This window comes from Peromyscus californicus, unplaced genomic scaffold, assembly GCF_007827085.1.
Source record: "Peromyscus californicus insignis strain IS unplaced genomic scaffold, ASM782708v3 Scaffold_13__1_contigs__length_99412109, whole genome shotgun sequence".
In the NCBI taxonomy this organism is placed as follows: Eukaryota; Metazoa; Chordata; class Mammalia; order Rodentia; family Cricetidae; genus Peromyscus; species Peromyscus californicus.
This window is the reverse complement of record NW_026294424.1, coordinates 90,665,528-90,787,513: the sequence shown is the minus strand read 5'-3', so window position 1 is coordinate 90,787,513 and position 121,986 is coordinate 90,665,528. Positions and strand designations below refer to the sequence as shown.

The 121,986-nt window shown below is 44.9% G+C and overlaps 2 protein-coding genes across 22 annotated transcripts; one reads left to right on the top strand and one right to left on the bottom strand.

The window, feature by feature from the left end:
* Positions 1–4,587: 4,587 nt before the first annotated feature.
* LOC128108811 (uncharacterized) lies at positions 4,588–19,114 on the bottom strand. Its single transcript, XM_052735844.1, has 3 exons — positions 19,028–19,114; positions 17,008–17,556; positions 4,588–4,812 (listed from the first exon to the last, which is right to left on the bottom strand). The coding sequence occupies exons 1-3, from the start codon at positions 19,112–19,114 to the stop codon at positions 4,648–4,650; spliced, it is 801 nt and encodes a 266-aa protein (XP_052591804.1). The 3' UTR covers positions 4,588–4,647.
* Positions 17,177–77,149, top strand: Sec31a (SEC31 homolog A, COPII coat complex component). 21 transcript variants are annotated; one of them, XM_052735477.1, is made up of 29 exons: positions 17,182–17,290; positions 20,211–20,257; positions 25,398–25,480; positions 26,109–26,232; positions 30,001–30,199; positions 31,586–31,681; positions 33,446–33,586; positions 35,117–35,259; positions 38,397–38,496; positions 40,419–40,580; positions 40,777–40,929; positions 42,020–42,259; positions 44,370–44,444; positions 46,254–46,292; positions 46,737–46,814; positions 49,667–49,742; positions 50,272–50,450; positions 52,179–52,305; positions 53,074–53,219; positions 54,695–54,868; positions 55,622–55,795; positions 58,336–58,428; positions 59,132–59,255; positions 60,838–61,176; positions 68,439–68,494; positions 70,859–71,125; positions 73,072–73,191; positions 75,326–75,397; positions 76,572–77,149. In XM_052735477.1, the coding sequence occupies exons 3-29, from the start codon at positions 25,402–25,404 to the stop codon at positions 76,749–76,751; spliced, it is 3,756 nt and encodes a 1,251-aa protein (XP_052591437.1). In that variant the 5' UTR covers positions 17,182–17,290; positions 20,211–20,257; positions 25,398–25,401; the 3' UTR covers positions 76,752–77,149. The 21 variants fall into 21 exon arrangements, with proteins under 21 accessions (XP_052591440.1, XP_052591438.1, XP_052591437.1 ...); XM_052735473.1 differs by lacking the exon at positions 17,182–17,290 and adding an exon at positions 17,380–17,490; XM_052735472.1 differs by lacking the exon at positions 17,182–17,290 and adding an exon at positions 17,410–17,522.
* Positions 77,150–121,986: the final 44,837 nt, after the last annotated feature.

The following is a 121,986-nucleotide window of genomic DNA, read 5'->3' as shown; positions in this document are numbered from 1 at the left end:
CCATTTTATTTTAGATCTTGGTAAGTTGAAACTAGAGTGGATTTTACACAGAAGCCAGGAAACAGCCAGTTTATTGCATATAAAGGAAATAAATTATGTGCAGTTTGTCAAGAAAGTCCAGGCCAGTTCGAAATGCAGAGATCAGCTGGGTATAATGGAACAAGCATGTCATTCCAGGGCTCTGGAGGCTGAAGCATGTGGGTCAAGGGTTCTAGATCATCCTCAAGCTACACTGGGAGGTTAAGGCCAGCTTGACATACACGAGACCTTGTCTCAACAATAACAGCAACAAACAAGGGGGAGGAGCCCCACCTGTGTCAGAGATTCCACAAGGCTGACGGAATTTCCAAGACTGTAGAGAGATGGAATGTTACAGGTCCAGAGCCAAAATTATCTTGTGCTATCTTTAGTAAGAGCCAAGAAAGCTACTCCCCAAAGCAGCACACAGATCTGGTCAAACACATACGTCCCAGCTAGCATGGAGAAGCTTGAGGTTTGTGGTTTTTTTTTTTTTTTTTTTTTGGTGGCGGGGAGGGTAGGAGATGGAAACAGATTCAAGAAGGAAATGTTAAGAAAAAAGCTAACATTTGGTACTTGGTCAGTCGTGTTGTCAGGTTGACAAAATTTAGAATCTAGAGGACAGGCCTCTGAGTATGTCTGAGGGATTACAGTGACTGGAAGACGCACCTGCTGCGGGAAGGGAATCCTGGACAGTATACACGTGGAGGCAATGAGATCAGCACATTAAAAACATGTGGTGTAATCCCAGTGCTGGGAGGCAGAGACTGGAGGAACTTGAGGGCTCTCTGGCCTACCAGCTTAGTCTAATTGGTCGGTCATCAGTGAGAGACTCTTAAAAAAAAAAAAAAAAAAAAAAAAGATGGCTGGCTCCTGGGGAGTGACAGCTGAGGTTGACCTGACCTGTGTTCGCCCACCTACACGTGCACGCACGCACTGAAATCAAAGCAGCTGTGATGGCCAGTGACAAGCTATCAATTATCTACCTGGTAAATCAAACCCAATGAAACTGCATCACATGTGAATTTATTGTTATTCATTCAACAGACTACAAATTCTGACATTGTAGGACATGGTGTAGGGCCGCGGTCTGCGAAGGCGGATGCAGGAAGGTTTGAGGCCATGTTGGGCTCCATGTATATTCTCGGGTCAGACTGATCTGCACAGGAGACACCACCCCACAAAACCAAAAGGCTCTACTTAGAAGTTCGTGTTTGTAAGGATTTATTTTACCTACTTTTCTCCTTCTCGGTATGCCTTCAACATGGTATGAAAGACTTTCAGAAACCGGGATGGCAGAGTCACCATAATGGTCTCCAACTCGGAAATTTCCTACCACGCCTCAGAAAGGCTGAGATTACTGGCGTTCACCACCACGCCAGACGCCTACGGACGGCCTCACTTTAAATTAAAAAACGGCAAGAGGAAGTCTTTCGAGTAACCTCACTCAGACCGGAAAGCCAGCACGGGGCACTAGTCCCTAACGGCCGTCGCTCCCCGCCCCGCTTCCGGTTGCGCACGTCCGGCGGCGCTCCGCGATGTGCCACCGCCCCACCCCGGCGGTCCCGCAGCATTGCGGCGGGTCGGCGGCTGCGCTCGTTCACACGGCCGGAGGACCGGTGGCGATGCTCCCCGAGGACTCCTCGGGGCTGTGGTCCTCTTCAGAGCAACTTCCGGCTGTCCTACCCGTGGCGCTCCCGCGAGACCCTGCGTCGCGGTAACCTCGGTTCCGCCCGAGTACTGGGCGACCGGACCGGAAGGGCGGGCTTTGGATGCTACCCTGCCTTCCGTAGGCGCCGCCCTCGACGGCCTAGCCAATCGCAGGCCACGCCGTGTCGCAGCAGCCAATCGGAGAGGCCCGGAGCCTTCGAGACCCTCCGCGGGCCGCGCCTTCGCCTCGCACCGCTGGGATTCTTTTGTTACAGCGCCCAGGTGTTCTCGCGGCTGGCCTACTCGCGTGCGATCCGGCGCCATCGCGCCTTGGCCAGCCTAGCAATGGGTAGTAGAGAGGCGGGAAGCGAGCTGACGCCGGTGGCGTTGGCGATGGTGGCGCTTGCTGTGGAGGACCGGTGGGAGAATGGCGCCAGGAGACGGGTAGGGACAGGACGCGATGTCCGATGAATGTTGCAGACCAGGCAGGGACAAAAGAGTGATTTCAGCCCATGCCTCGTGCCTTCTTTTGTAGCTCACGGATGCAGGGATGACGCAGGAGGTTTTGGTGTGACCTGGCGCTATGTATGTGAATACCACACAGGAGCTTGACCGAGGATGCCCCGGAATCCTAATTTAGCGAACCTTTTTTCTGAAGACGTTTTGCCCTGATGAGGAAGAGGAGGTAAGGTCTCTCGGGCCCTCGCAGTCCTCCAGTGCAGTGGGAGCCGCTCAAGAGCGGAAACATAGAGAAAGGGCAGGCCGATCATTGTTCGGACTTGGGAATGGGGCATTGTGGATTTTAGGATTGAGAAGATTTTAGAACAAAGTAAATTCCTTTTATTTACACTTCCCAGAACGAAAAAAACGGCCAATTGAAGGCGTATTGTCTTTCTCAAGGAGAGTCTTAGCGTATTCATTAGCTCCTTTCAATGTAGGCCAGCTAGAGAAGCATGTAAAGTTTTCATTTCTTTGTATCCTTAAAATGATATTAATTTTCAAGTCCAACAAGATTTTCCGCCTTCTGTTTTACTCTGGATTGAAGTCAGCAAGTCATCAAGGTATTGTAATTACGCCTTTCCAATTTATGCTTATACCTTATTTGGATGAAATGGACAGCTTTTGCTGTTTTTTCATTTATTATTATTTTTTCCCCCGATACAGAGTTTATGTGGCCTTGGCTCTCCTGGAATTCGCAAAATGTAGACCAGGCTGGCCTCGAACTCACGGAGATACGCCTACTTCTGCCTTCCAATTGCTGGGATTAGGCCACCACTGCCCGGCTCTTTTACTACTTTTTAAAAGAAAGCCCATGAACTGGGGGACACCGGGTGCTGGGGGAAGGCATGGTGTAAATGTTTGCTTGATGGTTAAAATACAGGGCTTTGCATCAGTTTTCTTGAGTTATTTCACCTCACAATTAACTGTACATACAGTTCAGTGAGGTTTAGTATGGTCTCACATACTAAAGCAGCTTTCAGCACATCTGTGTTTTATATTGCAGTGCTGGGATCCAAGCCCAGGTCTCGTGTGTGCTTTCGGCCACTGCACCACCAACCTGCTCTTGTTTTCAGAACATTCGCAGTTTTCTTAGTCTTTCTGAGACAGGTTTGTTTCCCAGAGCCTGTTCTCAAGCTGGAGGTGATCTTCCTGAATGGGTCTCCTAAAAGGCCAGGAATAAAGGTTCAGGCCACTTTCAGAAGTTTTACATCACCCTATGAAGACACCGTTAGACTTGCTGTGTAGCTCAGGGTGACTGTATACCTCCCCTGTGCTGTGCTAAGCTCAGTTAATGTGCTTCTGGATTTTGAGCCCAGGGCTTCATGCACACTAGGCAAGCACTCTGCCTACTTGGCTTTATCTCTAGCCCAAAGAAACTCCATCCTTAGTAACTGTCCCTTTGTGCCTGTGTAGAGGACCTGTTCTGTAAGTTTCAGATAGATGGGATAATAAATTAGTACATAGGATTTTTGTGGCTGGCTTTTCCTGTAGAAAAGTGTTACCAGTTTGCTCTTTTTGTTGCCAAAGTGTAACCCTGTATATGTAAGACATCAGTTGCCAGTGCATTTACATTGTTAATGTTTGTTTTTTGAGTGTTACTAATAGTGATGCCTTGAGTATGGACAAGTATGGATAAATTTCTGTTTCTCTAGATGATGTAAGTGGAATTGCTTCTCAAGTTCCTGTCCCCATTTGCTACCAAGGGTGAAAGTTCCATGTTTGTCACATGTTTATAGGTGTGAAGTGGTTGACTGTAGTGCACAGAAGCTTGTAAGAAAGAAAATCTTCATAGAGTCAGTGGGAAAGCATTTGGCTGTCTGGCATTGCACAAAGCTTTGGTTCGGGTTGTAGCAGAGTGAAAACAAAGCCATGCTCGAAACAACAGGGACAAGCCAGATAGCTCCTGGGAACGCACAGCCACAGGCCTGACAGCATGAATCAGTCTCAGAACCCATGTAAAGGAGGAAGGGGAGGATGTAGCTGGACCACTACCCACAAGTAATGACAGAGAGACTTCTTATTCTGAAAGCTCGGCCAATAGCTTAGGCTTGTTTTTGGCTAGTGCTGATAAATTAATCCATTTCTATTAACTTACTTTGTGTCTCGAGGCTTTATTACCTTTACTCTGTACTGCCCATGTTGTTTCCTGAGTCCTGCTGTCTCCTTGCGACTCACCCTTCTTACCAGCGTTCTCTGCCTTGAAAATCCTGTCTAGCTATTGGCTGTTCAGCTTTTTATTAAACCAATCCAAGTGATACATATTCACAGTGTCAAAAAGATTATTCCACAACAGAGAACCTACTCCACATAAAAATTCTGGACATTTCAGGAAAATTAAGCATTTGTACAAGGGTTTATAGAGGAGTGGTGAGGTTGGAGTAGACTTCAGAACATGCAGAGTTCCAGGCTAGACTGGGCTACATAATTAAATTTTATCTCAAAAATAAAACATACTGATTATGTCTCTGGAGAGATGGCTCAGTGGTTAAGAGCACTTGCTGGTCTTGTAAAGGGCCCAGGATTGTTTGTAGCATCCACATGGCAGCTCACAATCACCTGTAACTTCAGTTCCAGGGGATCCAACACCTGACCTCTGGGCATCAGGCATGCAGGTGGTACACAGACGTACACAGATAAGCTAAGCTATACATGAAAATACAGAAATGTTAAAGTATACAGGTTACAATTGAAGGACATTTTGTGTAATGATTAGTACTTGGATACCTTTGTTAAAAGTATTGAGAGAACATGAGGCACTGGGCACTGGGACACTACCATAGAAGTGGGAGTCCAGGCTCTCTTTGTCAGAGACACCATGACCACTGCAACTCTTATTTTTTTTTGGCTTTTTGAGACAGGGTTTCTCTGTGTAGCTTTGCGCCTTTTCCTGGATCTTGCTCTGTAGACCAGGCTGGCCTCGAACTCACAAAGATCCACCTGCTTCTGCCTCCCGAGTGCTGGGATTAAAGGCTGCGCCACCACCGCCCGGCTCTCTGCAACTCTTAAAAAAGAAACCATTTAATTGGGGCTGGCTTACAGTTTTGAGGGTTGGTCCATTATGTCAGGAAGCCAGGCAGGAAGGCATGGTACTGGAGCAGTTGCTGAGAGCTTTATATTCTCATGTGCCAGCGGAGAGTGGGGCTTTTGAAAAGCCAAAGCTTGCTCCCAGAGACACCTCTTCCAGCAAGGCTACACCTCTTATTCCTTCCCTGACAGCTCAGCTGAAGACAAAGCATGCAAATGGATGAACCTGTGGGGGCCCATCTCATTCAGACCACCACAGGCTAAATGATTTCAGAAGTATAACCTAGGATATTCATGAAGGAGAAGGAGGAGATTCAGCTGAGCAGAAAGCCAGGTTAGCATCTACAGTGCTTAATTGCACACTTGCTGTGGAGGGTCTCCACGTAAAGGAGTCCTGATCGTCTGACACTGCTCAGTGTTCCTGGTCTCATGGATTTTTGACTACATTGCTGTCGTGAATTACAAATGGGGAACTGCAAAACACATTTACTTACATGCCACAGACCTGGAGGTATCTGCTCCAGATAATAGAGGACTTTCAGATTTACAGCAAGTAGTTTTGGTCTCTTTACTGTTTCCTCTAGTAGCTTCATATCCGATGATTAAACCTTTTCACTGCTGTTCACATAATGATCTGCTGTGATTATTGAGGAATTAATGAGGATATGTAAGCTTTGCTAAAGGTGCTGTTGTAACAGACATTGTCCCTTCATAATGATTTAAAAGAAAATCTCTTTTTCAGGGATTGTTCTTGGTGATGTCTGGAAGAGATGTGGCTTTGGAAGATGATATGAAATACACAGGAAAGGTATAGTCATCTGTTTTGTGTATATTAAATATTCTGGGAGATAGAGCTGACCTGAAATAGATTATTGCAAGTAAAACTGGCATTCTAAAGACTTTGGTGAAATCTTAATGACCTATATTTGAACGGTGAAAATTTTTTTTATTATATTTATTTATTGTGTACGTGCGGGTGTGTGGAGGTTAGGGAACAACTTGGAGTTTGTTTTCTTATGTGACCATGGTCTCAGGTATCCAACTCCGGTCATCTGTCTTGGTGACAGGTGCCTTTATTTTTTTGTGTGTATGTCTTCACCATGTGCATGCATGGTACCTGTGGAGGCTGTAAGAGGGCATCAGATCGCCTGAACTGGAGTTGCTAATAGTTGTGGAGCTGCTGTGTGGGTGCTGTGGGTGGAACTCCAGTCCTCTTAACTGTTGAGACACCTCTCCAGCAGATCCCTCTAAAACGTAGAGACTAGCTCTGTGTGCTTGCGTGTCTGCTAGGCATTTTGCTGCAGCTTGTGCTTTTATATTCTGCACTATTGGTGACAATGGCCCTATGGGGAGACCGTCAACTCTGTTGGAGGGTCAGTGCTGTGCCTGTTGAGCATCTGCTCTGGTTGGGTTCCTGACTAGTTAGTTCACTAGCACCCTCCATGCTGTGTCCTGCTATAACTCAGATACTCACAAGGCTTCCGGCTTCTGTTCTTTGCTCTAGAAAGTGTTGGAGTTCTGGGATTTCTGGTTAGCAAATTTAGATAGTCCTAAATCTTACAAGGTTTTACATTTTCCTTTTTGGATATGAATATGAGTTGAGCCTCTTTTTTTTTTTTTTTTTTTTTTTTTTTTTGGTTTTTCGAGACAGGGTTTCTCTGTGTAGCTTTGTGCCTTTCCTGGAACTCACTTGGTAGTCCAGGCTGGCCTCGAACTCACAGAGATCCGCCTGGCTCTGCCTCCCGAGTGCTGGGATTAAAGGCGTGCGCCACCACCGCCCGGCCGAGTTGAGCCTCTTGATTAAAGTCAAGTGGTTCAAAGTGACAAATACTACTTCCTATGTGCATCTGGGACCCGGGGATAGGTCTAGGTCTTATGGGCTTGTTGATGACTGTCTGAAGTGCTGACTTGTCCAGTTCCTGTTCACATGACCTCTTCATAGGCTGTAGCAGCTGGCTTCCCTTGAGGGAGAAGGCCAAGAGAGAAGAGGATCTTTGAAAATGTGTTTAGGAAGTCTGCCTTATCTAAGGATTCGAGAGAGGCTGCAGGAATATAGGAGGTGGAGAGGTCAGCTCAGGATCTTGGAAGCTGATCAAATGCTAGTTTCTTTAAAATTAAAGTTTCTGTTTATTTCGTATTTAGCATTTGGATCTAATAATGAGTATAAAAGCATGCATATCCGAGTAATTGGTCCCTTTTTTTAAAAAAAAAAATCTATTTTCTGCGTATGGGTGTTAATGCCTATATGTATGTCTGCACCTGAGGCCAAAAGGGGCCATGGAACTGGAACTGGAGTGAGAGGGTTGTGAGGCATGTGGCTGCTGGGGTCAGCTAGTTCTCATAACTGCTGAGCCAGATCTTTAGCCTAGTGGTCCCCACCCCATCCCCTTTTCTCTTTTGCCCTGGCTATCCTGGAACTCGCTATGTAGACCAGGCTGGCCTCCAATTCAGAGATCTTAAAGTTCATGGTTTTTGTTTTGTTTTCCTTGCCTACATTTACATATAATTTATGTACCTTGGTATGGAAAGTTCCTGGGTCACTTAAAGTCTTTTCAGTCAGAGTGTTTTTTCTCCCTTGGATTTCCTCCTAATTGTGGAGGTAGCTGGAAAAGCTGGTTGGAACTAGACCATAATTAAAAATTAGATAGCCTCATGCTTTGTGGTTTTTTTGGGGGGTGGGATTGTGGTCCAGTTATACAAATATTTAACATTGCCCTCCAAGCTTGATGTATGTGCAGTCTGGTGAGCATATGAACTACTTGTCCCTTGCTGCTTGTCTGTCCCTCTGTAGGCACTGGCTTCTCTTCATGAGCAAGATGAACTATCGTGGAATCAGAATATCCCTAATGTGTAGACTACCATAGTCAGGGTTCTTTAAAGGACTAGATGGATACATACACATCAAAGGGGGGCTTACTAGAGGGCCTCACAGACTATGGTCTAGCTAGCCCAACAATGGATGTCTCAAAGGAGAGGCCAGGTGGTTGTTCTTGTTCAGTTCATGAGACTGGGTGTCTCAGCAGTTCCACGGTGGTGGAGAAACTGTGGAAGGAGTATCTTCTGACACCAGTAAAGGTGGGGCAAGCTGGTGGGAAGGAAAAGCTTCTGTGTGGCCTTCCTTCCCACCGAGAAAATCTCTCAGCTGTGCCCAGCTGCTTGGGTTTTAGTTGTTCTGACATAGTCAGGCTGACAACCCAAGACTAGCTGACACAAATATATCACTCTTCCCTGTACACAGAGATGGTTTATTTACTCAGGGGTAAGACTTGACTTTGAAGTTGAGGCACAACATTGTCACCTTCAAAGTTGATGCTCAGAAGAACCACACACACGATTCCTATGTGTTAAGTAGGTTGGACTGCATTCATAGCTATTCTCAGCGGCCTGGGGTCACATGTGGGTGGTAGAGTGACCACACCTGCTAGGAAGATCTTAGTTCTTGACAGTTGGAAACCTTCAAAAATATTGCATGCATTTAAAGGGGCTGAAGAGATGGGTCGGTGGTTAAGAGACCTGGTTTCAGTTCCTGGCACTAACGTGGCAGCTTAAAACTATCTGTAACTCCAATCCCAGGGGATCTAAAGCCCTTCCCTGGGCACCAGGCATGCACATGATTCGCATGCATGCAGGCAGGCAGGCAAACCACTCTTACATATAATAAGTCTTAAGAAAATATATTACACTTAAAGCCCAGAATAAGCAGTTGTTTTTTTTTTTTTTTTTTTTTTTTTTTTTTTTTTGGTTTTTCAAGACAGGGTTTCTCTGTGTAGCTTTGCGCCTTTCCTGGATCTCGCTCTGTAGACCAGGCTGGCCTCGAACTCACAGAGATCCGCCTGGCTCTGCCTCCCGAGTGCTGGGATTAAAGGCGTGCGCCACCACCGCCCGGCCAAGAATAAGCAGTTTTATTACATGGTAAGGTAGGTTTTTTTCCATATCTGGCTTACTTGGTGATTAGAGACATGAGTAAGGTGACAGGAGATAGTCTGGACAATGTAAATACAATAATACACCTGATAGTCTATGAATTCTTTTTTGACATGTAATTATGTATTTACATTTTAAAGGGCCAGGCAACAAGAACAAAACATTTCTATGTAGAGCTTAAAAATAAAGCCAACACAGGTGGCAGTGATTGGCTTCCTGCACTGCTGTTCACATCATAACTTGTGTGGTTAATGTATGTGAGGGCATTTGCAAAGTCCTGATTTTAAATATTCAGTGTCATTTCTGCATTGATTTGTCTATTTTAATTTTTTTGTAGGAGAGAAAAGGATTTTTGCTTGAGTACCATTTGCAAACTTACTGAATAATTTGAAGATTTATATAAGGTAAGGGATTTTAAGTTGTATTATTTCTTTAGTCAGGAACTTCTAAGTTACTAGGCTGCCTTCAGTTCTAATTCTGCCTCAGCCTTCTAGGTACCTCAGATTTCAATAATTGCTGGCCTGTTTTTTCCCTAGACTCTCTCTGATATGTAGAAATAACTTTGAGGGGGCACAATCAGTAGGTAGGACACGTGACTGGTGATCACTGTAACCAAACCTTTGGCTGTGTAAGGGCTAGTAACTGCCCAGCCCTGATGCCATCCGTATCTGGGCACCTTCTTTATATGTGGAAGAAAACTTAGGCCTACTAGCCAAGTGGACATGTATTTGTACCCTGGCCTAACTCCCCAGATGAATATTCTTCCAATCAGACCACACCTCTGGTAATTGGATTAGGAACCACTGCTGGAATGGGTGTGGGTGTAGAGGAACTAGCCTCTTCGACCTCTTAGCGTTAGTTTGCCAGTGGCCTGTAGGACCAAATGGACTAGTGGTGGTTTTTTCTTTATAAAATGAGGGGTGAGGGGGGCAGCCAGACCTGTTGACTGCTGGGGGGGGCGGCGGACACACGGCACGACACTCTGTCTCTTCCTAAGTGAAGAATGTCACTTCTGCGTAGACAAGTCAGGAATAATGAGAGATAGGGCCTGGCAGTTACAGGGACAAATTGCAAAGGGAGGAAAGACCAAACTTTGGAGTGTGATGCCTTGGCCTCTTCCACTAACAGCCCTTACATACGCCACTCCTGTGTGGCTGCATCCTTTTTATGCCAGCCTGATTTGTCTCTCCTCACCGAGAAAGCATAGAACTCCAGGTACCTCTCAGATTATCAGTGAATGTACGTAAGAACGAGGCCTCCTAGAAGAGTTAAGAGAACACAAAGGGGTTGGGTGAGAAAACTAGAATCCACTGGGAAGCAAAACCATGAAATCCATGAAACAGCTGGTTTGAAAAGTAAAGACCTTTGCCAAACAGCCTATAAATGGTACAAAACAAAGCCTGTCGACCAGAGCCCAGGCCCTGTCTGCAAATAAACACTTCTTCACTCGTTCTGCAGGGCCCGAGAAAGTGGCGTGTCCCTGCCTTTTCTAAGGAAAGTGCTCATCACGCGGCCTGATGACCACAAACTGCGAGAGAACGGACTCCTGACGTTGTCTTCTGACCACACAGACACAATAAGAAAATAAATGTAATTTTTAAAAATCAAAATAGTAAGAAAACGTTAGAATGCTGCTGTTTTATTGAAATGTAAGCATGGTACATGTAATTATGGAACAGATTGGGTGCCTTGTGATAGTCTGGTACAAAACTTTACCTCTTCTGACTGAGAAAGGGATCAAAATTGTCAAAAGAATTGAACTCTGTGTAAATCTCTTTCTTTTGTAAGACTTATTTGTAATGGTATGCTACGTGTTTGCGGTACCCTCAGAGTGCCGCTGGAGTTACAGACAGTTGTGAGCTGCCTGGGGTGGGTGCTGTAAGCTGAGCTTGGGCCTCTGGAAGAGCAAAATGGTCTCTTAAGTTCTGAGTCATCTTCCAGCGCAACTTTTTGTGAATGAATTTGAATTTGTTTGTATTGTGGATAAAAAGAAAGAATGAGGGGTGCTATGTTAGAATGTTGTGACTGCTGCCAATCAAAATTAACTGTAACTTCCTGTCAGAGTTGCTTCCTGATAGAGGGCTAGCCCAGAGTCAAACATAAACTAGTCAGAAGTATCCTCATTTACAGTTCAGAAACCATGCCAAATGAGGGTGGCTGCCCAATAATGAAAACAGCCCCAATTCTACCACCGTCTTATTGCGGTTCATTTGTAGTACACTTAATAAACATCATTTTCTACTAGTCTGACTTGGGTGAGTTCTTTCACTGCCTGCTACTCCAAACTATAGCACTTGGTGGCCCAAGAACGGGAGCAGGGAACCCAAAACTCAGGACCCTCAAGTCAAGGAAACAGTTCATGGTCTGTCTGTGGTCAGGGCGATGTTGATGGCCTTGAAAGGTCCCCGACTGCTCAATCAATATCACTCTTAGGAGTTGGGGACCAGTGCCCCAGTCTTTGTAGGAAAGTTTATTATTCCTGATGCCCAAGTCTCTGGTATGTCCTAGGGTTCAACTGCCTTGCCTTGTTTGATAGAAAGGAGACCTACTCTCTTAATTGTGGCAGCTTATCCAGGGCAAATCTGCACATTGGCCCTGCATTCTGAGACTGATTTTCTGAGGATTTCTTCATGACATCTGATCCAATAACTGGAAACTAGGTTTCTTGCCTTTTAGCTGTTGGCCCTTGACAATTTTCAGTAAGCTAAAGCCTTCCTTTTAGAGAGTTGTACCAAGGATATTGTTTGGACCATTATTCTCTTGGAGATGCCCTATTAGTAATCAGGGTCACGCCTCTTCTTTGCTGTTGACTTGTCATTGGGATGTTAGTTTCTGGAGCTTCCTTAAGGAATGGCACGTACTGCCATTGTGTCTTTCCCCACAGCACAAACCTCAGTCCTGGGTCTCTAGTATTTACAGTAGGCTGCTTGCTTACATTCCTTAACTCACTGAAGGTGCTATGAAAATTGTTTTCTTGAGAGACTCTCAGCCCAGGCTGGCCTCAAACTCACCATGTAGCTGAGGATCTCAGCCTGGTCTTTGTTCCTCTATCTCCCACGTACTGGCATATAGGCATGTGCCACCATGCCCAGCTCTTAAAATTTTTAAGACTCCTGTTTTCTCTCTCTGCCTTCATTGTACCCCAGAATTACTCTCGTCCTTATTTTCCAAAAATCGGTGAGACCCTTGGGTTCAACAAAACAACCAGTTGTAGAATTTGTGCTAATGTGACTTCGGGAGGCTTCCTAACGTGTCATCTCCTTTTTGGTCACACTTTGCCCCTTGAAGTCAAGGTGCACAATGAACCTTACACTAGTCTTACCTGTGAGATAAAAATGTGCCGGGCGGTGGTGGCGCACGCCTTTAATCCCAGCACTCGGGAGGCAGAGGCAGGCGGATCTCTGTGAGTTCGAGGCCAGCCTGGACTACAGAGTGAGTTCCAGGAAAGGCGCAAAACTACACAGAGAAACCCTGTCTCGAAAAACCAAAAAAAAAAAAAAAAAAAAAAAAACCTGTCTTAAAGGACCTCTCAACAGTCTGAGGGTATTTTCTTTGAGGAACAACTGGACAATCCAATCAAACCTCTGGAAAGAGAGAGTATCTCACTAGTTATAACTGGAGTCAAATCCTCTAACTTCATATCTTACACTTGGACCTAGATGCTGAGATTCCAGTTATAGACCTGAGTCCTGGCCCCAGTGAAAATCTCCCAAACCTGAAAACTGGCAGTCTTCACTGGCACCCCAGCTTGTCCAAACCCCACTAATTAGACTTCCCAAATGGGCTCTGTCCTAAAAGCATGCAAAGTGCATGTTCAGTGGGGAACTAGGTTAGGACCCCACTCAACCTCAACTGGGCTTAAACCTTGTATATTCTCCCGATAGCCCCTATGAACAGCCATGTGCTCCCCTTTCCAGACATTACTGGAAGCATTTCTCAATACAGTCTTTACTGTGTAAATCCTGAGGACCCTGTGTGCTTCCTTTGACAAACTTGGCACCTATCTTTACTCCTAACTCAAAGGACACGTGGCCTTCCCAGAATCTGAGTCAGGAAAATGTACCCTTGTTGTGTACCCCTGTCTGAGTAAAAGCTGAACCTATTTTATTGTTGGGCCCTCAACCTTATTAGCATAGGCACAGAAGTGGTCTCCTGAACTCCACTTTTACTACCCCCAAATGTCCCTGGGACTTAGAAATAGTTACTCTAAGAACTTCCAGCAATATAAGCAAAGTCACTTGAAATCAAGTTACATTTCACAACTGCCTGGACCCTATCCTGTTATAGGAAGAATATTGCTCATGTATATATCTTGACAAATACAACAAACTCCAGAACATAAAATGCACTGTTCAGAGAAAATGGACGTGCTCAGGGACAGAGCAAATGGGTTTCAAAGTGTCGGGACATAGCCATCCTAGTTACCTTTCTGTCTAGGACCACTTATGGCTGTTCACGTTTTATATTTGGTCCTTATTTATTTTTATCTTTAATTTAGCATACAAAGTCATAGGTTTCATGTTGATGTTTTCAGGTTCTTATATTTTTAATCTATTTGTCATGTTCATGTCTAGGATTCAGCAATTTTAGGTCCAGGTGATTTTCAATATGGATTCCAGTCAGTACCCTCAAAGGATTAATTACCAGTAGGCCTTTTAGACTAGGCCACCAGGATTTTCTTGACAGCCATTCTTAACTGTCCCTTCATGACTTCTCCCTGTCACCCCTTGACAGATCATCAACAGGAAGTAAGGACAGCATTAAGATTTCATGCAGGGGCTGGAGGCATGGCCCAAGGGTTTAGAGCTAATAATGTTCTTTCAGAGGAACTAAGTTCAGTTCCCAGCAACCACAAGGATGAACTGATACCGCTCATCTCTACAGGTATCCACCCCCATCCCCATATATACATAATTAAAAATAAATCTTTGAAAAGAAAAAATAAGATTTCATGCTGCCCAAAGCTTCAGAAGAGACCTCCTAAACTGCAAACTGGCCTAGAAGAACAGGTGTGTAGGGTGTGTGACAGCAGTGCCACAGAGCCCAGCCTGGTCCAGAGAACATGAACCAGTCTGACTTGCTCTTGTTTACATTACAAGATCCAAAAGGAACTGTGTGCAACAGGCATCTCTGCCACCGCTCCCTGGGTGAGTTTACTACCTGTGACTCCACATACCACATGTATGTAGTTACCTCCTTTTCTGGCTTCAAAGAGTAAATCAAGAGTCTGGAAATGAACTTTCATTTGATCCAGAACAAGGCTTGATTAGAAGTTCACTAAAATGAGCTAAAAGTATACTTTTGTGAATGATACAAGTTTTCCTCTTTAGGTGCAGGCGTCCTTTGTGAGCTCTGATTCTGCATGAGTCACTTCAATACCAGTCCACAGTCCACCTAAGGACATAGGACTGTAATCCCAGCTACTCAGGAACCTAAGACAGGTTATCAAGTTCACGGCCAGCTTGGACAACTCAGTGAAAATCTGTCTCAATAAAAATGAGGGTTGCGGATACATACTTGTGGCAATGCACTGACCTAGTATGTGCTTTGTTTCTCCTTTTTATCCCACATGCCTCATGCTGTGTGAACACCCACAAGTCCCACACAGGGCGTGGGGGTGGCGGGGGAGACCTGCCCCTTTAATGAACCCTGGAAGTCCTTTAGGTTTGTTGTGCTGGGGATCAGTGCCTATCAGCCTCTCACTGTGCTGGAGTTACAGCTGCTGGCTGCTGCCCTAAGCTGTTACAGGGGTCCTATCTTTATGCTGGGGTTGGGGGGTGGGGGTGGGCTACCATTTTCAGCTCGGTAAGCTTGCTTTTTTAAAGTGAAATCCATATGCAGGAGACTGAAAGGGTGAATTAAAAACATTTCCACTTTCCAGTACGTAGGACTACTGGCTTGTGGCTAAGGATTGAAAAGAACCTTGTGGATGCTATGCAAAAATCTTACTATAAGTATATCCTCATTCTGTAGAGACAAGATCTCACCATATAGTTCAGGCTGGCCTCACACAATCTTCCTGCTTCTGCCTCAAAGTCCAGCTTGCTTATAGTTTGTGTTCAATAAAGAAGCATCACTTTGCTAGGCAGTAGTGGCGCTCATCTTTAATCCCAGCACTTGGGAGGCAGCGGCAGGCAGGTCTCTGTGAGTTCGAGGACAGCCTGGTCTAGAGAGAGTTTCAGGATGGCCAAAGGTACACAGAGAAACCCTGTCTTGAAAAACCAAAAAAAAAAAGAAAAGAAAAGGAAAAAAAAGCATTACTTTAAGGAGGCTAAGAAAAGTGTTACAGAAGAGTTGATGTGGTCAATAGGTGTAATAATAAAGTTAGGGGACCTCAGTCCATTCCAGGTGCTAATACTTTATAGCAAGTGATTCTCCTGTGGCTGGGTTTCACTGATAAAATAATTCCTAAGTAAAAAGTACAAGGCAACACATCTATTAAGATTGGAAGCTCTAAGGAAGATAGAGTGTTTGGGACTCTGTGAACCCAACTTCGTTTGGTTAAAAATTTCAGAATATACTAGAGCTCGCTTAAGTTGGGAGATAGGGTTCATTAATTATTATAGTTATTATACTCATAATAGGGAATTCCAGCGCCCACTTTCTGTTTATGTTTTACATGTCGTGTTCCTGTATGTATGTATGTGCCCCACGTGCACGCAGATATTGCGGGAGGTCAGAAGAGGGTGTGGGATCCTCTGGAACTGGAGTTACAAATGGTTGTGCATTGCCGTGTGGGTGCTGGGAAATAAACCCACGTCCTCTGCAAAAGCAGCAAGTGCTCTTAACTGCTAAGCCATCTCTCCAGCCTTTGCTATCATTATTATATTTTGCTTTGCTTTTTGAGACAGGCTCTCTTGCAGCGCAGGGTGACCTGCCTGACCTTACTATGTCGCTTAGACTAGCCTTGAATTCCTCCTTTACCTCCTGAGTGTGGCATTACATGCATGGCTATGATGCCCACCCAGCTCGGCCCCCATTTCATTCTTCTCTTTTGCTCTACAGACCGGCTTCTTCTACACTTTTCAGTTACTAGTTTATATCCCTAATCGAAGATCCCAAATGCTTCACACACATACGGAGTGCAGCTTCCGATTTTCAAATTAGGATGCTCACTTTGTTCCAGTGGCCGGGCGAGTGCTAAATAATAGGTCAGAATGCCATCGATAGATATTGAAATATCAAGGATACCAACTGCATTCGATATAACTCACTTACAGGATCTAAGACTCTGAAGTACAAATAACAGCCTTTGGGTGTGTGCGACAAATTCACGTAAATTCTCAAAAGGCAAACGCAGGCTGCAAGCCTTTCATCCCAGCACTGGGGAGGCAGAGGCAGGAGGACCTGTGAGTTCGAGGCCACCTTGGTCTACAGACCGAGTCCCTGGACAGCCAGGCTACACAGAGAAACCCTGTCTCGAAAAACAAAACATAACGAAAACCACAACAACAAAAAGGCAAACGCAGTACCAATAAATGAGCCGAGAGACAAACTGCTCCGGCCCTTGCCCAGCTTTCGCGCTGTTCGTCCGTCCGGTGTGGGGAGTGTCGCCAGCTGCTGCTGACGCCTCACGGGAGAGCTACGTGGCGTCCTCGGGGTCACCGCGGCTCTTCGCTGACGGAAACGCCCAGCAGGACTTCCCCTCGATCCACCGCCAAGCGGCCGCTTCCCTGCATTGCGCGCCTCCTCCAAAAACACCGCTGAAGCCGGGCGGTGGTGGCGCACGCCTTTAATCCCAGCACTCGGGAGGCAGAGCCAGGCGGATCTCTGTGAGTTCGAGGCCAGCCTGGGCTACCAAGTGAGTCCCAGGAAAGGCGCAAAGCTACACAGAGAAACCCTGTCTCGAAAAACCAAAAAAAAAAAAAAACACCGCTGAATAATCCCTACCTCCAGCTCCACTAGCCTTCTGGGGCCACGGCTCCCGGAAGTGCCGTCCCGCCGGCTGGGAGGGGCGAACCGTTGCTCCCGGAAGTGCCGGCCGGTAGGGTGGGCGTGGTGAGTCTCCGCACCCGGAAGTGCCGGCCCGCAGGCGGGGCTGCGGCTGCCACGTTGGAGCGGAGCGTGGAGGTGGCCCTGGGCCGCGGAGGAGGGGCGGCGGCGGCGGCGGATCCTGGGAGAGTCCGACGTTCGCCGGCTAACGCAGGACAGACAGGTCGCCGAGGTCCGCCAGGTGTGTCTGCCGTTTGTTTCCTGCCCCTCGCCAGGTTCGGTGTCCGCTGCCGAGGCCCGAGGCCCGCTCTCCGCTGACGCCGCGCCCCTGTCTCGTTTCGGCCCCGCCGGGACAACGCCTGGAGTCGCAGCAGCCGGGTGATCGCGCCCGTCATCCTCCGCCAAGGTTTCCAGGCTGCCCTGCTCCGGAGTGAGCTTGAGGTTAGGACCCTTCGGACCCTGTGCACAAAGAGGTGCGATCCCCAAGGGCGTGCAAGGGAAACAGACCTCAAGATTATTTCTTTGACTTCAGTTAGGTAGAGATTTTTTTTTTTTTTTTAAATGGTGTTTGAACTGTTGCCAAATTTGAGGGTTTAACGATTGGAAACTGAGACTACTATCTTTTTACTATGATTGTATTATTTAGGGTCAACAGTCTCCAGTCACAGGCTTCAGAAGTGTATGATTTTGCTGCTGTTGTTATACTAAATTAAATCGTGAGGCAGTTGTAAAATAATTGCCTGGACTTGTGGGCGTATAAACTTTTTCCGTGAGCTTGTAGAACTAATTCTGCAGTTTTTTTTTTTTTTTTTTCTAGTTTCTCCAAATCGTTAAACTATAGAAAGCTGGTACTTGGTTCTTTTGTGTACAACTGTAACTGTTAAGTAGATAATTAGACGCTTGCTCTTTCCCCTTAAATCCTGATTATTCAGGAGTTGGCTAAAATTTACTGCCCTTTTGAGTAGTTCTGTCCTTGTTTCTCTAACTCGTAATTATAGCTCCAAGAAAGGTTTGCAGGAATGAGAACTTTTGGATAATTGCTGTCTAATTGTGAATATGTTACACATATATAGAGTTTGGAAATGTGAGGTTTGAGATGAGTTTTGGATTTTACTGGTTAATTTTATGTAAACAGGTTTTTTCCTGAAACATGTAAGAGTAGGAAGACATATGTAAACTGTGAAAAGCAGTGACTGTCAATCTTTTAGCATTTTTATCCCCCTTTGAAAGCACTGGGCTATCTTCCTAGAAAAACATGTTTACACTGTATGCTCATGCCTGGGTAGAATTTTTATGTAATTTCATGGGGATTGAAAGCCCCACATTAAAAGCTTGTAAAGTGATACTGCTAAATTAATTTCTCTTTGTTTCTTCTCTTCTTCCCTCCTTCCTTCATTCTTTGAGATAGGGTCTCATGTGGCCCAGAATGGCCTCAAACTCACCAAATAGCCAAGTATGGCTTTGAATTCTGACCCTCCTAACTCTTACCTCCCAAGTTCTGGGATTTCAGGGATGTACCACCACACCCGAGGCGTTTCTTTTTTTGTAGGTTAATTTCATCTCCTAAAGTTTAATATTGCAGATTAGTATGATATCATTTAGTTCAGCAAGGTATGGTTGATTTTTGAGTTTGGTTGAATGAGGCGAGCCTGGAACAGTCAGTCGATGACACTAAATAACATTTGGAGAACAAATATTCCTATCCTTCGTGAGACATTTTGCCCACATGCACTTTTACTAAAAATAGTGCCAGTAAGGGATTTGTACTCCTCGTTAAGCGACAAAGGTGCTGGGACTGCTACCTCTGACTTGGCGCTTTCCGAGGTGCAGGGTGGCTCTGCAGTGTTGCAAGGTTGCTACTTTTGACAGAATAGTAGTGTCCGACTTTCATATTGCTTCATAAAACTTGCAATTTGAAAATCAGTTTACCTGCAGTGATGGCTCATCAGTTAAGAGCACATGTTGCCCTTCCTGATACCCACATCTGGTGGCTCACAGTCACCCATAATATCAGCTCCATTTCATCTGACTCCTCTGGCTTCTGCAAGTATCTGTCTGTACTCATGTACCTATACCCACACAGACACAAACACACAGCATATAATTTAAAAAATAGTAAAGAACATCAATAGAAAGAAGAAAATTTTCACTTAAAAATAAGTTCTTGTCTAGAACATAATGTTCCTCAGATGTTAGGTTTTGATCTCTGTTTTTTATTGAGGGAGTAATGACACTAGAGTTGAAACACAGGGCCTTGGATATTCTAGGTAAGCATTGTGAGCTGCACCCCCAACTCATGGTTTTTTTGAAACAGGATCTTATCCTTGTAGCCCAGGCTGGCCTGAAACTGCTGACCTCCTGCTTCTTAGTCTCCATAGATTGCATACCTCTGTGTGCCACTTTTCCTAGCACTTAGATGTATTCTTGAAGACTTGTTGGGATAGACCTTTTAAACTGTGAACTGAGAGCTAGAAACATTCTTGATGGATGCGCCTTTTCTCCAGGCCCTTTAAATTGTGATTTTGAAATAGCTGTTGTTTGTGAGTTTTTATTTACTATGAGCTAAGCAGTGTTCTAAACACTCTAAAACCTCATTTAATTCTCTCAATGTATAATGGGGTTAGCTTTGTGGGAGAGGAGCAAAAACACATATATGCAGCGCCCTGAGCTTTAGAGCTGAGACTTAGGCTGAAGTTTAAGCGTAGGGTGTGTGTTCCAGGCCTCAGCCTACCTGCTGTGCTGTAGGTACTGTCCTGTGGATGATAGATACAGACAATCACTGCCCTCAAAGTCTTCATTCCCTGTGTTTATTATGATTATGCTGTGGGTAAAGTGGTCTTGAGTGAAGCAGTGATGCACAGTGTGAATACAGTCACATGATATTGAAAAGCTACACAAAACTAAAAGATAAGTTGTAATTGAGAATCATAGATGGCTTCATTTAATCCCTCATATTCTAAGGAAGTCGTTTATCATTAAATAAGTAAGTGTTTCTAAGAGAGGGAAATGCTCATATATCCCGTGAAACAGTATTTTTGTAGCATTCCTACATAGATTATGGTAGTCTTGTTTAATTTGATTCAGAACTTATCGCATAGTTCTCGAGCACATAACACAGGGTTTTCTTTTCATAGCTGACACTGAAACTTTATTCTCTGCAGGTTAATAAGAGGAACCACTTTTTATTAGAACCTTGAGTTAGATACAGGTAAGATTGCTTTGAGTTCCTGCTTAGCCATTTTGTGCCCCTGTGGTTATCTCTGTGTTACACATTAACTGAACACTTAGAGTTAGGTAGCCTTTGTACCTTAGCTGTCAGAGATACTGTAATTCTAGTCAGGATTTTTTTTGGGGGGCGGGGATGGCGTTATTTGAGACAGGGTTTCTCTGTGTAGCCCTGGCTGTTCTGGATCTCACTCTGTTACCAGGCTAGACTTGAACTCACAGAGATATGCCTGCCTCTGCCCCACCAAGGACTAGGATTAAAGGTGGGCGCCACCACCACCTGACCCAAACACCAGCTTTTAAAAAATATAGATGTTTGGTTTTTTTCTTTTTAGAAATTACTATGAAGTTAGCCCCTCCCCCACCTTGGTGGTATTTTTCTTGGGTTTTTTTGTTTGTTTTTTTAACATATGAAGAGATCCTCTAAGTAGTTAAAAACTAAAAAAGTTTTATCTAGCTCTAGTCTTTTTAGCTTATCTAGGTCTGAGTACATTTGTTTCCTTTGAATATAAACATTAAAATTGAAGCAAACCTCTGTGTATTTTCTACATACCTCAGGTCACCCTAGGCAGACTCGAGGTTATTTATTTATTTTTTTTTGTTGTTTTTTGTTTTGTTTTGTTTTTTTTGTTTTTTCGAAACAGGGTTTCTCTGTGTAGCTCTGCGACTTTCCTGGATCTCACTCTGTAGACCAGGCTGGCCTCGAACTCACAGAGATCCACCTGTCTCTGCCTCCCGAGTGCTGGGATTAAAGGCGTGCGCCACCACCACCCAGCCTATTTATTTGTTTTTAATGTGCATAGGCTTCAGCATTTGTCCGGTTATGTGTATCACATGCATTCAGGAAACCCTTGGAGGCCGGAAGAAGGCATCAGACCTTCTGGAACTGAAGTTAGAGACAGTTGTGAGCTGCTGTGTGGGTGCTGGGAGCTGGACCTGGGTCTTCTGCATGAGTAGTAGGCACTTGGAATCACTGGGCCATTTCTCTAGACCCACCTTAATCTACCTTGAATCCCAGAAGGATAAGACTTACTACCTGATTGAAAACTGACATGATGATACTCAAAGCAGTTTGTAAAAAGGCAGATTGGAAAACGGATGAACAATATGTGCTAATGGGTTATAATAAAGTATCTTGTTAAAATGGGATGATATCATATTATAAAATGCCTAAAGTGTAACCCTGCTCATGTGAACAGTCATGAGCTTATTGAGATCCATGTGAACTGGATTTTCATAAATGAACTGGAACTTGAATTTTCTGTTAAAGATTAAGTCAATTGCCCAAAAGGAGGAAGAAGGCTCCTAAGAAGAAAATAGGTCCTATTTTTATTTTTTCCTTTTTTTCCCCTACAAAATCAGAATCTTTTTTTCACCTAGGATGATCTTTGGTATGGTATTTCCTCAGTCTTAGATAAAAAGGATTCTTACTGTTAAGACTGGGTCTCCTGGGTTCAATTCCCAGCACCCACATGGCAGCTCACAACTGTCTGTAACTCCTGTTCCAGGGCATCTGACACCCTCACACAGACAGACATGCAGGCAAAACACCAATGCACATAAAATACAAACAAATACAATATTAAAAAAAAAAAAAAAAAGACTGGGCTCATTAGGCAGCCCTGCTTGGCCTGGACTTTACTGTGTAGGTCAAACTGGCCTCAGACTAGCGAAGTTCTGTCTGCCTCTGCCTTTAGCACTAGAATTAAAGGGATATGCCACCACGTCTAGGGCACCGCTCTCCCTTTCATATGGAGACATGAGCCCAGAGCTTTCACAGGCTGGCCACTGGTTCTCTAGCAGTGAGCCAATTCCACTGCCTGCCTAGTGTGTGCATGTGTGCGGGTACATATGTGTGTGCTGACTGATGAGTGCTCCTGTGTGGTATGAGTGGAGGCTAGAGGTCAGTGGTGCGTTCCTTTGTCTGTTGCTCTTCACCTTGACTTTTTTAAGACAGGAAACCTGTCTTATTGAACCTACCTGGATCCTTCTGTCTCATGCCAAATGCTAGGATACAAGAATGCAGTCTCTTTACTTTTCGTTTTGAGACAGGGTCTCACCAGGTTGCCCAGGCTGGCCTGGAACTCATTCTGTAACCCAGGATAGACTTGGATCTGTGATCCATTCTTCCTTCCTTCCTTTTCTTCCTGAAAAGCTAGAATTACAGCTCAGGTATGTCAAAACACTCATCTATGTGCAGCACACTTTATTTGAGTCTATAATACATGTTATCCTGTTTAAAACTCATCCTGTCCCATGAGGTCACCCTTAATTAATTTATTTATTTATGTATGTATTTTTTGGTTTTTTAAGACAGGGTTTCTCTGTGTAGCCCTGGCTGTCCTAGAACATGTTCTGTAGACTGGGCTGACCTTGGACTCAGAGATCCTCCTGAGGTACTCATTTTTCAAGTGTAGAAGCCAGGGCTCAGGAAAGCTAAGCCGTGTCTAACAACATACCATATCTAATAGTAGCAGGGCCAGTGTCCAACGTCAGAGGTGACTGTTGATCAGGACTTTAACCATGTAGTACAAGAGTGCCGTCCCACTTTACCCAGCTTACATTCGCTTTGTTTTGTCTTGTTTTCTTTCAGGTTTTTGTTGTTGTTCTGTTTTTTGAGAGAAGGTCTCACTGTGTAGCCCTGGCTGGCCTGAAACTCATTATGTAGACCAGGCTATCCTTCCAGCTTTTGTAGCCTGGCTGGCCTGGCACTCCTGATCCTCCTGCTTCCAGTTGCCAAGTGTGGAGATTGCAGTCATGTGCCACTGTGCCCAGCTTACCTAGTACCCTTTCTAGAATGAAGTTCTTTCCTTTTTTGCTTGTTTTGAGGCAGGGTCTCATGTAGCTGAGCTGGCCTCACACTCGCTGTGTGATGACAGATGACCTTGAACTAGTCCTCCTCCTGCTCCGGCTTCCGTCACGCTGGTCTTGCAGGTGTGTGAGCTCATGCCTAGCTCCCAAAACGAGTGTCTGGTCCTCTTAGTTTACTGTGCATGGTAGGTGCAGTGCCATTGTTTCTTCTGGACAGTAATATTTTTATTTTAAATTTGTATGTGTGTGAATGCACGTGTGCAAGTGGAGTCAGGACAGTCTCTACCCCGTGTGTCACATGTGTCATGGGTGCCACGTGATTAGACTTGGGTTGTCGGTTTGGAGTCAGGCACCTTTACTCATTGAGCTATCTTGCCAGCCCTTTCTCAGTACTTTTTTTAAATCTAACATTTTTATTGTTGTTGTTGATTTGAAACAGGTCCCGTGTGCCTAGTCTAGCCAGGAAGTAGCTGAAACAGAATGTCCATGAACTTCTGATTGTCCAGTTTCTCTGGAGAGCTAAGGCTGTAGGACTGTGTGTGCCACCCCCCATGCCATGGGTAGAGGGCCTCTGCATGCCAGCTTGGCACTCTGCCACTCAGCTACATCCCATTGATGAGGATAGAAAAACTGAATAGCCAACTTACAGGCAGTTAGAAACAAGAGCTTGAATTTTGGAGGTAAACTTCTGAGTTCAGTCTTGGCTGTCTCTTTGGAGTTTGTACAAATCATCTAACTTTCTGCAGCTTAATTTTGCCATTTGTAAAATCCTCCAGTGGGCCTGGTCTCCAAAGCGAGTTCCAGGAAAGGCGCAAAGCTACACAGAGAAACCCTGTCTCGAAAAACAAAAAACAAAAAAACAAAAAAAAAAAAAATCCTCCAGTGGAAACTATTTGAAAGCATAACATTCAGTTCTGAAGCCCTGCTCTGGAAACTAATCAAAGGAACTTGATGCTCTGAAGAGTTAGGAAGCCGATGAGTGTTGAGAGCATTGATTTACCTGGCAGGGAAACAGGAGGGGTCGAAGGAGAAAGGAGGGTAGAAGTCCATAATGCAGGATTTGGATGTTCAAGCAGTAAGTGAAGAAGTGCAGAGTAGGAGATGGGAAAGTCTAGAGTTCTATTCTGCAGTGACTCGGAGTCAAGTCGGTCAGGAGAAATCTCAGCACATTTAGTGGTACAAAGGGAAATACTGACAGATAATGCTGTTGACTTAAGAGTGCAAGAGCAAGGGCGGTGGTGGCACACGCCTTTAATCCCAGCACTTGGGAGGCAGAGACAGGCGGATCTCTGTGAGTTCGAGGCCAGCCTGGTCTACAGAGTGAGATCCAGGAAAGGCGCAAAGCTACACAGAGAAACCCTGTCTCGAAAAACCAAAAAAAAAAAAAAAAAAAAGAGCGCAAGAGCAGCAGCAGGGTTATGTGAGCCAGGGCTGGAGAGATGGCTCCAAGGTGAGAGCACTGGCTGCTTTTGCAGGGACCCAGGTTCAGTTCCCAGCACTCAAAACCACCTCCAGCCCCAGTTGCAGTGGATCTTCTGCTGCCTTCTGGCCTCTGTGGGCAATGCACTCACGTGGTGCACAGACATATGTGCAGGCAAAACACCCATACACATAAAAATAACCTTCATTTGTGCAGCTAGCAGTTGGTGAGTTAATGAATAAAGAAACTGGGGATTAATGTCATTAAATAAAATCATTTAGAATTTCAAAGTTAGAACCAGAAATGTGTGGAAATGAAAATATAAAAGGTCTCAATTACAGAGAAATAATAGCTACCCAAAAAGAGCCATGGGATTAAAGGTGTGCACTGCCACTGCGGCCCGGCACACACACACACACACACACACACACACACACACACACACACACACACACATCCTTCTGGTGGGGTGGTTTTTTACAGGCTGATTTTTTTTTTAGCTGAGGACTGTACATTGAGCACCCTTAACTGAAGCATCTGAAGAGTTGCATATTTTGAAGCATTTTAGATTTTGTACCTAGGCATGTTGAGCTCTATAAAATATTCCAGGATCAGAGAAACTCCGAAATCTGAAGCATTTCTGGTCCCTGTCATTTCAGATAATGGGCACTCAACTATGTAATCCATAGAGAATTAGAGTAATGGAATATTTGTCCCAAAAATAGTCTAATATGGACATTTTATGTCTAATATTGGACATTTCCAACAATACATTTATATTATTGGTACTGGGGTATTAATATTTTAGTGATTCGTTCAGTATGTTTCTATGTATTTTTTAATATTCTGTGTTATATGCTCAGTATATTTCTCTGTAAAATGTTCATTTTAGCAGAATGAAGTTAAAGGAAATAGATCGTACAGCTATGCAGGCATGGAGCCCTGCCCAGAACCACCCCATTTACCTGGCCACAGGTAAGTTCAAAAGAGAAGACAATGTGGTTACCTAAGTCTATGCCTGCCTTCTTCTTTGTATGTTAAGCTTTAGTTCAAGCTTCATCTTCTCTGAAAAGTTTCTCCTTCTCCAGCAAGATACCTCCTTCCTCCCTGTACTAAATGTGGTAACCTTCCTGTGTTCACAGTGCTGTCCTTGATGGCACTGATCGTGTGTTACGTACATAGTATCTTTCCCAGTGCACAGGAATCAAGTTCATCTTTAGCCCACCAGAAGTTGGGACAGCAGATGACATAACAAAGAGTCTGAATGAATCATGAGCAAACTTGACAGAAGCACTTTAAATAAGAGCACTTTGTATAGGACTTAAAGCAGATACGGTGCATTATGGGACTGTTTGTCCAGAGAGATTCTAAGATAGCTACAGCCTTTAAATGTTACCTGTAAATACCTACTCTTGTAGACATCATCTCCCAGCCTTGGGCCAGAATTTTATTGCTGCAGTCACTTGGACATGCTCAGTGGCATATGTGTTTCAGCCACAGATGTATTCATGACAATTAAAGACATGCTTTTAGTTTCTCTTTCCTGCCACTTTCTGAGTCTTTTGTTTTGCATATGTAGTTACCATACATATATTTTCTGTAGGAACATCTGCTCAGCAGTTGGATGCAACGTTTAGTACCAATGCTTCCCTGGAGATATTTGAGTTAGACCTTTCAGACCCATCCTTGGATATGAAGTCTTGTGCTACTTTCTCCTCTGCTCACAGGTATGAGATTCAGCCTTAAGGCCATATTATTATTTAAGCATATGTTGTGGGCCAGGCGGTGGTGGCACAAGCCTTTAATCCCAGTACTTGGGAAAAAGAGCCAGGAGGATCTTTGTGAGTTCGAGGTCAGCCTGGCCTACAGAGTGAGTTCCAGGACAGGCACCAAAGCTACACAGAGAAACCCTGTCTCGAAAAAAACAAACAAACAAACAAACAAAAGGTATATGTTGTGGTAGATGGCTTTATTTTATTTTATTTTTTATTTTGAGGCAGGGTCTCCTGTAGCCCAGGTGGACCTGGAACTCCTGGTAGCCAAGAATGGCCTTGAAGTTCTGCTCCTCCTGCCTCTGTGTCCTGAGTGCTAGGGTTATGGGCAAGTGCCACCACTGCTGGTTTGTGTAGTGCCTGTGACGGAACCCAGGACTCTGCATGCTGGGCAAGCACTCTGCCAAATGAGCCACACCCCAGTCCTGTGGTCTACCTCTGTCTGTAGTTAGGATTGTTAAAACATTTAAGGAGTAATGCCAGTGACATGAAAAACTTGTGAAAAAGTGTACAAGTGCATTTTTGTGGAAGTAAAGTATTGATAAGTCCTGTTGAAGGTTTCATCGCTGTTATGTATAGTGTGGCCAGAAGTCTCCAACCCCTAACATCCTTCTTTTCTCAATGTAGGAGAGTTACTTGTTTGTCTCTTTTATCTTATAAAATGTAGGTATGACTAAAGAAGGGAGTATGTGTGTATTTTTATACACACACATAGTTTATATACACACAGGATCTCTCTGTGTAGTCTTGATTGTCCTATGTAGACTAGGCTGACCTTGAACTCACAGAAATCCTCCTGCCTCTACCTCCTTAGTCCTGGGATTTAAGGTGTTCATTACTGCTCCTGGCTACCATGCCTGGTTATTTATTATTTTATGGGAGTTTATGTGGGAAGGGGTATATGTGAAAGAGTGGACAACTTGTAGAAATTGGTTTTCAACTTCTACCATGTTGGTCCTGGGATCAAACTCACATTGTCAGGATTGGCAGCAAGTGCCTTCACTTTCTCAGTCATCTCTCTGGCCCACTCACGCTGTATTATATATAACGTAGAGAAAGTACACTCAATTTCAGCAGTGAAACAAACGGTGTATTTTTCAAGTTTTATGTGCATTGTTGTTTTGCCTGCATGTATGTCTGTGTGACGGTGTCAGAAGCCCTGAAACTGGAGTTAGAGACAGGTGTGAGCTGCATGTGGGTGCTGGGAATTGAACACAGATCCTCTGGAAGAGCAGCTAATGCTCTTGACTGCCGGGAGCCATCCCTGGTGGTGGACAGGTCCAACAGAGGATATAAGGAGGTGATGGGAGACAGAAGTGAGCCAGGCCATGGTGGTGGTGAGAATCATGCAGCCTGACTGACTAGCAGCCGGAGTGCTTCTTTATTTATACAGAATTTAGTTAGCAGGGATACATTCATGATGTTCCAAAACATAGATCATAACGTTTTTGCTATGGACATGTGTTTCACTTCCTTTTGCTCATCTTTTAATTATCATTAATAAACTATGACAAAACAGAATTATCATTTCCTATCATTTTCCCTCAAGTTTTGATATCATTGATAAACAGTTATCATAGTTTTTTAAATTTATTTAACTTTATTTATGTGCATTGGTGTGAAGATGTAAGATCTCCTGGAAATGGAATTACAGACAGTTGTGAGCTGCCATGTGGGTCCTCTGGAAGAGCAGTCAGTATTCTTAACCACTGAGCCATCTCTCCAGCTCCCAGAGTTATCATTTTTACTCATTAACCCAAAACCCAATTTTTAAGAATCTAGAGGTATATGACAGCCTGTTCTCAGGCTGGTAGCATTTGTGGCTACAAGGACTGTAGACCAAAACAAAATCTTCAAGCCAGCTTGGGCATATTGCCATGTCCCAAGCAGTGTCTTACTCTTTTTTTTTTTTTTTTTAATTTTTGGAGACAGAGTTTCTCTGTTTAACAGTCCTAGATGTCCTTGAACTCACTTTATAGACCAGGTTGCCCTCGAACTCACAGAGATTTGCCTGCCTCTGCGTCCCAAGTGCTGGGATTAAAGGCGTGCGCCACCACCGCCCGGCAACTCTTGGTGGTCAGAGTGCCCAAGAAAAAACCTCAGGCAAAGCTGCTGCGTTATTATTTAAATTCTGGCATAATACAATCTTTATATTTTATATCTTTATATGTCTAATCCTGGCATTCTGTTGTTCCTTGATCATAGGACACCACAGTGGCTCTGCATGTGTTAACTTTTCTAAGAAAGGGAGATCCTGACATCTCATTCTTTTATCATCTTTCCAATTCATTCTTTGTTCATCAATATAAGTCTCTGTGTAGGGCAGAGGTATCTGCCACGTAATTGCCTGAGTATGTATAGTGGGAAGAGGCTTGCAATCTGATCTGTGGCCCACTCCTCTAGCCCGCCGAATCTTGTTGACCTTTTTGAGTTTACTTTGTTTTGAATATCTTGTTCCTGCATAAGTATAGGGACAGATGTTTCAAGAATGTTTCATAGCCTCATAAAGAGACCTCTGGCTTCTTTTAAGTGTCACAACCTCCAAGGCAAAAGGAAGAACTTCAAGTAGATAAGGCTATCTCTCTAAAAGTGGGAGGGGTAGTATGTTCAGGACTTTCCTGGGGAACCTTAGAAGCAATACTCCTGGGAGAAAGCATAAATGATACATAAGAAATTTTCCATCAATCTAGTACCCACAAATTATATAAATATTAAAAGTCTCCCAAGTATGCAACAGGTGGAGATGAAAACCAAAAGTGGCATGGCAGCCATCCCGTAACTCAGCTTTGCTGGGTCTTTGTCAGGCAGCTGTGCTGGTCTTACGGCTTTTGCCATTCCCATCAGCTGTGGCGGTGCCACTTAACCGCTGAGCCTGTTTTGAGCAGGTTTTAAAGAGGTGTTCAGTCGATGAGAGTGTAGCCTGAGTCATGGAGCTCTGTGGGTCCTCTCATGCTTGCAGTTTCTCCCGTGATGAGATCCCAAGGTCCACTCTCGTCCCTAAGGTTTTCTACCCACTGTCTGTTTCAGGCCATATGCTTTCATTCCACATGAGGCCAGGGTCATTGTCCTCTACTAGAAATAAAACACGTAATTTTGAAACCATGTCTCTACTTAGAAAATTTCCAATGACTCCCTTAATACTTTTACTGTTCCTGTTCCTTGGGCTACATATTCATGAACACTTCTATACTCAAATGGAAAGTTTTCTTTTTCTTTATCTCTCTCTTTCTTGAGACAGGGTTTCTCTATGTAGTCCTGGCTGTCCTGGAACTCACTCTGTAGACCAGGCTGGCCTTGAATTCACAGAGATTCTCCTGCCTCTGCCTCCCGAGTGCTGGGATTAAATCATCTGGCCCAATGTTTTATTTTCTAAGAAAGCAGTTGATTAGCTCTGTTGTACAGGTGAACAAAATACGTTTTGGGATTATTAAGTAGCTTGCCCAGGGTTGCACAGTTTTTAAATGATAAAGTCCTTTTTAAGTTCAAGTAAACTTCTATACTATATTTTTCTGGAGAGTTTTCACTGTTTAGAGATCAGGTAATCAATATAAATACATAAGTAGACATTAAAATTCTATTTTACTGGGGATACAGTCAGCAGGAGTCAAAGAGAAAAAAGAAACCACAGTTTGTATTACATAGAAAGATATAGATGAAAATATAATTAAAAATATTTATACACTTATTTGACTCTAAGAATGAATTATTTATTTTCTCCTTAAGGTACCACAAGTTGATCTGGGGACCTCATAAGATGGATTCCAAAGGAGATATTTCTGGAGTTCTGATTGCAGGTGGAGAAAATGGAAACATTATTCTTTATGATCCTTCTAAAATCATAGCTGGAGACAAGGAAGTTGTGATTGCCCAAAAGGACAAGCATACTGGGCCAGTGAGAGCCTTGGATATAAACATTTTCCAGGTTTGACTTTGACATTCATTCATGATTTTTTTTTATTTGGTTTTGTTTTTTCCCCCCCATTCATGGTTCTTAAAATATTTGTTCTTCATTTGAAATAACTACTAGGCTTCAGTATTAGGAATGAAAGGTAAAGACTTATTCCTGTACAATTCAGAGTTCAGATTAGAAGCCGGGCATAGACATGGTGGCACACGCCTGTTACCTCAGCACTTGGGAGGTGCAGGCAAAAGGATCAGGAATTTGAGGCTAGCCTCAGCTACATAGTAAGTTCAAGACCCTGTCTCAAACAACAACAGAACCCCAGGGCACTGAGGAGCTAGCTGGATTGGTAAAGTGTTTACATTGTACGCGGAACACTTGGTTCAATCCTCAGGACCCTATGAAAGGGGTGGTTGGGGTGGCACACACTGCACCCGTGATCTCAGTCCTGAGGAGGTGGAGCCAGGAGCCCTGGGGCTCACTGGCCAGCTAGTCTAGCCTGTTTGGTGGGTTCCATGCCAGTGAGATCTTACCTCAGAGGAGGTGGACAGTGCTTCTGAGGGTGACATCTGAGGTAGGTCTCTGACCTCGTATGCACATGTGCACAGATGCATGAGCACCCACATTTCACATGATGGGGTACCCAACCAAACACGCACAAACAGATAATATCTGCCCTGAGCAGAGCTGAGACTGAAACTTTTAGCTGATAGGTTGGCTTATATTTATATTTAGAAGTTTAAAATGTCATGCCATCTGCCCGGACACCTTTAGATATTAGGAGCGCCAGACTTTGGAAACTTTAAAGCTTATGTTAGGTCAGCTCATAGCACCAGTTGATAAAAATTTATGAGCATGAAAAGTAGTCTATGAGGTCAGTTTGTGAAGCCCATTATTCTTGTACTTCTCACCACTTTTAGGATCGTTTTAACCCAATGAACTTGAAGTAGAAATCACCCGGAAATACTGTTCATTGTAACAAAACTATGTGCTCATGAGCTAGACGTATGTGAAAACAGCGGCAGGGTGCTGGCTGTGAGGTGCCCCGAGAAAGATGCAGTAGATGTAGGATGTAGTTGTAGGATCTGGGTGTCTTTGAGAGCAACTGCTTTTGTTCTATGGTCACAATTTCTTCCAGAGATGCACAACCACAAACATTGGTCCCTACATGGATAATGTGCTTGATTCTTTAACAGTTGAACCATGTAACTGCTCTTTTTTGTAATGTATTGCTTTAAAATAGTTTCATAAAAAGTTAACTTTGATGAAGAATTATGGATAATTAGGAAGCCAAACGTGATTGTTTTGAATCAGTAGAAAAACTCTATGTATTAAAGTCAACATTTTAGTTTTTAGTTATTCTGCGTTTTCAGTTATTTGTTATTTGAGTATTGTTTCTTTTTGCAGACCAATTTGGTGGCCTCTGGTGCTAATGAATCTGAAATCTACATTTGGGATCTAAACAATTTCGCAACTCCAATGACACCAGGAGCCAAAACACAGGTATAATATGAATTGTTGATCAGTGTAATCAAAGGAACCAAAATCCGTTCTTTTAAATGTATTTATGTTGATTTTAAGTTTTTTGAATGCAAACCAGTACTTACGTATCATTAATTTTCTATGGCATAGTAAAGTATTGATAACTATATTTCTCTTATAAGTTGGAGGCAGGAGGATTGCTTTGAGTTTGAAGTCAGCTTAAATATAGAATGAGACCTTATCTAAAATAAAATGTTGATAGGTGTGGTGGCACAGGCCTTTAACCCTGGCACTCAGCAGGCAGAGTCAGGCAGATCTCTGTGAGTTCAAGGCCAGTATGATCTACAGAGTGAGTTCCAGACCAGCTAGGGCTGCATAATGAGACAGTGTCTCAAAAAATAAAACCAAATGCAGTCTTTCTGCAAGGAAGGTATCAGTGATCTTTGAACAGTAAGTAGTCATTCATCACCTACCAACTGGCAGTATTTGTTGTACTAGGCCTGGAGAAGTCCGCAAACCAGACAGATGTTTGATAATTGTTTCACAGTGACAGTCTCGTTCTTCGATAAATAGTAGCGGTTTTATCAGTGTTCTGATTTACTAAATAAACTCACTCCTGTGTATTTCATGAAGACTGGGCAATAGCAGCTGCTCATTTTAAATTTCGCATTGTGTAGAGTCCCAGTTTTACTGGCCCTTGTAACTGCTCCTACCATTTTGAAGTCTTGAAAGGTAGCTTAATGATGGCCTATAGTTTACCACTTCTAAAAGCATTTTTTCCTGGTAGTCTAGCCTGCTGTTTTTGTCCGGCATAATTAGAGGTAGTACTCACCGGCCATCAGTCTTGTAGTTTGTGGTCTATCTTGCAACAACTACAAATAAAGAAATGGCTTGGTTTATAGCAAGAACTCAACACATGCTTGTTGGATGAGGCAACAATATTAAACAATAGAAAGTATTTGAAACTATGTAGAGTTGTGTTTTAAACAATATGGTACGTGTTGTGAATATATGAATAGAAAGGAAATTTGTGGAGAAATGGATCTAATTTTTAAGTAATAGATTTAAAAACAAACAAACAAAAAGGATTAGCCAGGCATGATGGTATATGCTTTTAACCCCAGACCTTGGGAAGCAGAGGCTGATGGATCTCTGTGAGTTCCAGGAGAACCAGAGCTACATAGTGAGGCCCTGTCTGTTTCAAAAAAAAAAAAAAAGAAAGAAAGAAAGAAAGAAAGAAAAAATTATAAATGAAGAATCAGAATTTATGATTAAATTTATCTTACCATGTAGCTCTGTCTGTCCCAAAACTCAGTATATAGACCTAGGCTGGCCCTGAACTCAGAAATTGGCCTGCCTCCAGCATGCTGGGATTAAAGGTGTGTGCCCCCACACCTGGCTTTATAATTAAATTTGAATGTAGTAATGTTCTAGTTACTTTCTGATGCTGTGATTAAACAGTACCCAAAGTCAACCTGAGGGAGGAAGGCCTATGTCACTTCCATGTCCCGGTCACAGTCTGTCACTGGGGAGAGCTTGCTTCCCCTGGCTTGGCTAGTTTCTTTCCTTCTATAGCCTAGACCCACCTGCCCAGGGCTGGTACCTCCCTCTATGTGCTGGGCACCCCCACATCAGTCAGCAGTCAGAAAGTGTTACACAGACACCCCTCCGAGCTGGCTCATGGAGGCAGTTCCTCAGTGAGGCTCTCCCAGTGACTCCAGTCTCTCGGGTTGACAGCTGACCAGCACAGCATGGCAGTGGTTTTAATGGTGTGTTCCTTTGTAGCCACCGGAGGACATCAGCTGCATCGCATGGAACAGGCAAGTTCAGCATATTTTAGCATCAGCCAGTCCCAGTGGCCGGGCAACCGTGTGGGATCTTAGGAAAAATGAGCCCATCATCAAAGTCAGTGACCACAGTAACAGGGTAAGTATAGGACTGACTTATGATAAACACAGTACTTCTACTGTAAGTGCCCTGGGGCTTGTTTCAAGAAATCAGATTTTTGTAAAATTAAAATCCTGTCTTTTATTAATCGGCTAATAGTGGGATGAATGCCCCTACCCTTCAGTACAGTAATTAAGTACCCAGTAAACCATGTTGGATATGTTTTTTATTTTCTAAGCATTGCATTTAGTAATTTCATGTGCCTCTGTGTGTGTGTGTGTGTGTGTGTGAGAGAGTGTGAGCACGTGTGCTATGAAGCACATGTTGAGTTCAGAGGACAGCTTTTGGGAATTGTTCAAACTCAGGTGTGGGGGGCTTAGTGGCAGGCACCTTTGCCCAGTGAGCCCTCTTGGTGGCCTGATTTTCTTTCCTCCTTCTCTCCTTCTCTCCCTTCTTCCTTCCTTTCTTCCTTCCTTCCTTCCTTCCTTCCTTCCTTCCTTCCTTCCTTCCTTCCTTTCTTTCTTTCTTTGTTTAAAACTTCAAAAATACTTTTATTACATTTATGGTGTTCTGGGTTTTTTTTTGTTGGTGGTGTGTGAGCATTCACACTCCATTGTGCACTGTGTGGTCCTTCAAGGACTTGGTTCTCCTTCTACCATGGGGATCCCAAACTTAAACTTAGGTCTCCAGGTTTGGCAGCAAGTGCCTTTACATGCTGAGCCCTGTTGCCCACCCTGGTAAAGATTTCCTAAAACAAGAGTGCCTAAGTCAGAGTGTGTGTGTCATTTAAAATACCGCAGAGCTGTTGAAAGAACCTTCCTCTAGATGACTACAGTTTAAGTGACCAGGAATGTTAACACAGGTTCCAGTGGAACAAAGCATTCGAAATAATCTTAATCATTATGTAGAATATTTATTAGAGTTTAAACTTTTGGGTCATTCTCAATAATAGTAATTGTCTCATGAAACTTTGGATGGTAGTTGTTGCTTAAGTTTTTTTTTTTGAGGAAAAGTAGAAGGCCTTTTAGTTTTTAATTGACAACTTTTATCTTTTTATTTTTGAAAGTGTTATATTTTAAGTTTGTATAAAACAATTTTCTCTTTTTTTAAATCTATTTATTATGTATACAGTGTTCTGCTTACATGTATGACTGCACGTCAGAAGAGGGCACCAGATCTCATTACAGATGGTTGTGAGCCACCATATGGTTGCTGGGAATTGAACTCAGGACCTCTGAAAGAGCAACCAGTGCTCTTAACCTCTGAGCCATCTCTCCAGCCCCCAAAACAATTCTCTAAGTTACAGTATTGATAGTGAAATTCATTTTAGATAATAGAATTATTTTGATTCTGAATTGCTTTATGTGTATCAAGTAGATGAATAGAAAACATACAAATGCTGTATTTCCAAGACTATTTAAGCCTGTTTAGTAACATTTAAAAGATTGGGAACTAGTCTGAGCTGATGCTTTTTCCTGTTCATTTCAGTTGCGACGTAGTCTTCAAATTCTAATTCTGCTTTTCATAAAGTAACATGGTTGCTAAGATGTGAGCCTTACCTGTCTGCAGATGCATTGCTCTGGGCTGGCATGGCACCCTGATGTTGCTACGCAGATGGTCCTGGCCTCTGAGGATGATCGGTTACCAGTGATCCAGATGTGGGATCTTCGATTTGCCTCCTCTCCTCTCCGGGTTCTGGAAAATCATGCCAGGTACCATGCTGCTGTTTCAGGGAACTTCGTTTCTTCATGTTTTTGTTCTAAAACATAATTCCTCGTTTTTATTTTAAGCAGTAGTTAGGATTTTCTCTCCAAAATGGTAGATAGATCATATCATGCTACCATGAATCCTTTGCTAGAACATTTTCCACTGCTTACTTCAAATACTGAAGCAAGGCATAGAGATGTGTATCTGTAATCCCAGCACTTGGCAGTCAGAGGTAAGGAGGTCAGGGGTTCAAGGCCGTCCTCAGCTAGAAACTAAAATCACCTAAAATAGTAAAAATTTGAGTATGTCAAACTCTTGACATTAACTGTAGAGTTAGATCTGTATTAGTCATCAGACCTAAGAAAATTGATGCTGTATAGAAACAGTTTAGAAACTGGTTTGATTCTGTTTCCATTTTCCTTTAGAAGCAAACATTTTTGAGAAATTAGGTGATCTGCTTTCAGTTTGCATTAATATGTTGAGTAGATATTCTGAAAAATGGAAATTTTCTGGTATTTTAGTGTCATTGTATTTCATTATTTGGCAAATTTCCTATCATTGATACTTAGGTAGTAGCAAATTTATGTAAATTAGTTCAGTGTGTGTAAATAAGAAAATTCCTTGTAATATTTTACTAGTTTCTAGCTTGGTAGTGTTGGCACACATCTTTAATCCCAGCACTCGGGAGGAAGAGCCAGGAGGCTCTCTGTGAGTTTGATGCCAGCTTGGTCTACAGAGCGAGATCCAGGACAGGCACCAGAACAACACAGAGAATCCCTATCTCGAAAAAACCAAAAAAACAAACAAACAAAAAAAAAAAGAATGAAAAAGAAAGACAGCATTTAATTGGGGGCTTGTTTCTAGTTTCAGAGGGTGAGTTCATGACCATCATGGTGAGGAGCATGGCAACAGGTGTGGTGCTGGAGCAGTAGATGAGAGCTCACATCCGATCCATAGGCAAAGACTGGGCCTGCCATGGGCTTGTGAAACCTCAAAACCAACTCTAGTGTTACACCTTCTCCAGCAAGGCCACACCTCCTAATCCTTCCCAAGTGGTTCCAACAGTTGGGGATGTCTATTCAAACATGAGCCTATGGGGTTCATTCTCATCCAAACCACCGCATGAACTTCAGGGAATCTGCATTGTAAAGGGAAGACAGCTAACTTACAGACATAACATAGTGTGCAAGCATTGCACACGCACCGTAATCAATCCTCATCACAGAATTAACTGTAGAAACTGCTATTGCATGTCTCACAGGCCAGAAATTGAAGCTCAGCAAGGTTCAACTTGTCCAAGGTCATATATAAGCAGTCCAACCTCAGTGCTGATCTCAGAGTGGTCTAACACCACACTCTACCACAGAGCTTGGGAAGGAACCATCAGAATTTAGTAACGCCCACTGCTGGATGACAGAAACAATCTCTCTAGTTGGCAGTTTTCTTATACTAATAAATGGTAGATTATTTGATCTTTTGGTTCTCTTCCATCCCTGTAGTTCTAGGGATGGATATAGTATAATGTATAATATATTGGGCTGGAGAGATGACTCAGTAGTCAAGAGCGCTTGTTGCTCTTCCAGAGGACCTGAGTTTATTTTTCAGCACTCACATGGCAGCTCACAACCCTCTGTCACTCTAGCTCAGGGGATCTGATGGCTCCAAGCTTGCTTGGACACCTGCACTCGCATGCGTGCGCATTACAATTTTTTTTTTAAATGAACAAACCTTGGCTATTTGTTGTAGTATTGTTGCTGTATTAGAGATCAAACCCAAGGCCTTGTATATGCTAAGCAAGTGCTTACCACTGAGCAAAATACTCAGACCTCCAATTGTGTGCTCTTAAGAAATAACCAAACATAATTCTGGTTTCTCATAGAATCTCTGAGTAACATAGATATGAATATAGAAAAGACAAAATAGTTAATTCTGACTTTCTCTAAATGTTGAGTACAGATGATTGGGGGTGGGGGTGGGGGGGTGTACACATGTTTGTGGCAGCCGGAAGTCAACGCTTGATGCCTTTCCAAGCATTCCTTAGCCATATATTCTTGAGACAGTCTTCCACTGAACCTGGAGTCACCGTTGGACATATAGCTGGCAGATGAGCTCTATGGATCTGCCTTTCTCCACCCCCCTAGCTGGGATTTCAAATGTGTGCTGTCATACCTGGCTTCGTGTGGAAAGGAGTATGGATGTGGATGCATATACACCACTCCACATGCTGTGGAGGTCACAGTAGCCTGCGGTAGTCAGTGTCTCCTCTCACAGACCCAGGGATTGAACTGAGGTCTTAGGGCTTGGCAGTAGGTGCCTTTACTTACTCAGGGAGCTGTTTTTAGACACAGTGTGTGGCAAGCACCTCACTATTGAGTCATCACCCTACCCCAAGGATTATACTGTGTGTAGCCCAAGGAATATCCTGTATTACCATTATACTGAGGTCAGAATATCCCTACTCTAAGACAGTAATCTGTAAGACCATGCTTCTAGACTTAGAGTTTAATATTTCTTTGAAAAATATCTAAATTTTTCTTTTCAGTATACTCAATAAAGAGTACTTCCTGACAGAAGCTAAAAACAGGACTGAGGATGTAGAGCACTGACTTCCCATGTAGAGGCTTTTTTTTTTTTTGGAGACAGGATTGTTCTGTGTGTAGACCAAGCTGGACTAAAACAGAGATTCATTTGCCACTGGTATTACAGGCTTGCACCGCCACCACCCAGCTATATGAGGCATTTTACCTGTGTTCTTTGTCATAAGTAGCCCGCCTGTGAGTTAATACTCCACAGCCCGTGTTGTTGGGCATTCACTCTCATTGTTTGCCATCTGCACAGTGCTAAGCGTCCTGTGTGGTTGTAGCATCCATGTTACCAAGTTACATGAGTTCCACTTCTGTTAACATAGGTGACTCTCCACAACCTGCACAGGAGGGATTAGAAATTTGCTTTCTTCAAGACTGAACATTTCCTCATATTTTTGTGGGTTTTCTACCAGTGTGCGTTTCTTCCTTTCTCTTTTTCTTTCTTAAGATGACCGTTGACGTAGTAAACGGACAAGTGAGTTCCACTGTGGTCTCACACCTGTGTGGGACTATACTTTGTTCTCATTTGTTCTTTTCTCCCACCTGTTTTTTTATAGGGGAATTTTGGCAATTGCTTGGAGCATGGCAGATCCTGAATTGTTACTAAGCTGTGGAAAAGATGCTAAGATTCTGTGCTCTAACCCTAACACAGGAGAGGTAGGAGGAGGAATGCTTCTCAACCTTTCAGCACTCTTGATACTTATTTCTACCTGAGTAAGACATTTCCATATGGTTTTAAGCCCATGATTATAATTAAGACCATTGGAGGGGGGTCTGAGACATTACCCTGTCAGATCTCTGTCAGGAACATTAGCCAGGCTCATTTCCTTGTACTTTAAAATTAATCTTTCTCTGATTATTTTTATTATTAATATTTCTCTAGAACATAGATTCTAGCCACAACCTTTTAAAAATGATTCATTTTTATTTTAAGTGCATTGGTGTTTTGCCTGCATGCATGCCTGTGTGAAGGTATTGGATCCTGGAGTTACACAGACAGTTGTGAGCTTCCATGTCGGGCCTGGGAATTGAACCCATGTCCTCTGGAAGAGCAGCCGGTGCTCTCAGCTGCTGAGCCAGATCTCCAGACCTAGTTGCAGCCTTATACCATTGCCTTTCTCTATTGAAGTGTATTGTTTCAGGTGCTTTTGAAGTTATTTGGATGGAAATGTGAGTAGCTGGATTAGGAGTGTGCCTCAGAAGTCGTGCTTGTTTATCATGTGAAAGGCCTAGGCTTGATTTCCAGCACCATTAAAACAAAGTCTTCCAGCTGGCCAGGTGGCTCAGCAGTTGTCAGGTCTGGAAACCTGACTCTGATACCTGGAATGCACATGAACAGGATGCTGTGGCTACATGTGTAACCTTAGCACTCCTGCAGTGAGATTGGAAGCAGGAGAGCCGCCCGGAAGCTCCTGAACCAGCCCACTTGGATGTGCAGCATGGCAGAAACCACAGAGACTCTGCCTCCGCAAGGTGGAAGGAGAGAACCGAGTCCCAGAGTTGTCCTCCACGTGTGTACTGTAGCACATGCCCCCCGACAGTTACCCATAAAACACCCCCCACACACACACACACACACACGAATAAATGAAGAAACAAAAACTGTCTTAACAGGTTTGGTTCTTTGAGCTGTTGAGCATTGAACTTAGGGCCTCAAGTGCAACAATTCTGAAAACTTTATTTTAATTTCCTCTCTGTGTATATGTTTATGTATGTACACATGCAGGAGCACTTATGTATATATACACCTGGCTGCCAGAAAGTGATAGTGTGTCTTTGTCAGTTAGATCTCTAGCTGTTTTTTGAGACAGTCTCATTGACCTCCCTCAGTGACTGGCCAGCTAATGCCAGGGACCTTCCTGCCTCTGCTTCCCCAGCTGTGGGACTGTAGGCCAGTAGCAGACCTGACTTTTCTGTGCAGGGTGCAGGGCCTTGCGCTGCAGTCCTCATGTGTGTGTGGCACATACTTTACACATGGAGCAGCATTTCCCCGGCCTGGAATAGTGTTTGTAACGTTTTCCCACGGCCCTTTCCTTCTGTAGACAACTTAGAGGCAGGTTTTGTTAGATTCTTCAGCAATAAGAATGAGATAGACACGTTTTCTCTTGGCTAAAAGCCAGATTTGTCAGTGAGTTCTTTCTAAGAGTGGTTTAAAGTTTGGTCTTCAAATGACCTAAATATAGTTCTTTGGATCTTGCCAGGCAAAAACAGTTGAAAAGAGTAGCACTGGAATTTGATAAAATGTTCTGGCCTTTCCAGCTTGTCTACTGCTGCCATTTTAGGAAAAGAAATATTGACTAGCATTCCTGTTATTAGTGGACCATCCCAGGGCCTCTGTACTGTAAGAGGAATTTACCATTGTGGACCAATCTGGGACCACTGTACTGTAAGAGACACTTATCATTGTGGACCATCCAGGGACCACTGTACTGTAAGAGACACTTACCATTGGTTTTCTTGGCTAAAGACTCTTTTTTAAAGTAAATGTTCAACTGTACTTATTATCAGCATTACTTATTTTGGTTATGATCTGGCTGTACCTTTTTCTAACTTTTGCTTATTTATTTATGTTGGGCTAGGTATTATATGAACTCCCCACCAACACACAGTGGTGCTTCGATATCCAGTGGTGTCCTCGGAACCCTGCTGTCCTGTCAGCTGCTTCTTTTGATGGACGAATCAGTGTTTATTCTATCATGGGAGGGAGCATGGATGGGTTAAGGCAGAAACAAGTTGACAAGGTAATAGGCAGTATTAAGGCTTTTGATGATTACCACTGAGAAAAAGAACCATATTGTGTAATTATCTTTAGTGATTTTTACCAACGAGCAATGGTGCTTTAGTGGATAATTGTTATTAGACATTTTTTTGTATATGATTTGAAAAATTGCAACATAGTTTATGTAGGTTACTAACTCATACTTTTTTTAAAAACAGCTTTCATCGTCTTTTGGGAATCTTGATCCTTTTGGCACAGGACAGCCCCTTCCTCCATTACAAATTCCTCAGCAGACTGCTCAGCACAGTATAGTGCTGCCCCTGAAGAAGCCCCCCAAGTGGATCCGAAGGCCTGTTGGCGCTTCCTTCTCAGTAGGTGGAGTTTGTTTTTAGGGTTCCGTGTAACATATTAACTGAGGAATTGTGGGATAGCACTGTAGATGTAACCAACTGTCTTATTAAATAAGAAACACAGAGCCGATTCAGAGAAGAAAGCCAAGAGGTCAGAGCTAAGAGCCTCACCCTTCCTGATTCAGGGATCCTCTTCAGCCAAGAGAGCTCTCCTAAAGGGACCTACTTCCTGTGTGTATGTCTTTGCATAGTCTAGCTGTTCTGCCTTCTCATTGGTTGTAAACCCAAACATGTGACTGCCTCATCACTGCCTGTATGTACCGCCCTCCAGGTCCTTAAAAGCGTGCGCCACCGCCGCCACGCACTTGCTATGGCTCTAATAGCTCTGACCCCCAGGCAACTTTATTTATTAACATACAATTAAAATCACATTTCAGTACAAGTAAAATACCACCACATTTCCCCTTTTCTATTTTAATAAAAAGGAAAAAAAAGAAAAGGTTATAACTAACAGAAGAAAAACTATATACAAAAGTACAATAACTATATACAATATATACAAGTAATAAATGTCTAAACAATGTCTAGTCCATTTGTATTTGACAAATTCAGAGAAAATAATTTCATTATCTATCCTATTTTTTTTTTTTTTTTTTTTTTTTTTGGTTTTTCGAGACAGGGTTTCTCTGTGTAGCTTTGCGCCTTTCCTGGAACTCACTTGGTAGCCCAGGCTGGCCTTGAACTCACAGAGATCCGCCTGGCTCTGCCTCCCGAGTGCTGGGATTAAAGGCGTGCGCCACCACCGCCCGGCTTATCTATCCTATTTTGTTAAGTCCACAATGTATCTAATTCACTTTCTATCCTAATTAATCTTCAACTATAACTAACTAACCTTCAACTATAACTAACTAACCTTCACAGCACAAAGTGCATTTCATCCCGGGTGACTTGTGAGGACTGAAAAGGAGGACAGTTGGAGGCTGGAGTGAAGTGTGGGAGCCTGGGAGGGTGTGCCAGTGATCCCCATCCAGTTCTTCACCTTAGCAGGCTGGAGTCGGTTCCCTCGGGCGGGCGCGGCTTAGTGGCTGATGAGTTCACTCTTTCTGCACAGTTCGGAGGGAAGCTGGTGACCTTTGAGAACGTGAAAGTGCAGCCTCAGCAGGGAGCTGAGCAGCAGCAGCAGCGGCCGCAGCACGTGTTCATCAGTCAGGTGGTGACAGAGAAGGACTTCCTCAGCCGCTCAGAGCAGCTGCAGCAGGTCGTACAGTCCCAGGGCTTCATCAGTTACTGCCAGAGGAAGATTGATGCTTCTCAGACAGAGTTTGAGAAAAATGTGTGGTCCTTCTTGAAGGTAAAATTGAGCTTATTTCTAATTGTTGTTTGTGTGTGTGTGTGTCTACGTGCGTGTTCATTTTACAGTGAGCACATTTATCTGCTTAGCCGTCTCTCTGGCCCTAAAATGGTTTCATTTCATTATCGACAATTGTTCCTATTATAATTAAAGTCTGTCTTCCTTTTGAAGAAACATGTGAGATAGTATGATTTCAGGAATGCATGATGAAATTCAAGAAACCCCAGCTGGGCACAGTAACACACACCTGTAATGCCAGCACTCAGGAAGCTGAGACAGGAAGATCTCAAGTTCAATGCCAGCCTGGGCTATAGCAAGACCTTGTCTCAAAAAGCCAAGATGATCTCATAAAGAGAACACAGCCTAATCTCTTACTCCATTATAAGCTAAATAGTGTGAAGATACATTTAAGAGAGAGCGACATCATTCAACAGATCTTAAAAATTAGAACATGGAAGCTGCTGTAATAAAAACATAAAGAATTTAGTGTCTGTAGCCAGGCTGGTCAGTGAACGTGGTGAGAGGAATGGGAGAGGAGAGGGGAGACTAGAGGGGTTTCTCTTCTTGCTGCTACAGGAGAGTCAAAGGAAAAACAGCCTTGCAGCACACTGTCTTTCTTCATAGCGACTAAGAGTTTGGCTTTCACAGATATTTCTTGATGCTGAGTTTTCCATGAAGAAACAGTCTTGAATACGATAAGGTTAAACTCTGTGAATGTAGAAATTCCAGTTTGTTAGTCAGGGTAAAGTTCTGTTTCCATTGGAAACAGGGTCTCTCAGTCTGTAGTGCCGGCTCACCTGAACTGCTGCTGTCTGTTGTTGGGCAGGCAGCCCTCAGATCCACCTGTCTGCCTCTCTGCTGCTGCAGTTGAAGGTGTGTGCCTCCTTGCCCAGCTCAGGTGTGAGATTCAAAACAAGTTTGGGGACAGTGAGTACTGCATACACTGTCTTGCTTTCTCATAGAACCTTTGAACATGAATTACTTTGTATTTAACAAAATTAGACTTAAAAACAAGCCTCATTTATCCAGAATGATTAGTTGCTCAAATACTTACTTACTCTTAGAACATAGCTATTTTATCCATGCATGATGGTGCATTCCTGTAATCTCAGCAGTTGAGCAGTAGAGGGACTTAAAAGATTATCAATTGCTGTATAGAGTTTGAATTTGAGACCTGGGCTATGTGAGACCTAGTCTCAAACAAACAGAAAACTAGTTTTTAAAAAATGTTATTTATAAAGTCAGGTGGTGTAGCTAGAGTTTTCCTGCCTGGCCCACAGTCAGGACAAATCTCTCTCACCTGCCAGTCCCACAGTCTCTCAGACCCAACCAAGTAAACACAGAGACTTATATTGGTTGCAAACTGTATGGCTGTGGCAGGCTTCTTGCTAACTGTTCTTACAGCTTAAATTAATCCATTTCCATTAATCTATACCTTGCCACATGGCTCGTGGCTTACCGGCATCTTCACATGCTGTTTCTCATCATGGCAGCTGGCAGTGTCTCTCTGACTCAGCCTTCCACTTCCCAGCTTTATTCTCTTCCTTGTCCCGCCTACACTTCCTGCCTAGCCAATGGCCAATCAGTGTTTTATTTATTGACTAATCAGCAACACATTTGCCATACAGAACATCCCACAGCAAGGTGGTGGTGGCGCATGCCTTGAATTCCAGCACTTGGGAGGCAGAGGCAGGTGGATCTCTGAGTTTGAGGCCATTCTGGTTTTTGGAGCAAGTTCCAGGCCAACCAGAGCTCTATAATGAGACTCAAATAAAGCACTCCAGTGCAGGAGAGATGGCTCCATGGTTAAGAGCAGGTATTGTGTTTTAGACCTAAGTTGGGTCCCCAGCACCCATGACTCCAGCCGTAGGCACTGGATGCCCCTCTGACCTCTGCCAGCACTGGACTCACTGTGCACAAACCAGCTCCCAGCCTTATCCATGCTTGCATAGTTAAAACAGTTTCTAAAGTTACATAAATTCTTTTTGAACAGTGAATTTTCAGGATTTTATAGACTTTAGAGTTTTTAGTAATTTGATTTGGAATTTGGTCAATTCTTAGAAAAACTAGGTTTTAAATATAATCTTTGAGATTATGTCTCTTTTAAAAGGTGAACTTTGAGGAGGATTCTCGTGGGAAATACCTGGAGCTTCTTGGATACAGAAGAGAAGATCTGGGGAAGAAGGTAAGGTCCTGAGAAGATGAAATGACCGCCGTAAACAGATGTTTGTGTGCTGGGTGGGATATCTGTGTATAAAGTTCTAGACAGAGTCTCCAATCAGTCAACAAACGTTTAGTAAGAATTGGTGTTTGTCGGCCGGGCGGTGGTGGCGCACGCCTTTAATCCCAGCACTCGGGAGGCAGAGCCAGGCGGATCTCTGTGAGTTCGAGGCCAACTTGGGCTACCAGGTGAGTCCCAGGAAAGGCACAAAGCTACACAGAGAAACCCTGTCTCGAAAAACCAAAAAAAAAAAAAAGAATTGGTGTTTGTCACCCAAGTTTTCAGATGTGAAACTCCACTTTCTGCCTGGATGTAGAAGCTACTAGAACCACCTTTAGTTCAGCCTGGACTGTCAGGAATATTTTGGCCGTGACAGATAAGTCACACACACTGAGGTGTTTATTAAGGTGTGCCTTAATAGAGAGAGGAGAGCAGGGATTAGGTGTCTTCCCAACTGTACAATGTATGGGAAATCGAGCACTGTCAGGGCCACTGTCCACTGTATGGGAAGTCGAGCACTGTCGGGGCCACTGTCCACTGTGTGGGAAGTCGAGCACTGTCGGGGCCACTGCAATTTCTCACCCTTTAGCATGAAATTCTTTTCCTTTCGAGACAGGGTTTCTCTGTGTAACCCTGGCTGTCCTGGAACTCACTCTGTAGTCCAGGCTGGCCTCGAACTCATGGAGATCCACCTGCTTCTGCTTCCTGAGTGCTGGGATTAAAGGTATGTGCCATCACGACCCAGCTAGCATGAAATTCTTAAATGGCTTATTGTTGACCAGCTAACAGGTAGCTGAAACAGGATGGAATTTTCTTGAACCTAAGTAAACAAAGTCCAAGTAGTTTGCTTCATAGTTTAGCTTTTGAAAGAATTCCCTTTTTGAAAGAGAAACACACGCTATAGTTTTGTAGTCTTCTCAGAAAGGGTCTGAATTGTGTCGGTGTTGACATCAGAATCAGTAGCAGTAAAAACGGTAGAAACCTTGAGAACACTCCTATTCTCTGACCTTTCATCTCTGTTGGCGGTAACTAAAGTTTTTCTATAGAATTACGCAGCTGCCTAACTGGTGTGGGCTGCGTCTGGTGTCGTCTACATATGTGCTCCTCTGAGGGCAGCCACACTGCTGGTGTCTTTGCCTACTCCTTAAAGTGTTAGTATTTATTTGATTTCCTTATTAGCTGTAGCCCCTTGATGCTCTGATTTTTCTAAGTTTCCAGGAGATTAAAGTTTTACTTGTATGCCTGAAAGCAAAAAATTAGGAAATACAATCATCAAAATACTTCTAAAGCAATTTGTTCTAAAGTGAGTACCCGAGGACATCTTTTTAAAAAGTATTTGTAAGCCAGGTGTGGTGGTGCAGGCCTTTAACCCCAGCACTCAGAAGGCCGAGGCAGTAGATCTCCATGAGGTCCAGGCCATCCAGGGCTATATAGTAAGACCCAGTCTTAAAAACAAAATAAAACAATAAGAAAAAAATTAACAAAACAAAAATGATTTATAGTTACTTAAAACAACAAAGTACAAGGGAGCATGTTTAAGGTTGATTTTGTGATTAGACAGCAGAGCTAAAGATTATTGGAGCAATACAATTCCATGTAAATGAAACTAGAACCAGTAAGAACCAGTTGTGCACAGATGTTTTGCTCTTCCTAAACATATTGTCCCTGATAAGAACTTTTGTGGAGTTTGGCTGAGAACAGAGTAAAGCTAAACCTCGCTGTCCACCCAGATTAGAATTGCACTTAGTAGGTGGGTTGTTGTTTTCATTTCAGGTTGCTTTGGCCTTGAACAGAGTGGATGGATCCGATGTGGTAAGACCTCTAAAAATCACTGTCTTCCAAGAGTGTGGTTAGAGCTTGACAAGCAGTGTAATTTGAGCAGTTGATCTCGTTTGTCCTTCCTGGTTTAGACAATTCTAAGTATTTTAGTAAGTTCGTAATTCTCAACTTAAGTTTAGCTGGTAAAGCATGTCTTTTGGTATATTTGAACTTCATAGAAGGGAAAACGGAATCAATGCCTGCTCAGATAAGGTAAAGCGCCTGTATGTCACGTGACACTTGGTGACCAAAAGGGAAAGTGGTGGTAGTGATGGTTTCTGCTTTTCTTTTAATGTTGTTTCTGGAATAAATTTGTCCGGTTGCTTCTCATGATCAAGCTCTGGGTGTGGTTGGTTGGGTCTTTTGTCCCTCTTGTTACTAATAACCTTTTAATGCTACATTCTTCAACTTCCTCTGTGATTGTTTTATGTACCAAAGGCTCTTAAAGACCCTGACCAAGTAGCACAGAGTGATGGGGAGGAGAGTCCTGCTGCTGAACAGCAGCTCTTGGGAGAGGTACTTATTTTTTTCTCTTCTATTGGACAATTATGTGATAATTGTGTATCTCACTTGAAAATACGGACATTTTCTGACTACTTGTTGCCAATGATGTTTGACTGGATTGCTTTCTCAGGTGTGTTTAGGGAGATACTAACAGAAGTGTCTCTGCACGCTGGTTCATTGGCCCAGCTTCTTGATTGTATAGCTTAAAATGAGCAGGAGATGTGAGTTCTCCTTAATTGGGTCAGATGGTTGCCAGGATGCTAAACTGACAGAGAATTTACTTAGAAATGCAGATGCCTTGCATGTCAAGGGAATGCTTTTTTCTTGGCACATGAATTTGTATAGCCCTGTCAGTGATAGAGGCTTCCAAGTTGCTCCTGAACTGGAACAGAAGCAAAGAATAGTTTATAAAGCTAAGCTAATTGTGATGACTTACTCTTAGTATGTCCTTAGCTGTGCTTGGTAATTTCTGTAACTAATTGAAAAGAGACCTTGAATACAGAGTTGTATCATTAATTAATTTCTTTGTAACTCTCTCTATTTCTCCCCTCAACTAACAACTAATTCTATAGTTTGCTCTGCTTGCTTTCTGTTTTCATTTCATGTTAGAAAGTTAATCAAGTTCTTATTTATTATCTAACCTTTGACTTTACCATTGCCTTTTATGGTGGGGGAATAACTTGACTATGAGATGCTTATAAATATAATTCATGAATATATTGGGCTGCTATAAATTGATTATGAAGTATATTTTCTATCAAAATCAATCTCCTAGAATTTAAGAAAGAAATAGGGGACATTGTAAAATCTTGCTAAAATATTGCAAAGGTATTGGAGATACCTATGAAAAATTATAGATATCTACAAGTATGTTCATTTGTGTATGAGTAGATTAACTATGTATTATCAAATTAATGACTATTTGATCATGCACTCATGAATAATAGATGATAAAAATACTTAGCCAAACAGTAGTCATCATTGCATACTTTAAAGGTTTGAAACAAATTATGCATAAGGGGGTAAAATCTTCCCTTTTGTCTTGATGATACTATTTGCTTTTCAGATATAGTATCTTGTACATTCAAGGTTTTTTCATACATAAGAAATTAAGCATTTGGGGCCCTACTTATATCTCTGGGGTTCATAAGTAAAGGTTAGTTGTATAAAGAAAGCACATTTGAAAATGCTGAGTTAGAAAATGGGAAGATTGCATTGTTTGTATAGACCTGGGCATTGAGCCCAGGGCCTCATGCATCCCAGGTCTTGTGTATCTGTACCTTTAATATACATCTCCAGCCCTGAAAGCATTATTCTGTAACTTTGGTAAACAGATATAGTGAGGATGGGTGACTGATTTATTCCTCAGTGTGACTGATGTAAACTGACAGCACTCTTCTAAACTTTGAAATGCTAAAAGGGAAAAGGGAGTAGGGTTGGCCTCCTTCTGTAAGGGGCAGTTAATTAAGTTCTTTAGATGAGTCTGTTCTGTACTCTGCACAGAGTGTGAGGCATTCACATTCAAGTGTGTAGGCAGCATGGATGCCTGTGTGAACGTTTGATTTCATGTAGGATAACTTTGTTTTCATTTCAAAAGAAAAGCTTGGGGATGTCTGTAGAGTCTTTATAAGCTGATTGTCCCTAATATGAAAATATAAGAAGTTTTGGATTTCAGATCATTTTGTATAAACAGGCTTTTTCTTTTGGGCCACCAACCAGCTCCCAAATCATGACACGGAGACTTATTAGATGTGAATGCTTGACCTATCTTAGGCTCAGTTCTGGCTAGCTCTTTTACCTTAAATTAACCTGTTTCTCTTTAGCTCCCTTTTGTCTCAGGGCCTTTTACCTTTCTTTCCTTCTGTCTGTCCTCAGCTCTTTATTAGACCAATCAGGTGCCTTACACGGGCAGAGTGAAACAGATGCAACACATCTTTTCTTTTTCTTCTTTTTTTTTTGGTTTTTCAAGACAGGGTTTCTCTGTGTACCTTTGCACCTTTCCTGGAACTCACTTGGTAGCCCAGGCTGGCCTCAAACTCACGGAGATCTGCCTGGCTCTGCCTCCTGAGTGCTGGGATTAAAGGCGTGTGCCACCGCCGCCTGGCGCAACACATCTTTTCATCCCTAAAACAAATGCAGCATAAACAAATGTAGCACATCTTGCCCAGTTAAATAATATTCCACAACAATTTTGTATTAGATTTTGAATTGAATCACTCAGTGTGTAACTTTTGTAATAGGAGAGTGTGTGTGTGTGTGTGTGTGTGTATTCAACTATGTGCTGTTCCATATATAATTTAAAGGAAAATGAAATGTATACTTAAAACCATGTTTATCCGTGTGTGTGTGTGTGTGTGTGTGTGTGTGTGTGTGTGTGTGTGTGTGTGTGTTCAGAGACCAAACCTACTCTCAGGCATGTACTCTGTGACTGTGTCATTGGTCCAGGCTCTGCTTCACTTCTGTACTGAGGACACCAAGTGATTTGTTTTTGTGATTCAACTTGTACAAAAAGACTTTATACCAAACCTATAAACACTATCATTAAAAACACATATATTTTGCGTCTTTGAAGCCACTCAGAGTTGGGAGTCTGAGAAAATGTTCCTTACTTTTGACAGCAAATTTTCAGGTCTCTGACGAGTGTGTACACTTGATTTGGTGTTCAAAGATGACAGGGTTTTATTTATGTCTCATGGGAATTAATGCCTTAGGAAGTCCAAGATTCTAGTCTACACTTGAATTGGGAACATTTTGAAACAGCTTGGTGTATCATCTTCTCAGTAGATGAATAATCACATATAATTTTTGGCAGTAAATCATTTTAGTTTCACTTTAGCTAAATTGTGGCTTTTTCATCTCTTTAGCAAATTAAAGAGGAGAAACAGGAGTCTGATTTTCTGCCCTCAGCTGGAGGGACATTTAACATCTCCGTCAGTGGGGGTAAGTGCTGTTGGCTTTAACTGAAATCTTTCTTAGTCGTAAGCAAGTTGTCTGTCTTCAAGCTTAATGAGAGAGAGAGGGAAAGAACAGTGCACTGTTGTTTTTGAAACAGTTCTCTGTTTAGATGTCGAACTCACAATCCTCCTGTCTCAGCCTCCTAGACCTGGGATTTCAGTTATGTACCAGTAGTCATAACTAGAAATGTGTTGTCACGGTGGGCAGGGTTAAGCAAGAACTTGGTCATCATTTATAGTATTACCAGTGTCTTGAAAAGGGTAATGAGTTCTGACACACCTAAGTGATCTTTATTAATACAAAAAAAAAAAGTTACTATATATACATCCTGGTCTATTTCCATAACTTTCATAAATAGTGACAGTTTATTTTACAAATTTAACCTGCTAGTAATGATAAATTAGCATTGTGTTCTCCATTTTTCTGTGTATAAAAACTGGTGTGCATAGTTTTCTTGTAATTGTTATCAGTAACAAACTCTAATTAACTTGGATGTTGTGTTTCCTTCTTGCAGATATTGATGGTTTAATTACTCGGGCTTTGCTGACGGGCAATTTTGAGAGTGCAGTTGACCTTTGTTTACATGATAACCGAATGGCTGATGCTATTATATTAGCCATAGCAGGTGGACAAGAACTCTTGGCTCAAACACAAAAAAAATACTTTGCAAAATCTCAAAGCAAAATTACCAGGGTATGTTATTTTTCAAAATAAATAGCACAGAAACACATACACTCGTATATACTTTAAAATTTTTTATGTTAGCCAGGTGTGGTGGCACAGACCTTTAATCACAGCACCTGGGAGGCAGAGGCAGGTAGATCTCTGAGATTGAGGACAGCCAGAACTACACAAAGAAACTCTGTCTTCAAACTGCCTCCTCCCTTCCCCCCAAAAATTATTTTTCAGTGGGAGTCTTGCTACATAGCCCAGGCTTTCTCTGAATCTTTCATCCTTCTGCCTTAGGCTCCTGGGTATTAGAATTATAGACTTTTATTATTCTGATTATGGAGATAGTATCCTATTGTTATTATGGATAATTGAGATACAGAAAACAGGAAAGAATTAAGTTCTTTGATGCAGAAATGGTTGTTTATGTTTTGATGTGATAAAATTCCAGTGTTTTGATTCCCTTGCAGAGATTTAGTATAGAAAATCTGAAGGTAAAAATTTTAGTTGTCTCTTAACCTTGTTAAGAAGTTAGTGCCCGTTTTTCTACACCTTTATGTAGAGAGTCATGATCCCATGTGGATGCACGTGTCGTTCTCTTTGTAGACACTGTCACAGTGTCAGCTTCTCTTGCGTTGTTAAGGACTGTTAGATTTTTATCTAATATCTTGTGCACTATTTTATGACCAGGATGTATTATGTCACTATTTAGGCTTGTTTGGGCTCGTTTTAATGTTTTCCTCATATAGGCAAACAACATTGTTTAATATAGTGATTAAAACCTTTGTTTTGCCTAAATATATGAACAGAGTTTTGATTATTCAGTTACTAGAATTTCTGGCATAGAGGGTCTGAACATTTTTAAGTTTAGTGTTATTTTCCATATCTTAAAAAAATAGTTTTGGAAATTTTTTGTTTTTGTTTTTTGAGATACGGTCTCTCTATGATATCAGCCTTAGCTGTCCTGGAACATGCTCTGTAGACCAGGCTGGCCTTGAACGCAGAGATCCTCCTGCCTCTGCCTCCCAAGTGCTGGGATTAAAGGCGTGGGCAACCATGCCTGGCCTGGAAATTATTTTTCATGAAATTATCTCAATATTGAATCCTAGTGGTGGCTGTCCCCACTTTCCAAGCTTTGCCTCGTGCGTCTCTGTCTGTCACACTGGCTGCCTTTCACTTCCTCCTTCCATACTCTTCTTCCTAAGCCTTGAGTGCACCCATGTACCGTGGAGTGTTTGTGTGAGGTCAAACAACTGCCTGGATTAGGTCATCAGCCTCGACCCTCAGGCTTGCCAGCCCGCACTCTACCTGCTTTGCCGTCTCCCTGGCCCTAGAGTGTTCTTTAACCTGCTTCATAAAGGTCCTTCCTGCTTGTCCTTCAAATCAAGTCCCTCAGGACCCCGTGGCCGGCAGCTTTTCCTGAACCATTGGACCCAGGAGCATCTTCCTGTTACAATGTTCTGCTAGTATCCTGTGCTTTTCCCTTGAAGCCCTTTGTAAAATACGTTGATGCAATTTTCTTTTTGAAGGAAAATAGCATCTGTTATTTGGTTCAAGAATGTTTTTCACTTTGCTGCTGTGTGATTTGTCATGAACGCTGTAAATCGTTGTTTTGAAAGATAAGGTTGCTAGATGGGGGCTCGAGGGCAGTGACCTGTCTCTCTGGGTTAGGTCCCAGCCCTGCAGACACGGGAAGATTAGACAGTCGGTCTCCCGGGGTAGTAAAGACTTCCTGTCGCTTCCTTTTCCAAGCTCATCACTGCAGTGGTGATGAAGAACTGGAAGGAGATTGTTGAGTCCTGTGATCTTAAAAACTGGAGAGAGGCCTTAGCTGCAGTGTTGACTTATGCCAAGCCGGACGAATTCTCAGCCCTGTGTGGTAAGAAGTAAGCCCCATGTGGAACTGTCTGTGTGTGTCTAATCTCAAGTAAGAATTACAAAATATGAAGGTGGGCTGTGCCCAATGTTAGCTGATTCTGAGTAAGAAGAGAGAGACAGACGAAAGAAGGGAGAGCAAATATAAAATATGTCATTTAAAAATAGTCTGTTCAGTGATAGTGGTTTCGGATAGACCAGGCCTCTGCTACTTACAAGCTGTGTGAGCCAGAAAAGACCATTTTCTAAGCCTCGTTTTATTCATCTTTAATTGGCACATATGCAGTTCGCAATAAATGTTAGGGGATCAATTAGTAATGGTAACGGGTAAAACTTACCATTACAGCCAGGGCTAACCTCATGGCTTGGGAAACACAGAAGCTTACTTGCTGGCGTGGATATTCACTATATTTTTCTGGATTTTTGTATTTGTAGTACATTTGTAGTGTATTTAGCCAACACTGACAATGTATTCTATATATGCCAGCAGAGTTTTATGTTCAAATTTTCCCACTATTGTTCTTTTCTAATGTACTTGATGGAGAGCAGTTCTGTAGTTTAGAGACTCTTATACGGTACGTGATATGCTATCCGCCTCCATTCATTAACAACTAAATAGTCACTGAACATTTAGAGTGATTGTGTTTCTTTCTGGTTCTCACTGGCTGTAAAACTGAGTCCCGGCCTCTGAAATGCCATTGAGCTGCTCCAGCCTCAGGCAGAGCAGAGTGAGGGGGATGCCGTCTTACCTTGTTCTCCTTTCGATTCACAGATCTTTTGGGAGCCAGGCTCGAAAGTGAAGGGGACAGCCTCCTGCAGACTCAGGCGTGCCTCTGCTATATTTGTGCGGGGAATGTGGAGAAGTTAGTTGCTTGTTGGACCAAAGCTCAAGATGGCAGCAGCCCCCTGTCTCTGCAGGTTGGTGTTCTGACACTCAGGGTGTCTTAGTGTCTTCCCACCTCCCTTCAGGTGAAGTTAGAAACACTTCCGTCCTGGAATCTTGTTGCCTTCGTCATCTTAGGAGTTCTTTGGCTGGACCATCGTGTGTGTTTATTGTTGTCTTTAAAGAAGCCAGGTGGGAGATGATGGGCAGTCAGGTCGGGAGGCGTTCTGCACTCACTGGGCCGGTAGGTAGCAGAGCATTGACAGTAGTAGCCCAGAGTTTAGCTGCTTTCTCTCAAGCTCCTCACTCTGCCAGACAGCAGCAGAGTGTGGGCTGGAGAAGAGGAGGCATCCCCACACCGAGGAGAATATTTACCATCAGTTCCTGTGTACAAGACACAGGAACTCAGGTTAGAATCACTATACAAGCTAGAAAGCCGGACTGTGGGGACCGTAGAACTTCAGCTTTCCCCAGTCTTCAGATACTTCAATATAGTGGTTAGTTTTCTCTTCGGAAAAACAATTTATCCATAGAGTCATTGTTTTAAAGATCATTCTTTTGAGACTAAAAGTCAGGTCTTAAAAAAAAAAAAGCAAGCTTTTCCTTTCAAGTGCTTCTGAGAAGAAGACATGTTTCCTCTTGTGGATTGGTGGCTTCCACAGGGCAGCCAGGGAGGGTCTCCACACACTCCCTCCTGCTCCCATCACAAGGCCTGCTCCCCAGGATCAGCCCACAGCTTTGCCACATTGTGTATTAGTCACTTCTGCATTACTGTACTGAAATGGCTGGGTGGATTAACTTTTACAGAAAAAGGGTTTTATTTGGGGTCATGGTTTGAAGGTTCTAAGGTTGGGTGGGTTCTGGCAAGGGCAACATATTTTGATAGGAGCACATGGCTGAGCCACAGAGAGCAGATGAGCAACAGAAGGTGACCTAGGCACACAGCCCCCTTAAGGGATGCCCCTAGTGACCTAAGGCCCCACTTCTTAAAGGTTCTACCACCCCTCAGTAGTGCCAGCCTTTGGGGGAACATTTAACTCAAGCAAGTGGTGAGCCCCTGTGGAGGTCATGTGCTTCTGTCATGAGTCTGTGTGGTAGTGTGTTGCTGCAGGAACCACGGTGGGTTGTGTTTGCGCATAACTCCTCTTCTGCTTGCTGGGTATCTATCTGCCCATCACTTTCAGTTTGGATACTTGTCCGTTTGAGATCAGTGGACAAATGTCTGGCAGGTTGAGGATGCTTAGAAAATAATAATCTATGCTGTCCATGGGGAGCAGGCTTCCTCCTCCTCTTCCTCCTAACTGTGTGCTGTCCATGGGGAGCAGGCTTCCTCCTCACTGGTTGCCATCCAGATGGTACTCAGTTCTCCCATGGTTTTCAAATAGGGATGAGGGTAGGTGCTGGACTTTTGGTGGGTTTGGAAATCATAGTGACTGTTTCTCTCCTGCTTCTTTCATACACACATGTTGGGATCTCTGATTGTCTCCTTCTCCCTTATTTTATCATTTAGGATCTGATTGAGAAAGTTGTCATCCTCCGAAAAGCTGTACAGCTCACCCAAGCCATGGACACGAATACTGTCGGTGCTCTTTTGGCTGAGAAGATGAGTCAGTATGCCAGTTTGTTGGCCGCCCAGGGTAGCATTGCCGCAGCCTTGGCCTTTCTTCCTGACAACACCAACCAGGTAATTAAGCCGACAGTTCATCTTGGTTCGGTTTGGTTTGGTTTAGTTTTTCAAGATAGGGCCCTGGCTATCCTGCAACTCACTTTAAACCAGACTGGCCTCAAATTCAGAGATGTCCTGCCTCTTCCTCTGTACTTCTGGGATTGTGCCACCATGCCTGGCTCTTTCTTTTCTTTCTTTCTTTCTCTCTTCTTCCTTTCTTTTTTTTTCTTTTTTCTTTTTTTTTTTAAGAATCTTATATACATAGTCAATATATATGGTTAGTTTTTTTAAATCTATGTATTTGTGAATCTGTATGAGGTCCAGGTTTGAATTTAATCCCTTTCTCTTTTAATTATTTTAAGAATGTCTCTTAATCTGATGGATCCTTTTTCCATCACTAGTTGCAGTAGTTGATTCTCTTTGGAGAACTTTCTTTCAATCATGTTGTTTAAAGTAGCCCTGTGATTTGGGAGCACTGTTATTGTGTCATAATACAACCAAAGAACAGCAATGATATGACACTGAACGGGTGTCCTAACCAAGAAGCAGCCATAGTTCAAAGCCCTGCCTCAGTGAAGTTACAAGTTGCACTGTGTCTCAGTCTCAGAGACCGGGTCTGACTCACAGGTACAATATAGACGATGCAGTAGAAACTCAACATAGGAATTTCGGAGGGAGTCTCTTAAATGATCAGATTCCTTTAAGAAACCATCATGCTATCATACAGCTGGGTGAATTAACAGTTCTGTTTTCTTCCATTGCTTCCCACAGCCAAATATTGTGCAGCTTCGTGACAGACTCTGCAGAGCACAAGGGAAGCCCGTGCCAGGACAGGAGTCATCTAAAAGTCCTTATGAGAGGCAGCCGCTGGCCAAGGGTAGACCTGGACCAAGTGCTGGCCACCCGCAGATGCCCAGAGTTCAGACTCAGCAATATTATCCCCATGTGAGTGATATGGTCCAGATGATGTGGGAACCTGTGCGTGCGTCTTTCCAGATATGCTTGGTAAAAGACACAGTGAAGCCAGACAGGGCCTATCGTGTCAGAGTCACACTTCCTGTGCACTTGAGACTCGTGTTTATGACCTGCTTCTCAAAATCACCTCTCTCATGCAGTTGTTGTCGGTTTGGTTGAAATTAGCTTTACTGTCCCTAGAAAGAGTGGCCAGTCCTCCCTTACATATGTCCATCTGCTCTCTGAATTTCTACTGAATTTGTTTAAGCAAGTATGTAGGTAAAGTAGTAGAATGAATAACCCGCTCAGTGATCTGGTGACTTTTCAGACGGTCGTTTTTGACACTTCTTTTGAGTCACTGATGTAGGTGTGCTCTGTCCTCTGTATCCACACAGTCAAGAGTGTCGGAAAGACACATTTGTGTGGACCAACTTACACATTGCAGAGAACTGACTGAAGGTGTTGTCGAGTGTGGACAGGATTACTCACTTTATCTAGTCTCATGTTTGTGGCATAAAATGTGATTATACTGTTTTTACTGTTTCATAAAGAAACTGTACTTACAGACCAACAGATAGTCTGTCTTTCTTTCTTTCTCTCTTTGATAGGGTCTCACTATGCAGCTCTGGCCAGCCTGGAACTTACTGAGTGTATCAGGCTGGCCTTGAACTTACAAAGATCTGCCTGCCTCTGCCTCCAGAGTGTAGGGGTTAAAAGTATATGCCACCTCACCCTGCCCTACCTTCATATTCTTAAATGGAAGATACTTTTTTAAAATATATATAAATTATAAATAGTCTTGATTGATAGCAAAGTTGGCATTTCAGATAGAACAAATTGGTGATAGGGTCAATCATTTTTTCATTATAGGAAAGGTAAATCTAAAATCCTGAGGTCTAGATCTAGTTCATGCCTTTTTTTGACTTTGAATCAGTCCTTAATCAAAACTGATTAAGAACAGAACATAATCACATTATATTTGAATATAGCTTTACTATCTAGAATACTGTGTTTTCTAATTTTTTATTCATTTGGCAAATAATTATTGCAACTCTTCTGTGAATGCCTGGCATATTCTTGCTGTAGGGATTATCTTGGTAAACAAAATATATAATTTCTCTACCCTCTGGACATTGTACTTATAAAGCCTGTGATGTAAATGGGGATACAATGTTGGCCAAGAAATCGGATGTCACATGACCTAGCAGAGTTCAAGGCACAGAAATGTCATTTCTCAGCATTGCATGGCTGCTTGAAGGCTAAACCAGGATTAGAATTTTCAGTCACCTTGTGTTTGGACTAAGCTGTTTCTAATAAAGCAAGACTTACTCTACACTGGGAGAAAAGAAGCATTAGTTACTCTTTCTTTCTTTGGGTTTATCTTTCTGAGAAACAGTAAAGGCATGTGAAGACTGTGGACCTTTTGTGGGTATGCTGGTGCACCCCTTTAATCCTTGCACGTACTTGGGAGGCAGATGCAGATGGATCTCTGAGTTGGAGACCATTCTGGTGTCCATAGCAAATGCAGGCCAACCAGAGGTATATATCGAGATCCAGTCTCAAAATAAAACCGCACAACCCCCAACAAAATCACAAAATAATCTGCTTTGCTTTTTACCAATCTTATATTTTAAGAAAAACAAGTAAGTTCAGTCAAATAAAACAAGGATTTTCTTGCTGCATGGGTGAGGACAGTGGTGGAGTTTTAAAATAGTTTTGCAGGCAGGAAAGAGGAAGGAAGGGAAGCTGGATTAGTAGCAGTCTGTCTCCTTATAACCAGCACAGCTTTGCTTTGCTTTATTTTCTATGTGTGTGTACTGGAGTTTCTGTAAAGATTTGTAACCAAAAAGGATTTTGCTGGCTTAAAAAGTCTTAACTCCATTACCAGTGAGCTGTGTGGACCTTAACAGTCTTAAGTAAAAGCAGGGGCTAGATGAGTCATCTTGAATATCCAGCTTGAGTATGCTTTGATTATGTGATTTTGAATCTTCAGACAGAAGGAAGTATACAATTCTTGTGAAATGGCCTAATGGAGCATGTTGCAAATCACTAGTAGCATGGAAAAGATTTTACTTATCCCAGAGTAGCTTCTTTCTCTACCTAAAGGACCTTTCTTCCTTACTTACTCTTTTTATTATTTGCTTATTTATTTTTATGTGTTATGGGTGTTTTGCCTGCATGTACACCAGATCCCCTGGGACTGGAGTTACAGACAGTTGTTGGGAATCGAGCCTGGTCCTCTCTCAACAACTGAGCCATCTCTCAGCCGCCAGCCCCTCCTCATATACTCTTGAATGGGCTTGTTCTTGTGCTTTGGTGGAGGTTTTCATGCTGAGCCCTTCCTGCCTCCCTCCTGCTGCTGTGCTGGTTTCCTTTAGAGCCATCTGGCCCTGGAAGCAGTCGCCCACCCGCTTACTACATGTACTCTTACTGCTTTTACTTCTTGCTACTAAGACCTTTTGAGTTGTTTTTTCTTTTAACGTTTTTTTACTTTTTATTTTCTGTGATTGGTATTTCTTTGTTCAATTCAGGTTAGAGTTGCCCCTACTGTCACTACCTGGAGTAACAAAACTCCTACTGCCCTTCCCAGCCAAGCACCTGCAGCCTCTCCCTCTGACACACAGGTATAGCCTTCCTTATTCCTCCTTGAGCAGGATCTGCTCGCGTCAATATATATAACTACTACCTGATTATATATGTGATTATCTAGTCTCTGCCCTGCTTCCTCCTTCTCTCTGGTCTTTCCTCTGCGTCCATCTGCCTGCTCATTGCATTTTATTGCCTATGGCATGCAAGTGGCAATTTTTAGGACAATTAATTTATTTTCTTATCCTTTCTCTTCTTTTGCAGTTCTAAATTTCTTGAGCTAGAAAAATCTCAACCAAGGTTCAAATAACAGTTTAAATTGAATTTTACTGAAGCTGTTTCTCTTTGTTCTTTTTTGTAAGCATTTCAGAAATCAAAAACCAGAAGTCCCCTTTATGATACTTATCTCCGGAGTCTGGAGTAGTAAACGGAAGTTAGTAGAGATGAAAGCTCTGGTGCCGTACCATAGTGTTAGCACATGACCACAGTGTTATTGACCCTGTTGTGGGTCTGTTAGCGTTTGCCATTCAGTGCAGTTACTTTGGACCTTTAAATCACTCAGAATGTGTCGCCTAGAAAAATGGGGGTGTTCTCAGGAAGATAGTATAGACAAAATGCAACTTTCTTACATAGTAGCTTACAAAAAAATAAACACCAATTCCATTTCAGAGGTTACAAGGCCATGATGATGTTCTTGGTCCCAAATATAATCTTCCTCTTTATTCTATTCTCATTTCCTAGGGAGAAAACCCTCCACCTCCAGGTTTCATAATGCATGGCAATGTTAATCCAAACCCTGCTGCTCCACTGCCTACATCTCCAGGTCATATGCACAGCCAGCTACCACCTTATCCACAGCCACAGCGTAAGTAATGGATCCTTGGAGTCTTCACAGTGGCCTGCCCTCCCTCAGCTACTTAGCAGCAACAAAGCCATGGTCAAATCAGCTTTGACAGATAAAATTGGGGGGTGGGGGAGGGTGCTAGGATGTAGCTCAGTGCTAGAGTACTTGCAGTGTTCAGTCTCCAGTGCCAGGGAGAGGGCAAGGAGCAGACAGAGAATCCAGAGTCAGTGCTAGGAAGCAGCTTTTGTTTCATCCTGTTGAGAACAGTGCTCCGTTCCTGAGTCGTGCATAGATAAATAGTGTGTCTGGTTTCGGAATAGAGAAACAGAGCTGTAGAAATTGTCAGTATATATTGCTTTTCTTCAGATAACATGACACAAACCACAGTTGTGAGGAGTTGGTTCATGGAACATTTGTTGCTGTTGTTTTTCCATTTTATTGTTATTGTTGACTTTATTTAGTGTCGACTTTTAAAGAATAAATTTAGGTTCAGAGCAAAATTGAGCAGAAAGTGCAGAGCACCTGCGTGTGCTCACTTGCACATACTCTTTGCACCCTGCTCCACGCTGGTATGTTTTGCAGCAGTGAACAAATGACGCTGTTCTAGCATGTCAAATCCCATAGTTTATGTGAGTGTCCACTCTTGGTTTTGTATGTTCTGTGGACCTTGACAGAGAGCAGCTACGCTGAAAAAATAAAAATACAACCAGATGTGGTGGTGGGTGCCTTCAATCCCAGTACTCAGGTGGCAGAGGCAGGCAAATCTCAGTTTGAGGCCAGCCTGGTCTACATAGTTCCAGGACAGCCAGGGCTGTGTAGAGAGACCTTATCGCAAAAGAAAAACAACCCCCCCCCCAAAAAAAACTACTGTTTTATAACTAAGAATAAAGAACCTAAATAAAAACTGTAAGGGTAAAATAATTATTAAACAACTATTAAAAATTAAGAATAAAGGGCCTAAATAATATCAGGGGACAGTTGTAAGATTAAACAACAGTACAAACGGAGATGCCCCACCTAAGAACTGATGCTAACAAGGGCCTTCTGGCCTGCAGGGTTCTTCACAGGACGCCTTTTCTATGCAGTGCTCAGCAGAGCTGTTTGTGGGTGACAGGTGGAGGGGGGGCACACTGAAGATGCCCCTCCCTTCCCTGCTCATACAGAATGTGGCGCTGTTGGGATCTCCCAGGGTGGGTTCGGGTTGAAAGTTGAAGTTGTTGAAACTATAGGGTTTTGAAGAAAAGGACATGCTCTGGGTGCAGAAGTCCTGCATGGCTCCACCTGGTGGTTGCTAGCTGTCTCTGCAGTCTCCACAGGAAGTCTCAGAAGACTTCATCACCTGCAGCAGTATTCTAGGGATGGTGGTTTTCCTGTTAATGTTTTTCTTCTTGAGGTGCTGGAGATGGAAGCCAGGGCTTTTCCCATGCTAGGCAAGTGCTCTGTCACCGAGCTGCATCCCCAGTCCTCGGTGTTAGGTTTGGGTCTTACTGTTTTAACAGTAATGATTAAAGTCATCTCTCTAGGATGAGATTACTTTTTTTCCCTACTTCTGTCTGAATAAACATGTAACTAATTAAAATCTCTGTTTCTTCCCCTGATGTAGCTTACCAGCCAGCCCAGCAGTATTCCTTCGGAACAGGGGGGTCAGCAGCTTACCGACTTCAGCAGCCTGCTGCTCCTCCTGCTTCTAACGCTTACCCTAACACCCCGTACATATCCCCTGCCGCTTCCTATTCTGGGCAGCCTCAGATGTACCCAGCACAGCAAGCCTCCTCACCTACCTCCAACTCTGCTGCTTCTTTCCCCCCTCCCCCTTCCTCTGGAGCATCCTTCCAGCATGGCGGACCAGGAGCTCCTCCATCATCTTCAGCTTATGCACTGCCTCCTGGAACAACAGGTACACCGCCTGCTGCCAGTGAGCTGCCTGCGTCCCAAAGAACAGGTCTGCGCTTGGAAGGGATTGCTTGGGCCTCCTGGTTGATGAGCAGAAGGGTGGGTGGAGGGGCATTCTTTGCAAGTGTCTGTGAACTGAGTAATGTGAGGTACTGCTTGAGGTTTATAACAAATTCTAAAACTGTGAGTGTGAGCCTCCCATAATGAACATCAGCTGCTAACCGAGGCAAACCTTAGTCCAGAGCTTCCAAATGCTAAGAGTGTGTAACCTGCTGCTGACTTACTTTGAAAGGTAGAAAGTTAGTTGACAAGACAAATGGTAGCTAAAATCAGATTTAGTTGATACCGTTATGTGAAATGCAGAACTTGAATTTTTGTGGGGGACAGGGGCATCCTGGATTGAACTTAGGCCTCACATGTGCTAGCTAAGTGATCTACCACTAAGCGGTCCTTCATTAGTCCTTCATTTCTTTACTTGAGCTGAAGTGTGCTCAGTGTTCTTAAAATGTTCTTGATTTTAAAACTGCCCTGGGGGCGTGCAGACTGACTCAGTGGGTGAAGTGTTCACTTGCTACAAGCCTGACAGTCAGTTTGATCCCAGCGGGACCCGTGAGGGAGAATAGAAGGACAGAAGTGACTCCTGGAGGTTGTCCTCTGCCCTCCACATACACAAATAAAGAAAACCCTGAAGTGAGGCCTCTGTCCACGTCAGCAATTGAGTTTTCTTTTCCGATTATAACGGATGTTCAGACTAGTGGGGCAAAAGCTTCAAGTGAGACTTGGTCAGCCCCTAATCCTGAAGCTGTTCTGGAGAGTCTGTTCTAGAGTTGGCTGGTTTTAATGCTAGCTATAACTCAGATTGATAAAAGTTTATCCTAGGTGTGTGGTAGAAACATTCTTTTCAAATAAATACAACAATAAATGTGGATAAGAAACATTTTTTAAATATTACTGCTTCTAAAGTCTTATATGTAATGGGTCTTAGAATTATAAACACACCTCTTTTCCCTTCTCTAATATGTAATATTGACATCCAGAGAACGAAAATTACACACTCTCGGGATTTTAGACACTTAGTTGTCTTCCCTTTATCTGTGGGTGCTCAGTATCACCTACTACCACCTACTACCAGCCCATGTGTGATAGAACAGTTTAGTAGTTAAGAGTAATAGGAGATTAGCAGTAACTCCAAACCAGACAGCAAACTGCCATAGCTTGTCAGCGTCAGTACTTTGTGCGCTCTGGGGCCAGTGTTGAGTGAGGGAAGGGATATGTAGGCGTGAACACTGGAGGTGCTCTACACTGTAGGTGCTCTACACTAGGTGCTCTGCACTGGAGGTGCTCTGCACTGGAGGTGCTCTACACTAGGTGCTCTGCACTGGAGGTGCTCTACACTAGGTGCTCTGCACTGGAGGTGCTCTACACTAGGTGCTCTGCACTAGGTGCTCTGCACTGGAGGTGCTCTGCACTGGAGGTGCTCTACACTAGGTGCTCTGCACTGGAGGTGCTCTGCACTAGGTGCTCTGCACTGGAGGTGCTCTACACTAGGTGCTCTGCACTGGAGGTGCTCTGCACTAGGTGCTCTGCACTGGAGGTGCTCTACACTAGGTGCTCTGCACTGGAGGTGCTCTGCACTGTAGGTGCTCCACACTAGGTGCTCTGCACTGGAGGTGCTCTACACTAGGTGCTCTGCACTAGGTGCTCTGCTGACTGAAAGGGCAGCCCACTGACTAGGAGGTGGGTGCATAGACAGCGTGGACATGCCAGACAAAGGACAGCTTGCACCCTTCTGTCTCGAAGTGATGTAAGACAGCTGAACAGCATCAGATGGTATCAGGCTGCTCAGTGATGCATGATTTTAAAGCTTTCATTGTTTATTTTACAAATACTGCTTACAAATTCTTAATATTCCATTTAATAAATTTGGACTGAAATTGACTGTGGAAAACAAAACTACATATAAGGGAAGCCAGCCACACACATTTTAGTAATACGCTGCAGACACATTAGTAGTTTGATCGTTTAGAAATGAGTGCCAGCTCATAGAGTTCCAAAAATGCCCTGTAAGCCTAGATTAGCAACCGTTCAGAGTAGCTGGCTATGATTCTTAATTAAAAGGTAGGTGGGTTCAAGAAAATCCCTCTAAAAAGTGGTACAGGAAGTAGAAGGGAAATTCACATTTATTAAATGTCTTGGACATGTTCTAGCATTCGCTGTATGTTTTGTGTTTAGGTCCTCACACACCCAAGAAACAGAAATTCTTTGTCTTGTTAAATTGTAGATGAGGAGACTAGAGCTCCCTGGGAGTTGTGAGCAGTCTCAGGAGTGTGCGCATTGGTTTCTGAGTTCGAGATTAGTCTCAATAGGGTGCGCCCGGGTCTGTGTCTTCACAGCCTGTGTCAGAGTTCTGATGTTAGTGATAGATGCTTCCCAGTGGAATTACAGAAATTCCCCACACCACTGCTGGGGCATTTGTCACTTTATAATGGGAAATAAATATTTGCACAGAATTGGTTTCCTCCTTGAGCAAAAGTGCATTTTGCCATGGGGTTATGGGCGCTGTACAGTTGTTCTAATCTGGCTGAGAGACAGAATGACTAATGGAAGAAGAGCCGGACTAACATCCCTGGTACTCAGCATGCGCTGGGTATGCCCTGCTGCCTGTTAACCCCCACATATTAACCTGCCTTTACTTCTTTGTACAGTACTTCACCATATTTTCATTGTGGATTTCCTAAAGGTTTTGTTGATGTTATGTAATTGTGACTGAAATTTTGTCATACTGTAATGTGTCTTGGATCGTGGGTTTGTTCAGGATTTAGAAATTCCAGTTGGCCAGTGGATAAAATTCCTGTTAGATCCTGCAGAGTCAAGCTTTCTGTTAATATATGAGAGTGTGTGCCATAGGCTCAGAGAAATGGATGTTGTTATTCAGGCTGTTCTTAATGAGAGCCTGTTTAATCTGTAATTGGAATTATCTCAGAAGGAAATGGGCAGAAGACAACAGTATATTTCTAGGGAATAGAATTCCTGTTATATGCTAGAAAATAAGATTTCTGTGTCAAGTTTTGTGTCAAGTTTTGAAGAGCCTTATGTACTAGGATAGGAGTTTATAGTTCATACAGTAAGAAAATAATAGTCTAGTGAGAGATTTTGAACTGCTAAGTGGTACTTCAGGGTCAGTAACCTGGAGCCGTCCTTGCAGGAGAGATTGTGGACAGATTAGCAGAGTTAGAGGCAAGACAAACGCCCGCCCGCCCACCCGCCCTGTGGTGAAGTGAGGGCAGTGTAGGTCTGAGAATGTGGCTTCCTCAGAGAAAACACTTTGAAAACTGTGAAGGCTTTAGAATTTTACTCAAAAATTATTTTATGATAAATGGCCTATAAGCTGTGATGAAGCTGTTTTTGGGTGGACATTACTGTTTTTGTTCAAAATGGAGTCATGTACTCGATGTTGCTTATTTTCATGGGACTTTCCTTAGTCCAGTCATAGTCCTTGATTTAGTTAGTCCTTCACATGAAGGAGAGGCACAGGAGAGACATCCTTTTCTCTGAGTGCTTTTATTTTTATTTTGAACAATGGTTTCAAGGATTCTTTATCTTTCTCATTGTAAACAGTCAATCTTGTGACCCCCTTTAAAATGTCATGCTGGGCTTTATAGAGAAAGGGAGTCGTTCTGTAGAGTCGATCTGTAGAGTCGAGTCGTTCTGGAGAGTCGTTCTGGAGAGTCGTTCTGTCGAGTTCGGTAAAGTAGAGATCAGTGAAGTTGTGTTTGTAAAATGTCATGTTTAAATAATTATTTAAACTGTCAAAGCAAAAAAAAAGAAAAGAAAAGCTAGAGCTGAGGTTCAGTTCCTACTCATGACAGACAGGGAGAGAGACAGACAGACAAAGAGGTGGGCAGTGGAGGGGCAGGACTGGACAGGGTTGAGGACTAGGCCCTGTCTCTGGTAAAAAGTGCCGACTGTGCAGGTCTCACAGCCTGAGTTCTCCAGAACCTGGGAAGCTGGTGGGCCAGCTAGCCCACAGTGAGACTCGGGGACAAAGACAAGAGAGACCCTGCTTCAGCACTCCACGGGTCTCCTGCTTCCACATGTGAGCTGTGGGACACCCACATGCAGGAACGCTACGTTAATCACCAGATTTTTACAGTAGAATGGGGCTGAGCCGAAACTGTGTATTAACTTGAGAAAATGTTTAGCCATGACTTCTTGAAACAGAACACGTTTAAACATTGCATGATTTGATGTTAGGCAGAGTCAGTGAGCATCTAACGGGAGAGGGCTTGATGATTGTACAGGTTTTCCTCCTCGGCAAACTGCCTCACTGCCCGTGTCTCCTGGTTCCTCATTCAAGCTGGAGAACTGGCTGCCCTCTTGAGAGTTTTGATTCTGATTTGATTCCAGTTCACTGCTAACTTTGAATTTCTGACTTCATTCCGACCTTTGTGTCGCCACTAAGGGGTCATGTGAAAATTCTCCCTAGACTTCTTCGTGCTGCTACTTGGTGAAAGCCAGTCCCCAGGCTTCTGCTTGGAAGAGTCTTTGTCCCCTGTCCCTTCCTGTCAAGAGGGTGAGAAGAGGGCATATTGCTGACACACTCCTCAAAGAAGCTCACATCCAGCCTGTTTCTGGTACTTGGAGGTGTCGGCTGTGGTATCCCCAGCCCAGATGCCGAGGTCTGGGGCGCAGACAGTGCATCTGTAATTGGAACCAGGCTGGTCTCCTTACAGAATATACATAGTGACTCTCCAGACTAACTGTGGTTTGAGTTAGGTTGTATGGTATAGTCATCATGTGAACATTTATAGACAGCATGATCACTCTTTTCTTCAGTTAAACCCTAGATGAAGAAATTGGCTTGCATTTGGAAGCCATCTTGTAAGGAAAACATGTCAGTAAAGACTGGAGTCATCTTCCGAGCAATAGATCTCAGGCTGTGGGATCCTTTCCTACCGCCTGCTTTCTCAAGGATGTGTGTGTCTTGGGTGAAGCACACACGGAGTTGAGTTCACCTTTTTAATTGCTGTTTTCTCTTGGCTCTTCCCTTGCCAAGTGAAGCTGGTGCACTCTGAAAGGCTGTGTGCAGATGAATGTAGCTACCTTCATGCATCTGAGCTGCACCAGGCCGGCCTGACCCTGAGTACCTGACGGGGACAGGGAGTGTGGTCAGACTGTTTGCTTCTGCTCCAGTGCTGGAGGCTTGACAACAACACTGGTGTCACCTAGGAGCTCTCTGGGAAGATAACGTCAGGCCCTGTCCTAACCTCACAAGTTAGAGTCTAGTTTAACAAGGTTCTCAGTCAGCTTGGTTCACAGCTTTGAGTGATGCTAGCGTGAAAACACTTGGTGCCATATGGTGTAAGGAGGTGTCATATTGGGAAATGCTGGTCAAACAGAGAAGCCGTTAGGACAAGGACTGGGGACACTGGCTTCTAAATGAAGGGTAAACCTCTCGTAGAGAGAGAGCATAGTCAGAGGGGAAGTGCTGTTTAAGAGTTCATTGTATTTGTACAACTTAAAGGAATTCACCCAAAGAAACAGAGAGCTTGCTTAATCGGACAGAAGACATTTCACATCACTTGATTTAAAAGTAAGCTTTAGGGCAAATGTGGTAGTGCACATCTGTAATTCCAGCACTTGGGAGGCGGGAGGCTAAGGCAGGAGGATCATGAGTTTGAACTTAGCCTAGACTACATAGTGAGCAACCTGAACTACAGAGTGAGCAGCCTAGGCTACATTGTGAGCAGTCCAGGCTATCTAGTTAGAGACCTTGTAAGAACTAAATATTAAAAATTGTAAAGTAAGTTTTGTTCCTTTGCAATGCATTTGCATTTTCTGAGTGCTGTTAAGCAGGGAAGAAAAAGTATAACGTGATAATTTGAGCTTAGAATGTCTTCCATAATGCTGTCTAAGTGACTTTTACATTTTATCTACAGAAAATCAGTCTTTCCAAGACCAGGCATCTGTATTGGAAGGTGAATTGGTTGTAAAACATACCTTTAAAATACTTTAATCATTAAATACAGCTAATGAATGGATAACAACAATAATGCATGTGCACTTACCCTAAATCTGATTGGTATCATTTTTATTTGGCTTCTTAATTGAATCAAATTTTAGAAGTGATTGAATGTGTGTGATGACTCACAGCTTTAAATCATAGAAACCGTGTGTCTTCTATGAATATGACAGATTGCTCTATGCAGGTAAGAATATGAGGTGATGGGAGAGAGTTGAATGATTCCTGTGTGATGGTATGTTAGACGTGACTTAGTAGCTTGTGACCAGCTCCTAAATGTTCGAAGCCCTCCCTATTTAGCCTCCTGTCTCAGGTGAATTTGTGGGAAGTAAGTTCTGTTTAAAAAGCAAAGCAGCTTAAGTCCACCGTGTTTAGGAAAAGAGCTGACCATGTTCAGCAGCATTAAGCATGAACCAGTTCCTTTGGTGTGCTAAGCAATTTTGTTGTGATTTAGTATGTGTATCAGCTTATCTGGCAAGGGGAAAATCCTGAGGAAAACACACTGGGTGGGGGGCACTGTCCATCTTCACATGTTCTCTCACACACGTGTGCTTTAGCAGCCGTCTGTGTCCATAGTGAGGTGTGACGTAACCTCGTCCTAACTGGGAAATTGTCAGCTTTCAGCGTGCTGTGTAAGGTACTGGCACTAAAACACCAAGCAATACTGATGGCCACTTTTACTTGGAGATGCTGGGGTACTGGGTTTCCAGTTTCTGACGAAACGTACTGTAATTGTCTATAGTTTCATAAGACAGGAAACTGTGAGAATTACTGCTGTTATATAGTTGAGCTCTGTTGGATTTTTGGTGTTTGCCTTGTGGTCCTGGGAATAGAACCTGGACTTCCTGTTCTGGGCGGACATTCCACTGTTGAGCTGCCACTTGACCTGGGCGCTCACTCTTTTTTAAGAGGACTGAGTTGAGTGTCTGCACTGCATTTCCCGTTAGTCTTCTTCGTCCGTCGAGGATGACGGACACTCTGGGACACTCTGCAGCAGCACACTCACTGATCTGTGCCCCTAATCTGGAGAGGAGAGTGAGCTGCCTTTGGAGGCTGCTGCCTGTTAGACATAAGGACTTCAGCCTCAACTTAGGACGACAGCCCCTTCTCTCTCAGTAGTGTCACTGTCAAACATGCTGCCTATGAAGGCGTGCCCTGTGTGACCCTTGCTGATTGGTAAAGCCCATATGGCAGTTACCTCACTGTTTAGGAGAACTTCTAAGTGTAAGATGAATCATTTTCTTCCTTTCAGGGTTTTGAAGGAAAATGTCTTCTGTTGTCTGTTCTAGGTCCTCAGAATGGTTGGAATGATCCTCCAGCTTTGAACAGAGTACTGAAGAAGAAGGTAATGGAAAAGTTCTCTGTCTAGATCATCTATAGCCATGCAGAGCACACCACACTTGACTGATCCTTTAAAGGCAGAGCTTGCAGGTTAATGCATGTCAAATGCATTGCACAGTTTATCTCCAGAAAACCCATCTCTAAGCAGTGGTGAAAGGAGGGGAGGTAGAGAATGTGTTCAAGCCTTCCCTGTGCTGAGGAGGGTGGCACACACCCAATTCAGTGTGGAGGGGAAATAGAGAATGTGTTCAAGCCTTCCCTGTGCTGAGGAGGGCGGCACACACCTCAGTTCAGTGTGGAGGACCTGGAAGGCTGAGGCAGGCAGACATGGGGAATGGCTGAGGAACCTGGGACTCAGCTTGGGATGAGCTTACATTCCCTCTTCTCATGTTCTTGGCAGCCTGAGATGCTTACCTGCACATTCCGTGTCCACACTCCCTCTCTGAACAATGCACCTAGCAACTCATTAGCCACTTAGGGCTTCCACTTTGATTGAGCTGCACAGGTATCCCACTCTGAACAATGGAATAAGTTTCTCCTCTTCTTAATGACCACCAAACTTGGACAGATTCTAGCTGAACAAGTACTAGATTAGAAAGCCTGATCTGGCCTGAACTAGTTTTGAGCACATGTGGAATAAAGCAAAACTGTGTCCACAAGTGAACTTTTAGGAAGAATTTCCTACTTACCATCTATGTCTACACATGATTTAGCTTGCATGTGTAAAATCAGATGCTTTGTGAGGTGGGGCCTGTGCAGTGGATAAATGGTTCTATAAATTATTCTGTCAGTCAAAATGGAGAACAAAAACTCCTGCCTTTAGACTCCATAACTAGAAACCTCAGGGAACAACAGCAGCAGACGTGGACTGTTGAGCGACCTTGTTCCTGGGGCCTGCTGTCAGTCTTGACCGTGTGTCTCTCTAATCTGAACCTTCTTTGTTTTTTGCTTTGAATAAGGTTACTTTACCGCTTTTGCAAATGTATGCCAGCCCTAATTTTAGTCCTCTGAATAAGAGGCCAAGAACCTGGAAACACAGCCCAGATCCCAACTACTGGTCAGAGTCTGAGGCCAGTCTTGGCTTGACCCTGTAGTGAGACTGTGTCAACTGACCTCTCCGCCTGTACCCACCCCCGGGAGAACCTTGTTCTGGTGACAGGTTGTTCTGGTAAGGCAGGTTGTCACTCTCCTACAGACCTCAAGCAGCAGGAAACAGGATTTCACACTGGGCTCTTGATTGTTTGAGTTCTAGCAATAATCATGATTGTATTTTGTAATCAGTGAAATTTATAATTACATTTTAGATTTTCTTTTGCAATATTTTTTAATGATTGTGTTTTGTCTGCATGTATGTCTGTGTGAGGATGTCAGATCCCCTGGAACTAGAGTTACAGACAGTAACGAGCTGCCTGTGAGTTCTGGGAATTAAATCTGGGTCTTCTGGAAGAGCAGCCAGTGCTCTAACCCCTCAGCCATCTTTCCAGCCCCTCCCAATATTTTTTTAAAAATAAGTTACTGATTTTTTTCCATGTGCACACAAGCACTTGAGTGTATGTGTATATGTGTCACATACTCATGCACACGCCACAATGTGTGTGTGTAAGTCACAAAACACCTTGTAGAGAGTTGGTTCTTTCCGTCCACCCATGTGAGGCCCAGAGACTGACCTCAGGTCCTTCTGCTTGGTGGAAGTTGCCCTTAACCACCGAGCCGTTTTGCTGTCCCTGTCACAATATTAAATGAAGAAATGCCCTGTATTTAGTATTGTTTATATGTCAATAATTGTTATACAGTGTCAGTAATATGAACACAAAATGGTATTTTTCTTTTCCTTTCTTTGAGACTATATATATTGTAAATTCTTAGTGATTTCTTTCCCCCAAGTATAATATTGAGAGGCTAGAACATAAAATTAGAAGACATTAAGTTAGTACGGAAGCCCCACCAAAAGGTTAATAATAACCAGAACCCCCCCTTGCTGTTTTCAGTACCTAGTAATAGCTGCTTCGTGATGGATGAGATTGGAGTTAGGTCCCGTTGTCATTTAATATGCACATGCACACATGAGCACACATTGTGACATATTGGTTCCTGGACTGCTAGACGAAAAGGCCATGGCTTTGGTGACTGTATGAGATGACAGGGAGCTGGCTCTTAGGTGTATTCCTCACCCACGTTAGCCACACTAGGTCTACATTGATGTTTTACCCGGCGATTCTGCATAAAGTTTCATTTGAAAGTGTTTTACTGCAAAGAAAATTTAACTCTGAGGTACTCTAAGGCCTTTAGTTTTATTAGCTAAGAAACCATTATTTTCCTTTTTATTCTTAGTTTTGGTGTTTTAATTTTTCCCCCCATCTTTTAAAAGACGCCTGAAAACTTCACGCCTCCTGTTCCCATTACATCACCAATCATGAACCCTTGTGGTGATCCCCAGTCCCAGATGCTGCAGCAGCAGCCTTCAGCTCCAGGGCCGCTGTCAAGTCAGGCCTCCTTCCCACAGCCGCCGCACCTTGCAAGTGGCCAGCCCTTCCATGGCGTCCAGCAGCCTCTTGGTCAAGCAGGCATGCCACCATCTTTCTCAAAGCCCAACATTGAAGGGGCCCCGGGAGCTCCTATTGGAAACACCATCCAGGTAACATAAATCTGTAGACGTGGCCTGGGAAGATGGCTTGCTTCAGCGTGTTTCTTACACGGTTCTACCCATGGTGTTTTCAAAACAGCAACTCCATTTTAAGAGATTGATCGTGCACATGTATATTATTTTTCAATTATATGATTATATGTAAGCTTTGGAGACAAGAATTATCCATTTTCGGAGTGTATGTTTACTATGTCGCGGTAATTATAGTCTTAATCTAGTCAGCACAAAATTTAAGGTTGGATGAGTCTTCTCTACATCTGAGGTCGCTAAGTAAAAGCTGGTTTATAGGCTTTTCTTAACATGTTAAATAAAAATGTTATGCATTATGTCATTTAATGTGTTTGCTTACAACCTGATAAGCCAAGCTGGGCATGGTGACACACACCTTTTTAATCTTAGCACTCAGTGGCGGGGGCAGGCAGATAGATCTCTTCAGGGACAGCCAGGGCTACAAAAAGAAACTCTTTCTTTGGGGAAAAAAAAAACAAAAAAACAATAAAACAAACCAAAAACCCTGCTAAGCTAGCCATACCTCTAGATGGCGAGACACATTTATACTTTGTCAGCGTCTCAGAAGTTTAAGAACTCCTAGTACATTTCCAAGTGAGACTTAGAAAGACAAAGATGTCTTGACCTATACATAAAAATGTGAAGAGCGTGGGTCAGTATCCACTATGAGGAAATGGAACGAAGTCCTGCCTGAGCTCTGAGCATGTGGATGGTTGTTGAGAGATCATCGTGCCTGAAGAAGTTTTCAGTACTGCAGGTTGCATCATCTGAGTTGGTTCTTACCTCCCCTTTGGCTCGAACATTACAGCTTCCTGTTGGTAATGGATAAGGACAGATAGTCACCATTATCTGTTTTCCTTGCTCTGCTCCAACCACATTGGCCTCCGTCTGGTCCCTTGTGTGGTCGTGGTCCTTCCTTTCTGCATGTTCCTCCCTCTGTCTGGGGTGCTTCCTTACCTCCTCACGTGGTTGGCCTGCTTGTCTTCTATGTTTCTGAAGTGCATTCCCTGCCTTTGGTCAGATTTGAGTTTTCGTGACTTTTAGTCCCCCTAAGCATCGACTTACTGTAGTTTACATTTTTAAGCTTTGCTTCTCTCCCAGTGGCCTCTGAACTTCCTTAGTCTGAGATCATTTCTCTATTGGCTCACCAGTGAGTAGCTAGTCCTGGTGCATAGTTGCCTGGCATTTACTGTGTGAATGAGAGAATTAACTGATGAGTAAAAGTATAAGAAACTGGAGTCCCCGTTTACCCTTTTGTCTTTGTTCTTAGCAACGTCGTGATCTGTTCTGTCTTACCCTCTGGCCTAATCTTGCAGTCTTTTGTAGTCAATTAGCACACACAATTTAAGAAAAGTAAAAGAGTAGTTAGGTGTGGTGCACACTTGCAGTTCGAGCACTTTGGAGGCTAAGTTAGAATCACCACGAGTTCAAGATAGCCTGGGTTGTACATCAAAACCCTGTCTCAAAAAACAAAATGAACAAAAAAGGAGTAAACGAATAGAAGAATGCTAGGATAAACAAAAATAAGTGATTCAGTGTATGACTAGTCAGTTACTTCAAGGTGTGTGTGAGTGAGAGGGGAGAGAGAGAAGAGGAGGGGAGGGGAGGGGAGGGGAGGGGCAGAGTAGAGGAGAGGAGACGAGAAGAGAAAAGATAGGAATGGACCCCAGGCCTCACATTCGTTGGACAAGCATTCCACCACACAGCTCGAGCCCCCGCCCTCTGCTCAGGCAGATCCAGCTGCCCAAGGAGTGCTAGCGCTTCCTCCTAGTACCTTATCCTGAGGGATTGCACACTTGAAATCTTCACTGTATTTTTAACTGATCTGTCTCTAAGGTGATTGGTTCTCTCTTTCCCATAGACTCAAGACTGTATATAAAATACCTCCTGGTCATTTCTGATTGTTTTTATACCACTAATTCTTACAGCACGTGCAGGCTCTGCCAACAGAGAAAATCACCAAGAAACCTATCCCAGATGAGCACCTCATCCTGAAGACCACGTTTGAGGACCTCATCCAGCGCTGCCTCTCTTCAGCCACGGATCCTGTATGTATTTCCCTCTCATGGTTGACTTAATGATAACTATAACCTGGGGCTAGAGCGCTTTTGCAGAGGACCTGGCTTTTATTCCCAACACCCACATGGCAGCTAACCACTGTCTGTCACTCCACTCCCAGGGGATCGGACACCCTCTTCTGACCTCTGAAGGCACTGAACACATGTGATGTACATACATGCAGGCAAAACACGTGTACCCCTAAAACAGTAGAAAATCTTTCCATCTTTTTTTTAAAGTCCTTTTAGTGTTCCCTCATTATTGTTCCAAGTCCTACAAATTGTGTGTCTTAGAGGTAATAAAGTTAGCACTTGGTTTACTCAGATTAGTGAACATTTGACCTTTGTGACAACCCTGTGATGGGGTCTTCCTTCTTCTCCCAGACGAGAAAGGGGTGAAGAGCAGCCTGCTCCGGGTTCTCAGCCTGCTCCAAGCTGAGCTGCCTGTCGTCTGCTGGCCTTTCCCGTGCAGATGTAGGGCACAGCAGTGACAGGCCAGGGGGCTGCTACTGGGGAGCTCATCAGTACTGGAGATGTGGCCATGGTCAGCATAACTGCATAGGATGCCTTTGGGTTGGCAGCAGAACCCATAAAGCCAGCCCTGTTGGAAATGAAGTTTCATTTGGTACCAGCAAGCACAGAAAATGTCTGTTAAGCCATTGCCCACTCGTCTGTTGAAAATAAGAAATTAGCCTCTGGGATTTGTTGTTTCTTCAGACATGGGTGTTGATTTGTCCAGTCTTTTGCCAGCCTAGTGGGAAGCCATGTTCTGTATTGAAAATGTCCGCAGAGACCTCAGCACTGGTATTCTGGGAGTGATAGAAAGACCAGGTCGACACTAGGGGGCAAAAGAAGCCGATAGCCAAATGGACGCTGTCTTGTGCACAGTCTTCCAAAAATGGGGTGTTCAGTGAGGTAACGGCAGAATTCCAGTACTTCTTCAGGCCTGAGTGAGGGTGAAGACGACGCAGTCTATGGCTCATCTCATCAGCTGGTGTTGAGTCTATCCTACTCTGTCTCCAGAACTCCTTCCTTCTGCATACCTAGGAGCCCTGGGTGAAGAACAGGAGGAGCAGCTCTGTTTCTGCAGTTAGCCCTCTTGTCCTGCCCAGCTGTCTGTCTGTAACTCGATAGCAGTAGCTTTGAGCAGGGACCACGGGCTCCTGTCTACAAAGTTCCCTTCATTTAGCAGTGAGAGTCACTTGTGTAATGCGGGTTTCTTCCTCCTCTTTATTCACACATAGTCGTGCAGCACAGTTAGTATGCAGTGCTGCCCTGAGTGGCCTCACCCTCTGCTGAGACGCAGGCTGGGCACTCACTCCTGCCCACACCCCTGGCACCTGTGCTTGCTGCCCCTTCCGCCCTCAGCCAGCTCCCCAACACTGCCAGTCACCGTAAAAGTACTGCGATTATTTAGTATTTTCCCATTTATTAGAATTTTTGATGTGTAAGTCTCTGTCTCCAGTACAGGACATGGTAGATATTCAATAAAAATGATAAGATTTTTCTAAGACTGGTCATTTATCATATTCTATTTTTAAAACCTTTAATTTTACTGTTTGAACGTTTTTGGCTATACACATAAGAGTGTGTGTATTGAAGCAGGAGAGTGACCTTGATTTAAGTCTGTTTTCCTCTTGGTCATCCTCTTTGGAGGGAGGAGGTCAAGCCCAGGGTGTGGTCCATGTTTGATGAGCTCTCACCCCACCACCCACCCCTCCTAGTGATCTGAATGCCAGAAACGTGAGGCAGGAGTAATTGTAGCAGATGTTGGGAAGTGTGTAAATAGGAATTTTGAAAGGTGGGAGAGAGATTCCACAGTTCCCCCTCCATGTTTCCTTCTTACACACATAATCTCCTGTCACTGTCCTCTTCGGTGACACTGATCCTTTGCTGCTGCCCGAGGCCTTTGAACATGTCACAAGGTGTACATGGCACTCCTCGTCAGGGGAGTTGGCGATCCACATGGAACCTACTTCAAACCCGTTTTGTGCTCGTCCCCTCCCTGCCTTCAGTAAATCATTAATGTCCGTTCCAGCAACCTGTTCGAGCTTGTGGTCATACTGCCTCCACAGTAATAGCATTGAAAGATTCGTGTGTAACGCCTGTTCTTCCTGTCCTATAGCAAACCAAGAGGAAGCTAGACGATGCCAGCAAACGCCTGGAGTTTCTGTACGACAAGCTTAGGGAGCAGACGGTAAGTTTTTCCGGGGGGAAGGTAGATGAGGACAGTCAGTTCTTTCTCGTGGCTCTAAAGAAAGCGTCTCGTCAGCACTGTCATACAGTATGTGTGGAGGGTCAAATGGCCAGGACAGCTGCAGAGAGGGCTTTCCAAATCTCATTATGTGGGATGGGAGAGACAACCTAAGAGAGAATACAGACTGGACTGTGCTGGGCCCAGGATAGCTGGCCTGCCGCTCATGTTCACAGCCGTGTATCAGAGACCAGAGACAAGCCAGGTGCTCTGTGGTCTAGAGAAGGAATCTGTCATCTGTCTCTGGAGTCTAAGACTCCTGATTTTTTTCTCCCAAAACAGCTGATACAGAAAGCAAAACCAGATGTCACCACCAGGTGGTCAGGGTAATGTTGTGTGACTGTGAAGAGAACCCACAGCAAGGAGTCACTGTTGGTCCTCTTGAACCCACCTGCTGCTCCATTTGAGAGGTTCATAGTAAAAGCGCTAAGATTGGAGAGGACAGGTGCCACGCTTGACAGGGTTGCAGTAATTCTGTTTGTCCACACGAAGTACCATCTGAGAATAGCATTTCTCATGAGAACCAAAGCAAAGCAAGCTGGCCTAATAGGAAGGGGCGTGGTCTGTGACTGATCCAAAAGAGTCTTCTTCTAAAGGATGGGAAGTACTGAGTGACGACGCCATGGCAGAGTGCTAGACTTTGATTTTAAGAGGTGGTGGGCGAGCCAGGTGGTGGGTGCAGGAGAGTCAGAAGTACATCCTCAGCTACCTAGATCAAGGCTACTCAGAATACACGAGACGGTCTCACAAAGACAGAGAGAGGGAGAGGACACAGCCAGGTAAACTGGAGAAAGTAGCCCAGGAGTGTGAGACCAGCCTGCACAATGTAGCAAGATCTAATCACAAAGAAAAAGTAAAACAAATTTCTGTAAATGCCAGAAGAGACCGGTGCATGTGTAATTAATTCATAAATGACTTCACACGAATCATCTTACCATGGTTCTACTTTAAAAATGTAACTTCTACTTGGTCTAAAAAAGGTTTGCTTGGTTTAAAATATTCCAGAAATGCTAACTAGTTATATATCCTCAGAGAGTGTATTTCAGGCTCTGTGTTTCAGAGGGTCTCCTAGGACATCCCCTGATGTAACCCTCTCCTGCCAACACCTTTATTTCAGCTTTCCCCGACCATCATCAACGGTCTACACAGCATTGCGAGGAGCATTGAGACGAGGAACTACTCGGAAGGGTTGACTGTCCACACCCACATCGTCAGCACCAGCAACTTCAGTGAGACGTCGGCGTTCATGCCGGTCCTCAAGGTTGTTCTCAGTCAGGCCAGTAAGCTGGGTGTCTGAGAACAGCTGCACTGTCCGCTGACATCGCCTCCTCTCCAAAGAAAGCCATGCTAAGACTCGGACCAACCCCTCAGTAGCATGTTTCCATGGCAGCCGCCCCAGAGCTTTGACGTGATTTCTGCAGGTGCACTCACCCTAGAACTGCTTGGAGCCTGGTGCTTTCTTTTGTTTTAATCTTTTGTTGCCCATTATGATTCTCCTATTCTGCAAATAGTGTCTTTCCTGGATTACACACTGTGTGGTTTCCTAAGGGATTCTGACAAAGAGTGGTTTTTAAAACTTTGGTGGACTTTTTAGAAAAATTGCATCTGGCTATGTAGAAAATGGACCCACAACGAAATTTCTTTGATGTCTTCCCCACTTTCTCCACGTCAGTCAGATTAAAGTGTGTAATCCTATCTTACGTGTTTATAGTCTTTATTTTTTTTCATTGTTATTACATGTTGTTATGTATATGAGTGGGTGTGGGCACACCACTGTGTATATGTGGAAATCAGAGGACAGCCTGCGGGGACCAGTGCTCTACTTTCTCCGTGTGGCTCCCAGGGACAGAACTCAGGTTGTCAGGTTTGGCAGCAATCGCCTTTGCCCACTGAGCCATCCCACCAGCCCTGTAGTCTTTTTAAAATTGCCTGCTGAGCTGGGGCTGTAGTTCTGTGATAGAGCACTTCTTGGCATATGTAAGGTCCTGGGTTCCATTCCTATCACTATAGAGCAGTGGTCCCCACCTTCCTAATACTGCGCCCCTTTAATACAGTTCCTCATGTTGTGGTGACCCCAACCACAAAATCATTTCCATTGGTAGTTCATAACCAGTTTTGCTTCTGTTATGAATATGAATGTAAATATCTGATATGTGACAACGGTGAAAGGGTCGCCCAGCCCCTCGGGGTCGCAGCCCACAGGTTGAGAGCCACCATTATAGAGAGAAAACAACTGCACCTTTGCTGCCTGGTCCTGAGCATGTACGTACATGTGGAAGTTGCTACATAGGTATTAGCAAATTTCAATTCGGAGTGGATCGTTAGCTTTAAATATATACAGGAAGGCGCTGGGCATTTGCATGTCTGCCGCACACATTACTGAGTTCTCTGTTTATAAATATTTTCAGTGTTCTGCTTGGGTTCAAGATTGAATTGTCTCATTTCATAGTTAGAGATTTGCTCCCCCATGTAGGTAGTAAATTACCTATAGTCTTAAAGTTCAGTTCAAAAAGAAAACGTTGTTACAGCCAGGCTCCTAAATAAAGCCGTGTGTTTTCCAGGCAGTTAGTTATGTCAGGTGGTTTAGTGTCTGCCTTTACGTGGATCGTGTGACAAGCAAAGGTCACGATCCCCGTAGAATCCTGAGGAGAACTGGGTACTAATAATCTTCATTTATGCCGTCTTTTCTAAGCAGGTTAGAAAACCAGAAAATTCATAGTGGAACTGCTCTGTGGGTGGATGGGCTGTGGAGGGAGTTGGTGCATTTGTCCAGCGGGCTCTCCTCAGCCTGCGTGAAGCAGCTTTCAAGAACCTCTCCATTTCCTTTGTAGAGGACCCCTCTCCCCAGATACACACTTAAAATTAACTCAACTTTGCAGTTGAGAACAGTTTGTAACAAGGAGCAAAAAAGCACTGTGCTAGCATCACGGTATCAGGATGGTGTCTCGACACAGAGACAGCAGCACTGATTGAGTCTCCTGTGACTTCGGCAGACGGTGTCAGCTCCAGTAACTGGGGTGACCACTTGGCCTTCTGGACAGACTCTGAACTGCAGTGTGAGTTCAAGACCCCAACCGAAGGTGAAGGAATTGTTTTCACACATGGCCTACAATTAGGCTTTATTTTCCTTGGTGTGAGAATGTCATAGTTGGAGGGAGGGAGGGAGGGAGGGAGGGAGGGAGGGAGGGAGGGAGGGAGGAAGGGAGGGAGGGAGGGGGAGAGAGAGAGAGAGAATCAAAGGAAGAAAGGAATGAGTTCCTAGAAAGGTAAGACACGTGCTGGATAGCAATGTGGGTGGGGCCAATGCCAATAATTCCACATGTGTGGGTACAAAGCCCTGGCCCCTCACTGGCGTCAGATGAGCTAGGCTCATTGCTGTTATACTGAAAAAAGTCTTGGAGTCTTGGAGGCGTTTCATATCAACAAATGGTGGTAAGCTGAGCTATACCCCAAACAGTTCTTTTCTCCCAAGCATAAAGATTATGGAAAGAGCAGTTTGTTATTTGAAGATAAATTCTGAAGTTCTTTTTTTTTTTTTTGGTTTTTCGAGACAGGGTTTCTCTGTGTAGCTTTGCGCCTTTCCTGGAACTCACTTGGTAGCCCAGGCTGGCCTCGAACTCACAGAGATCCTCCTGGCTCTGCCTCCCGAGTGCTGGGATTAAAGGCGTGCGCCACCACTGAAGTTCTTTTAAAAAGAGAAAAAAAGTCAACTGGATTTTGTAAATGGTTCTATTTTAATATATGTCTCTACAACTCAGGAACTTTGGTTTAAGGCTAAACTTGCTTAAAAATCAGTGATGATCAAGCTGTGTGGGGATAACACATATAATTCAGCTGAGGCAGGAGGATAAGATCAAAGTCAGTCTGTACTACATAGAGAGGTACTGTCTTTTTTTTTTTTCCCTTGGTTTTTCGAGACAGGGTTTCTCTGTGTAGCTTTATGCCTTTCCTGGATCTCGCTCTGTAGACCAGGCTGGCCTTGAACTCACAAAGATCCGCCTGCCTCTGCCTCCCAAGTGCTGGGATTAAAGGCGTGCGCCACCACCGCCCGGCTGAGGTACTGTCTTAAAATTCAGGTATGGTACAGTTTTTTGTTTGTTTGTTTGTTTTTTAAACGCTTTGCTCTTTGGGGGCCCTGCCACCCAGCTCCCAAATAAATACACAGAGGCTTATTCTTACTTATGAATGCCTAACCTTAGCTTGGCTTGTTTCTAGCCAGCTTTTCTTAAATTGTCCTGTTTATCTTTTGCCTCTGGGCTTTTACCTTTCTCTTAGGGCCCTGGAGCCTGTGGTCCATCTGCCTTGTATATGATCTACAAGCCTCCTGAGGGGATGGGAAATGAACTTGGATGAGCAGCAAGCTTTGAAAAAAGATGACAGGAACTATCGGGAATTCTTCTCCTTGAGAGTTCATTTGCTTTCCGGTCTGGAGAAGAAATGCATCGTGCACCTTGATTGGAAATTAATGGTTAGCACAGAAGAGATGGTTTATGATCTGAGGATTCCAGACATTGTGTCTAAGTAGTGAGCCTCCTCCTTGAGCATGGGCTTATACCACCCCAGCCCTGTGTGCCCTGTTTCTCACCAGGAACGGGCTGCCCTTGGGTGCTGCAAATCTGGGTCACCCTTTTGACGTTCCTGAACTCTCTTTGTGAATTCCTGCCCCCTGCTGGAGAACAGCCTGTGGTAAATGATACAGCAGGAAGAAAGAAGCCATTGGAACAGAAACAGTGACAGCTGATGCTGAGAAAACCACAGGAACGTGTCTATCTGCCCTTGGGACTGAAGCGACCCTCCAGACAGAAAGGAAGGAGATGGGTGTTAGTGCAGCCGGGGACCAGAGGGCAGGGGGACCAGAGGGCAGGGGGACCAGAGGGCAGGGGGACCAGAGGGCAGGGGGACCAAAGGGCAGGAAAAGTTTATGGGCCACAGGCGAATCTCTCCACACTGTCTTCTGAGAGCTGTGGTGGCAGCAGGTGGAGAAATAGGAAGGAGGCGTTAAGTTGGGTTTATAAACCTTTTTAACTGTTGTTGACCAATGGGAACATTTCTATAGGTCTTAAATGTTAACCTGCCTTGATTAGTTCTCATAAAGGGAAGCTACCTCTGTAGCATTTATTAGTCAGTGGGATACTGTGTAGAATATTAATTTAAGATGTGTAACATTTGTTTATACGGTGGAACATTTAATGATGCAAAGATGAGTTGCATTCTTTTATGTTGCATTTGTTTAACTATGTGAAGCTATGTTACTTTGCCTGTCTAAATTTAACACCTGATTGGTCTAATAAAGAGCTGAATGGCCAATATCAAGGCAGGAGAAAGGATGGTGGGGCTGCCAGGCAGAGAGAATAAATAGGAGAAACCTGGGAGGACAAAGAAGAAAGACGAAAAGAGTAAGAGAACAAGGAGAGGAGGATGCTAGGAGACAGCCACACAGCTACACAGCCACACAGCCACACAGCCAGCCACAGAGTAAGAGTGAAAAAGGTAAGATGTACAGAAGTAAGAAAAGGAAAAAGCCCAGAGGCAAAAGGTAGATGGGATAATGAAAGTTAAGAAAAGCTGACAAGAAACAAGCCACGCTAAGGCTGGGCATTTATAAGTAATAAGCCTCCGTGAGTGATTTATTTGGGAGGTGGGTGGTGGGCCCCCAAAAGAGTAAAGAGTAAGAACAAACAGCAGGACTCACTTCCCATCCCAACTGATGATTGATTGCCTGCCTGCCCTTCTGTGCTGTGAGTTCTCTGAGCCTAAAGCCACATTTGCTGCTTGTAGACTGAGCCGGGTATATGGCTTCTGGAAGACTCGTGACAAATATATATTGTAAAAATATTAATAATTTGAACTCAAGATTAGCTGGCACAGTGGTGCTTGTCCATTCAGGTAGGAGGATGTGTTGTGGGATATTTATTTACACTGTGTGAAAATGTGGTTGGTTTAATAAAAAGCTGAATGACCAAAAGCTAGGCAGGAAAGATAGGTAGGACTTCTGGGGGAAAGTGAAGAATTCGGGATGAATCTAGGCGTGCGAGGAAGACCCAGTGAGACAAGAGGGAGTTGATACAGTGGCAAAGTTAGCCACTGGGCAAGAAACTGCCCTTGCCTTGATTGCTGACAGTGTGCTGTCCAAATTGGAAAGCAGGACATGAAAGAAAGTTACTACCGAACTTTGCCAAGACAAGGTAGGACAGTCCTTCAAAATTCCTGCTTCATAGAAAAGTCTGTCAGATATTACAGGCCTGTAGGCCAAAGATGGATGCCTCAACATTGCAGAGGAAACTTAGGTGACTGTCCAGGCAGCCAGCTTCCCTGTCATTTCTACTCAGGTAATATTGTATCCTTCTCAGGTTTTTGATGGGGTTGAAGATTAGATATAGTTTTACGTTTTCCTTGTTACCAAATTCAAAAAAGGAACTCACAAAAGAGGTGTAAAGTATATGAGGTTGAGAGACATAAAAGCTTAAGTGTTTTATCTAAGAAAATATTTTGAGATCTAAAAAGATATTTTTAGGTTAGTAATATAAGCTATGATAGAAAGTGGAGGTTAGTAATACAAGTTATGATAGGAAGTGGTTTAGGTATAAACTTTGGAGTCATCAAGATAGGTAATGGAGTTATTTCTCTGAATTTGCCAAAAGCAAATGGACTGGATGTTGTAAATGTAATTCTTACCTGATAATTGTTATTATATATAGTTTTACTGTTGTTAGAGTTAAACCCTTTCCTTTTCATTTAGACAAAAGGGGAAATGTTGGGGAATATTTGTTCATACTAAAGATGTGTCATTGTGATTGGTTTAATAAAAAGCTGAATGCCAATAGCTAGACAGGACAGATAGGCAGGACTTACAGTGTTGGAGCCCATGAGGTTTCCCAGTGGCTGTACCCAGCAGGACTGCATAAGAGGATGATTGGACCACAGGCCTGGGTACCAGGTGTTTGTAAGTGTCTACACTTGGCTGTATCTGGGGGGGGGGGTCCTTTGCCCCTCCCCTTGGCACTGTTTAAATAGACCTTTGGAATAAAGTTCTGGACTGGTGGATAAGGATTCAGCCCCCGCCCCCAAGTCTATTCTGTGTTTCTCTCTGTTTCTCTCCCCTCTTTATTTCTACCTAAGTCCCTTATCCCTCAAGAGTGTCTGGAGTAAATAAATGTGGGAGCTGGTCTCCCACATTCCAGGACAAACAGAGGAACTTGGGATGAATCTAGGCACTTGAGGGAGATGCCAAAGAGACACAGAGGGAGTCTGACATACAGAATGGAAGAGATAAAAAGCCACATGACAAAATGTAGATTGATAGAAACAGGTTAATTTAAGTCATAAGAGGTACTGGGACAAGCCTAAGCTAAGGCCAAGCTTTCATAATTAATAAATCTCTATGTTGTTATTTGTGAGCTGGGGTCCCGGAGAGAAGGATGCTTGGGCCAAGGAGTTTAATGTCAGCCTTGAATACCCTTCCTCCCTCCCTCCCTCCCTTTCCTTCTCTTTTCTCTTTCCCATACTTGCTCCCTCCTCCTCTCTCCCTCCTCTCTTTACTGGGGTTAGAAGGGGGTCTAAGCTATGCTAGGCATACACTTTACTGCTCAACTACATCCCCAGCCCTCTTCCTTTTCTGCTTCTAAAATTTGTTCTATTTTTAAAGTTTAATTTTAAGCATTGGGATGCAAAGCAACAGGTGTGTGGCATTTCCATGCATGCTTGGTTCTGGTTGATGCCCTCTTTACTCCTGTCTTCCACCTTACCCTTCCACCTCCCGAATTTCCCCTTCCATTTTCCTAGCACGTGTGTTCTTACCCGCCTCACCTCACCTCTCCCGTACAGCCTGTTACTGCCCTGTCTGTTTTAGGACTCGACCCACACTTGCTCCCATGTGAACGCGGCTGAACAAAAATCAGAAGCTAGGGTTGGCACACTAGAGAGAACACTAGAGAGAATGCGCTACTTGTTTCTTCAGGCCTGCCTACCTTGTCAATATATTCCCAGCTCTGTTCAGCAGTTCATGGTGGCACATGTTATCCCAGCACTCCGAACTTGAGAGCGGAGGATTGCAAGTTTGAGCCAGCCTGGGGTATATAACGAGTATAAGGCTAGCCCAAGATGCTAGTAAGACCTAGCCTTAAAAACAACAAAGCTGGCCATGGTGGTGCGTGTGGAAGGCTGAGGCAGGGAGGTTGTGTGTTCAGTTACCACCTGGGCTACACAGCAAGCTTGGGGCTAGCCTGGACTACACAGTGGGTCCTTGTCTCAGAATATTTTTTTTAGTTCAAAATTAAGGTTATTTCAGATACAAAGGGCAAGACATTGCTGACAGGAGAGGTAGGTTTAAGTGTTTCAGTACTTAGAGACCCTCCTACCTGTCCTAAACAAATGCGGCTGCCTTAGAGCTTCATTTCTGTTGCCAAATCGTAGCAGTTCTATCAAGAACCACCAGGAAATGTGATGATGAGGGGTTCTGTGGAGGAAAACCCCTGACTCTCCTCACCCAAAGTAACGGAAGTCTTCATCTGAGAGGACCAGGCTCCCCTCATCCGCTGCCCTGCACCAGCCCTCCTGTGGCCGAGCAAGCAGAGGAGACTGATTGAAGTGTGGGGGTTGCTGAACCTCCCTGCAGTCTGGGAGTCTGGCTTCCCTCCTCTGCTCCCTGACGACGCCCTCTGGTGGAAGTCTGAAGAGTGGACTGCTCCCTTTATAGAAGTTGTCAGTGACCTCCCCACCCCCCTCGCCACTTAAATCCAAAGAGTTGCAGGCTAATTCCCTCTGCAAAGGAGCTGCCTTTCCCAGTCACAGGTGACAGAAAGCCGAGTGGGCGATTAGATCTCACAGCTCTCCTTACGGCACCGCTGCTCTGTGGCTCCTAGAAACCATGTCCAGAGCTGACCCTGGGGCCCACCTTGTTACATTTCTTTCTCTGTTCAACCTGGAGCCCACGCAGCACCCAGGCACTAACCCATCTCTCTTGGATGCCACGAAATAACAAAACCACACTAGTCAGTACTAGAACACTGCGCAAAGTTCTTGGAAATGTGGTGCTGTCTCATGTTGTACATAAAACACTGATTTTTGAGATTGATGGGTAATTTCACAGAGAAGATCTGTCTGAATTCCTGTATTATACAGGATGGCATTGAAAATCTGAGAGGCTGTGTCCCCCTCCAGGTCACAGAATTCTCAGGTTTGCTAATTCAAAGTGGATAGGACTAAATTGAAATCCAGATCTGTGGCAAAGCTTGGTCATTTTCATAGACTGTAGCACCTGTGGTCAAAATGTACATTTATTTAACAAGTGCATACAAGTGAAACTCATGAGGCATGCTTTTCATTCTCTTCTCTAAAGCCTGAATTTTCTTATTAAAATATTTTTGTCATGGCTTTAAAATACCTTGGCATTCTTTTACATGTGTGCATGTCTGTATGCATGCTTATGTGTTAGGTGAGTACATATGTGTGTGGGGAGTGTGCATGTACATGTATAATTGTTCCTGTAGAGGCCAGAGGCCAACCTTGGGTGTAGTTCTGCAGGCACTGCCCACCTTTTTTTGTTTTTGTTTTTTCTTGAGATTGATTCTTGCTGACCTGGAGCTTACTGCAGTGAGCCTCGGGGATCCACCTGCCTTGGCCTTCCAAGCACCCCAGCTTTGTTAGATGAGTGTAGCTAGAGTTTTCCTGCCTGGCCCACAGTCAGTACAAATCTCTGTCACCCACCAGTCCCACAGCCGCTCAGACCCAACCAAGTAAACACAGAGACTTATATTGCTTACAAACTGTATGGCCGTAGCAGGCTTCTTGCTAACTGTTCTTATATCTTAAATTAACCCATTTCTATAAATCTATACCTTGCCACGTGGCTTGTGGCTTACCGGCATCTTCACATGCTGCTTGTCATGGCGGCGGCTGGCAGTGACTCCTCCCACCTTCCTGTTCTCTCAATTCTCCTCTCTGTTAGTCCCACCTATACTTCCTGCCTGGCCACTGGCCAATCAGTGTTTTATTTATTGACTAATCAGAGCATTTGACATACAGACCATCCCACAGCAGATGAGTTCTGGGGATCAACTCCAGTCTTCATGTTATAAGGCAAGTACTTTGCCCACGAAACTGTCTCTCCAGCCTTCCACACATCTTGGCACATGGGCTGTGGAGATGGATAAGCAGGCAAAGTGTTTGCTCTGCATGTGTCAGCACCAACGTTAAGATCCTCAGAACTGCACAGCAGGGTAACAAGAAGGATAAGCAGTGAACTCTAACAACTTATCTTGCTCTCTGTGGACCACCTGTTTATATGATTGACATCTCATGATGCATGTGCCCCTAACACACAGGTGTGCACACACATGCACATGGCACCTGGGGCTGTAGTCTGGTGGCAGAGCACTTCCATAGCATGCAAAAGGCCTTGGATTCACTCTGGGGTGAGAAGTCTGATAATGGGCTGGAATTTCTTGTCTTGGTCACACAAGTGGCCAGTCTTGGTTTCAAGATGGATAATGGGAGACTTGTTTTATCTTTGGCACAGTGGCTGCACCGTAATCTACTACGATTTCAGCCAGTGATTGCGACTCTGCAGTTACATGCCTGCTTCTGTCTGGCAGTGATCTGGCCGCTCAGGCTGCAGCCTGGTGGGAATCCTGTTCCCGCAGGTGCTGACTCTGTTGCTGCTGTTAAAGACAGCTTTAACTAAAGCTCTGTCATTCTATTTATAAATCAAACTCAAGCTGGGGTGAAAACCTGATAGCTCAGAGAGGTTGAGTAGCACCTAGCTAACCTCTCCTTGCTGGCCTCTCCCAAAAAGTCCATCCTTCAGCTCCTCCAAAACAGAAAAAAAACGACGCCACTCAAAACCCCTCCCTACCACTTCCGGTGCATCTCTTTCTCTCTTCCAGATGCCCTCTGATGCTCTATGACTACTTTCTGTCAACCAGCTGCTAACTGAGCCTCCCAACCCAAGGTTAATTTTGTGAAATTAACGCAAATGCAAACTCGGGGTTCACAGTGATAGAATATCCCCCCACAGGAGGCCACACCTTACTCATTCTCATACCCACTGGATCTGGCACAAAAACAGTTGTTCAGTACACGCCAAACAAGCAACTGAGTGGTGAACGTGAGAGCAGGGAGTCCTTCCCAAGAATCTCAAGGGGGACCTCACGCCAAGTGAGTGGTCCAGCTAGAGAGAAAAGACAGTCTGAAGTGGTCAGCCACGGGACTTGCGAGGGGCTGGTGGGAGCCATAGTTGCAGAGAGGAAGGAAGAGTGGTTCTTATAAAGCCCAGTTTGATGCATCCATTCTCTAGGGTGTCATGTCCCCCTGTCTCACTGGCTGTTACGCAGTGTGACATGAATCTGGTTCCAGACAATTTTCCTCTTGTTCGACAATGTCAGCTCCAGCAGAAGCACCATTAGCCAGGACTCCCCCAGACTCAGATCTGGTCTTGGTTCTAAATTAGGCATCATTTTATCTGGCTGATGGGACCCACCAGATTTGTTATCAATAAGAGACTGGTTTGTAGTCCCGCAGATGAATTTCTAAATGGTCTTATTAAATAAAAAACATGGAGTCAAATATAGGGGTGAAAGCACCAGAGAGATCAGGGAACTAGGGAAAGCCACAGCCAACCTTACCTCACCAACTCTGCAGCTTCCAAATGCGAGTTACTTCCTTTCTACCCACACCTATATGCCTTGCTGTTCTACCATATGATTTGCTCTCTCTGTTCAGCTACATCACTTCCTCTTCTTACACAGCTCTATCACTTCCTGTCTGTCTGTACAGACCTCCAGACCTCCATGGTTAACTACTGTTGGAAATTAAGGCGTGTGCTACCACACCTGGCTCTGTTTCCAGTGTGGCCTTGAACACACAGAGATCCTGCCTGCCAAGTGATAGGATTAAAATGTGTGCTAACATTGCTTGACTTCTGTGTTGTGGCTGGCTTTTTCCTCTGATCTCCGGGCAAGCTTTATTTATTAAAGCACAAATAAAATATCACCACATAGTCCTTTGGGTGCTTAGTTCTTAGTGGTTTTTTTTGTTGTTGTTGTTTGATTTTTGTAGGTCCCCCCCCCCTTTAGGAGTCCTGGATTCTTTTTTTTTTTAATTATTATTAATTTTTTTTTTTTTTTTGGTTTTTCAAGACAGGGTTTCTCTGTTGCTTTGGAGTCTGTCCTGGACTAGCTCTGTAGACCAGGCTGGCCTTGAACTCACAGAGATCCACCTGCCTCTGCCTCTGCATCCCGAGTGCTGGGATTACAGGCGTGCACCACTAGCACCCGGCAAGTCCTGGATTCTTAATAACAATTCATCAAAACATCAGCTTTAAACCAAAACAAAACAGCTGGGAGGTGGTGGCACACACTTTTAATGCCAGCATCTGGGAGGCAGAGGCAGGTGGATCTCTGAGTTTGAGGCCAGCCTGGTCTACAGAGTGAGTTCCAGGAAAGCCAGGACTACACAGGGAAACCCTGTCTCAAAAAAACCAAACTAAATCAAAATAAAATGATACCCTTTCAAACTCAGATGCAAATAATTTGCAAGCTGGAAGGAAGAATAGTTCTGCTTCCCTGAAAAGGAAATTTATGCTGAGATGGGTTTAAAAATCAACAATGGGGGGCTGGAGAGGTGGCTCAGCGGTTAAGAGCACTGGCTGTTCTTCCAGAGGTCCTGAGTTCAATTCCCAGCAACCACATGGTGGCTCACAACCATCCATAATGAGATCTGGTGCCCTCTTCTGGCCTGCAAGCATGCATGTAGGCAGAACACTGTGTACATAATAAATAAATAAATCTTTAAAAAAAAAAAAACAACAATGGACTGGGTGGTGGTGGTGCATGCCTTTAATCCCAGCACTTGGGAGGCAGAGCCAGGCAGATCTCTGTGAGTTTGAGGTCAGCCTGGTCTACAGAGTGAGTTCCAGGAAAGCCAGGACTACACAGGGAAACCCTGTCTCAAAAAAACCAAACTAAATCAAAATAAAATGATACCCTTTCAAACTCAGATGCAAATAATTTGCAAGCTGGAAGGAAGAATAGTTCTGCTTCCCTGAAAAGGAAATTTATGCTGAGATGGGTTTAAAAACCAACAATGGGGGGCTGGAGAGGTGGCTCAGCGGTTAAGAGCACTGGCTGTTCTTCCAGAGGTCCTGAGTTCAATTCCCAGCAACCACATGGTGGCTCACAACCATCCATAATGAGATCTGGTGCCCTCTTCTGGCCTGCAAGCATGCATGTAGGCAGAACACTGTGTACATAATAAATAAATAAATCTTTAAAAAAAAAAAAACAACAATGGACTGGGTGGTGGTGGTGCATGCCTTTAATCCCAGCACTTGGGAGGCAGAGCCAGGCAGATCTCTGTGAGTTTGAGGTCAGCCTGGTCTACAGAGTGAGATCCAGGACAGGCACCAAAACTACACAGAGAAACCCTGTCTCGAAAAACCAAAAACCAAAACCAAAACCAACCAACCAAACAAACAAACAAAAAACAAGGAGCTGGAGAGATGGCTCAGGGTTTAAGAGTGCTGTCTGCTCTTCCAGAGGTTCTGAGTTTAAATCCAGGAAACCATATGGTGGCTCATAACCGTCTATAATGAGATCTGGTGCCCTCTTCTGGCATGCAGGCATACGTGCATGCAGAATTGCTGTGCAGCAATCTTTGTACACTGCAAGCATGTATTACTCTCATTGGCTAATAAAAAACTGACTGGCCTATAGCTGGACAGAAGAGATTGGGCAGGAGAGCCAGGCAAGGAGGATGCTGGGAAGAAGGGTGGGGTCTGCAGTCTCAAGCAGATGTAGAGAGAAGCAAGACGCACATTGGATACTGAGAAAAGGTACTTAGCGATGTGGCAAAGCATAGATAAGAAATATGGGTTAATTTAAGTTGTAAGAGCTAGTTATTAAAAGCCTGAGCTATCAACCGAGCATTTATAATTAATATTAACTCTCTGAGTGGTTATTTGGGAAGCGGCTGCCAAGACAAAGAGAAACTCCAACTCCATAGAGTACTGTTTATGTGATAAATAAATCTTAAAAAAACAAACAAGAACAACCACCAAACCAAGTCAAACCAAAAGCCATCAAGTCAGAAGAAGAACAGAGTCCCCCTTCTCCGTGGCACTTGCTGGGGCACCAGCTCACCTCTGTGTTTCTGCAGCTCCCACCCTCTGGGTAGCTAGAAATCTGCTTTGGAGGGGAGAAACAGGTGGGATGTTCGTAGGCAAGTTTTCCTTGAAATGTTCTCTGTGATTTTTCTAAAGCCCAGTTCCTCAGGGCTACTTTATGTTGTTGTTCTGTCTGGAGGAAAAAGAAGCCTGAGAATTCACCATCAACAGAACTGTGAAGTGGAGCCATGGCGCTGCTGCTGCTGTGTGTGGCAAGGTAGTGCTGCCTGCTAGCCCCTCCCCAAATCATCCGTATCCCTCAAAAGTATTCACGGGGCACTTACTGTGTGCTCACATCATCCATGGCCACCTAATTTGAGCAGAGCAACTAACTGCCCATCCTCTCCACTGGTCCAAGGAGTTTTACATATAGACACAAGGACTTCAGAGTCTTTTGGTGGATCTGGCCTCAACTCTGAGTACAAGGCTAGAATTATCCTACAGAGGTGGCCTGTGGTTTCAGATAAAGTGGGTGGGGGTGGGGTTCCCAATAAAGTATTGTCTAGAATTGGTATTTGGGAGATCTGGAGAAAAACACGCATAACCACAACAGGAGCGCCATGAGATGCCCCACAGGCTGCCTGCCCAGGGAACCTCATCCCATGAACCACCAGAGGCCACAGCTGCTAATTCCAGCTCCTGAGGTCAGGCAGGGAGGCCAAAGGCTGCCTTTCTCTTTAAGACACCCTGCAGGCGATCCTGACAGGCCCCTGTTGTGCCGGTCTTCTTTCAGTGTCCCCTCCGGGGTGGTGTTCCTACCTCCCCTCCCGAGTGGTGAGTGGTGCTCCCAGCCACCCGCTCCCGACCTCCCCTCCCACCTCTGCGCTGCTCTTAGGCCCCTGCCTCTTGCCGCCTCCTCCTCCTCGCAGCTGAGTAACACTCCTGCAGCTTCGCCGGTGACAGAGCAGCAACAGATGCCAACCGCTGAGATGTGCACCCCAGGGCCACTCTGTAGAGGAGGACCGGAGAAGAGAGCAGAGACCCGAAGTGCGGTGCATCCGGTTCAGAGGCAGCAGTGTCCACCGCTCTCCAACCATGCCAGCCCCGGCCGCCGACCCATCCAAGATCCCCTTCTGCAACGCCAAGGAGGAAATCCGTTGCGGGGCTCGGGGGATCCGCGTGCGGCGGTGGCCCGGAGCAGCTGGGCACGCGCGGGAAGCGGCTGAGCATCGTCTGGAGGAACGTGATCCTGATGAGTCTGCTGCACTTGGGGGCTGTATACTCGCTCATGCTCCTCCTTAAGGCCAAGCCGCTCTCTCTGCTCTGGGGTAAGTCCCGCTGCGCCCCGGGCACGGTGCGGGGGCCGGCTGGAGGGGCGCGCGAGGTCGCTGCTCTGTCGCGGGCTGTGCAGTGCGCCCCGCTGTCTCTCGAGCGGGGGCTGACCCCAACGTGTGCAGTTCTTCAAGGGCCAGGCAAGTATTTCTGTCTAGGGAATTCGCAGTTTCTGTTCGCCCTCCACTCCACAGTCGACTGATGGAAAGTCGAGGCACCCGGAGTCCTGTGTACTGCCACCCTATATTGCCACAGCTGCCCGCCTTGGCGCGTGGAGCGGGGTGGGGAGGGCTGGGAACCGAGGCTAGGGATTTGACTTTTATGAGCGAGGTATATCGCCTGTGAGAGTCGCTGGGGTTCCATCAGCCTTCCTTCAGCTTCTAGGTCTCCTGAATCACAGTCCTTGAGGCTGAGTTAAGACAGGAAAAGGAGCCTGCCCGAGGTGGGTAGGGCGCCTTTCACAGGCTTGAGCCCTGGAGTTTGCACACCGGACGGAAGGAACTATCTCCTTTTCTGCTTCTCCGATGCCCCCCACCCCGCGCCTGCTCCATGGTCTTCTATGCCCAGTTAGAGGGCAAGAGAAGTTTCTCCAAGAAGGAAGGAGCCCATGGCTTGAAGTGTGTCTATGCAGAGTCCTCTCCAGACCTTTCCCCCCAGCCAGCCAGTGTGGCTCTGTTCCCCGCTTGTGAGTGCCCCTGTGGCTCTCCCATCTTTCCCTACACCCCCAACCCCCAACCCCGGGGAAGGGAGCCCTCTGCCGACTTTCATCCCTTAGGAACTTGATGCCTGCCCTGCTAGCCACAGTGGCTGATCTGTGGTCAGTCTAGCAGGCTTTTCTAGCTCAATGACTGGATTTGGCGTTTATCAGTCACTCGGAGACAAAAGGCATAGACAGGACAGGCCCGGCTGGGAATCTAAAGAGGTAATCAGATAACCTTAATAAAAGTCGTTTTAGCTCCAGTTTCTGAGATCTCGGAGGAACAGGGCGAGAGAAACACAACCTACTTTGATTTCCAGAGCGGGGAAGGGAGGAAGGCAGTTCGAAGACTGCTTCCTATGAGTCTTTTTTGACATGGACACAGTTGCGGATGACGGGTGCTCTCGTCACTGAGTGCCGAGCTGACCCCTGAAGCGCTGCAGACTCAGCAAACCCATCTAGATGCAGCTTAGAGAAAGAACTGTGGTGAGGGATGGTAAAAGAGGCCTGGGTCTTTAAGAATCCCTAAAACCTTTTAAAAGTAATTAGTTTTACATCCCGGCCTTAGTTTCCCCTCCCTCATCCCTAAGGCCTTGCACTCTCCCCAAAGCTCCAGATGACCTGCTGCCCATCCCTCCGCCTTTCAATGCCCCTCTTCAATTCCTTGTCTTTGCTGAGAGGTTTAATTCTCTCTGTTCCTCTCAGTCTCTAAGTAACAATAGTGTATGACGTTTCACCATTGCTCAGTGGACACACTGCCCCAGCTGACTCCAGCCAGCTCCTGGCTCCCCCCACCTGCCTTCCAGCTTCCTGGCTGTTTGTTTATTGAACTCCAGAGCCCATTAGCCTCTAGGGCTGGGAATGATTTGTAGTAGCCGCAGTGTTCTGAGAGATCTCAGGAAGAAGTGAGCACTTAAAATATTATCTTACGTGCCTGGAGCTCCACAGGGCCCACAGGCTCCAAGCCTGATGGCTGCTGGGCCTCAGGACTCTGGCATTTGGCCGGGAACCACACAGTGAGGCCCTTTTTCCAGGGTTTGCCAAATGACCTCTCTGCCTTTTCCAGACTGTTCTTGGTGTCAGAGATGGAATATTTATCCTGAAAGACCCTGACCCAAGGACATATCCTTCAGCCCTAGACTCTGGTAGTTGCTGCAGAGAAACCATCATTCAGCAGAAACCCGGTCTCCCCTCTGTGGATGACGCTGTGAGACTCCGTCCCTGAAGAGATTGTCTTGAACAGACATCTTCATGGGTTCTGAGCTCTAAAACTCAATGTTCTCCCTTTCATTGCTCTCAGTGACGGGTATTGTCCTTTCAAGATCCATGGCTGTGATCCCGAGTAGTCCACGCAATGGATTTTATATATGTGTACGTACGGTCAGGCTCCAGCAGAGATTGGTCCTGACGATAGTAACCGAGGGGACTAGAGGATGCTGACTCAGAGCCACTGAGTGAAAGACCCACACTCTCCCCCAGCTGGACTCATTTCCTGCCATTTCCCTGACCAGTTCAGTCCAGCTACATTTTTTTGTCCCAACAGGCTGCTCATCCACGTCGGGACCTGAGTTGACATGGAAGTAGGTTTAGGTCATCCATGGCTTGCCCTTCTTCACCCCAAGGGAGGTGCCACAGAAAACAGGAGCAACCATTCACTGTACCCCTCAAGGGGTATGTTAGATGTGCAGTATGTGTGGCCGTAGACGTCACCAAGTAGTTCGTTATAACCTCCTTCATGGCAGACATCCTCATCTCTCCAACATAAAGAAAACTTCATTTCTTTCAGGGTAGACAAGTTGTTTCCATCTCTGAGCCTCCCTTCCCTTCCCTTTCCTCTCCTCCCCTTTCCTCTCCTCCCCTCCCCTCCCCTCCCCTCCCTCCTCTCCCTTCCCTTCCCTCCTCTCCCTTCCCTTCCCTCCTCTCCCCTCCCTTCCCTCCCCTCCCCTCCTCTCCCCTTCCCTTCCCTCCTCTCCCCTCCCTTCCCTCCCCTCCCCTCCTCTCCCCTTCCCTTCCCTTCCCTTCCCTTCCCCTCCCCTCTCCTCCCCTTCCTTCCCCTTCCCTCCCCTCCCCTTCTCTCTCCCCTTCCCTTCTCCTTCCCTTCCCTTTTCCTTCCCTCCCTCTCTCCCTCTTTCCTCCCTTCCCTCCCCTCCCTTCTCCCTCCCCTCCTTCTCCTTCCTTCCCTCCCTCCCTTCCCTCCCTCCCTCCCTCCCTCCGCCTGCCTCTGCCTCCTGTGTGCTGGGGTTAAAGGCGTCTGCCCCCCCATTCCCAGTTGTCTTAATTTCCTGAGCAGGTGAGATGTCAGAGCAGAATGTACTTGCTTCCTGGAGGTCTCCAGGATTAGCTTATGACTTTCAAGGACAAAGGAAAAAATAAACAACTGGGAAGAAATTGCCTCCTAAAAATGAGCTCACCGAAGTATCATTTTGAGCCTCGGCTCAAGAGGTAGATAGACAACACATTGACTCTTGAGCTGGATGTCTTGTTATCATGCAGAAGTCCTGGGGCTACCTCCCAGGGAGCTGAGTAAAGACAGTCTGTCTTTGGTAGTTCTCCAAGTCTGATGGATCGTCTCCAGGCACTTGGCTGCTGACTACAAGGAACATCAGGAACTTTTGTGGCTTCTCCCTAAATGTTGTCAGAGTCTCCTACACATGCCCCACAGAGACACAATGATTTTTATTTTCATTTTCAGTTAGTATTGTACTGGCTGGTTTGTGTGTCAACTTGACACAAGCTAGAGACATTAGAGAAAAAGGAACCTCAGCTGAGGAAATGCCTCCATGAGATCCAGCTGTAAGGCATTTTCTCAATGAGTGACCCATGGGGGAGGGCCCAGTCCAAGGTGGGTGGTGCCATGCCTGGGCTGGGGTGGGAGGGCGACCCTGCATTCTATAAGAAAGCAGGCCGAAGCAAGCCAGTAAGCAGCATCTTTCTATGGCCTCTGCATCAGCTCCTGCCTCCAGGTTCCTGCCCTGCTTGAGTTCCTGTTCTGACTTCCTCCAATGGTAGACTATGATCTGGATGTGTAAGCCAGATAAACCCTTTCCTCCCAACTTGCTTTTTTGATCATGATGTTTTGTCACAGGAGTAAAAACCTAAGACAATGCTGGGCAGTGGTGGCGCACGCCTTTAATCCCAGCACTCGGGAGGCAGAGCCAGGCGGATCTCTGTGAGTTTGAGGCCAGCCTGGGCTACCAAGTGAGTCCCAGGAAAGGCGCAAAGCTACACAGAGAAACCCTGTCTCGAAAAACCAAAAAAAAAAAAAAAAAAAAAAAAACCTAAGACAAGTTAGTGCCAGGATTGTGTGGAATTGCTGTGATAGAGCTGACCCTGTTTGGGGGAGGAGTGTGGAAGGATTTTGGAACTTCAGACTGGAAGAGCCACTGTGTGTTGAGTTCTGTGGGATGTTCTGTGGAACTTGGAAGATGAGAATGTTAAGAGCATTGCAGAAGATGGAGGCCTGGCTTGTGAAGTCTCAGAGGGAAGTTTAAAGACTCTATCAGCACCATTTGTTATTTTGAATTAAGATCCCATGGTTCTGGTTAGCTGGGGCTGAAGAGTCAGCTGTGATTACTAAGATACCAGAACTACTGAAGTGAAACCTTTTAAGTTACTGGGACAATTGATGCTGGTCAGCTGGGGCTTAGAAATTAGCAGTGATTAAGAAGAGACCAGCATCATTGAGGTGAAATCTTCTGGAATGTGTTTCCTGAGAACACAGAGAAGCTGTGTTCCAGAGACAGCCAAGGTTGTACGTCATGCTGGCAGCTTGGCTTGGTAATGGGTAAGAGTCACCCAGTACTGGTTTTGAAGGCATGAAGGGGTCATAGAGAGCAGCTGAGGCTTGGCACCTTGAGAGGCCAGGAAAGGCCATTGGTGAAGGTGCAGCCTCAGTGGCAGTTGAAGGCCCAGGACTGAAAGGTCATGCAAAGAAGTTGAGGCTTGGCACCATGAAGAGAGCCTAGGAGAGGCTATTGGTGAAAGTGCAGCCCAGTTGCAGCAAGGAACCCAGCATTTTGGAGATGCCTGTACCATGGGACGGCCACCAAGAACAGCAGCAGCAGTGGAGTGGAGCCAGCTGGAGCCTAGAAGACAAGCTGTGTGTGCTGCAGAGGGCAGAGCCAGAGAAGTGACCCAGGCCCTTTGGAGGAGCCCAGAAGATGGTGAGTGAATCCCAGATACTTGCACATTGAGTTATTTATACTGCTGGAGTTTGGTTTTGCTTGGTTCAGATTGTGACGCTGCCCTGGTTCTTTCCTCTTGAAGAAGGTATTTAATTTAATTTTGATTTTTTTAAAGATTTATATGTTTATTATGTATACAGCATTCTGCCTGCATGTATGCCTGCAAGCCAGAAGAGGGCACCAGATCTCATTATAGATGGTTGTGAGCCACCATGTGGTTACTGGGAATTGAACTCAGGACCTCTGGAAGAGCATCCTCTGAGTTCATGAGTTAACCTCTGAGCCATCTCTCCAGCCCCCTAATTTTGATTTTTAAAGGAGCCCACAGATGCAAGACTTAAACTTAAAAAAAAGTGTATATTTTAAAGAGACTGAAATTTTAATGTATTTGAATTTGTAAAGACCGTGGGGCTTTTAAAGTTATGTTTTTAATGTGAGATCTTGGGGATGAATGAGAAAGGAAGAGTTGTGGCTTAATAGTGATGTGTTTGTATGTCAAGTTGACAAGGGGTCAGTTGTAATGGCTGGTTCTGTGTGTCAACTTGGCACAAGCTAGAGTCATCAGAGAGGAAGGAGCCTCAGTTGAGGAAATGCTTCCATAAGATCCAGCTGTAAGGCATTTTCTCTTAGTGATCAATGGGGGAGGGCCCAGCCCATGGCGGTCCCGTGTTCTATAAGAAAGCAGGCTGAAGCAAGCCAGTAAGCAGCACCCCTCCACGGCCTCTGCATCAGCTCCTGCCTCCAGGATCCTGCCCTGCTTGAGTTCCTGTCCTGACTTCCTTCAGTATGAACAGCAATGTGGAAGTGTAAGCCAAATAAACCCTTTCTTGCCCAACTTGCTTTTTGGTCATGGAGTTTTTTGGTTTTTCGAGACAGGGTTTCTCTGTGTAGCTTTGCACCTTTCCTGGAACTGGCTTTGTAGACCATGCTGGCCTCGAACTCACAGAGATCCACCTGGCTCTACCTCCCGAGTGCTGGGATTAAAGGCGTGCGCCACCACCGCCCGGCACTGGTCATGGAGTTTTGTCGCAGCAATAGAAACCCTAACTGAGTATGCAGATGTTTAGTGTGTGAGTGTGCGTGTGCCCTGGCAGGAAAATGGAGGTCAGAGGGCAACTAGTGGGAATCGGTTGTCCCTTTCAAACATATGAGTTCCTGGTATCAAACTCAGGTCCTCAGGCTTGGCAGCAAGCGCCCTTACCTGCTGAGCCGTCTCACCCACCCCAGCATGTTCTGTTTTTCAGAGCTACCACCAGGCAGTATAAAGCATGCAATGAGGTAATTTACCCTTGTCTCTTAAATGAATTAGGCGTCAGTTTTCTGCTGTGCCCCAGAACATGTGTAGCCACTGTGAAGGCAGATGCAGGAGTCCCTGGTGCCCCTCTGTGCTGGAAGAAGTGGACAGCTTGTGGCAAGGATGCTGAGGAGGCAGTAGAGGAGAAGGCGTCTGTAGAGGCTCAGTTCTACGGTCCAATTCTAAGACTGAGTTAGGGATCCCACTGTCTGTGTTGGCTTATTCTTCTTTTCCATTGAGTCCCTCAGGTTGCTGAGGAGTGTTCCCCCCACCTCCACACACCTACCCCAAGAGCACATGGCCATGGACCTGTCTTCCCTACAGGTTTGCTCGGGCAAGCAAGGCTAGTGGACAGACAGGCAGCTCTGAATGGGAATCCCTGGACTCTTAGCTGCGTGGCCTTGGATAAATTTACATCTCTGAGCCTCTGTTTTCTCACCTATAAAAATGGGTCTGTTAATACTACTTTCTCATAAAAGCTATGAAAATTAAGTTAGATAATAAATGCAAGTCACTTAGCACAGAGCCTGGCTCTTGGTTGGCATTCAGTAACTATTAGCTGTCATTAATATTGTCGGACCCATACGGCCATCCCCTTTCCTTTAATGAGAGAATCCTCCCTGAAGCATTAATAGATTGGCACAGAGCTCGGCTTAACTGCCTCTCGTTTTGGCTTTGGAAATAAAGGCTTCCCTCACAAAAAAAAAATCCCCCCAAAGGGATGAACACAAGCCCTCTGTACCCCCGCTTCCCCCAAACTCCTCTCTTTCATCCCATCTTCCTCTTTCCTTCCTTCAGTTGATCACTGTTCGAAGCTAAGTCTTTATGCTTGAGTGACAGGTCACCCGGTGATGATGCTATCATCCCTTGGGGTCCGGGAGACAGTAATAATTGCTGGAGAATTATTATTACAGACAGTAATAACTGCCGTAGAGACGGGACGGGATTATTTCTTTGAATCTCTTATGGTCTGTCTCAGCTGTGACTTGTCCCCCGCCCCTTTCTCCTTGAGTGTCATCGTTTTTTTCAGAAAGTCCTTTAGTGCTCCAAGCACTGAAGACAAAGCAGGGATTGCTTCCCCTTGACACCCTGCCGGTTCCAGGCTGCTGGTGCAACTCCTGCATTTTTAATAGGGGCAGGGATAAGAAGCCGGCAGGATTGCAGCAGAACCAGAGATGGGAGGGCGCTGGGTGAATAGCCCCAGCAAGGGTAAATAGAGATTGAGGATGACATTATTAACTTTAAAAAACAGCTGATCACCGTCAGCGTGGCAGACTAGTCTATAATGGAGAGGTGAAAGTTGTGGAGTGGGAGCCAGGGCGGGTGTCCTCACATTGCGGGGCGTCCTCACATTGCGGGGCGTCCTCACATTGCGGGGCGTCCTCACATTGCTGGTTAGCTCAGCTTTAGATTCGTCTTTTTACAACTGTAAGCCTCAGCATCATTGTCTGCAGAAAAACAAACCAACAAAAATAGTGAGACTGAATACACCGAGGGGTGTATGTCAAAGTGCTGGCCAAGGACAGCCACTGAAGCCGATTTACTATTTTTACCTCCAAGAAATGGAGACGGAGAGAGAGGGGACTTTGAATAATCGTAAATCAAAGACAGACATGACTTTAAATTTTTTTTTTTTTTTTTGGTTTTTCGAGACAGGGTTTCTCTGTGTAGCTTTGCGCCTTTCCTGGGACTCACTTGGTAGCCCAGGCTGGCCTCGAACTCACAGAGATCCGCCGGCCTCTGCCTCCCGAGTGTTGGGATTAAAGGCGTGCGCCACCACCGCCTGGCGACTTTAAATTTTTAAATCCAGTTATCTGGTCACAAGTATGCTGTAATAATTGCTTGGGGGCGGGCAGTGGTGGCGCACGCCTTTGATCCCAGCACTGGGAGACAGAGCCAGGCAGATCTCTGTGAGTTCAAGGCCAGCCTGGCCTACAAAGTAAGTTCCAAGAAAGGCTCCAAAGCTACACAGAGAAACCCTGTCTCAAAAAAACAAAAAACAAGCAAAACAATTGCTTGGAAAAGCCAGTGATAACATTAGGCAAAAGGTGACAGACAGTGGTGGGGGGCATTTTTCCTCATGCACTTATTCTGATATTCTGTACTCCCTACCTTTCCATCTGCCTGTTCCGCTGCCTTACATTTCACTGGAACAACACCATCTTGGAGTCAAGAGTATGGGCTTCAAGCCGAGTGAGGTAGTACATGTCTGTAATTCTAACATTTGGTGGGGTAGAGGCAGGAAGATTTTGAGTTCAAGGCCAGCCTGTGCTATAGAGTGAACTGTAGACCTGACTTAACTACATATCAAAATCTTCTTTGAAAAACAAAGCATATGGGTTTTGAAGGTCTGGGCCTGGAAGCCTGCCCCTGAAATGTAGCCTGAGCAAAAACTCACCCTCCCTCTCCTTAGGGTCTCCACCTATATAATGGGACCAGCATCAGGACCACAAGGACTAGGCTGCAGCTGGAACGAAATGGACCGATGCAGCCGAGGCTGGGCCTGACGTTCAGCACGGAGTCACTCATGACTTCACTCACACAGTGCTTTCCCTCATGTAGCTGGGACTAGAGCTTTCTCTGGAGAGTGAGGTTTCGGCCAGCCTCCGCTTGCACAAGCTCTGGTCACGTGTAGACACAGTTTGTCTCCGATTTTATTTCTCTTGGCAATCGATTGGGGGCCTCAATAGGTGCCCACCACCCGTCCTTGTAAATGCCGTCGTGTGTGAAGGGCAGTGAGAGGATTTCGCAGTCCTGCATGCAGCCACCCTATAAGCTCTCTCACTCATCTACTGATTCATTTACTTTCTTTCCCGTTCCAGCGGCCACCTGTCAGAGTCACAGCCATAGCTTTAAAGTTCTTCAGGAGCCTGGTCCATCTCCTACTCTGCTGCGCTGGAATCTACCAGCATGACGCTTGTGTTATTTTTCCATTCCTCTTTGGGTGTCCCTGAAGTACAGCCAGCCTGGGAACCGGTATTTAATATTTAGTAACAGGGTATGGTGGGGAGCCCTTGGGAGACCGAGAACAGGAGGAATGCTGTGAGGTCAGGGCTGTTCTGTGCTACACAGTGAAACACAGTCTTAAAAACAAAGCAAAAAAAAAAAAAAATACCCCTAAACCAACCTTTATCACTCACTCTACCTGCCAGACCCTGGTTCCATCAGTGACTTGATGGTACCAGCAAACTGGAGAGCTATGTAAGCCAGTGAGACTGAGGGATGCTGTCTAAAGCCACAGGGCGACTCAAGCTTGCGGGGGTGGTTGGGGGGCAGTTGGGGGGCAGTTAGGGGGCTACCCGTGGAGTCTTGCGGGATTTCCTAGGCTGACTGGTGGAAGAGCTTTAAAAAGGTGTCTGGTGAGGAGGCTGCCCAGTTTCCATCTCACTTCCTCCCTGGGGCTGATTCTCACTAGCCCACATTTCAGGGATGGTGATGGGTCCTCCTACAACCTATTCTTTTACTCCCAAGTGCCCAGGTCACTGACACCGGAAGGGCTCTGTGAGCCACAGCGGCAGGCTTCTTTTTGGAGACATCCCAGGACTTAGCCCCAGCTCCTCTAAGGCCTCAGCAGCCTTCCGGGGTCCTTGATCACCACTGGAGAGCTTAGGGACCAGTTTTTGCATTTTCGCCACCTCTCCGGGTCATTCTTGACACATCAGAAGTGCTGTTCCTGGACTTCAAGTTCTGTCGCTGCTAGCAATTCAGTAGCTGAACTTGCGTGGGGTTTCCCAGTTTTCCCTTTCAGTGGCTTCCTCTCCCTTGTCACCCTCCCACCCTTCTCATTCCCGTAACTTATTTTAGAACATGTCAGGCTCCTGCCTTTCTTACCAACAAGAGGCTGGTGAAGTCTTTCAACCTGTAGCAGTCGTGATGTTTAATTCATGGGCTAGAAAATTAATTTCATTCTTGTGAACAAAGCCAGTGGAAATAACGAAGAGACCCTGTGCACGGCCCTTGGCGTTTAGTGTGTCTGTCGTATGCACTGGCGACAGTGAGGTGTTCTGGAGGGAGGGCCTCCTACACATCTGAGAAGTCCTCACCCCAGTCATTCCTGCCAGTGGTGAAGGAAACCCAATGTACAGCCTCAGAGACAAATTTTATCATAAGAATTTGGCCATCTCTCTAGCCCCACTATCTTTTTCTTTAAAAAAAAACTTTAAATTTTTAAAATTTTAATTATTTCATTTTCTTCTTCAGAAACTCTCCCTTAGGCACGTTTAACAATTTTCCTACAATTATCACAACAATCAGCTGCAAATGGTTTAGATGACAAGGAAGATTTCTTTAAATTTTTTGCTTCATTTTTTCTTTTTCTTTATTCTCTCATACATCCCAACCACAGCTTCCCCTCCCTCCCCTCCCTTGCATCCTCCCAGTGCCCCCGCCCCCAACCAGCAGATCCACTGCTCCTCTGTTTCCCTTCAGAAAAGAGCAGGTCTCCCAGTGATATCAACCAAAATTCCTCTCCAGTTATGAGTACGTCTGTGTGCGGGTTCATGCACATGAGTGCAGTGCTCTTGGCTGCCAGAAGGGGGCATCTGATCTCCTGGAAGTGGCATTACAGGAGGCTGTGAGCTGGCTGACTTAGGTGCTGAGAACCCGAGTCCTTCCCAAGATCAGGGAGTGCTCTTCACCACGGAGTCGTCTCTCTAGCTCATATAAGGAAGATCTCTAATTTCAGTAATAAGAAATCCTGACGTGGGGTGGGGGCTGGAGGTGTAGGTCAGTGGTCAAGTGCTTGCCTGGCATTAGGCTGAGGTTTGATGCCAGTACAAGAAAAAAAAAAAAGTTCAAGAAAGTGTGTAGGTAGAGTTTTCCTGCCTGGCCCACAGTCAGGACAAATCTCTCTCACCCGCCAGTCCCACAGTCACTTAGACCCGACCAAGTAAACACAGAGACTTATATTGCTTACAAACTGTATGGCCGTGGCAGGCTTCTTGCTAACTGTTCTTACAGCTTAAATTAATCCATTTCCATTAATCTATACCTTGCCACGTGGCTCGTGGCTTACCGGCATCTTTACATGCTGTTTGTCATCATGGCGGCTGGCAGTGTCTCTCTCCCCCAGCTTCCTGTTCTCTCAATTTTCCTCTCTGTTAGTCCCGCCTATACTTCCTGCCTGGCCACTGACCAATCAGTGATTTATTCGTTGACCAATCAGCAACACATTTGACATACAGACCATCCCACAGCAAAAGTGTGCTTCCAGGTGACTCCGCAACCTCACAGACGTGCCTTTGTCCTGTGGAAGAAGGGAGAGCTTGTGCCTCTTGGAGTCTTGTTTGATCATAGTAGAACTCTTTCCTGGTCCCCTCAGTTTCTCTTGCGGGATTGGGTTGGTTCTCCGGTAAGCCAGCCTCTGGCACAGCGGCGGGCTAGCATGGGCCATTCAACCTAAGCAGGGCTGTCTCAGGAAGCCACCAGGTGGCTCTGAGTCAATTGAAACTTACTTCTTATAGTTTGGGGCTGGGAACACCAGAGTTCCAGGGGAGTCATGGTGTCAGTGCAGGCCTGCTTCCTGATCCATGGCGGACACCTTTTCACCGTGTGCACTCAATGGAAGAAGGGCTGAGGGTCTTAAGGTCTCTGGGGTTTCTCTTTTGAGGGTGTGGATCCCGTTCCAGAAGGGCACCACGTGGTGATTGGATCCTCAAGGCTGTACCTTCCTCAGCCACCACACTAGCAACTGAGTATCCCCACGGCTCCCCCAGAAGGGTGCATTCTCCTCAGGCTGCTGGCTTTCATGGCTGATCATTTCCCTCATCTTTTGGTGACAAGTTACAACCAGACTTCCGGTCTTTAACTTTGTATTTTCTTTAAGGGGCATTTAGATCTCCAGTTCTCATTTCCTTCCATGCAGCAATTTTAATACAATATTTTATTGATTTTCTGAGCGCTTCACACATGCATATAATGTATTTTGATCATATTCACCCCTCTTTTTTTATTCTTATTTTTTTAAACTTAGTTCAGTTTGTGCTCCCTGTGTACTCATGGATGTGGGGGCATTGACTGGAGTGTGATAGACTAAAGGGTCCACACTTTTAAAAAACTGATTCTCCCTCCTCTGGATGTCACCAACCATCAATAGCTCCCCAGCTAAGGATGGGAGCTTGGGAGACCCTCTCTGCCTCCTGGTGGAATGTTGACCCGCTGTGAGTACAGTGGTCCTGTCGTGTTGGGGGACCCTTTCCTTCTGCCCTCTCCATGACCTCTGACCCTCCCTGACCTCTGACCCTTACAATCTTTCTGTCCCCTCTTCTGCTATCCACCTAGCAGTCCACTGTGTAAAATCATTCAGCCCACCATGCATGCGGATTAATGTAAGTGCTCAATGGATATTGGGCTGGGTGGTTGCTGGATCTCCCAGACAGCGAATTCCTAACAGTGCCTCTGAAATTTTTCTGATAGAAAAATCCTCTGTCAGTGAACTTGACAAGAGTAGAGACTAAAGTTCAGGCTTAACTCGATTTCCTTCTTCTATTACTGTCTAGTATACAAAGGTTTTAAAATTTGAGACCAGCTCTAAACGTACACCCCAGAATGGAACTGCATAGTCTGGGTTGGCTTGGAATTGGGAGCAATCCTCCTGCTTCAGCTTCATGAGTGCAGGCATTACGGGTGTGCACACCTGGCCCTTCCCTCCTGTTCTGCAGACCTCAGAAGAGCAGCTACTCTCTCTCACTGCCGTTTTCAAGGCCCTTGGAACATGGAATATACTCCGATCCTTCCGCACTTCCACACATGGAATCAGACATACATTTCAGAACCCACCCCTCTAAAGCATGTCTTTGTAAGAGGCTTTTCCTGATGGCTCTTCAAAGCCTGCGACTCCTGTGAGTGTCTCTAACAAGTTTGCTTCTGCCCTGGGGTCTCTATATGCAAATGGAGCATTAGCCATGTGAACAATGCTCTGGAGTGTACGCACTCCATAGCCCAGGCTGACCTGTAGCTCATAGAGATCCCGGTCCTTAGCCTCCCGGGTTGTGGACGTTTCTAAAGCATGATCTTTGGGGACACATTCAAGCCATAGCATCGTCCTTGAGAACAGTTCCTTTTCATGTTGAATTTTGCCTTTTATATTCTGGAAAGCAGACAAACTTCTCAAGCCTTTCTGGTACCTTTTGAAGTCTTGAGGCTGATTCAGCTCTCCTTGAGGGGACCATTTAGGCTGCTCTCATTCAGGGACACGAGTGAAAAGACAGGTGGAGAGCACTGTGAGCACAGGCAGGCCCTGCTTCAGGAAAAAAAAAAACAACTCACCTACAGTTTCAAGAGCAAAGCAGCCCCTTGGGTGCCATCACTGTCCCCTGGCTGTGGGCTCCTAGCGGGGCCAGATGCGTCTCCTTTCTAAAGGTCAGAGAGTTTTGGATTGTGCTGAGTAGCAAAGGTGCTAATTAACTTCCTAAGTTCCTCTCTGGCTAGAGACATCCCTCCTAGATACTATTTGGGTTTATGAAAAAGATGAAGTACTTTCAAGTGCAGAAGAGAATCTCTGGGCACTGAGGGAATGGCATTCATCATCGTGCTGGCATGCTCTGTGCTCAGGCTCGGGGGCCCTGAGGGAACCCTTCTGGACTATCCTTTCCTACACCTGCTTGGACACAGGCAGGCTGAGAGACTGTGAACACCAAGTTACAGTCCATTTCCCACACGTTTGTCGTCATGGGCTTAGCGTGGGCCATGCTGAGAGTGCCCGTGTGAGCGTCATGCTTGCCCATAGAAACTTTCGGTGGAGGGGGGTCTCAGTTATAACTCAGTGTCATGAGGCCAGATCAGAAATGGGGCTGGGGTACAGGGACAGCTAGAGGAGGATCATGCATGGTCAACGTCCCCTGTGTGGTGGGGACCTTGCATTAAGCTGACTTTAAAAAGGTGCCTGAGGGTCCTGAGGTAGAAAGGGAAGGAAATGGCATTCACCCAAGAGACGTAAACCACGTGCCAGGCATGGATGTGTGGCTGAGGGAAAGGTGGTGGCTGAAGATGCTCGCAAGCACTCGTGTGCCTCTTGTGTGCAGGCAGGCCACCAAGTGCCTTCTGGGTTCTGACTCTCTAAGTCCACCCAGTGACAACCCTATTTGGGATCTTAGCTTCAGTCTGAACAAGACTTTGAAAACGAAGCTATTTGATGGGAAATTTCACCTCATTGGTTTACCGGATGGCACAACCTGACCTACACTGTGTTTCCTGTTTACTCTGAGTGTTCAGCTTTGAGACCTGGGCTCATCCTGGTAAGCTCAATGCTGGTGTGTTTTTGCAGGATCGCCTTGCAATGGGCTGAACATTTTTGAATGTTGAAGTGCATCAGACTCCTGTTTTTTTTGTTTTTTTTTAAGGGATTGTGGACATCTCACGTGGGAGGAACCGGTGGCACAGAGGGTAGTGCTTCCCAAGGCCACAGAGCCAGGAAGGGGCAGTCAGAGTTTGTACAAGGCACTTCGGATGCCTGGGGCCAGGTACCCTTAGGTGATACTCTCCCACAGGCTTTGATGTCCGACAAAGGAGTTACTGGGGCACCAGATGTGTGAGTGACTCTGGAGGGAGGATGGAACGGCTGAGCCCTGCTGACTTCCCATCACTCCTGTCCTGTGACAGTAAGAAGGACATGGGTACCACTTTCCCCACAGGGTCAGCGTGGGGATGGAGGCCCAGTTACCCTCCCTCGGGGCACTTAGTTATTTCCGGGAATGAAGAGGCCTCTCTGCCTCTACTGTTTTCCCTTGAGGAAAATGCACACACACACACACACACACACACACACACACACACACACACACACACACACAAGCTGGGCCCCTGGGCGGCTGATGATGGCTCCTTTTGTCTAGTCTTCATTCGTATCACATCTTATTCCCATCCCTGGTCCTGCTCATAAACCCTTCAGTCTCAGAGGCCCAGATGGAAAGAAAATGTTTTTGGAAATAATTCTGGAGTTTTACAGGTCAAAGCCAGGACCAGCCTTATGTGCCAGCTGAGAATGAGCAGCCAGTGGGAAGAGTCATTTTCAGGGCATGGGCTTTATAAAGGCCTCAAATGATGCTCAGCAGCCTCCCGGGGTTTGAGCAGGACTTCTGGGCTGGGTTCTGCCTCAGCTGCTTTATGAGTGCCCAGAAATTGTGTACATGGTCCTGTGTCCATCGGTAGTTTCTTCCGTCAGGATCTGAGCAGAGCCTCTGACTTTAAAATGATTCATCATGCTGGTCTGGAGAGAGTCAATGTTAAACCTGCTGGCTTTTCCTGAAAGGATAAAAAGGCAATGAATATTCATTATGCATTACCATCCATTATCCCTTGGAAATCCACAGTCAATATCATCATTATCATGCTTTATTTAATGGACAGGAGCATTAAGTCTGGATAGGATGAAGGGGAGTTTGGGGGCTTCTGAGTTCAGCAGATTTTTATGGGATGGGTCTTCACCAAGTCCCCCAAATGAGAGATCCCCTTGCATTGTGGGATAATGTAAAGACAGAAAGAGGAGACTGTATGAGCTTTGGCAGTGCCGGGCCCTGGCTCATGTTAAGCTTGGGCTCTACCTCTGAGCTACAGTTCCAGTCTTGGGTTATTCTGAGACAAAGCTCTCTCTATGTAGCTGGCTTTGAACATGACTGGCCTTGAATGCAAGTTCTTCCTGCCTCTGCCCCCCTGAGTGCTGGGACACAGGCAGGAGCTACTGTGCCTTGCTTCTCTCTCTTATCTTTCATTTACTCACAGTTGCATGGCAGTGTCACCATTCTGGGTGGAGCAGCACGGGCATTCGGAGAGCCCTCTTCCTGCATCTGTTCAGCTCTGCCTATTACAGACACCCTGATGAGCAGATCCCTGAGGACTCAGGGCATTATCACTAAGTTATTGACTTAACAGCAAATTCATTTATTATCTTACAGTTCTGTAGCTTACACGGGTCTCACTAAGATAAATCCAAGTGTCTCCAGCACTAGACTTCTAGGAACTGCTAGCAGTGAACGTATTTCCTTGTCCTTTTCAGCCTCGTCTATGGCCCTGTCTTCCATCTTCAAAGCCAGCAACAATAGGTCGAATCCTTCTCACAGGACCTCACTCCAGCCTCCTCTTCTGCTTCTCTCCACTTCTAAGGATCCTTGTGATTATGCTGAAAACAGATAGATGAGGATTCGCCTTTGCTCTGTAATGTAACATAGGCACAGACAACTAAGATGTGGGTTATTCTGTCTAATACACCCAGGCACCAAAGAAAGAGCTGCCTTTGTTCCTCTAGTTACTGCAGGCACTATTTTGGATAGTGCACAGTTATATAAACCTTCTTTGAAGAGCACGGTTCTTGTGATGGGGACATCAAAGGGCCATGAAAGTTGCAGGTTCTTTGATCTCATCCTTCCCTTCTAAAGGGACACAGTTCACAGGCTGTGTCCCGTGGACCATGAATGGCTCCCAGAGCAGCATCTCTCTTAGGAAACATTCAAAAGAGATCTGATGTTGACAGTGTTTGAACATCTACCTTTGGCCAGGTCCCCAGGGTAACAACATGTTACCAAAAGATGACCTGGAGGCAGTATGAGATCTGGAAGCTGTCGGGTGAGCATTTTGCTTCAGATGGAGATGAGGAGAGATTCGTGGCCTGCCCAGAATACAAATGTCACCTTCCCTACGTACACCCCATACAACTGTGTATGTGCAGTGTGTGAACATGGACAGAGAACAGGACATCTACTAATGACTACAGACATAAGCAGCAGGTGCTCAATCATGGAAGAAAGTGCAGAGGTGGGAAAGGCCCCAGTCATTTGGCTCATGGTCACTTGTAAATGGCTGTATTGGGTTTAAGGTCTTGTGGGGAAACATGTCTCAAGGGTGAGGTTTGAGTGGTGATCAGACCTCACTAGCTAATTGTTGCTGAGTCCTAACGGCTCCCTCAGGGGAGGGGGTGAGAAGTCAACAACACAGACCTCGGGAGTCAGGTGAAAGGCAAACAGCAGACTCATTTATTCAGTAACAGGGTAAAGCCTTCTATACCCTCCTCCCAGCACCCAGGTTGTGTCCCAATCTGGTGACATTGCATGGTCATCCCTCATTGGCTGGGCACAATCAGGAGCTATGACAGGGCCTGTTGCTAGGCCCTCAGGCAGACTCCAGGTTGACTCATAAGGAAGTACATTATGTGCGTGCCTTGGCCACTGGTTTAAACCAATTTCCTCAACCCTATGGGCCTGTCCTACTACAGCTATTGCGTAGGTTTGAGACTTTTGTTTCTGATACTGCTGGGAAAACATCCTTTTCAGTGATTATGGGGAGTCTTGGCTTTACAGGAAGCCCTTCGGCTGGGAGTATGGAATCTAGGGAGAAGGTACCCAACTTGGTAACTAATAGCACTTGATAGAAAGTGAAAACAGGATACTTTTTAACAGTTAATAAGAATTTTACGGACTTGATGCTCAGCTCTGTGATAGGGGGTACTTAGAAAACAAGTAATCAAACAGACAATAAAAAATTTCAAGATGACAGCAGCAGCATATTTAATCAAGCATGGTTCCCTTCTAACGTGAGGTCCTGGGTTATCACACTGACATATTCACAGAGCTGTCCCTGCCCAGAAGTAAGCTATGTCCTGTGTGCCACCAGCATGCTGAATGTTGACAAGGATGTTTAAGGCCCCTTTCCAGGGATTGACAGAGTCATGGCTCTTTGCTCTGACTGTTCCCCTTCTAATCATGAAGTGTGTCCGCCGGCACTGGATGTTTGAATGTCAGTTTGAAGATGTGTTTCCAGGCAGCATCCCTGAGTCATGAACCAGAGGCCCATGCCTCCCCAGCTCCATCCTTGTCAGAATCCATCCTAAGGGCAGCTGCCGTCCCGGTTCACGGTGAAACAAGGGTCTGGAGTCATTGGTAGGACAGCAGTGGTTCCAGTGTATTTGGGGACATCTTCAAACTCGTCCTTGAATAACTTTATTTTTTTTTGTCTTAAAAATTAGGTAATGCTTGTTCATTAGAGGTGCTCTAGAACATATAAACAAGCAAAAGAAAGGATGACTTTGTCTCTCCATCCTAGAGAAAGCAGTTGTTTATGACCATTTGGACTGAGGTCATCAGACCCCTTTCCCTCTTTTTTTTTTTAATTTTAACTTTATTTTATGTGCATTGATGTGAAGCTGTCAGATCCTGGGGAACTGAACTTGGAGACAGTCATGAGCTGCCATGTGGGTGCTGGGAATTGAACCTGGGTCCTCTGGAAGAGCAGCCAGTGCTCTTAACCACTGAGCCACCTCTCCAGCCCCCTCACTAGTTTTTTTCTCTGTAATCACATGTAATCCTGTTTTAGGTATCTGGCTTTTTCTTTTTTGTTGTTTTTTAATTTGTTAACACACCGTAGACAATACTTTACATTCATTGATGTGGATTATGGATTATGTAGGCTTTTAAAAAATAAGATGAAAAAAAAATCACATTTAGCCGGGTGGTGGTGGCGCACGCCTTTAATCCCAGCACTCGGGAGGCAGAGGCAGGTGGATCTCTGTGAGTTCGAGGCCAGCCTGGGCTACCAAGTGAGTTCCAGGAAAGGCGCAAAGCTACACAGAGAAACCCTGTCTCGAAAAAGCAAAAAAAAAAAAAAAAAAAAAAAAAAATCGCACTTATTTATTGGGTGTGCATGGCAGAGAAGAACTGGGGGAGTCAGGTCTCTCATTTCACCCTGTGGGTTCAGGGATGGAACTGAGGTGGTCAGGCTTGGCAGTACATAACTTTACCCGCTGAGCCAGCTTGCTAGCTCACAGCTTGTCTTTTAAGGGCAGTGTAGGGCCCCAAGGCTTCGGTGTAGTTCACTTCCAGTCCCTCTTTTGTTACAGTACTGCTATTAAACAGCTGTGCTCCATCTCAGTGGGTTCATCTTCCTGCACATCTGTCATGGTTTGGATATGAAGTGAGTCCCATTTCCCAGGAAGGCATGTGTGTTCAAGGCTTAGTCCCCAGCGCCATGTTGAGAGGTGGGACTTTAGGGTGTGATTGGCCTGTGAGTGCACAGACTGAATGGTGAATCCATTGATGGGTTATTAGGAGGTGGTGGAAACTCTGGAAGGTGGGGTCTGGTTCCAGGACGCCAGTTGCTGATGGCGCACCTTGACGGGCATGTCTTTTCTTTGGCTTCTTCCTCTTTGTGTCCCGGTGTCCCGGCTACCAGGAAGCAAACACCTATCCTCTCCTCTGCCTTTTCCACCATGATATTCCTGCCTTGCCGTGGGCCTAACAGCGCTGAAGCCAGCAGGGACTTAAAACCCTTGAAACCGAGAACAAATAAAGCAAAATGTTTTCATTGTTTTATAAATCTGTCCTACGTCATCTGTATTTTCCTTTGTTAATGTATCTTTTTAAGTGAATCTGCTCTGATAGTTTGTCACGGTGACAGAAAGGGACCAGTACACCCTTGACAGTCTCCCCAGACTCCATCACTTGATGCATTTTCACTGAGGCTGTAAGCAGTGATTCTCCACCAGAGGGGAGTCTTCCTCACAAAGAGGAGTTTGGGGGCCAGAGAGCAGTATGCCAGTAAGGGCTACAGAACAAAACCCTGCCTCAGAAAATCAAATCAAAACCAAACCAAACAAAAAGACCGTTCTCTTATCTAACCACGTTCAATCCTTTCTGCATATTTTAAATTACTTTTCCAGCATCTCCAGGTGACTCCTCCTACTGAGGGAAAATCCTTCACCCACAGGAGCCGAATCTGTGCTGGGTCAAGCTGTGCCCAGTGGGACACAGAAGCTCGAGCTGATGCTCTCAGGCCTGCAATGTCCTATTAGTTTCATTTCCATCATAAAACGTCAATCTCCTGTGAAGTACTGACATATTTATGAGTCTGGGAAAACATTGCTTGCCTGGCTCACACCAGTTCTCTGACTAATCTGTGCTGGTACAATGGCATCTCATTAATTTATTAACCCTCAATTCTGTTAAAAGACTGAGTGGAAGGAATCTTCATGATGCTTCTAGTCCCACTTTGTCATTAAACTGACTGAGGACCACAGACAGCGGTTAGGACTGGAGCCTGGGGCCTTGCTCTGACTTAGCAGTCCCTAGCAGGGCTGTATAATCATTTTACACTCGTTATCCCTTTTACCCGAGCACCTGTTACACAACCCCAAGGATATAGGTATATAAAATAGCTATACAAATCAAACATCCCCAATAATAAATCATAAGAAACTTTAAACAATTCTTTGTTATACATATAATGTTACTGCTTGTTAAAATATAAAAGCAAATTTGCGTACTAATGAGATGGATGGGCTTGTTTTTACATTAGGAACTGAATCTTGGCTCAGTATTGGATGCATGGATGGGAGCATCTTCCACACTTTTCAAAGTGTGTCAGTTGCTGATTTTGTAACCGTCAATGCTGAGAAGGCCATTTCCCGTAAATACATAATACAAAGTGGCAGAACTATGTTTAGGGCCATTTCAGAAACTGCTAGCCGCTCTGCTCTGACCCCAAGACAACCACTTGACCCTAAGACTCTGTTCTCTGCATCCACCAAGCAGGTCCCAGGGATTGAACTCGGGTTGTCCTTGTCCTCTGAGCTATCTCATTGGTCCTCAAATAGCAATTTTTAAAACTGAACATTCTAGTGCAATACCACCCAAAGATGTAATCTGATACTGATGTACTGAGTACATGTACTGAATGCGAGTAAGGACATATTGCAGCTTGCAAGCTATTGCATTTCTATAAGAGAAGAAAACTTCGGATGTTAATAAAGCGCCGCAGTTTCTAAAATACAGCAAGGTCGAGTCTGAACTGTATCGCAGGGCATGAGAGCAGGCTCAGGGCAGCGTGTATGTCGTGTGTTCAGAACCAACGCTGCGACGAGGTTGCACAGCGCAACAAGGGTGCGCGTTGCTAGGTGTGCCGTGGAGTCCTTATGCACACGTTTCCTTTTTTGTCTGTTTGTGAAGCCTGTGGTCATGGCAACACTTTAATTTCAGATTATTTTTGCATTCTAGTTCCTTTGAAATATGCTTGATTTTGAAATAATTTTTGGTCCTTGCACCATTAGAAACCTTTAACCGTAAGCAGTTTTTCCACCCACCCCTGCATGTAGTCGACCCACCATTTCAGAAGCTGGGCAGTAGAGAGGGTGAGTCCTGAATGCTTGAGTGAAGGTGCAGGGAGAGAAAAGCCTGACCTCTGGCCACCACCCGACCCTCCGGACACCACCAGGCCTTCTGGCCCTCACCGGGCCCTCCGTTTTTTTCTCCTGCCTTTATACAACGAGGTTCTGCAGGAGGTTTTCTGTGAAGAAAAGGCATTCTACTTCAAAAGCTAAATCGGGTCTGGAGGGGTTTGAAGACAGGCTAAGTGTCACATAGCTTTTTCTGTCAGATCCAGGCTGTGGCGTGATCGGCCTGCTTGTGTCCAGGGCACGCCCAACTCCTCCAGCTCCCTACCATGAGGCCTGGCCTCTTCTTCACCTTGATTTTCCTCCTCCCTCTCCCTTCTTTCCATGTGTGCATGTGCGTGCGTGCGTGCGTGCTTGCGTGTGTGTGTGTGTGTGTGTGTGTGTGTGTGTGTGTGTGTGTGTGTGTGTGTTTTGAGACAGGATCTCAGAATTAGCTTAAATGGCCTCAAATCAGAGATTTTCTTCTCCAGCCTCCTGTTGCACGTGGCTCACTTCCTTTTCTCTTTTCCCTCCTCTCCTCACCTTCCTTTAACACACTTTATAACGTTCATTTATGGAGGGTGGGAGTTACGTGATCTGTGAAGGAAGTGCAGGTAAGTCCACAGAGAGCAGAGGGATTTCTGAGACCACATGGTGATGGCGACCCCTCTGCCGGCCTGTCGGAGGTTGTGGGGTGTTTTTCCTTGGTTGTGGACAGAATCTCAGTATCAAACGGAGAGAGAGAAAACCCAGGATAGAACAGATTAGACTAACCTGAGAATGGAGAAGGCAAGATCAGGCTTTTGAGAACTTTGGGAAGATTCTCCTCGCTGGCAGTGGGGAGGGGAGGGCGCGGGGGAGACAGAAGTCACTGGCCACGATACTGATGTGGTTGGTAGCAGCAGTTTGCAAAGCCGGAAGAGCCGTGGCACCTCTCTTCCTGCTTCCAGGCCTAATAACCTGCAGATACTTGACATCCTCTAGTTTATTAACTGCTCATCAAGAACCCTGCACCGGCTTCCCAACAGCATCTGTCAGACTGGCGAAAGTTATGCACAGTGATCTAACTGCTGTTGCCTGGGCTTAGAGAGGTCTGCGTGGGGAATAGCTGATATTCCGAATCCTCCAGTGTCCAGATGCCTGTTTCCCTGTCCAGATGCTAGTGTCCGAGCTACCTGTTACACTCTGTCTTAGGTGCTGAGTTATAAACAGGGGTGAAGCCAGGCAGTGGCCTGCCCTCAGTAGACCTCCTGTCTCGGTGAGGAGAGGCACATAAGTGTGACAAGAACAAACGTCAACATGAGCTGGCAGACTCTGCTCCAAATTGATGGTTTTGATGATGAGCTGCACGGGAGTCTGAAAGAGCAGGGCTGGGATGCACAGAGAAAGGACCCTGTGCATCACGGGACTTGAGGATTAAAAACAAAGAGAGCTATGTCCTGTGGTGGCGTTTGGGAGGCTGAGGCAAGAGGATCTCAGGTCAAGGCCAGCCTGGGCTACACTGTGAGATCCTCTTGTCAGTGGTCTCTGGGTGCTTCTTGGTGTCTTGTTCAAAGAATTGAAGAGAAGAACACCAGCAGTAAAGGAGCAAGGATTTTTATTTAGAAAATACAGGCTAGATACTCTGCATGGGGACAGTGGGCTACTCGGGTTAGAATACTCAGGACAGCCGGTTACTCCAGGGTTTCCTGCTGTGGTCCCGAAGGAGTCAGTTGCTAAGGGGCCGACGGTGGGTGATTTTCCGTTTGGAGTAACAACTTGGGTTACAGAAAGCCTTTGTTCGCCACACACGTCCTTTCCTGTGATGTATCCGATGTTGAGCACAGGCACATCCAATCATGAATAGGCATAAGATGGCAAACAGGGTTTGTCTTTTTTCCCTACAAATCCATTTCGAGGACACGTTTTATTTTACTATGCATGCACTGAAAACCACTCCAGGCTGGATCAGTCCGTTGCCTACACTTTCCTGATACATTCCAGGACGTCTTTGGCCAGAAAAGGGGTTCCCAGGGTGTTGCTAGAAGGAGTGATCTATTGAATCATATGGAGTGAGCTGTGTACACGGCTCAGTGCAGATGGGGGTCCAGGTTGCTAAGCACATTATTGGGAAAGAGGTGTGGGTATAACGTAAGCCGAGCAGAGTCCCGGATTTCCAATCTCTCCCTATGCTGGCTGCTCCGACTGGTTAAAAAATCAAACCAGCCGGGCGGTGGTGGTGCACGCCTTTAATCCCAGCACTCAGGAGGCAGAGCCAGGCGGATTTCTGTGAGTTCGAGGCCAGCCTGGTCTCGAAAAACCAAAAAAAAAAAAAAAAACTAGTAAGGAAGAAAGTTCTTGCCTTTCGAAGACCAGGTTGCTCACAGATACCAGATGGAAGCATGTGTGACGTGGGGGTAGCTTAGGGAAAGTGCTCTTAGTTCCGGGCCCAGGGAAGACGGGAAATATTGTTTTTAAATTGCTTTTTTTTTTATTTTATTGGTGTTTTGTCTGTATATATATGTGAGGGTGTTGGGTCCTGGAGTTAAAGAGAGTTGTGAGCTGCCATGTGGGTACTGGGAATTGAACCCGGGTCCTCTGAAAGAGCAGTCAGTGCTCTTAACTGCTGAGCCATCTCTCCAGCCCCTGTGGAGGAATGTTCTAAGAGATGATCTTGGGCTGAGTGTTGGGGGAGTGCTTGCTTGAGGAAGAACTATGGCATTTTTAAGGTTTGTGATTCAGAGGTGGTTTGAGGTGAAGTGGAACTAAGCCTCAAGCACACCTGCATCCTTCTACTGCTGTGGAGGGAGCACTACAGAAGACTGGGTGGAGGAGGACTCTCAAAGGAAGGCATGACTGTAGCTGAAGTTTTCCTGTGTCCACCTAGCTCCTGGTCAGGACAAATCTCTCTCACCCGCCAGTCCTGCAGCCACTCAGACCCAAGTAAACACACAGAGGCTTATATTAATTAAAACTGTATGGCCTAATGGCTCAGGCTTCTTGCTAGCTGGGTCTTACATCTTAAATTAACCCATTTCTATAAATCTATACCTTGCCATGTGGCTTGTGGCTTACCGGTATCTTTACATCTTGTTTCTCATGGTGGCAGCTGGCAGCATCTCCTAACTCCTAATTCCACTTCCCAGAATTCTCCTTTCTTATCCTGCCTATACTATACTTCCTGCCTGGCTACTGACCAATCAGCATTTTATTTATCAATCAATCATAGCAACACATTCACAGTATACAGAAAGTCATCCCCAGCACATGAAAGTACCAGCCTTGGAGTATCTGCCCTCCTTGTAGAGTAGAGATGGCATTCATTCCAGAGTTCAAAGATAGGTACTGAGCCACTTGGTATATCTTGATATATCTCAGTGTTCAGAAAGCTTGCATAGCATCATAGTTTCCAGTAACACACACACACACACACACACACACACACACACACACACACACGAGCTTACACAAAGAACAAAAATTTAGTATTGAGACCGTCCTACCAGGGGTTACTGTGATGACTCAGGGAATGGGGTGGGGGTAGATTTCATGGACTAAATTCTCTCCTCTAGGGAGGCCATATTCTATTCACTCACTCTGTTATAAGATGGAATCAAGCCAAGTACTGAGAGGCAAAGTGAAGTTCCTGGGTATAGAGAAAAGAAAAAAAACAAAAAACACAGTGGGTCTGACTGGTCCCTGAGAGGCCTGAGAGTGGGGGGTGACCAATAAGGAGCGCTCGAGCAGTCATGGCATCAGGCAGGCGTTGGGTGAAGGTCAGGGAGGTGGATCGGACCGTTTTGTGCACTCCTTTCTGTACAACAGTGCGCCTGCTGGTTTCGCCCCAGGGGTATCTCTGTGGTAACCACAGCTGGAGCCAGGCATGAGTGGCTCCCAGTGTCCATGCCTGCTGGGACTCTGTGGGTGAAGCTATCAGCCATTCTGAGCACTGCACAGAACACTCGCTGAGCACTTCCCGAGTTCACCTGGATGCTGCCAGGGTCCAGCCAAGACAACTCACTTGCTTTCAGACACACATAGAGCTGTGCCTCTGGCATCCACATGCCAATCCTGTGATACAGCAGCTTCTGGAGAGAGAGTAGACATTGTGGGTTAAATTGGGTCACCCACATTCACATAGTGAAGTTGTAACCTCCAGTACCTCAGAACAGGACCTCATTGGATTAAAACAAAAAGTCCTTATGCGATCACTAAATTAAAGTCAGGTTGTTAGGATGGGCCTTAATCATTATATGCCATGTCCTCATTAAAGGTGGGAATTTGGACATAGATACTGTGTTAGCCAGGGTTCTGTAAGGGAATAGAACTGATAGAATGGGTATATACATATATTAAAGGGGAATGCATTAGGCTGGCTTACAGGATGAGGTCTGGCTGGTCTAACGATAGCTGTCTTGCTATGGAAGAAATGAGAAGTGGGTAGTTTTTCGGTCTACAAGTCTGGCTGTGTCTCTGAGCCCTCACCAGGAGCCAAGTCTGTTGTTGGTTACCTTGACTCCTGGCCTCCAGAATGGCAGAAAGTGAAGGACTGCTGTTTAAGCCCTAGGCTCTGCAGCTCTAAATCGGTAGGTCAGCAACTTGAAGTCTTTCAGGTGAGGAGCCTGGGGGACCCTGGCTGGCCTCGGATGCATTGCTACTGCCTCTGAGACCCCTTCTAAGTGGTGTCCAGGTCAGTGGTCTGTTAAGTACTAGGAGCATCTCAGAAGTGCCGTCATGACTGACTGACCCTCCACTCCCTCATAGAAATGGTCTAGACGAGGGCCTGTCTTTCCTGTCCCCTTTGCTTTTCTGGGGCTCTTCAGACCCTCTAGGCATCTCCTGCTGGACAGGCAGTCAGATTTGGAAAAGACAAGTTAAAATGATAAATTCTGTGTGGATTTTTGTGCTGATATTTGGCAGATTACAAGGATAAATAGCACTGGAATGCTCCCAGAGGGTTTCCCCTCAAACTCCTGGTATAAAGGGCAGGGAATCATTTTTGATTACCATTGCCAACAGTGAATTGGGGGCCTGAGAGGCGAGGCAATCATACATGGATACAGACATTAAGTAAGCAGGCCCTCTGGGCACCGAGCAGACCAACCATGTCTTGATATAGTGAGCTTCATTAAAGCTTAGCTCCCAGGAGTTTCCCACTTTCTGTAGAGATTGGCAGGAGGGCCCCAGCTCTGTGGCCTCTACTCCCTGCTCTGGGCTCTTTATCACGATCTCTGGTGCCCCAGCATGTCTTGTTCTGTATGGAGCTACCCTCACTCCCTAACCCCCCATCCCCTCAGAATGGGTACAGTCACCTGACCAACCAATTCAATTTATTTCTGTTGGTTTTTTTTTTTTGGTGAGGTCACCTGAAGCAGCCAGTGAACATTATCTCCAGCAACGGTAGATCCATTAATGCCTCAGGTACTGCACAATTATTTGAGGCTGGTGACGCCCTCTCTTTACGTGCGTTAGTGCATTCTCGTGTGTGTGTGTGTGTGTGTGTGTGTGTGTGTGTGTGTGTGTGTGTGTGTTTTATCCTGTTGGTACTTTCCTTTCATCAGGACTTTATTCCTGTGACATTTATCTGTATGCTTACATCAACCTAAACAACCACAAAATTAGAGATTGTCTAAAGAATAGTGGCAATTATTTGAAAATAGAACCATGGTGGGGATACACGTGCCATATTAAGTTAACGGCCTAGTCAAATAGGTTGGAGGCAAGGAAACTTTCTTTCCTTCCTTCCTTCCTTTCCTTTCTTGGCTTTTCAAGACAGGATTTCTTCACGTAGCCCTGACTGTCCTGAAACTCACTCTGTAGACCAGGCTGGCCTCAAACTCAGATCCACCTGCCTCTGCCTTCAAAGTGCTGTGATGAAAGGCGTGCGCCACCATTGTGTCTTTCCTCTATTTATTTATTCTTCTCTCATATATTACATCCTGGCTGTAGTTTCTCCTCCCTCCTCTCCTCCTTCCCCCCACTTCTCCTCTCCCCCAGAGCCACTCCCCCCTTTCCCTTCAGAGAAAGGGCAGGCCTCCCAGGGATGTCAAACCAACATGGCTTACTAAATTACAGTAAGACTAGGCACAATCCCTCATATTGAGGCTGGATGAGGCAACCCAGTAGGAGGAAAAGGGTCCCCAAAGCAGGCAAAAGAGCCACAGACACCCCCACTCCCACTGTTAGGAGTCCCCCTGTAAACAGAGGGTTCTCTCTTGCCTGCCAGTTCCTGAATAACTCAGAGGCTTAATATTATTTGTAAATGCTCGACCGGTACCTCAGGCTTATTATTAGCTAGCTCTTACACTCAGCCCATATTTCTTATCTATGCTTTGCCACACGGCTCATGGCTTGTCATTCTCTACATGTCTTGCTTCCTTGGCGGCTGGCTGGCATCTGTCCCAGCTCTTCTTCTCCCTGTATCTCCATTGGCTTTCCCGCCCAGCCTTATTCTGCCTGACTGTAGGCCAAAACAACTTTATTATCAACCAGTGAGAGAAACACATATTCACAGTATACAGAAGGATATTCCACAGCATTTCCCCCTTTCTGTCTAATCAAAAAGAAAGGTTTTAACTTTAACATAGTAAAATTACATATAACAAAACAGTTATCAAGCAAGAATTACAGTTACAATATCCAGTCTATTTGTATTTGGAAAAATTAAAGAAAATACTCTATCATCTGTCCTATCTTTGTGAGTCTAAAGTTTCATGTCTAATTTACCTTTTATCATAACTAAGGAAAACTATAATTATAACTATCTAGTCTTCAACTGCATCAAAGGCTTCAAAAGGATATAATATTACCTGAGCAAACAGGAAGTACGTTGCAAGCAACTTCCAAAACTCTAGAAATGACAAAGACATCTTGTTGCCTAGATAGTCACTCAAAGTTCTTCTGTAACATTGGGGCATCCATCTTCAGCCTATAGGCCTAGAGTATCTGGCAGACTTTTTAGTGAACTAGGAAATTTGAAGGACTGTCTTGCCTATACTGGCAAAGTTCATCAGTCACTTTCCTCTGTGTCCTGCAGAATGTCTGGCAGTTTCTTCTGTGAAGCAGGAACCTGGAGGACCATCTCACCTTGTTTTGGCAAAGCTCAGCAGTCACTTTCCTGTGGATCCTGCCTGTTCAGTTTGTACAGCATACTGTCAATCAGTCTAGGCAAGAGCAGTTTCTTGCCCAAATGGATAGCCTTGCCACATTGAAAGCAAATGCATAAGGAGTTTCTTCTATGCCCATCATTATCTTTAAAGTAATTGGTCCTGCCAGGAGCAGATGTGTCTCACTTTGAGAAAAGTCTAAGTTCTTAAAATATTTTAAATGCCATATTCTGTAGGTCTTTGGAGTGTTTGAAGATTACCTATTTAATTGAAACATATCTTTGTATACCTAGAAAACTTAGCTTATATGGCTTTAAGTTTGATTATTATAGATGACTATTAATCTGTATTTTTAATTACACATTACATTTTAAGTGAGCTGCATAAATATAATACCTTAAACAAGAGTATAAATATGCGTATAGTTTAACAAAATTGACTTTAAATTTGTATCAATAAACTAAAATCTATATCAATGTAAAATATTTTGAGATTAACAGTTGTTTTTTGATTCAATAATCTACCTTTTTAAAATCATAATAATATACCCTTTTCCTCATCATTTGTATATCATATCCCCTTTTGTTTTTTAGAAAGAGATTAACTATGGCCATTAACAATTTATAACCAACCCCCTTTAAATGAAAATAAATATTCAAAACAATATTTTGGGAATTTGGGCATAGTTCTCTAGACTACTTCCTGATGATTGGGGGTGATGGTAATGTTATGGGAACCCTGAGAAAATCTGAGATAATGGCCAAGTCCTGGGAAGACCAGCTATAACCTTTGTTGATAGCTATCACCTGTCAAGGTTCAGGAATTCTCCCTTGATCAAACCTGATCCATCTTAACCTGGAATGAATCCACAGCCTCTTGTTCCCTGTGGAAACAAAAGCAAAACAGCCTCTCTAAAGCAATGCATCTTTTTTTTTTTTTTTTTTTTTTTTTTTTTTTTTGGTTTTTGTTTTTCGAGACAGGATTTCTCTGTGTAGCTTTGCGCCTTTCCTGGAGCTCACTTTGTAGACCAGGCTGGCCTTGAACTCACAGAGATCCACCTGCCTCTGCCTCCCAAGTGCTGGGATTAAAGGTGTGCGCCACCACCACCCAGCACAATGCATCTTTTAAGTTCCATTTTATGAATATATTTTTTGATTTCTGTTTTAAAGTTAAGGCATTCTTACAATATCTAGGCTGGTGTATGTCATCAGCTCCTCTTTCAATCCACGTCTCTCAGCAGCTGTTGTTTGCTCATCAGCATTCAAAAAATTCAAAATCAACACAATAACATGCAGGATCCAGACTCCCTGTGTATTTCCCATCTCTACGTGTTTTTTTTTTTTTTATATCACTTTACTTCTCTCTTTAAAGACTTTATTTTGGAACTATTTATGTTTTTCTATGACTATACCCCTTTTCTTTTCTTGAGCCAATATAGGTTTTTCAAACATACTATGACCTGTGTAGAGGCCTTTTTGTTTGAATCTGTTCTTACTGTGTATTTTTAACCCTGTTTGTCTGCTTGAGTAAAACCCTAAACCACCATGCAGCATGCTAGCAGAATTTGTGTTGATAGCTGAAGCCCACAGGCAGGGGCTGGGAGAAGTCTCTCTGTACTGTGATGTAGCTAGAGTTTTCCTGTCAGGACAAATCTCTCTCACCCACCAGTCCCACAACTGCTCAGACCCAACCAAGTAAACACAGAGACTTATATTGCTTACAAACTATATGGCTGTGGCAGGCTTCTTGCTAACTGTTCTTATATCTTAAATTAATCCATTTCTATAAATCTATACCTTGCCACGTGGCTCATGGCTTACCGGCATCTTCACATGCTGCTTGTCATGGTGGTGGCTGGCAGTGTCTCCTCCCATCTTCCTGTTCTCTCAATTCTCCTCTGTTAGTCCCACCTATACTTCCTGCCTGGCCACTGGCCAATCAGTGTTTTATTTATTGATCAATCAGAGCAACAGATTTGACGTACAGACCATCCCACAGCACTGTGGCCTTCATGAGAGACTGTGGAAACCCGCCACATCACTTAGCTCATGGCAGTTGGCAGCACCATCTTGCAGGCAGCTGTTGGGAGATGCATCTCTGTACTGCAGCTGGCATGAGACTGTGAGACTAGGAAGCTCAGTGTGGCTCTGTTTCTGTACGTTTAGAACCTTTTTAAAGCTTTTTTGGTCTTATGTGGAAATTCCTGCCCTGAGTTGGGCCACCATATGTAACTTGAAGCTTTTTCTGTCCTGCCCTATTCTGCATCTGCCTCCAAATAATCACTCAAAGGCTTATATTAATTATAAATGCTTGGCTGATGGCTCAGGCTTATTACTAGCTAGCTCTTACACTTATATTAACCCATATTTCTTATCTATGCTTTGTCGTGTAGTTCGTGGCTTGTTACCTCATTTTCTGTGTGTCTTGCTTCCTTAGTGGCTGGATCAAGTCTGCCTAACTCTGACCTTCTTCTCTCTGTATCTCCATTTGGCTTTCCCACCCTGCCTTATTCTGCCTGGCTATAGGCTAAAACAACTTTGTTATCAATCAATGAGAGAAACACATATTCACAGCATTCAGAAGGACATCCCACAGCAGTTCCTCCAAACACTAAGCCAACAACTATATCATATATGCAAGGATCTATTTAGACCCATATAAGGCTCCATGATTGTTGGTTCAGTCTCTGTGAGCCCCTATGAGCCCAGGTTA

Bases quoted from the DNA above. Each gene is read 5' to 3' on its own strand.
- LOC128108811 (XM_052735844.1), bottom strand. From the start codon at position 19,114: ATGAGTACAGACAGATACTTGCAGAAGCCAGAGGAGTCAGATGAAATG. The intron at 17,557-19,027 runs GTATCAGGAAGG...AATAATCTTGAG, and splicing joins CTGTGAGCCACCAGATGTGG to GTCTGTTTCCCTTGCACGCC. The intron at 4,813-17,007 runs GTAGGGATTATT...TTTCATGTATAG, and splicing joins GAAGGCTAGTGGAGCTGGAG to CTTAGCTTATCTGTGTACGT.
- Sec31a (XM_052735480.1), top strand. From the start codon at position 25,402: ATGAAGTTAAAGGAAATAGATCGTACAGCTATGCAGGCATGGAGCCCT. The intron at 54,869-55,621 runs GTAATTAAGCCG...TGCTTCCCACAG, and splicing joins TTCCTGACAACACCAACCAG to CCAAATATTGTGCAGCTTCG. The intron at 59,256-60,837 runs GTAAGTAATGGA...CCCCTGATGTAG, and splicing joins ACCTTATCCACAGCCACAGC to CTTACCAGCCAGCCCAGCAG.